The 127,115-nt window shown below is 47.9% G+C and overlaps 4 protein-coding genes across 8 annotated transcripts; 3 read left to right on the top strand and 1 right to left on the bottom strand.

The window, feature by feature from the left end:
• Positions 1–378: 378 nt before the first annotated feature.
• Positions 379–15,412, top strand: Trim63 (tripartite motif containing 63). The gene is made up of 9 exons (XM_070037580.1): positions 379–665; positions 1,944–2,116; positions 6,350–6,518; positions 7,613–7,708; positions 8,527–8,760; positions 10,242–10,264; positions 10,563–10,687; positions 12,745–12,816; positions 14,824–15,412. The coding sequence occupies exons 1-9, from the start codon at positions 507–509 to the stop codon at positions 14,832–14,834; spliced, it is 1,062 nt and encodes a 353-aa protein (XP_069893681.1). The 5' UTR covers positions 379–506; the 3' UTR covers positions 14,835–15,412.
• Positions 15,413–22,633: 7,221 nt separating this feature from the next.
• Positions 22,634–31,088, top strand: Slc30a2 (solute carrier family 30 member 2). 2 transcript variants are annotated; one of them, XM_070037581.1, is made up of 8 exons: positions 22,634–23,151; positions 23,772–23,989; positions 24,738–24,884; positions 25,561–25,714; positions 26,156–26,330; positions 27,530–27,635; positions 28,651–28,785; positions 29,433–31,088. In XM_070037581.1, exons 1-8 carry the CDS (start codon positions 23,111–23,113, stop codon positions 29,576–29,578), a joined length of 1,122 nt encoding a protein of 373 aa, XP_069893682.1. In that variant the 5' UTR covers positions 22,634–23,110; the 3' UTR covers positions 29,579–31,088. The 2 variants fall into 2 exon arrangements, with proteins under 2 accessions (XP_069893682.1, XP_069893683.1); XM_070037582.1 differs by lacking the exon at positions 22,634–23,151 and adding an exon at positions 23,420–23,518.
• A 1,281-nt stretch (positions 31,089–32,369) lies between these two features.
• Extl1 (exostosin like glycosyltransferase 1) lies at positions 32,370–67,441 on the bottom strand. Of its 3 annotated transcripts, none has more exons than XM_070037586.1 (11): positions 67,354–67,441; positions 39,953–40,043; positions 39,560–39,667; positions 38,637–38,756; positions 38,032–38,164; positions 37,721–37,827; positions 36,972–37,061; positions 35,375–35,461; positions 34,879–35,039; positions 33,811–33,976; positions 32,370–33,653 (listed from the first exon to the last, which is right to left on the bottom strand). In XM_070037586.1, the coding sequence occupies exons 1-11, from the start codon at positions 67,410–67,412 to the stop codon at positions 33,471–33,473; spliced, it is 1,305 nt and encodes a 434-aa protein (XP_069893687.1). In that variant the 5' UTR covers positions 67,413–67,441; the 3' UTR covers positions 32,370–33,470. The 3 variants fall into 3 exon arrangements, with proteins under 3 accessions (XP_069893687.1, XP_069893684.1, XP_069893686.1); XM_070037583.1 differs by lacking the exon at positions 67,354–67,441 and adding an exon at positions 44,029–45,618; XM_070037585.1 differs by lacking the exons at positions 32,370–33,653; positions 67,354–67,441 and adding an exon at positions 44,029–45,618 and having other exon boundaries at positions 33,881–33,939.
• On the top strand, positions 67,036–101,409 carry Pafah2 (platelet activating factor acetylhydrolase 2). Of its 2 annotated transcripts, none has more exons than XM_070037587.1 (11): positions 67,036–67,090; positions 74,336–74,476; positions 75,451–75,604; positions 76,518–76,614; positions 82,359–82,427; positions 83,050–83,191; positions 85,944–86,057; positions 88,614–88,705; positions 89,034–89,204; positions 92,439–92,593; positions 99,717–101,409. In XM_070037587.1, exons 2-11 carry the CDS (start codon positions 74,387–74,389, stop codon positions 99,809–99,811), a joined length of 1,179 nt encoding a protein of 392 aa, XP_069893688.1. In that variant the 5' UTR covers positions 67,036–67,090; positions 74,336–74,386; the 3' UTR covers positions 99,812–101,409. The 2 variants fall into 2 exon arrangements, with proteins under 2 accessions (XP_069893688.1, XP_069893689.1); XM_070037588.1 differs by lacking the exon at positions 67,036–67,090 and adding an exon at positions 71,672–71,690.
• The last annotated feature ends 25,706 nt before the right edge of the window (positions 101,410–127,115 follow it).

A 127,115-nucleotide genomic window follows, 5' to 3' on the forward strand; every position in this document is an offset into this window, starting at 1 on the left:
TGCCCAAGACTCTAGAAGAAGAATGGAAACTGACTGAGGTCACTGGGAGGCGATGGTTATTAACCTCTTCAGTTCCAGTAACCCACTCTTGGGTCTCATCCTTGACTCCCAGCCTGACCAAGGGGAGACCAACTTCCACAGGAAACTCTGGGTACCCAGCTTCCCAGACACGTGCCCTGAACAAGCTGTTCTTGTTTACGACCCCCATCGCAGGGGAACAGCGATTGCTCATCCTTGCATGTGATTTGAGAGGTCTTTCAGGCCTGGAGGAAACTCAAGCTCCGCCAGCAGCCTGGCACTGGAATGCTCAGCTGGTCCCCTCCTGGCTCATGTGACTGAGGGCCAACTATAAATATCGGAGGGGCCTCAGACTGAGGCAGAATCTGAGTGTCAGGAGGAGAGGGCAAAGAAGATTGGAGTGGGTGTTTGGAGACAAAGAGAAGACCTTCCACCCCAGCTCTGCTCAGCTCAAGGCAGGTGGGAGAGGCAGCCGCACGTTCGGGAATATGGATTACAAGTCAGGCCTGATCCCAGATGGGAACCCCATGGAGAACCTGGAGAAGCAGCTGATCTGCCCTATCTGTCTGGAGATGTTTACCAAGCCTGTGGTCATCCTGCCCTGCCAGCACAACCTCTGCCGGAAGTGTGCCAATGACATCTTCCAGGTGGGTGCTGGGCAAAGGACTGGATCCTGGGGTTTCGTGAGATTTCTCAGCTTCTCTTCCCTCTTTGTGTACAACCCGTCCAGCTGTCGGCACCGAAGTGAAGCCCCCACAGAGGGCTCTGGACTGCTCGGGGGGGGGGGGGCTGGGGAGGCAGCTTGGCTGTGCCAGGACTTCTCCATGACGCATGACACCCCAACCCCACCCTGCCCATAGCTCCCTGCCCTGCCCTGCTGGCTTGCTGGGGCCTCTTCAGTCAAGAGTCAAATGCCTTGAGTGATAAGAGGGGGAGGGAGGCTGAGAGGAGACAGAAACCAGACCTTGGGGCTAACATGGTGGCGGGGGGTGGGGTACGGGCAGAGCTTTGGCAAGGGAGAGATGGGGGCCGGTGGCACTGGGCGGTCAGGGTAGCTGATTGCTATGACATGGGGGCCAGGAGAGGCTCTATCTCCCCCAAAAAGGAAGGGGGTCAGATGTGGTGGCCAGGAAGCAGGATTCAAGGTTCTCAGAGCACTTATACAAAATGCTCTTCCGCCATGTCATCTGGAACGCAGATCTGGGAGCTGCCTCTAATTATAACACCCACAGCACAGTGGACACACCGAGGCCTAGAGAGATACGGTTGCTTGTCCCAAGTCACTCAGGAATTAAGAGTGACTTGAATCCAGTCTGCTGAAGCCAGAAACTATTGATTGCTTAGTTGCTTCTCAAGTGTTCTCTCTCTGTCTCTCTGTCTCTCTGTTTCTGTCTTTGACTCTCTCTCTGTCTCTCTCTATATATATACACACATTATATATATATACATATATATACATACATACATACATATATATATATATATATATATATATATATATATATAGTGTGTGTGTGTGTGTGTGTGTGTGTGTGTGCACATGTGCGTGCATTAGTCCTGGAGCTTGAACTCAGGGCCTGGGCACTGTCCCTGTGTTTTCCCCTCCCACACACACACACTCTACCACTGTAGCCATACCTCCACTGTGGCTTCTTGCTGCTTAATTGGAGATAAGAGTCTCACAGACTTTCTTGCTTGGGCCAGTTTTGAACCTGGATCTTCAGCTCTCAGCTTCCTGAGTGGCTAGGATTACAGGTGTGAGTCACCAGGGCCTGGTTTGCCCCGTGAACATTAGTGGACGGAGAGCCTGGGTCCTTTGGTTTGGCAGGGGCAGTCGGGGTAGGCAGAGAAAGGAGAGTAAGATTAGGAAGGGAAATGAAGGGGTGGGGTGCACAGGCCTCACCTCTGCCTGGGCTGCCTTGCAGGCTGCAAATCCCTACTGGACCAACCGGGGCGGCTCGGTGTCCATGTCTGGAGGCCGTTTCCGCTGCCCCTCGTGCCGCCACGAGGTGATCATGGACCGTCATGGGGTGTATGGCCTGCAGCGGAATCTGCTGGTGGAGAACATCATCGACATCTACAAGCAGGAGTGCTCCAGGTGAGAGTGCGGCTGCGCAGAGCCTCCCTCCCCAGCCACTGCCCTCACCCCAGCTCCTTCCACCTCCTCGTCTGCTCAGGACTGGGTCCCTGCTGGACTAGCCACACTGGCCAGTGCAGAGATCCATGCCCTTCATCCTCAGGCTAGGAGGGGTCAGGTTGTTCAATTGCTCACATGGGAGACAGTGAGCCAGAGGCCAGGGAACGATGGGATGTGAGAGGAGAGGCCTGTGGCAGAGAAGGCATCCAGGGAGGGCACGGGCAGGCTGCCCATAGTGACCATGAGGACGCTCCTGCATGGCACCCGGCACCGCGCTGGGCGCTGGTGATTATTCATCTTGGTGCTCAGAGCAGTCCTATGGGTTGGACAGACCTTGGACTCTCCCCATTCTCCAGCCGGAGAGATGGAGGCTCAACAGGTAAAGTTCATTACTCCATGTTTCCCAACTAGGGAGTACAAGATCTAGAACCTGGACCTGGGCCCTTGTGGTTCTGAGATTCCCAACTCAGAGCTAGGAACGTGGCTCAGCTGATGCAAGGCCCTCGGTACCTTTCACACTCCCACCTCCGAAGCAAATCAGGACATCCCTACAAGACTCCCAGATTGCTGACCTCACGGCCTTTATGAGCCAAAACCTGGGTGCAGGCAGTGTCATGTCCGAGAGAGGGAGACAGAGCAGGCCTAGTGGACAGAAGCCTTGGGGAGGGGTACCAGCTCTTCTACTGCTGTCACTAATGCATTGGAGGATGTCATTCCCCCCATCTGCCAAAGAGACACAAGACAGTAAGATGTGTCATTTATGACTGTCAAGTAGGGTATTGATGGGAAATGTGAAAAATAAAAAAAGGTCACAGAGCAACCACTGTGTGCTAGCACTGTACTCAGCCACCTACTTTTCATGGAAGTTCTCTAACACCTTCTTTCTTTTCTTTTTTCTTTTCTTGGTGCTGGTACTAGGGCTTGAACACAAGGCCTCAAGCTCTTACTTAGTTGGTTTGTTTTTATTTTTGTTTTGTTTTTGTTGTTATTGTTTGCTTTTCCACTTGAGCCACAGCTTCATTTTTGGCTTTTTGGTACTTAATTGATAAAAATCTTATAAACTTTCCTGTAGGGGCTAGCTTCAAACCTCAGTTCTCCAGATCTCAGCCTCCTGAGCAGCTAACATTATAGGCATGAGCCATCAGTGCTCATCTCTGTAAGGCATTATTATTATTATTATTATTATTATTATTATTATTATTATTATTTTGCCAGTCCTGGGGCTTGAACTCAGGGCTTAGGCACTGTCCCTGACCTTTGTTTGCTCAAGGCTAGCCTTCTACCACTTGAGCCACAGTACCACTTCCAGTTTTTTCTGTGTATATAATACTGAGGAATCGAACCCAGGGCTTCATGCATGCTAGCAAGCACTCTACCATTAAGCTACCTTCCCAGCCCTGTAAGGCATTCTTGTCTACCATTGTACCATGAGGAAATAGAGGCTTAGAGAGGGTCAGGGTCAGAGGTTCATCCAAGGCCACACAGCTAGCAAGAGAGAGAGAGTAAGTAACTTCATGATGAACATTCTTTTTTTCTTTTTCTTTCTTTCTTTCTTTCTTTTTTTTTTTTTTTGTCAGTCATGGGGCTTGAACTCTGGGCCTGAGCGCTGTCCCTCAGCTCTTCAGCTCAAGGCTAATGCTCTACCATTTGAGCTACAGCACCACTTCCAGTTTTCTGAAGATAAGAGTCTCACGGACTTTCCTGCCGGTGCTGGCTTTGAACTTCGATCATCAGATCTCAGCCTCCTGAGTAGCTAGGATTACAGGCGTGAGCCACCGGCTCCTGGCCATGATGAACATTCTTAACTGCTATGCTAGATGGCTTCTCCATTGCTAGAGGTCACCTTTGCCCATCATTACTATCATCACAGAATTGATATTGCACCAAATATCCACTCACCCAGTGTTGACCTTAGAAGAACAGTTGTCTTTGAACCTTTGAGGCTTTTCCGTGTACACAAATAACAACAAGGGCCTGTGCTATGCCCCATATGTCAATGTTCTTACAGATAATTTCGGCTGTTATCACAGTAGCCTGGAGAGAAACCAACACTCCCAAACCACAAAGTAAAGCCAGGTGCTGGTGGCTCATTCCTGCGATCCTAGCGACTCAGGAGGCTGAGATCTGAGGATCTTAGAGTAGAAAACTCCTGGTAGACTTATCTCTGATTAACCAGCAAAAGCTAGACAAGGAGGGATAGCTTAAGTGTGAGAGTGCCAGCCTTGTGTGAAAAAGCCAAGTTCCAGGGCTTGCGGCCTCTTTCTCTCTCTCTGTCTCTCTCTCTGTCTCTCTGTCTCTCTCTGTCTCTCTCTCTCTCTGTCAGTCTGTCTCTCTGTCTCTCTCTCCTTGCAAATCAATCTAGTGGCAGAGTATTCTGGGTTTGGATCCAGATGCCAAATCATGGACTTAGGAGGGTAAACACCTGGAAATGAGAGACAGACCCTCGAGATGGTTATTATTTTTTTTTTTTGTCAGTCATGGGGCTTGAATTCAGGGTTGGGGCTCTGTCCCTGAGCCCTTTCACTCAAGGTTAGGGCTCTACCACTTCCAGTTTTCTCACAGTTCATTGGAGATAAGAGTCTCACTGACTGTCCTGTCCAGGCTGGCTTTGAACTACAGTCCTCAGATCTAAGCCTTCTGAGTAGTTAGGATTACAGGTATGAGCCACTGGTGGCTGGCAACCCGTAAGATCTTGCTTGACTCTGCACCCCTGACTTTCCTGATCACGGAGACAGAGGAGGCACAATGTAGGAACTCTGGGCTCAAAGATGCAAGAGGGCAAGCAGGCAGGCAAGAGACTTATTTCAGAGTTGGCAGGGGCAGCAGTGTCTGGGCTGTGACCAGCTATCCAAGGCTGTTGGGTGGGGAGGTGTTGACACTGATGAGCCATAGTCACCTTGTGACATTTGTGGGATGTCTCTGACATTAAGAGCCAGAGATTGGAGGCGGTGGAGACACATCCCTGTAACCCAAATGACTGTGTGTATTTTTGCTGGAGAGACCCAGGAGGACCAGACTCAAAAACTGGAAGCAGGGTGGGAAACTAACCAAGAGAGAAGCACACGTGGGAGAGAGCAGATTAAAGGGGAAGAGGTGTTCTAACCATGTTTTAGAGAAGGAAGATTCTGGGTTTCTGAACCCAGAACATTTGGGTATGAAGGACTCAAGACTTGTGTTGGATTAGTGAATGGCCCTGGTTATCACATGCTATCCTGGAGACACCCTCAGGATATGTTCATTAAAAATTCTTTTTGAGGCAAGGTCTTTCCTTGTAGCCCAAACTCAAGATCCTCCTGTTTCAGCCTCCTGAGTGCTGAGGTTACAGGTGTGTACCACCACCCTTGGCTATGAGTTGTGCTTGCCAATGTACTCTTTCCACCTAAATGTAACTACTGCCTCTTCATGCCAGGCACTGTACACTGTCAACTTAGGGGTCAAGAAAACAGTCAGGTTTCTCTGCCTGAATGGAGGGTACAGTCTGGTAAATATAGAATTCTATGAGGCCATCAGTATAAATTGCTTAGCTCAGAGCCCAGCTGCAGTAACCAAGAGCTAAGGTGACTATAATTAGAGCAAAAGAGCTGCAGTCTCTGCTGCCCACCATGCCGGGTGACCTTGGGCAAGTCTGTTCACTTCCTGGGGCCCCACATTTCCACTTTGAGACCTCTCCAGGTCTGACTCCCTGGCATTCTGTGACTTTTTCCATGTCCTTTGTGTTGGCAGACTCAGGCCAACTCCAGCACTGGAGTCAGAGTCCTGGGATATGGGTGATAGGTGGAGTGTTATTGGCTTCCCTGGTCCTGGGTCCCTAGATGAAAGGCAAAAACTTTAAGCCAGATATTGCTGGTTCATGCTTGAAATCCTAACTACTCCAGAGGCTGAGGCCTAGAGGGTTATGCTTCAAAGCTAGCTCAGGCAGAAAAGTCTGAGACACCATCTCCAACGAACCAGCAAAATGCTCGGCTGGAGGCATGGCTTAATGGTAGAGCACCAGACATGAACAAACAAACTGAAAAGAATTAGTGAGAGAGTTCATAGCCTTCAGTTTGAACCCCAGTACAGGGACACACATGTACTTACAAAAGCAAAGGTTTGGGAGCTCAGGGTATGAATCTAGGTGGCCTCCCTTGACTGTAGCTGAGGAAGGAGACAAGGATTTAGGCCATCTTGACTTGTGACTCTTCTGTCCCCCAGCCGGCCCCTGCAGAAGGGCAGCCACCCGATGTGCAAGGAGCACGAGGATGAGAAAATCAACATCTACTGCCTCACATGCGAGATGCCCACCTGCTCCATGTGCAAGGTGTTCGGGGCCCACCAGGCCTGCGAGGTGGCCCCGCTACAGAGCGTCTTCCAGGGACAGAAGGTACTGGCCTCAGCCGCGTCTGCCCCCAGATGATTCCAGAGGTGGATTTGATCTTTGTAGATGTGCTGAGCAGGCTTTTCAGGAATAGTCCCTCTGGAGGGACTTCCAGGTCGCAGGGACCGTGGCTCTGAGCTCATGGGTTATATATACTTAGAGCTACTTGAGAGCACCTGGGTGTGGCCACAGGGGAGAGATCAGACCCCAGGGCCAGGCCACAGGCCCTCTCAGGCCATGGCTTCTCAATCTTGCTTATTTGGATCCCAGGTTACCCCCTCTCCCACCCCCAGCCTCTCACCTGGCCCAGGCTCCATATTAGAGCTGCCTCCCTGGTCCCCGAGAACCTCATTCTCTAGCCCCTAAAATAAGCTCTAGTCCACCTTTCTTTCTTTTTTATTTTTTTCCCTCCAGTCCTGGAGCTTGAAATCAAGGCCTGAGCACTGTCTTTGAGCCTCTCTGTGCTCAAGGCTAGTGCTCTACCATTTGAGCCACAGCGCCACTTCCAGCCTTTTCTGTTTATGTGGTACTGAGGAATTGAACCCAGGGCTTCATGCATGCTAGGCAAGTACTCTACCACTAAGCCACATTCCCAGCCCTGTAGTCCCTTTTTCTGTGTTCTTTCTTCTCCCTCTCCACTGTTCTCTTAGTCTCTCTTTTCTAGAACTTTCTAGCTCTCTAGTTCTCTGCCAGTACCTTGCTCAGTTTTCCTCTCTGTCAATAAGGGATGAAGCCTAGCTACTCAGGAGGCTGAGATCTGAGGATCATGGTTCGAAGCCAGCCCGGGCAGGAAAGGCCATGAGAGTTTATCTCCAGTAAACCACTAGAAAACTGGAAGTGGCACTGTGGCTCAAGCGGTAGAGGTAGAATGCTCGCCTTGAGCTGAAGAGCTGAGTGACAGTGCCCAGGCCCAGAGTTTAAGCCCCACTAGTGACAAAAAAAAAAAAAAAGGATGCAGAGTGATTTTCTCTGCTCTGGACTCACACAGTGCTCTAGAAAGAAGAGCTACTCTCCGGCCAGACTCTTCTTCTCAGAGAGGGCCATGAGGAGCCCACATTATGGCCATGCCCCAACCCTCCGTTTATTTCTGTCTCTCCTAGACGGAACTGAGCAACTGCATCTCCATGCTGGTGGCAGGGAACGATCGAGCACAGACCATCATCACACAGCTGGAGGACTCCTGTCGAGTGACCAAGGTGAGGGGACAAAGGAGCCCCCTTGGGGGTTTGACGCGCCCCTTTCCCATGCAATTGGTCTCTGGAAAAGAGGCTGAAACTAAAGACTGGGGCTCTGAGCTGGAGTGGCTGACAGGGATCATGAGGGAGGAATGAAGCCATCCACCCACTCATTCAGCAAATACTTCTTGAGCACAGCTGTGTGTGGCAGGCGCTGCCCAAGGCGCTGGGCATGAGACCCATCTGTCCCCCTGCATGGGAGTGTCCTGCCCACAGTTCCCAGAATCTGTTCAGCGCTATTTCCAGTATGTAGTTCCCTACCGTGTTGTAGACTAAGACTTCTCAAATTCTAAAAGCATTCCTATCACCCTGCGACTGTGGAAAATTCAGAGTTCATTCAGTAGATCTGGAAGGAAGCATGCAATTAGGAATTTCTTCTTGTCAGACATGAAGCTTTTTTTTTTTTTGGTGCCAGTTCTGGGGCTTGAACTCAGGGCCTGAGTGCTGTCCCTGGGCTTTTTTGCTCAAGGCTAATGCTCTACCACTTAACTTACACTTTTTAAGTGCTTAATTGGAGATAAGAGTCTCACAGACTTTCTTGCCCAGGTTGGCTTTGAACCTTGATCCTCAGATCTCAGCCTCCTCAGTAGCTAGGATTACAGGCATGAGCCACCAGTGCCCAGCTTTAGTTTACTTTCTTCAAAATGGAGATGTTGTGAGCTGTCTCCCCACTTTAGAAGGCTGGCTGCTGGACACACCTGCTTTGGGATGGGAGTTAGGAAGCCCCTTTCTTCCCCCATCCCCACCCCAGGAGGTGACTGCAGGGTTTCTATCCTCAGGAGAATAGCCACCAGGTAAAGGAAGCACTGAGCCAGAAGTTTGATGCCCTGTACGCCATCCTGGATGAGAAGAAGAGCGAGTTGCTGCAGCGGATCACGCAGGAACAGGAGGAGAAGCTCAGCTTCATCGAGGCCCTGATCCTGCAATACCGGGAGCAGCTGGACAAGTCCACCAAGCTGGTGGAGACAGCCATCCAGTCCCTGGATGAGCCTGGTGGGGCCACCTTCCTCTTGGTGAGCAGAGCTTTGGAAGCTCTGGGCAGGGTTGGATTGTGATCTTCTATTGACCACCTGTGGCCCTGTGGTCATGCCATTTAAACCTTGACATGCCTCAGTTTCTCATCCATGATATGGGCACACAGGGAGCCTTGCTTTCTTATTACTGATTTTATAATGATTGAGTAAGTGGATGTTTATGAAATGGCTTTGGGGCAGAGATAATAATAACACATAGTCCTGCTCTAGGAAAGCTTGTGGGGGGGGATGACAGAAAAGGTTCTACTCTAAGACTTGAAAGTTGAGTTCATTCAACATATCTTTCGCTGGGCGCTGATGGCTCATGCTTTGTAATCCTAGCTATTTGGGAGTCTCAGATCTGAGCATTGCAATTGAAAACCAGCCCAGGCAGGAAAGTTCCTAAGACTCTTATCTCCAATTAAGTGCCAAAAAATAAAAAAATAATTGGAAATGGAGTGTGGCTCATGTGGCAGAGTGCTAGCCCTGAGCAAAAAACAATATAAAACAAAACAAAAAAACCAAACCAAAACTCTCAGTGTTAGTGCCCAGGCCCTGAGTTCAAGCCCCAAGACTGGCACAAAAAACAAAAACAAATATATCCTTCACTTCTTCCTGGGCCAGGCTTTATTCCTGGTATGGTGACAAGGCTGATGGTTTCTGGGCTATCCCTGGGCTTTAGTAGTGTTTGGATGGAGACCTTGAGCGCTCAGGCTACCAGGACAAAGGGCATGTCTTAGGGGGCCAATGGAGACCTGTGCAGACCACAGACAGAGGGAAAAAGAGCCAAACTCTCTGCAACTCGGGTTGGGGAGTGGATCATACCTGGGTTAAGGACTGGCACCAGTGTGCATCTGCAACACCCGAGCATTAACTTATTTATTTATTTATTTATTTATTTATTTTGCTGGTCATGGGGCCTGAACTCTGGGCCTGGGCGCTGTCCCTCAGCTCTTCAGCTCAAGGCAAGCGCTCTACCACTTGAGCCACAGCACCACTTCCGGCTTTTTCTGCTTATGTGGTGCTGAGGAATCGAACCCAGGGCCTCATGTATGCAAGGCAAGCATCTACCACTGAGCCACCTTCCCAGCCCTATTTATTTTATTTTACTTTATTTTATTTTATTTTTGTCGGTCATGGGGCTTGAACTCTGGGCCTGGGCGCTGTCCCTCAGCTCTTCAGTTCAAGGCAAGCATTTAACCACTTGAGCCACAGCACCACTTCTGGTTTTCTGGTGATTTATTGGAGATAAGAGTCTCAGGGACTTTCCTGCCCTGGCTGGCTTTGAACTGCGATCTTCGGATCTCAGCCTCCTGAGTAGCTAGGATTAGAGTGGGCACTATATATATATATATATATATATATATATATATATATATATATATATATATATACATATATATATATTTTTTTTGTGTGTGTGTTTTGGGTCATTCCCTTCCACAGCCCTAACCTCTTCTTCTCTTCTCTGCTTCCCACAGAGTGCCAAGCCTCTCATTAAAAGGTCAGTGTCCTCCCAGGAGCTGTGACCTAAGCCCTCCAAACCTACCCCAAGACCTCTGACCTCTGCCCAGTGGTACCCTGTGCCTTAGATCTGCAGGAGGGGTTCCCCGGGCTGCCTTCCCTGACCCTTGGTTTCTTGCTTTGTGGGACCATCTGCTCTGTTGGAAGCTGGAGAGGAACTCCCCCCCCCCCCATAAGGCCAGGGTGGGAACCTGGTAGGGTCCCTCAGAGATCTAGGGCTGAGACACCCCTCCTTGTGCGGAGCCCTGGTCTCAGCCTGCCCCTCTTCCTCCCCATAGCATTGTGGAAGCTTCCAAGGGCTGCCAGCTGGGGAAGACAGAGCAGGGCTTTGAAAACATGGACTACTTCACGGTGGACTTAGAGCACATCGCAGAAGCCCTGCGGGCCATCGACTTTGGGACAGGTAAAGGAAGTGGTGGTGTCACTTCCCTGCTGATCTGCCTGTGGCCCTCCCACTGAGCCCTGTTGGCAATCAAAGACCCCCCCCTCCCCGCCCCCAACTCTCAAGCCAAACTCACACCACCTTTGAAATGAGCCTAGCCAAGGGCCTGGTGCATAAATATTACTCAATAAATTATGTATGGATTCAGAGATTATGTCATCTGGAATCCGACATATCTGAATTCAAATTGGTATCCTGCCTTGTGTGTGTAATCTAGGTGACTTTTGGTGATCTCCTCTGCCCACCCCCCTCCCCCACCCCATTTTCTCCTCTCCTCTCCTCATCCTTTGTCCTCTCCTCTCCTCTACTTTCCCCTCCCACTCCTCCCCTTCTCTCTTCTCTTCCCTTTCTCCTCGTCCCTCCTCTTCTCCTCTCCTCTCCTCCCTTCACTTCCCCTCTCTTCCCCTCCCCTCCCCTTCCTCCAATCCTCTCCCTTCCCCTCCTTTTCCCTCCCCTGCCTTTCCATCTTTTCTCTTCATCTCTTCCTTTTTTTTTTTCTCTTTCTTCTTTTCTTCCCTCTGTTTTGTGCAGGTCCTAGGGCTTTAACTGAGGGCCTGAGTGCAGTTCCTGAGTTTTGTTGTTGTTTTTCTGCTCAAGGCTAGTACTGTACCACTTGATCCACAGCTCTACTACTGGCTTTTTGGTGGTAAATGGGAGATTAAAATTTCCTGCCCAGGCTGGCTTCCAACTGTAACCCTCAAATTTTAGCCTCTTACGAAGTTAGGATTATAGGTGTGAGCCCCTGGCACCTGGCTTTATTTTTCTAACTTCAAAATGTGATTGCGGGCTGGGATTGTGGGTTACTGGTAGAGTGCTTGCCTAGCATGCAGGAAGCCCTGGGTTTGATTCCTCAGTACCACATAAACAGAAAAGGCTGGAAGTTGTGCTATGGTTCAAGTGGTAGAGTGTTAGCCTTGAGCAAAAGAAGCTCAGCGACAGTGCCCAGACCCAGGACTGAAAGAAAAAAAAATTAGGTTGAACTGAGTTCCCAGCACTAGACAGGTATAGAAAGAATGATCACTAATTCAAAGCCAACTTGAGCTATTCAGTGGGTTTCAAGCTAGCCTCTGCTACATAGTAAAACTTGTTTTTGCTTCCAGAAAAGAGATGTTCAGGAATGGGTCCGGTGTGAAGGCCTGCCCTTCTAACTCCAACCGCCCCCCCGCCTCAGTTTCCCCAGACGAATAGAAGGTGGCAACAGCTACCATAATTTATTGAACCCAATTATTGTACTTCCTATGTCCTGGTACTAAGTCCTTGACATCAAGCATAAATTCTATCACTACATGAAACTTTAAGAGAAAAATTCTTTCATCAGTTCCATTTTGTAGTTGAGGAAAATAAAGAGAAGGCAAGTGACTTAACCAAGGCTACACAGCTAATAATTAGCCCATGGGGAGCCCACTGAGGGCGGTCTGGCTTCCATGTTTCCTAATGATATGACATAGCACATGTCCAGCACTAGCCCGACACTTGAACCACACAAAGTCCTCAATGAATGCTGTCATGAGTGGTAACTGTGATCCTGACTAAACAGGACCCTTGGGAGCCAGGCACTGGTGGCTCACATCTGTAATCCCAGCTGCCCAGGAGTCTGAGATGCGAGGATCACAGTTTAAAGGCAGACCTGGCAGTAAAGTCTGTGAGGGTTAGTAACCAGCAAAAGGCCAGAAGTAAGGGTGTGGCTCAAGTGGTAGAGCGTTAGCCTTAAACAGAAAAAAAAAACAAATGAGAGTGTGAGAGGCACACACACACACACACACACACACACACGAAAGAAAGAAAAGAAAAAGGAAAAGCCATTGCTAGACTGTAGTGAAAGGCTCCATTCTACAAAGGGGCAGAGGCGGGGACCTGGGGGCAGCCCCGAGCCTCCTGGGTCTCTGCTGTGTCTGAGTGCTGCGTTGGGTTCACATGGGGCTTGAACATGGGGACCAGTGTTTCCTGCAACATGACTTAGTCCTCATAGCTGCTCTGAGAAGCCAGCCCTGTCCTAACACAATCACTCTTTGTGACAGATGAGGAGGAGGAAGAGTTCATTGAAGATGAAGAAGAGCAGGAAGAGGAGGTATCCACAGAAGAGAAGGAAGGTAAGCAGCCCACCCTCCTCCATGTGACCTTGCTCCATTCCTTCCATAGCCACACGCGCAAGGTACTAGGCACAAAGTCCCAGGCTCCACACTGGGGATGGCGCTAGGTCATGGAGTCTCCATGACTGTTCTACCCTTGCTGGCTTTGAACTATGATCCTCCAGATCTTGGTCTCTTGAGTATCTAGGATTACAGGTGTGAACTACTTGCATCCAGTAAATATACATTCTCTCCATCCCCGAGTATGGGAGTTTGACTGCATGTTAAAACTGTTATCTTTGCCCTTAGAAAAATATTTTTAATAGTAAAAAGCTTCTTTTTAAGCTGGTTTCTGTGGCTCAGACCTGTAACCCTAGCTACTCAGAAGGTGGAGATCAGTAGGATTCGGATTCAAGGTCAGCCAAGAACAACAACAAAAAAAGTATGACCTCATCTCAACCAATACAAAGCTGGGCACCATGATACATATCTAATACCCCAGCTGCATGAGAAGGGTAAATGGGAAGAGAAAGACCCTGCCTGGCCCAGGGACCCCCACCACCATCAAGTTTGCCTTCTGTGTTCTTCCATGTTTCTTCTGGCCCCAGATGGCATCTGAATTTTCCAGTTGAACAGTGTTTGGCTGAGAGCTTGCAGCTTGTACCATGGATGGACAAGCTGTGTGAAGTTCATGACTTCTCCGAATGTTGGGTTATTTACCTGTGCATAGGGGCATGATACTTCTACCTGATGAGCTTTGGGAGTGGGAGTAGATGAGATAAAATCATTTAGTGCAGGGCATGTCTGCTAGATTAGCAGATATTTGCAAATGTTAGTTGTTTTTTTTTCTGTTGCTGTCCTGGGGCTTGAACTCTGGGCCTAGGCACTGTCTCTGAGCTTCTTTTTGCTCAAGACTAACACTCTACCACTTGAGCCAAAGCGCCACTTACACTAATGTTAAGCCAAGTTTTGAAGCCAAGATCTCACTGGAACTAAAGACATCTTTTTGGCTCCAGAACTTGGACTGAGGGCCATGTACTCTTTCCTGGGCTTGCGTGCTCACAGCTGGCATTCTATCATGTGAGCCATGCCTCTATACCCAAACCAGCTGAAAAAATACTCAACTTCAAAAAGGGTTTTTTTGTTTTTGTTTCTGGTAAGCCGTGGGGCTCAAACTCAGGGCCTGGGCACTGTCCCTCAGCTCTTTTGCTCAAAGCTAGCCAGCACTTTTATCACTTTGAACCACAACTCCAAGTGGTTCATTGGAAATAAGAGGCTCACAGGAACTTTTTTGCCCGAGCTGGCTTTGGACCGTGATCCTCAGATCTCAGCCTCCTGAGTCACTAGGATTACAGGCGTGAGCCACCAGTGCCTGGCTCTCAAAGGTTTTTTTTTTTGTGTGTGTGTGTGTGTTACTGGTCCTGGGTCTTGAACTCAGGCCCTGGACGCTGTTCCTGAGCTTTTCTGCTATTGGCCAACACTCTATCACTGGAGCCATAGCTGCATTTCTGACTTTTTAGTGGTTAATTGGAGGTAAGAGTTTTATGGACTTTCCTGATTGAGCTTCGAACCAAGATCTTCAGATCTCAGCCTCTTAAGTAGCTAAGGTTATAGGTGTGAGTCACCTGCACCCAGCTAGCTTTGTTTGTTTATTAATGTTTTTTGAGCTAGGCCTGGAGCCTGGTCTGCCTGCATTAGGCTTCCTGTTATCTCTGCATCCATCTCCCCTCTGTTAAGATGGAGTCTCAAGGACTTTTCACAGTACTTTCCACCTTAGTCTTCCATATGAGTTGCACACAGCTGTGCCTCCTCTCGTTGGCCTTGAACTGTGGATTCTCTGTTCTCAGCCTTCCAAATAGCTTGGATCACAGGTGTGAGCCACTGGCACTGGACTTCCTTTGGTTTGAAAGGGAAGAGCCTAGGCAGGAAATGCAGTTGGGTGGTTCTGTTTGTCTCTGTAGCTTGGTAGGCCCTGGAGCCTCTTGAGTCTTTCTCACCAAGGTATCTCTGTTTCTGTCTTTATTTCAGGACACCAGTAAGGAGCTGGATGAGAGAGACCCCCTGGATGCAGGGAGACTGGGAAGCAGGGGTGGGGATGGGCCTGGTTGCCTTGGTGACAGGCCCAGAGTGGGAGGGGTCAGAGTCCCTGGAGGGGCAACAGGGAGGTATGTCTTCTCTCTGCTCAGAGAGCAGAGACTAGAGTAGAACCCCCACCGCTGTGTTCAGCAGCCACTGAAGCAGAATTGAAAATGTGCTTGAAACAATCACACCGGACACTTTTCTACCTTGGTGCAAAGTGAAATATTTTGTACGTTTTTAAAATGTGATTTTTTTTTTGTAAATATTTGTATATGTGTGCCAATTTGGTGCTTTTTGTAAAGAAACTTTTTGTATGGTCATGCCTGGTCATTGTGTGACTGGTGATTGTTAGAAAGAGGGGAAGGAGGGCAGGCTGATAGAGTTGCCCACTTCCTCTTCTCTGTGGGAGAGCTAGGTAGCCCTCCCTGGCCTAGAAGAGGATAATGTACTGTATTCCAGTGCCTGTACCTGTCAGGGGCAGGCACTGTGTGTGTTCTATGTTGTTTCAATAAATGCACAATGCTCTCTTCCTGTTACAACAAAAGATCTGGCGTTTTATTCATTTACTTCATCTCCCTAAGAGAGTTCTGCATGGATGAATGGAAGACCTGATGGGTAGAAGACATTGGCCAGACTAGGCTTACATACCACCTTGAAGAGGGTTTCTTTTTCTTTCTTTTGGTCGGTCGCAGGACTTGAACTCTGGGCCTGGGCACTGTCCCTTAGCTCTTCAGCTCAAGGCTAGCGCTCTATCACTTGAGCCACAGTGCCACTTCCTGCTTTTTTTGTTTATGTGGTGCTGAGGAATCGAACCCAGGGCCTCATGAATGCAAAGCAAGCACTCTGCCACCGAGCCACCTTCCAGCCCCTGAAGGAGGTTTCTAAACTAGCATTTCCCAGTATGCACTTTATAGAAAATGGACCCTGAAACAGTCCTCACAGAACACATTCAATGTGCAGCTGTCACTTGGTTCTGCAGAAAACAGGCCTACAGCAGAGTTTAATACTTTTTTTTCCCCAGTCCTGGGTCTTGAACTCAGGGCCTGGGCACTGTCCCTGAGCTTCTTTTTGCTCAAGGCTAGCACTCTACCACTTGAGCCAAAGCACTACTTACAGCTTTTCCTGTTTATGTGGTAGTAAGGAATCAAGTCCAGAGCTTCATGCATTCTAGGCAAGAACTCTACCACTAAGCCACATTCCTAGCCTGGGTTTGAATGCTTTGCTAAGGTCTCATCATGGGAGCAGACAGAGCAAAGGAAAATAGAAGCTGGGCAGGCAAGAAGGGAAGTGAGGGAATCTACTAGTGACAGAAATGATCTGGACACTGCTTCAATAAAGCCTCAGTTAGTTGCTTAGGCATATGAGATATTTCAGCAGGCCATTAAGAATTCATTGTGAGCCAGGGGCTGGTGGCTCATGCCTGTAATCCTAAAATCTTAGCTACTCATGAGGCTGAGAACTTACCTCCAATTCACCACCAGAAAGCTGGAAGTAGAGCTGTGGCTCAAAGTGATAGAGGGCAGGCTTTGAGCAGAAAAACTTAGGGATAGCACCTAGGCTCTGAATTTAAGCCCTAGGACCAATCCCTCCCCCCACCCCACCCCCCCAAAAAAACCCACAAACAAACCCACAACTTGACTCAAACAGTCATCTAATGTCCTGTTAGTGGGGTTAGTCCATATTTTCTCCAGGGAAGACAACCAGCAGCACAGGCCCCAGTTCAATTGGGCTCTCCAAGAACCATGAACAAGAGGCAAGGCTACACTGCATTAGAGGTGATGTGTTCATATAGCTCACAACTACAAGCAATACAACAGGCTCCTGAGATCTTTCAAGCACTCAGAACACAGTAGCAAGGTAAGGACTTGTGCACACCTATCCCAGCACTCAGGAGGCTGAGGCAGGAGGATTGCAAATTAGAAGCCAGTTTGTCTCAAATGTTTTTTTTTTTTTTAAAAAAAAAAAAAGGAAGGAAGAAAAAAAGAAAGGAAGAAAAGGAAGGGGAAGAGAAGAGAGAGAGGGAAGGAATGAAGAAAGAGAAGGAAGGAAGGAAGGAAGGAAGGAAGGAAGGAAGGAAGGAAGAAATAATAAGCAAGCTGATAAAGACTGAGACATAGTTCAGTGATAAAGCACTTGTCTAGCATGTCTAAGGCCCCAGGTTCATTGCCAGCATTGTACAAAAAATGCCAATGAACTTTAAACACGTACCATCAAGTTCATGATGCTTACAATACTGTCTAATTCTTAAGACTTTCTATATCATTCTTCCTTCCTTCCTTCCTTTCTTTGTCTTTCTTTCCTTTCTTTCAATTGGTCGTGGGGCTTGAACTCTGGGCCTGGGCTCTGTCCCCCAGCTCTCCAGCTCAAGGCAAATGCTCTACCACTTGAGCCACAGCGCCACTTCCGGTTTTCTGGTGGTTTACTGGAGATAAGAGTCTCAGGGCCATTCCTGCCTGGGCTGGCTTTGAACCGCGATTCTCAGATCTCAGCCTCCTGAGTGCTGGGAGGATTATAGGCGTGAGCCACCAGCACTTGACGAGATCGTTCCTTTTTTTTTTTTTTGAAAGTTTTAGCAAATATTTAGTTTTAGAGCAACAGGGATAAAGTAGGGAGAAACAGAAAAGAGGAAGCAACATTTCCTGCTCCCCCATTCAGGAAGTTTTATTAATGGATTAAATGATATAACCCAGCAATTGTCAACTTAGTGCTCACATAGGACCCTTCAGAAGCAATTGCTGTGGAGCTCCCTTTAGTCAAGTTTGCTACGCCTCTGTCCATCTTCTCTTCTGGAAGGTTTCCAAAGACTAACTTAGGATTTTAGGGAATCTTATTTTGTGTGTGTGCTGGTTTTGGAACTTGAACTCTGGGCCTAAACATTGTTCCTGCTTTTTTTGCTCAAGGACAGTGCTCTATCACGTTAGCCACAGCTCAACTTTTGGCTTTTGGGTGTTTAATTGAAGATAAGAATCTCAAGGACTTTCCTTCAGAAGTGGCTTTGAACTGTGATCCTCAGATCCAGCCTTTTGAGTAGCTATGATTACAAGCATGAGCCATGAGCACTTGGCTCAAGATTTTAATTCCACTTCTTTGTGTTTTGTTTTTATAATCACACACTTTATAGTTTTATCTCCTAAAGTAACCTCCCATAGAAAAATGAAGGAGGGCCTGGGAAGGTAGCTCAGTGGTAGAGTGCTTGCCACACATGCATGCATGCATGAGGCCCTGGAATTCCTCAGCACCACATACACAGAAAACCGCAAGTGGCTCTGTGGCTCAAGTGGCAGAGCACTTGCCGCCTTGCACTGAAGAGCTCAAGGCTAGCACCTAGGCCCAGAATTCAAGCCCCATGACCGACAAAAAAAAAAAAAAGAAAGAAAAAAAAAGAAAAGAAAAAGAAAAAAAAAATGAAGGAAGTCGAGGCCAGAAATACAAAGGTTCTGTCCAATCTCCTTAAGATCCTAAGAATCAAAGGCTGGGGGCATGACTCAAGTGATCTTATGGTTAGCAAGCACAAGGCCCTGTATGCTCCACTAGGGGGAAATCACAGAGTCAGCATCCTAACCGGTGCACCTTCTGTCTCCAGATTACTTTTCCAGGTTACTGATTACTGGAAGCAGACATTACAGTCTCTTATCTTGCCATTTATCAGGGAGAGAAGAGAGGTCAGGCAAACTCTTTTAGTCAGATGCTTCAGTTCCAGGAACATATCTGCTAATCACAAATAAGATGGCTCCTTTGCCACACAGAAGGATCATTGTTGTCTTGCTAACTAGAACACATTAGAGCTGGTGTAAAGGGTTCTTTTTTGTTGTTTTACTTGCCCAGCATGTGCTCTGTCAGTGACCTACATGCCAATCCCACTCTTTCTTTTTCTTTATTTTCTTTCTATTATTTTTTTTGCCAGTCCTGGGGCTCGAACTCAGGGCCTGGGCACTGTCCCTGAAGTTAGCACTCTACCACTTGAGCCACAGCACCATTTCTGGCTTTTTCTGTCTATGTGGTACTGAGAAATCAAATCCAGGGCTTCATGCATGCTAGGCAAGCACTATACCACTAAGCTACATTCCTAGCCCTCCTCTTTCCTTTTTTTTCCTCCTCCTCCTCCTCCTGCTCCTCCTGCTCCTCCTGCTCCTCCTGCTCCTCCTCCTCCTCCTCCTCCTCCTCCTCCTCCTCCTCTTCCTAACCCCCTCTTCCTCCCCCTCCTCTTCCTAACCCCCTCCTCCTCTCCCTCCTCTCCCTCCTCCTCCTCCTAAACTGGGGCCTGAGCTCAGGGCCTTGAAATTCCCTTGGCTTTTTCCACTCAAGGCTGGTCCTCTGTGAGCTGCCCTTCCCCTTCTAGGTTTTTACTGGTTAATTGGAAAACAGAGTCTCATAGACTTTCCTGCCTGAGCTGGCTTTAAACTGCAATCCTCAGATCTCAGCCTCCTGCCACCAGCACTTGGCAACAATTTTTGTATTTTATACAAAATTCTATAAGTACCATTGAGATCTGGGAGCTGCACAGGATCTCCTGGGAAATCTCAGAAGGAAACTACCTGGACCTGGTAGTTTTCAGTACATTTTGGTTCATTAAACTCTTATAAATCAGTTAAAATGTACTCTGGGGATGTAAAAGTCAACTTCAGCCTCAGCCTCTCACACCAGGTGCACACATTGAGCAAGCAGTTAATTATGCACAGGACATCGCCTGATTATTCTTCAACTCAATTCAGCTCTGACACTGCTTACCTGAAGAGCCCAGTTTGTCCCCCCCCCCCCGCCCCACCCCACTTTAGATGCCAGCCATGCTTCCTTAGGTAGTTTCTTGCTATAAATCTATGTCAGTTTCAACAGAGCCTCTGATAGACTCCTTTGATTTGCTTAAGCAATTCACAGAACACAGGGAAATGCTAACTTAAGGTTTAGCACTTTTTGTTTGTTTGTTTATGCCTGTACTCGGGCTTGGATTCAGGGTCTGTGCCCTGTCCCTTAGCTTTTGCACTCAAGCATAGTTACAATTGAACCAGGACTCCACTTCCAACTTTTTTGGTGATGAATTGGAGAGAACCTTAGGGACTTTCCTGACCTGGCTGGCTTCAAACAGAAATCCTCAGATCTCAGCCTCCTGGGTAGCTAGGATTACAGGCATGACACCAGTGCCTACTTATTTCGCAGTTAATTACAGAGGCTATGAGAAAGGATTCAGAAGAAGCCAGATAGAGGGTAAGGCTTGTGGGAAAGAGCTGGGAGCTTCCGCACCCTGCAGGCAACATTACCTTCTAAGAACACTTCATGCATTTGGCTATCTATCTGGAAGCTTCCTGGAACACGTCCTTTTTGTTGTTGTTGCTTTGTGAGGTTTTTTTTTTTTTTTTTTTTTTCACTTCAATGCCAGTCCTAGGGCTTGAACTCAGGGTCCGGGTGCTGTCCCTGTGCTTTTTTGCTCAAGGCTACCACCATAGCTCTGTTTCCTGCTTTTTGGTGGTTAATTGGGGGCAAGAGTCTCATGAACATTTCTGTGGGGCTGGCTTTGAACTGTAATTCTCAAATCTCAGCCTCCTGAGTAGTTTAAGATGACAGGCATGAGCCACTGACACCAGCTCCTTTTGGGTTTTGCGGAGACTTCATTGCATAGGCATGACCAAAACATGGATGGACAATCATGTAGAAATGTGACTGGATGAAAAAGGTATGATCCAGTGGTAACAATCTGGGTGGGAAGGCTGGCAAGGCTTTGTTCTTGGTCTGTTTCAGCATTCTTTCTTGGGGCGGGGCGGGGGGGGGGAGGGGACCTCTCTGAACTAAGATGGGTCTGAGACTTACTATTAGTCAAAGGTCAAAAAATTTCTTTAAGGCCAGCTCCTTAGGAGGAAGGCAGACATTAGGGTTTCTTTTTGTTGTTGTTGGTTGTAGGGCTTGAACTCTGGGCCTGGGTGCTGTCCCTGAGTATTTCAGTTCAAGGTGAGCGCTCTACCTCTTGAGCCACAGCACCACTTCCAGTTTTCTAATGGTTTACTGGAGCTAAGAGTCTCACAGACTTTCCTGCTTGGGCTGGCTTTGAACCACGATCCTCAGATCTCAGCCTCCTGAGTAGCTAGGATTGCAGGCATGAGCCACTGCCGCCCGGCAGATATTAGAATTTCTGTCACTTGCCTTGGGGAAGGTTATGAGCTAGAGTCATCAAACTAAAAGACTGTATCTCTTCTAGTACAGAAATCATGAGAGAGTATTGGTTTAAATAAATCTGCTATAAAAAACTTTTTCATTTGACCCAGCGTTCAGGACTCAACTCAGGGCTTTGCCAGACAAGTACTCTTCAATTGAGCTAAATCTCCAACCCCTATAAAAAGTGTTTTATCAGGTGACTATGTGTAACAGAATCTGACTTGTAAATCTGCATTCATTGAAATTTTACAGTGTGTTCTGAATTAACAGGAACAAGAGGGTTGTAAGACACACTTCCATAAAGCATAAATGTTTTGTCCTCAAATAGGTTCTAAGAAATATATTTGCAATGACCTCATAGAAACTCTTATGAACACTGAACAGTAACTCCCTAACTTTTATCTAATTGGCTACTTCTTGCTTCAATCTATTTTTAATATAAATTTGTTATTATTAAGATGTGGTACAGAGGGGTTACCATTTCATGTCAGGTAATGAGTACAATTCTTGTTTGGACAATGTCATCCCTTCCTTTGCCCTCCCCTACTTCCCCTCTCCTCTCCTTGCCCACAAGTTACACAGGTCATTTCCCACATAGTGCATAGCATGATTGCATTTGTTCACCCTTTCTCCCTCTCTTTCTGCACTCTTCTTTTGCCTGAAAGGAAGAAAGAAAGAGAGAGAAAGAAAATAAAACAAAAACAACGGGGCTGGGAATGTGGCTTAGTGGTAGAGTGCTTGCCTAGCATGCTTGAAGCCCTGGATTCCATTCCTCAGGATCACATAAACAGAAAAAGCCAGAGAAGTGGTGCTATGGCTCAAGTGGTAGAGTGCTAGCCTTGAAAAAAAGAAACTCAGGGGCAGTGCCCTGTTCCTGAGTTCAAGCCCCAGGACTGGAAAGACAAAACAAAAACAAAAACAAAAAAAACCCAAACCAGTAGCTTCGATGTACTTTTGAGGTTCTGAGAACTGAACTAAGCTCCCCCCCCCCCGCCCCCACACACACACATGCCAGGCATGCTCTTTACTACTGAGCTTCAGCCCCAGCCCTGGACCCTTGATTCTGGGCAGGGTCGATGGCTCCCTCTCATGGTCCTGGTAACCAAAGGTGCCAGGCAGGTCACTAGCAGGAAGTTCTCTGCACAGGGAGGACGCCTGTCAGAAGCCAGCAGGGGGGAGAGGGAGGCCCCAACAACCCCCTCCCCCCCTCCAACAGCCACCGTAAGCCAGTACTGGAAGAGGATGGGGCACCAAGCCGGCGACCCAGCACCAGCCAGCCGCGCCAGGCTGCACCGCGCGCGCGCGTGGCCAGGTGCGTCCGCCAGGGGTCCCGTGGGCTGCGTGTGCGGCCGGGGACGAGGGGGACAACGACGCGTGCGTCCTGCCCCATGGCGGCGGCTCACCGAAGCGCGCCACGGTTTCTTGGCGGGGCTGGGAATAAAGATTCTGATCGAACAGCCCCGGAGAGGAGGAAGTGGCCGGATTTCGGTGCTGGGGATGGGTGGGTCACCCAGGGGGCTCCCAGGTAGGGCGTCGCGGGCTGCGCCCACCGCTGGGGGGGGGGTCCCCACCTAACCAATGGGGTTCTTGCCAGTCTCCGGCCAGGAGGGGCAGACCCGATCCATCCTTATTCTTGGGCCCGGAGTCACATTTCGCCTCCGGGGTAGCCGAAGTTTCTAGACGTCGCGGTCCCCCAGGACTCCCCAGGAGGGTGGGCGCCGCGCCGCGCGGCCGCCGTCCCATCCTAACTTTTTCACTCCAAGCCTCCACCTTGGGCAAAGTCGAGGCAGCCAGGCCCCCGGAGGCCCCCGGGCGCCGGGGCCTCGCCGCCCTTTGCAGACGGCCACCCGTCCCCCTCCCCTCGGGCTTTTGCACACGACGCCTCGGCGGGCAGCCTCGGGCCCGGGATAAAGCTGACGCGCGCTGGGCGCAGCGCGGGCGCGGAGCGGGACGTGCGGAGCGGGACGTGCGGAGCGGGGCTGCAGCCCGGCGGGCGGCGGGGAGCCGGAGCCGGAGCCGGAGCCCGGGCCCAGGCCGGAGCCGCAGGTGGGTGCGCGTCCCGGAGTCGCCCGATGCGCCCAGCTTGGAGGCCATGGAGAAGCGGCACCTGCTGAACAGCCAGCGCCGAGCCCCGTAAGGCAGGCGGGAGCCTGGGAAGGGCGGGGATTGGGGCGACGATAAGGGACGCACCTCCCCATTAGCCGGCTCGGTGGTGGTTGGTTTTGGTGGCAGCCTAAAATGAGACTCGCTGGAGGGTTGAGTGATGCCAGCCCGAGAGAAATTGACCTTGGCCCCCTTGCAAACCTCCTGTCTTGCACAGATCCTGACCCCGCGTCCGGGAGGGGGGCGGGCAGACTGGAGCTTCACCCCTGCATTCTCACCCCCAGCAGCTCTGCCATGGAGAGGCCCTGTGTCTCCCCACAAATGGGCAGAGGAGGGCTTTGCTCTTCTGGAGCCAGAACTCCTTGGCTGGACCACCTGCCCTTGGACGGTTCCCAAGGTCTCTCCTCTAAGGCCTCGGGAGGGAGGGAAGGGCGGGAGGGAACACCCCTGCACCACACCTCCAACAACCCTGATTCACCTTTGCTCACTGCCCAGGGCCTGCTGAGCTTGGAGAGTTCTTAGTTATTCTTTCCATTGAGCACGTGGCTCATCAAGGCCCCACAGGGAGACCCAACTGGCCTCACCACTCCAATCCTCCACGCCTCAGGCCTCCAACTTTACTGTTTCTTCTTCCTTTCCCCCCTGACTAGGTGGTATTTAGGATCGCTGTGGCAGGAGGAAGCTATCTGGATCCCTCACCTGGACTTTCAGGCTGTTGAGCTGGCCACCCAGAGCAACCATAACACCCATTACTGCCATGCCCAGAAGGATCCTGGCAATCACGGTGACCCCAAGAAGGAGCGGGCCCGACGGCAGCTGTATGTGGCCTCCGCCATCTGCCTTGTATTCATGATCGGGGAAGTCGTTGGTAAGACTTGTTTGCTAATGAGATGATGTTGGTGTGTGGACAGCCTGAATGTCCCTAGGGATAGTAAAAGCAATAGGTTCCATGAATTGAATATTCCCTACACCAAACCTTCTCTATAGATATCATATCCTGTAATTCCACAGCAACATTGTACTGTCATGTGAGTGCTGTGGTTCTCCTTACTTATTTTTTCATTTATCGGGCCAGTTGTAGGGCTTAAACTCTGGGCCTTGCACTTTGCTGGTTTATCCATTTATTTACTTTTAATACTGGTGCTCTACCAGTTGAGTCACAGCTTCACTTTTGGCTTTTGGCCAGTTAATTGGAGATAAGAGTCTCTCAGGATTTATCTGCCAGGGTAGGTTTCAAACTTTAATCCTCAGGTTTCAGACTCCTGAGTAGCTGGGATTACAGGTGTGAACCACCTGCATCTGGCTTGATCTCCCTGCTTTACAGATGATAAGGAAAGGGAAGAAGGCCTCAATGCCCAGAAGGCATTTACTGAATCTCCACCATACTTTCCAGTCCCTATTTTTACTTGATTTTTCCCATTCACTCTCTGGAGTCTGTTAACCCATTTTACAGATGGGAAGTTGAGGCGCAGAGAGTATAAGTCCCTTGCTTATTCTGTACAGTTAATGGGTAGAGAGATCTGGAACCCAGTGTGTCTTCTTCCTGCTGCACACAGTCTGGGAAGTTGACTCTTTGGAAGAAGCAATAAGGACCCCTCACTCTCCTTGCCTTGCAGGTGGGTACCTGGCACACAGCCTGGCCATCATGACCGATGCTGCACACCTGCTCACTGACTTTGCCAGCATGCTCATCAGCCTCTTCTCCCTCTGGGTGTCCTCTCGGCCAGCCACGAAGACCATGAACTTCGGCTGGCAGCGAGCTGGTGAGCCTCCTGATGAGAGATAGGGCAGGGAGGGAGAAGGAGTCAGAACAGGAGGTGTTAGGTGGACCCCTTGGTGGGGCCAGGAGGGTGGCATTGGTGGGTGTGCACCCCAGTGCCCGCCCTCTGGGAAGGCCCAGTCTGATGGAGTAACCCTGGTTCCAGTCACCCAGAGGCTCCTCTTCTGTAGAGAAGCACAGTTGCTAAGAAAGCAGGAACTTCAAGAACAAATGGCAATGGCCTGCGTGCTGTCCATACAATTGGTGGACCAACTTGGGAGGGAGAGAAAGTTTAGCCAAGGCTGTTGAAAGACAACAGCTTTTGACTTGATCAGTTCACATTGGGATCGAGTTATTTTCCTTTAGTCCAGTGGGAGACGATCCGGCCTTTCCTCCTTAGAGCCTCCATTTGCCAGATGAGCCAGACATATATTTGAATGTCAGTTTCTTTCCAGTCCAAACAAGGCTAACCAAGGTGGTGTCTTAAGTTCCATCTGACAGTCTTGGATAGGAGGGATGACTAGGGTAATTGTCCAAACCCGAGTATCAAACCATACTGGAGCCCAGTGAGACCCAGGTCCTGACTTCTGCAGGGGAGAAGAGAGGAGGAAGAGGGGGAGGGCTTATCAGCCGAAAGGCTTGGTACCTAAGATTGCTGTTGGGGTCTGACTCGTCCCCAGAGATCCTGGGAGCCCTGCTGTCTGTGTTGTCCATCTGGGTCGTGACTGGGGTACTGGTGTACCTGGCTGTAGAGCGGCTGATCTCTGGGAACTATGAGATCGAAGGGGCCACTATGCTGATAACATCTGGCTGCGCCGTGGTAGTGAACATCATGTGAGTGCAGCCTCTTCCCCCTCTCCCCCCCACCCAGCAACCTTTATCTGCTGGTGTTAGGAGGTCACGTGGTCCAGCCAAGTTTGTAGCCCAGCCCAGGCCGCAGGGACAGGATTGCTCTCCTGCTGTGAGGTGTTGGGATCTGCCTTCGGACTGGCCCAAAGGCATCCATCATTAGAGATATGTGAGCCCACAGTGGATTGTCCACTCCCGGCTCCCTGGAAGGGAATAAGCTTGAAGACCTCATGCCTGCACTGGGGAGGGATGAGCCTGGTTGATGTGGAGTAGATGTCCCTTGGGAACAACCCAGGTCCCTTTTCATGTTGTGCTGAAACTGGTCTCAGTGGAAGAAGAGGTGGGAACATGGGAACAGCCTGGGTGTCCTCTCCCTTGCTCCGTAGCCTCATGATAGAGTCCCTGGCTTCGTCTTCTCTTCCACAGAATGGGAATAGCCCTTCATCAGTCTGGGCATGGGCACAGCCATGGCCACGGGCACAGTCCTAGTGACACCAGCCAGGAGCAGAACCCCAGTGTCCGGGCTGCCTTCATCCATGTGATTGGAGATTTTCTGCAGAGCTTGGGCGTCCTGGTGGCAGCCTATGTTGTATACTTCAAGGTCAGAGCTGGGGACCGGAGGAGGGTGGGCCAGGGAAGTGTAAATCCCAACCATTCTAGCTCCCTCCCAGCTCTGAGTAACAGGGTTGGGAGAGAGAAAGAAAATGTATCTGTAGTAGGAAGATCCCTACTCAGGCAGGCAAGCCCACCTAGTCCTCCTGAGTGACAGAGCCCACTGCAATAAAGTTGTTATCAAAGAAGCAACTTTATTGAGAAGGTTTCTACACTGACCAGCCAGGGCCGCAGCACAGGCTCGGGAGCTGATATTGCGACCTCGAGGGGCCCCCATTCTTTGGCTTTTAAAGGCAAAAATTCATGAGGTCGAGCCTGGTCACGCGCAGGTGACCAATGGGATCGTAACACAAAGGATTGTATGGTCATACCAGACCACACACAGGTGGCCAATAGGCGGAGTTTACATTAAGCAAGTGCGAAAGGCAGGGTTTACCGGAAGCGTGTGGAGTCGCCTGTTCGAGCTAGATTACAACCTATCTGTTTTATGGGTCAGTCCTTAACTGAACAATCAAGTTGGGTTAGATTGTTAAGGGGAGGGGGACCTAGAGACATTCTTTCCATTCCAGGAACTGGGCTGGTTGGAGCCAAGGTCTAGTTAACCTTGTTTAAAGGTTTTTTTCCCTAAAATCCTTAAAACAAAGGCAAAGCCTGGAAAGAAGCTGTACCAGCTCAAGTCTCCTCTCAGGGCCTACTTCATATCCGAGCCAGGCTCATGCTTGTAATCTTAGCTAATCCTGGAGGCTGAGATCTGAGGATTGTGATTTGAAGCCAGCCAAGCAAGAAAGTCTATGAGACTCTTATCACCAGTTAACCACCAAAAACTGGAAGTGGAGCTGTAGCTCCAAGTGGTAGAGCACTAGCATTGAGCAAAAGCAGCTTAGGGACAGCGCCCAGGCCGAGTTCAAGCCCCAGGACTAGGGCTTGAATATAAAATGGGGGTGGTGAACCAGAATCCATCAAAGATCCTTTTAGTTTGTCCTAGAGACAAGGAGGTGCAGGGAAAGCCTGGGCTCTATCCTGAACTGTGGTCTGTTCTGCCTGGCCTGCAAGTGGACTACAGAATAGAAAACCAGGAAGCAAGACTGGGCGAGACTCATGCCCACACTGCAGAGAGAGCCACCGCTATGGTGCTGGGGGCTAGGGAAGCTGAGTTGTTGTCTGGCTTGTTTTTCCCCCTTTCTGCAGCCAGAGTACAAGTATGTGGACCCCATCTGTACCTTCCTCTTCTCCATCCTGGTCCTGGGGACCACTTTGACCATCCTGAGAGATGTAATCCTGGTGCTGATGGAAGGTAACTGGGACCTTGGGGCTCTCTTTTGGCTGTTAAGCTGCATCGTCAAAGAAGGTGTGTGTGTATGTGTAGAATCCTAGCACCTTGGAATCAACATCTAGAGCCTGGCTGGCAACATGTAGGCTGGCAAAACTTCCTGGGGCCCCAGTGAGATCTTGGCCTAGAGCTGGGCCCTCAGGTGTGCCAGTTCCTGGGAATGTCCCAGCCTGTGCCTGCCCTTCCCTCTGGCCCCTGCCTAGTCACGTGGCTTCTGGCCCCCACAGCACCTGGAGCTTGCTCAGTCCTGCTTTCCAGGACAGAGGAAGCTCAGGCTGAGGCTCAGCAAGGGGACTGGTTGTGTGGGGCCTGTTGAACCTGCTTCAGCTCAAGCCTTTCTTGCTAGGCTCAGGAACCCCTGGGAGGAAACTGCGAGGAACTGCCTTGGGAGGAAAGATTGCTTACAGGTGGTGGAGAACGGGCTGCTCTGAACTACTACTCTTTAGTGAGAGGGTCTTAGGTCTTGGGCCTCTGCACAGTCAAGACAGTTTGGAGTAGAACGGCGTGCTAGCCAGGGTTGGCAGAAGTATTTGATGGCAGATCAGAGCTTTTTTTTTTTTTTTCCAGGAAGATGATTGACCCAGATAAAAGTGAGGATAAGAATGAAACTGCCTTAGATAAGTTCAGCAGTTCTCCGGGTTTCATTCTTCTGTTTGCCTACTACTAAAAACATGGAGCCAGGCATGGTGGTGTACACCTGTAATCCCAGTGCTCAGGAAGCTTATTGAGCATCTAAGGACAGGACAGGCACTGTTCTAGGCACTGAGGGTACAGTGGTAGGCAAAATAAACTGCACTGGTCTTTAAAGTTTCCACTTTAGAAGAGGAGACACACCTGTAAACCTAGCTACTCAGGAGGCTGAGATCTGAGGCTTGTGGTTCAAAGCCAGCCCAGGCAGGAAAGCTGGAGTTTTAGACTTTCCTTGGGGAATGGAGTGTGAGGAGCAGTTTCCTTTAGTCCCTGTGCCTGCCATCCTCAGGGACTCCCAAGGGTGTGGACTTCACAGCTGTTCGAGACCTGCTACTGTCGGTGGACGGGGTAGAAGCCTTGCACAGCCTACACATCTGGGCACTGACCGTGGCCCAGCCCGTGCTCTCGGTCCACATCGCTATTGGTGAGTGGTTGGGACACTCAGGCTGGGGTGAGAGAAAGAGAGGCAGCTCCAGGCCTGGAGCCAAGCCTGAATGTCTTGCCAAGTTCCCTCTGTCAAACACTTCAAACACTACTTCCTCTGAGCACGGAGATCTTACTTATCTATGAACAAACTGAGGCTGAAGAAAAGGGTGGTTTTCTAAGAAGGTTTTAGTCTTTCAGCCAGGCTTTTCTGCTCTCTTAGGCTTTGGCCAGTCACAGGGCCTAGAGGATTGTCCAGCTGCAGCAGAATCTGGGGTCTCTTCATGTCTGTGGTCTCCTATCCCATTTCCCTGGGGGTAGGCATGGGGTGTGGGCAGAGGCTGAGCATGAATAAAGAATTTTGTCAGCCAAGTGCCAGTGGCTCATGCCTGTAATCCTAGCTACTCAGGAGGCTGAGATCTGAGGATCACAGTTCAAAGCCAGCCTGGGTAGGAAAGGCCCTGAGATTCTTATCTCCAATTAACCACCAAAATACCGGAAGTGGCACTGTGGTTCAAATGGTAGAGTGCTTGCCTTGAGCTGAAGAGCTGAGGGACAGCGCCCAGGCCCAGAGTTCAAGCCCCATAACCCACCCCCCCCCCCCAACACACACACAAATTCTCTTTGCATCCCTTTCTTTCTCCCCAGCTCAGAATGCAGATGCCCAGGCTGTGCTGAAGGCAACCAGCACTCACCTCCAGAGGAAGTTCCACTTCCACACCATCACCATCCAGATTGAAAACTACTCCGAGGACATGAAGGACTGTCAGGCATGCCAAGGGCCCTCGGACTGACCACCTGGGCCAGCCACCAACGGAAGCATAGCCAGGATCTGCAAGCGGCTGAACCTGGCAGGCCCAGCCAGGACTCATCTCACTCCACTGTGCTATAAACCAGGTTTATAATACCTTTCTCTACCCTAGGCCCAATGCAGAGCCTGCCTACCTGACTAGTGGGATGCTTTCTGGACTCCCATCTGCCCCAGCTAGTCCCAGGGTGGGAAGAAAGCCAGTGTGTACAGCCAGTGTAAGCTGCTTCTTTTCCTGTGTCTACTCCCAGCATGGCTCTGGTCAGGTCTGATCCTCTGCTAATGCTGTCCTAACAAATGGCAAAGGCATTGAGACACAGAGGACAGGACTGGCTGCAGTTTCCTTCCCTATCCTGCAGTTTTCACTTGATTCTGATTGCCCTAATGAACCTTTAAGATGCGCAGGTACATAACTACCTGGCATAAGCCATGAGGATCTGGAGTTATAAGGGACCTCTACACTCATATGAGACACCCAGAGATTTGAATCTAGGGGACACCTAAGGCCTGTTTGTGCCTTAGTCCAAATGTGACTCTTTCCTAGAAGAAGAGACTTCTTACTAGATAAAAACTTAAAGCCAAGCATGGCTTGAGAGGACCAAAGCCTGGGGGGAAAAAAGTTTGAGAGACCCCCATATCTCAACAGAAAAAGCCAGATGTAGTGATGCACACCTGTCATCACAGCTATGAAGGAAAAAAAAAAACCCAGCCCAGGGTGATCTTGGCAAAAAGCAAGATCCTACTTCAAACATAATCAGAGCAAAAAAGGATTGGAGGCATATGTAGTTTAAGTGCCTGTCTGGGAAACAGGAAGTCCTAAATCCAAATCCCAGGGCCAAAAAAAACCATGAAAAACCTTCCATATTATATCTAAATGAGCCTCCTCAGTGGAAAGTAACAGTCTACAAAGGTGGAGGGGAAGCCACTTTTTCTTGATCGCGTTCGAGGGGATTACAGAGCCCGAAATCAGCCAGCTTTGCTGTTGCCAACATAGCATGACCTAGTCAATGTAGAGATGAGGGCATGGCCCAGGGGAGACGCTGGCTTCCTGGCCTTTACATACATGGAAAGAGTCCTGACTTGGGGTCTGCATTGTGTTTACAAGTTGCTCTCCGGGAGGCCCTGTCCTCAGTCTCAGAGGCAGCTAGCCCAGTTTTAATGGAAGCCACGAGCCTAGAGTCTGTCCCTGCTAGTATAAACAAGTGTCCTTTGGCCAGTTGGCCTTTCTGTGCCTCTTATTCTCGTCTGGAGACCAAGAATGTAACACCTACCTCACGGGGTTGTTGTGAGGACAGAGCCAAAGTCTGCCAAGCACCTGGTGGTTGTTGGAGAGTGGTTCCTTTGATCATCGTCCTGGAAAGAGGGTGCTCTGTGTCCTGAGGCTGCCTGGGAAGGGCCCCCATCTCAGCCTTCCAGTCTAGCTGGACTCTCTTCTGCGCTCTGATGGGAAGAGGAGGGGCTGGTTGGTTGCCCCTCCCACTTTTAAATAAATAACATCCATTTTAAGTTTGTGTGTGTGTGATTTGGTGTGTATATCTCAGGCCTTGAACTCATGATCTCAGGAGCTGGGATTGTCTTTTGTCACCAAGCCTCCCCCTTTGAGCCACTTTCTTCCCATGTATAAAATGGCTTTTTTGTTCCTTATAGCACTGTCACTGGGATTGGCTGTGGTCTAGGTGTGTGTGGGGGGCCGAGAGGGGGGTGTCCTTCAAGGTCTCTGGGTAACATTAGCACTGTAGCATGGGTCTGGAAGTATATGGGCAATCCTGATCCTGGTGTTTGTGGAGCACTCTACCCCAGTCTCAGAAGAATCAAGTGCTGTAGCTCTCTGCACACCCCGGCCCCAGGAAGCTAGATCTCAGGCTTTGCTATGTGTCAAGTCCTTACAACCTTCGGGAGTGACTTGCCATTGCCGTCCTCCATTTTTATGGATGAGAAAGTGGAAGGAGAGGCCAAGTCACCTGCCTGAAGTTTCACAGCTAGTGTGAGGTAGGTGTGGAGTTCCTGCCTCATTCTCCTGGGCCGACCAGTAACAGAAGGGGCAGGGAACCTACCCTGAGCCTCTGAGCCCCCAGGGTCCTCCCCACAGGTACAGCCATGCCAAGGCCGCTCAGCTTTCTGGGTGCCCAAGCTGCATTGGAAAGGCGCCTCCTTCCCCAGGCGGGGCCTGGCACTTGGGAGCCCTCCCCTCCCCTGGAAGGCTGCCTGGGCCGCAGCTGTGCGCTTCTTCACCCACCCCCAACTACTCTTGACCCTGGGCCAGACCTCTTCCCCCCTTCCTTCACACTCCAGCCCCCCCTGCGCGCGCCTCAAACATCAGGCAGCCCCTGTCTGCCAAAGGACGCCCACCCTGGACACCCAGCTGTGCCAGGCCCCAGAGAGGCCACCCGAGTCCTTCAGGGATCACAGGTCAGCCTGGAGGAAGGGGGGTGAGGCCTCGGAGAGGCCTCTGGGGACACCATGTTCCAGCCAGCGGCCCAGTCACGGGAGTTTCCACGGGCATCGAAGCAGGAAAACACCCGACACCCTGGATGCAGCCTGGACTTCCCTCCCCCATCGGGAGCGGCCCCGGCACCCCGCGCCCGGCCGCCTCTCCGCCCCGCGCAGCTGCTCTGGGGATATTTATGGCCTGAGTGCGAGGGGCCAAGGTCGCGCGCTTTATTTCGGAAGTGATAATTCCAGTCCCAGGTGGAGGAACCCCAAAGAGCCAGCGTCCCTCCCCTCCCCACCCGCACCCTACAGGGTGCTGGGGACGGCCCTCCTCCCGCCCCGTCCCTCTGGAAATGGCCAAGCGTGCCTGCCCAAACGGCTATTCTTTCGGATTCCTCCCACGGCTTCTGACACCCCGCGCGGCGCCTGCCCGGGCCCTCCACGCGCCGGCTGCTCTCCCGCGTGGGGCTGTCTGGCTTTGGAGGAGGGCGCGCGCGCGCCCTCTGGCGGTCGGCCTGGGTCGCGCAGACCGCGGCGGGGCGCCCAGGCCAGCATGGCCCCCGCCCAGGGTCGACAGCGTCCCCCTGGCTTCCCAGACTCCGGCCGGACTTCCCTGACCGTCTCCGCCTCTTGCTGGGGTGAGAGGACAGCTTGACAACCCAGGCGTCTGCAGATGGCCGCCGCCCTGACAACTAGGGACCGGGGTGGGGGGCCGGGGCCGGGCACAGAGGTCCAGGTTTGGTCTGTGGGCACGCGCTGTGCCAGCGCGGCCACATCCACCTGCAGTTAGCCTCAGGCTCGATCTCTGCCTCTCTGCCGGTACCAGGACTTGAACTCAGGGCCTCGGCGCTGTTCCTTAGCTTTTTCCGCTCAAGGCTGGTGCTCTACCATTTAAGCCATACTTCGACGTCTAGCTTTTTGCTGGAAGTTGAGCATCTCTCGGACTTTCCTGCCCCGGCTGGCTCTGAGCCCCAATCTCATTCCCCTGAGTAGCTAGGATTATAGGAGTGAGCCACTACCGGGGGCTCACAGTCGTTCACCTATCAGTTCTCGAAAGATTTGCGGTGTTCCTTCCAGACCCAAGAGAAGAGGCCAAAGCCCGCTCCCGGGCGCCTAAGTGGAGCGGTGAATCCAGTGAGGGTGCTGACAGCACCGAGGAGGCTGAACCCCCCGGGGGTGGACGTGAGGCCCAGGCGAGGACCTGAAAGACAAGTAGAAGCAAGCAGCTCTGGGGCAGGGGGTGGAGGGTGGGCGAAGAAGGGATGAGAGGGGTCCGCTGGGCGGAGGCACAGCCGCGGGGAGCACCCAGCCACCCGCACGCCCGCCCCGCCCCCGGGAAATCTCGGCTCTGATTGGCTGATCGGGAGCGGACGCTTGGCCCACGGACTGTCAGGATTGGCTGTCGGGCAGGCAGGTGTCTTGAGGCCGCTGGGGCCCAGGGCGGCTCCCTAGGGCTTCTCCAGGCTGCGGTACTTCTTGCGCTGCACTGACACGGGGTCCTTGAACAGCACGGGGTCCAGACGCAGGCGCGAGGACACCAGGGGCATGTGGCCGAACTCTGCCACCACCTGGTTGATGCAGTCACCAGCCGGGAGCTGCGGTTCCCGCCCAGTCCCGGGACCCGCGGGAGTCTAAGAGGTGAGGAGTAAATACATAGATGGGTTTCTCTGTTCTGAGCTCCCACCCCACCCCCTCAGCAAGGACTGGCATTAGACATGGGCAGGAAGCCCTCCCTCCCTCCCCCAGCGGGTGCTCTCCCAGTGCCCACCCACTCCCCCCAGCGCTCACCAGTGGAGTGTCCGGGGGCCTCCTGACATAGGGCACCTTGATGGGGGGCAGCTTGGTGACGGCTGCTGCTAGGAAGTTCATCAGTATGTCTGCACAGCTGGGTGCCTCATCTGCCAGGGTTCTCAGAGCCTTGGGCATGGAGTGGGTGAAGAGAGTGTGGTAATATCTGGGTAAGTGGGGAGAGGAGGACAGGGAGAGGCTGCAGCCTTGTGCACAAGTCTCTCCCTTTGACCCCCATCCTCTCCACTTATTTGAAAGCCCTGCTGCTCAGCCCCCTGGTGACTCTCAGAAAGACCCTTCTCAGGTGTCAGTAGTGCTCATTTGTTCCCTAGTTTGTCCTCAGGCAATGCGGTGCCTCTCTGGGGTGGGACTCTCCCCCCCCATTCTCCCTCCCTCATCTCCTGGAGGCACACAACCTGATTGCCAGGGTCTAAATTCTGACACAGACCAGGTTTCAAAGCCATGGGATGTGGCCACTTCAAGCACAGCATTAGGAAATGCGGTAGATTAACCAGGCTCATGTTGCCCAGAGTAAGCCTCACATAACAAGAGTTTTATTCTTCACTCTACTGCAAATTCCCTGAGAGCTCCTAGATAAGTCTACAAAAGACTCCAGATTACAGAGAATGAATATTTTTAAACCCATTTAAAGAGACCCTCCAGGCCCCAACCCAACACTCCTAATGCGTTCTGCACAACTGATGACTTCAGGAAGCTTCCAATAGGTCTGGGATGATCCCCAGACCATGAAACCCACATTTACAAAGCATCAGCACCATTCTCTTGTCAACCCATCACCAACACCAACTCTAACCCTGTTGTCTGATAAATGGTTCTACTTAAAACAACACTAGCTACACGTTTGTCCTGTGACTTTACTGGGTAACTATAACAGCAATGTGAGGCAAATACACCCCATTTTACAGATGAGGAAACTGACACTCAACAGAAGTGAGGAGACTTGCCAGAATCACAGAACTGGGAAATGGCAGCTCTGAGCCTTAAACCTGGATCTCAAAGCTCAAAGTCTCTCACCCACTGATCTTATACTAGGGCCAGCATTTGTACCTATGGTAGAAGGCAGCTGTGGTGAGAACCATGGAGAATTCATTGGTCATCTTAGCAGTGTAGCCCCAGACACCCTGGGCCTCATCCCACAAGTGGTTCCATGTCAGAAAGCCCACCATCCGCTCTGGAAAGCTCTGCCACACGGTGAAGGCAAAGTCCACCTGGAGAGGGATTTAAATGAGCTGTGATGAAGGACTTCCTGACTAATAAGGAACATCTTTGTTCCTTTAGCAAGGCCAGCCTGGCTAAAGAGCTGAAGCAGAGCTCAGGGGAAAAGGAATGGGAGCCACGATCTGGAGTTGACCACAAGTGTAACATTTCCCGCTCTTGGTGTTATGCCTCTCCTGAGTTTCTACAGGGGTGACCCACTGGCTAGCTATGGTGGTTTCCAAAGCAAGAGGTTGGATCTTAGGACCTCTGATCCTCCCAACTCTGGGAATCTGAGGGGGAGACTCAGTCCTCACCACACTGGGTTCCCCTTGAGCCTCGATCTCACCTCACTTGTGGAGAGACTGATGCAAGAGTCAAGGCTGAGGATGGCATTGGTGCTGATGGCTCTGTATGGGAAGAAGCGATCACTGGCCTGCAGTAAGAGAGGGTAAGGATAACTCAGTCACAGGACTGAGTTAATAATAGGTAGGAGTCCTTCAGGAATGGTCGTGAGTATGGCAAGGCTGCCAAGAGCTCATTTTATCTTTGGATTTCAATTTCCTCTTTGGTCAAATGGAGCAGTTCACGGTTTTAGCTGGTGTTGTTAGTTGTTTTGTTAGTACTGGGGCTTGAACTTAGAGCTGGAGCACTGTCCTTTAGCTTTTTCTGCTCAAAGCTAGTGCTTTACCACTTGAGCCACAGCTACACTGTTAACTCTTTGCTGGTTAATTGGAGATGAGTCTCATGGACTTCCTTGCCTGGGCTGGCTTTCTAACTGTGATCCTCAGATCTCAGCCTCCTGAGTAGCTAGGATTACAGGCGTGAGCCCTTGGTACCCAGAGGTTATTTAGTTTTAAGATCTTGGGTTCTCTTTGCATCAACCTAAAAAGGGGCTGGCAAACATCCTCATTTTAAAAAAAAGGGGGGGGGGCTGGGAAGGTGGCTCAGTGGTAGAACGCTTGCCTTGCATGCATGAGGCCCTGGGTTCAATTCCTCAGCACCACATAAGCAGAAAAAAAAAAAAGCCGGAAGTGGCGCTGTAGCTCAAGTGGTAGAGTGCTAGCCTTGAGCTGAAGAGCTGAGGGACAGCGCCCAGGCCCAGAGTTCAGGCCCCACGACCAGACCCCCCCCCAAAAAAAAAAAAAAAAAACAAGGGAGAGAGCAAGGGAAGCGGTGACACTGTCCAAAAAGAAATGTACTCTTAACCTTATTTATGTAATCGTAATCCTTTTATAATAACAATAAAAATTAAAAACAAGTCTAAAGCCGGGCGCTGGTGGCTCAGGCCTATAATCCTAGCTACTCAGGAGGCTGAGATCTGAGGATTGTGGTTCAAAGCCAGCCCGGGCAGGAAAGTCTGTGAGATTCTTATCTCTAATAAACCACTCAGAAAACCAGAAGTGGTGCTGTGGCTCAAGTGGTAGAGCACTAGCTTTGAGCTGAAGAGATAAGGGACAACGCCCAAGCCCAGAGTTCAAGCCCCACAATGGACAAAAAAACAACAGCAGCAACAAATAAACAAAAAAAAAAAACAAGTGTAGAGGTGAAAGAATGTACCACAAAGTACACAGCCAGCGCCACGTCTCACTCAGGATCCCAGAAACCACCCCTTTCCAGCCCAATTTCCTGCCCTTTGTTCAGACCCCCCCCCCCCAGGATCCCAGGGTTCTCCTCATCTTTCTTCTGGGACATCCGTGCTCTCCTCTGCCTCTCTCATCACAGGAACCCCAGTGCTCTGGAAACACCAGCTACCAGGACCAAGGAGCAGAAAGAATCATAGATTGTAGACCTTAGCAGAGCCCATGATCCAACTTCTTTAGCCCCCCCCCCCCCTTTGAAATGCAGCTCAGCTCAGGATCAAGTGAGTGGAACACTCCACGTGTGTGTGCTCTCCCAAATCACCCCCACAAGCCTATCCCTTCCATGCCCCGCCCCTTCCTCACCTTCCTGCGCCCCTCAATGACTGTCAAGGGCACTGCTGACTCCGGCCACCTGGGCGGGAGTGGCCTCTCACTGCTCCAAAGAACCACAATCTAGGAAGAAAGTGGAGGGCATCAATGAGACCTGGGTCTGGGGCAGAGCAGAGCCCAGGAAGGGCCTTTCTCAGAGTGGAAACAGCAGGGGCCAGAAGCATGCCCTCTCCTATGTTTGTGCTCAGGATCCAAGGTCCTTTTCTTGATGCCCTGCCCCTGCCTCTGGCCTTCTGGCAGGCAAGCATTTTGGTGCCATTGTGGTGGTCCCTACCCTTGACTTTGACCCCATGCTCGGCTGCATCCTCTCTAAGGTTTACATTCTCCACTGGCTTTGTCCCTCTGGAGCGGTTCCTCCTGGGCTCTGGTTGAGCTTCCTTCCCTCTGACTTTCCTAGAAGCCAGATTTGACAGCCTGTGTGCCAGCAAATGCTAGGGGAACCCAAATTCTGGGCAGAATCCTCTCTTCCTTTGTCTTTGCATCCTCAGCATTGATCCAAGGGCTTGCTCAGAAAAATCACTGATGAATGAGTAAGTGAATGAAGGAATGAATGAGTGAGTGAATGTTTACTTCTCCATCCTCTCCAGGAGGAGAGGTAGGGAGCATGAAATCCTCCCACATCTCCCCCACAAAGTATATGATCATCTTTGGGGCCTAGGTGTCTACCAGGGCCCTGGTCTGTTTCTTGCCCCCAACCCTATCCAGATGTCAAGGGAACAAACCTGGGCACAGTACTGGGAGTCTGCCACTGCCTGGATAAGCTTCAGGGGGGTCTGGCCAAGAGCTCCCACCCAGATCAGGGCACTGAATCTCTCTTCAGAGTGGGAGCCTGGAGAAAAAAAAAAAAAAAAACAGGCTTTTAGGAGGGAAGAAGACAGAGCAAACTGTCTTGGGGTCTTCCGTTCAGAGTGAACTGAATGAGGACCCCAAGATCCAGTAGAGAGGTTATAGGCTCAGGCAGGATCCTGACAGGGCGGGGACAGACCCAAGGAGAGTTGAGGGGACCTCAAGCTGTCCTTTCCCCAGGACATACCCTGTTGCAGGTGGTAGAAGGGGAAGTCCCCCGGATTCATGGAAAAAGTGGGCGGGGCCAGGAGTGCCCCTGGGGGGCTGTTCCACAGCAGTGCGGGGTGAGCAGATGCACCAAAAATCCGGTCTTGAATAATCTGTGAAAGGACAGGGCCTGGAGGAGGACCTGGCACAACCCCAGCACCCTCCTTCAGGCTTTGCCATGCCAAGGCCCCAAGGTGGGCAGAAAGGTCCTTGAGAGGGGTCTGTACCATCGACTCCACACCTCCCCTCTTTCCCCCTTCCAGGCAGCCTTGGCTAAGTGGTCACGCCATTCTGGACACAGAATCGGAAGAATCTGAGATTTTTTTTTCTCCCTACCCAAGCACCCCAAGCAGTCACTGCCCTCAGCTACAGTTGGCACATGCTTTGAATCAATTTGCCACAACAGGTGTAAACCAGGTCAAGACTGCAGAGAAATATGCCCACGATCTCACAGTCCAATCTGAACCATCATCGAAGAAGGAACCCCAACACTGGAAAGAGGTGTCCAGGAGGAAAAGGAAAGAAAGGGGGGGGAGTGGGAGGAAGCAGGAGTCTGCGCCAGGCCCCTGACAGGTGACCCCTCACCTCCAAAGTCGTGTAAATGACTTTCTCCACTGAGGAGAAGTAGGCGTCCCATAGCAACTGCGTCTGCTGCCGTAAGGCAAGAACCCGCTCAGCGGGCATCTCCTGCAGGGCGGCTAGGACCTGCGGCACAGAGGGAGGACAGGACTTTGTCAGGCCCTGGAAGGGGGAAACTGAGGTTGGATGTTCTAGAACCAAATGTTTGTTCTCTTCCTACAGATCTCAAGTGAGAGAGCCGATGGCCACTCGTAACCACTCGTAACCAATGTGGCAACTGAGTTCAGGGGTCACCAGCTGTGTTTAAAGGCCACTTCATAACCTGCAATTATGCTACTGTACAAGGCTGTTTCCACATCTGTGAAAGGGGAATAACGGTATCTCCCAAGGGTGCAGGGAGGGATTAAATTAGACGGTACTCGAGAGGTACTGGGCTCATGCGGAGGCTCGGTGACCAGATGATGGCTTTTATTAACGCTGTACCACTCTCTGTCCCCAGAGGATGCCAGGCAGAGCCACACATGTTTTTCAGTGCCAGGGAAAATTAGTTTTCATCAGACAGCAGAGTCTGCTGTGCATATTTGCTTTCTCATCCCAAGTCCCACAGTCTGATTTGGGGTTGTTTTGTAGCTTTCCCTTAAATTGGGTGTTTTATAAACAGTCACTAGAGCTAGGCCCTGTGGAGATCATATGGTTTAATATTCCACATGGGGAAACGGAGGCAGAAAGAGGATCAGGACTTGCTCTTCATACCCTCAGGAGTCTCTATCTCCATCTGATTTCTTGGGAACCCTTCAGAGAAGCTTGGAGCTTGGAGGAAACTCGTTAATATACATAGATTGGGTGGAGGGATAGATATGAGGACTAACCAGCGTGGAGCTCAGGAGTCTAAGGGTTTCTTCCACCCCACAGGCAAGGTCCTGAGCTACCTGAAGTGGGAGCCGTTCATCAGCTACAATGGCTGCCTTGGTCCAGTCAATGACCTCCGAGAAGGGCAGCTTCCAGCGAGGGCTGAAGAGCACGGGGATGCAGCCGGCCTGGAGGACAGGGCAGTCAGCAGGGGGCCCATTCCCACCCTGCACACACCCAGCCCCCCTCCGGCATGGTGTACAAGGCAGCAGCTGATGCTGTTAGCAGCAAAGGGGCAGAGAGGAAGAAAAATGCTTCTTTTAGAGGTGGGGGAGCAGGGACAGAGTGTTGTTCTACAGGAGGTGTGAACAGGGCCACAGGCAAGCTGAGCCCCAGAGTAAAGACCTAGACAGGTAAGGGCCAGTGCACCTGCCGGGGAGACGGAGGAATGGGGTGCTCAAGCTGGCGCATACCTGCAGAGCTTGGAGGAAGTGTGAGGCTTCAGGTCGGTGGCCAGGGATGAGACAGAAAGTGGCATTGGGCAGCGTTTCTCCGGGATCGTTCCTAAGGAGGCACAAGAGGGGTCCCCATATTCATGAGTCTGGGGTAACTGCCCCTCACCCAGCCCAGCTGCCTCAGTGGCCCCCAGCACTCTTGTACACCCACCATGGAGTGTTCTCTGAGCTCAACAGCAGCCATGTGCTGACACACTGGAGACAGGAACCCTGGGTTCTAGCTCCCTCTCTGCCCTTGGCAGCTTTAGACACCTCCTTGGCCCTTCACTGGGCCTCGGTTTCCTCATCTGCAAACTGGAAGGGGCCTGGTGTTTCCCAGATTTCTTCCACTTGCACTCTGCCACACGCAGACTCTCAGGCACTGCTCCACCTGAGTGGCTCCCACAATCCAGCCTGCCCCGCCCCAAGACTCAGGGCCCATGAAAGGCCTCTCTGTCATGAGCTAGGCTGGGCTTCTGGCCTGGAACCACACAGGAACCTGTTGCCAGAGGCCCCCTCAGCCTGAGGACAGGCCTCCTCTGTTTCTCTCCCACCCTGCCCCCATCCCCAGCTCCATGGTGTGCCTGTGAGGGAGGGGCCCGATTGCCCACCCAGGGAACCGGTGCCCATGACCCCACTGGGCAGAGAGGACTTTGGGCTCCCCGGCTTCCCAGCTCTGCTCTTCCAGAAGCAGACCTGGGACAGCCTCTGGACAAACACCCACTGAACAAATGGGGAGACTGAGTCCTAGAGAATTGGGGCAGAGCTAGGATTGAGATGTGCCAACTCCAGACTCCAGTTATTTGAAATACTTCTAGGGGCTGTTTAGGGCTCTCCAGGGGACCCCAGCCTTCTTTCTCTTCAGGTGCTCAGGTATTTGCCAGGCTCCTCATGGAGGAAGCTATGAGATCAACCCCAGGACCTCCTCCATCACCTCAGGACCCCTCCATCACCTCAGATCCCCTCCGTCACCTCAGCATTCCCTCCATCACCTCAGGACCCTTGCCTCTAGACAGAGTACCTGCTCTGTGTGTGTGTGTGTGTGTGTGTGTGTGTGTGTGTGTGTGTGTGTGTGTGTGTGTGTGTGATCTACATACTTTCTGCTTGCACACACACAGCTTCTCAGAGGATACACACTGAAACAAAATAGTGTTTGGGCCCAGGAAGGAAAACTGGGTGGTCAGGAGTCAGGGGTGGGAAGGAGACTTTTTACTGTGTACACTTTCGTGCCTTTGGAATTCTGTACCCTGTGAATGAATTACCTATTCATAAAAATAAATAAGAAACAATTTCATTGGGTGGGCCCTTATTCCAAAGCAACAGAAGGCTATTCAGTCAAGGTGGAAAAACAGAAGTTTCGGAGCCAGACGTCCAGGCTTTAATCCCAACTCCACTGCTTTCAAGCGTCTGGTCAGAAGGGGCTGGGGGGGAGGGGGAGGGAGGAGAGATCCTTGTCACCAAAGGCTCTCAGCACCTTCAGACCACTTCTCTGAGCCTCTGAGCCTCAGTTTCCTATGCCCTGAATTGGGACTAACTGCCTTGCTTGAAGGGTGTAAGGCAGGTGAAGTGCCAGCACAGTGCCTGACCCTGCCCAAACCCTCCCCAATGCCAGCAGCCCTCCCCACCCCCTCTCCTGCCAGCTAAGCCAATGTGAGACAGTGGCAGAGACTGTGAATTGTGCCGTTCTCTGGCCAGGGCTTGTTTATTCAGGCCACTTTCTGGGGATTGGCCCTAGGACTGTCAGCCTCCCTTGCTCACTTCGGACTCATCCTGAGCAACTGAGGCCCAGGCTACCCTGGGAAGTGACAGGTCTGGTTATCTGCAGGTAGGCAGAGACCCAAGATGAAAACCTTTAGACTCCATGGCAAATTCTGGTCCATTTTAGACCTATCAGTAAATGGTCAGTGACTTTGTAAGCTCCCAAACTTCCACATTTCTCAGAGCAGTTCAGACTGAAACTGTGTTCTCATTTACCAGTGATCAATTCTACCTCGCAGTAATCAACATCCACTCAAACTTTCCTCCAGCAAGAACACAGCTGAGGGCCCAAATCAGAAATGCCAGGTGTGATGGGACACACCTGCAATCTCAGCACTCAGGAGGCAGAAGGAGCTACACAGTGAGACCCTGACTCAAAAACAAACAAGAACAACAACAAAAACCCAGCCAGGTGCTGGTGGCTCACATCTGTAATCCTACTTATTCAGGAGCCTGAGGTCTGGAGGATCTCAGTTCAGTGTTAGCCTGGACAGAAAAGTTGAGAGAGTCCATCTTCAATTAACGAGCAAAATGCAGGATTGAAGGCATGGCTCAAATGGTAGAGCACCAGCCTATCGAGCAAACCAAGCAAGCACAAGGCCTTGAGCTCAAACCCCTATAAGAGGAAAGAAAGAAAAGGGAGGGAAGACAGAATGACTAGAGAATCGTCACCAGAATTGATCTTCTGTCATCTGGGTCCTTCAACTGTGGCCCAGGACACTAGGAACAGATCCCTGCTGAACAAAATGACAGGACTTGACTTGTTTTTTTGTTTTGTTTTGTTTTTTTTCACCAGTCCTGGGGCTTGAACTCAGGGCCTGGGCACTGTCACTGAGCTTCTTTTGCTCAGGGCTAGCACTCTACCACGTGAGCCACAGCGCCACTTCCAGTTTTTTCTGTGTATGTGGTGCTGAGGAATCGAACCCAGGGCTTCCTTCACGCATGCAAGGCAAACACTCTACCACTGAGCCACCTTCCCAGCCCCAGGGGTTCACTTCTTAACCCCAGCCCCACCCTGGCCTTGCAGGGGGTGGGGTGGGGAGGTCCTTTCCCACAGAAGCCTTCGGAGAGAGAAGCCCCAGGATCCCCAGGCAGAGGCAAAATAGGCGCTTAGCCATGTGAGGAATTCCCGGGAGGGAGTGGAGCTCAGAATAGCCATGTTGTTCTAATGAAGCACAGGCTGAGAGGGGATGAGGAAGCAAGGGAGGCCTCTGAGGGAGTTTCCTCCTCAGGTCTGCAGGAGGATGGATGGAGAGGGGACCTCTGCCAGCCTCCAGGAGGCATGCAGCTGTAGCGTTGCTGAGGAGCTTGGGGGGCTAGCTGTTTTATCACAGAGGTGTACACCCTAGCTAGCTCAGAGGGAGCAAAGCTTCAACATCAGTATGCCATCTTCCCTAACCTACATTCAGTTGCTCTCGCTAGCAGGAAGTCCTTTAGATTGGATGCAAGTTATGCTTGCTATCACCAAAGTCTGATTCCTTGAGCACTTAATGTGCAAAAGTTAAGACACAGGAGCAGCTTCCAGCTAGGACTATTCTGAACTTCCTTGGCTCCTCTGAAGCACTGGACAGGGTTGGTCATGAATTGCAACTCAAAACTTGAAGCATGAGAGTTTTAACTATAGATTAAAGTACTGGTTATATTTGCTCTGGCTGTGTGGCCACAGATGAGCTCCTTAATCTCTCTTAGCTTTAGTGTCTGGTATACAAACATATAAAAGATAGCAATAGATGGATTTCAAAGTGTCTAAAGTGTTTATCAAAGTGTTTGAAGTCTGGGAGCCGAGGCACACGCCAGCTACTCTCCACAGAGGTGGAGATAGAAGGATTGTTTTCTGAGGCCAAGATTTGGCAAAAAGCCCCAGACCTTATCTTTAAAACAAACTAAAGGCAAAAGGAACTAGGGCGGGACTCAGGTGGTGGTGTTTGCAAGCCAGAGGCCGCGAGTTCAATCTCCCTGATCACACACAAAAAAGTGCTTAGCACCATATAAGTCTATGTTACATAAAAATAATAGGAAGTAGTACAGTGATCAAAAGGGAATAAATAGGAGTGTGAGTCATGTGTTGCTTTTAAAGTTCTCTGAAGGAGAATTCACAATCTGCCTTAGATATTCCTTGGGGTGAATCATCGTCTTAGTGGAAGTGCTTTCTGCTGTCTAAGTTGACTCCCTCCTGCTACAGGTAAGACCTAAGGCTTAGCTAGTTCTCCATCTTAGTCCTGCCATTCATCTCTGTCCCTCTCCCCTCCTATGCAGCACCCCCGCCCCACACACACACCAAGGGAAGATTCACTTACAGATCAGGTCCAAGGTCCCACTCACAGTGCCCATCCCAGGGGCAGTCAGAGGTGTTGATACCAGCCACGCGCCATCTGCCTCTCTCTTCTGCCAGGGCTAACAGGGCTTCCCTGGGGTGGGGACTGTACTGCCGCAGCTGGCCAGGATTCCCACCTCGAAATGGGTGGGCTTCAGGGAGAAGCGGGAGTGCCACGTCGAAGCCCAGCCTGAAGGTGTCCACCATCGGGCTGGCCTCCGCCACCATTGCCCGTCCCAGCCAAGAGGCACAGGGGCAGGGGGTTGGGTACGGACTGAGAACCAGGTGGTTCTGGCCCCTGTTCCAGTGCGGAGGTTGTGGGCTGCTCAGTGGGGCCAGGGCATCCTTGCCCAGGAGGAGGAAGACGAGGAGGCAGGCCTCTGTAGGGCTGTGTGTGTGGAAGGGGGAGCCTTCCAGAGAGGCCAGGATCTGGCCATGCACCTTGGAGATGGGGCCAGCTGCTGGGTACACGAAGACCTTGAGGCCATCGCTCCTGCACTTGGAGGTGTCAAAGCAGGTCCCCCAGTTGCAACTGCCCCCACGGAGGGTTGGAGGAGGCTGAGAGACGGCATCTTCGGGGAGCTCTTCAGGCTGGGAGAAACTCTTCAGGAGTGCGGCATCCAGCCAGCGGGGCCAGCCTTGGGGGGGGCCTGGCTGAGGCTTGGGGGGCACTGCCAAGCGGAGAAGGGGGGTGCCTCCCAGGAGGACAAGCAGGAGCCAGGAGGCTGACAGTGCCAGCCAGCGTGCCTTCTTTCTCAGCTGCATATGGTCATTCACAGCCAGGGTGGGGTCTAGAGTGGGATCGGCCTTCTAGCCCCGTGCACTCATTGTACAGACAAATGATCGAGGCTCACCAAGGGCGGGATCCTTGGCTAAGGCCAAACTGGGAGTCTCAGGCCACCCATGGGAAGCTCCTGAGGACCCAGAATTCTAGACTTGCTTCCTTATGCTCAGGACTCTTCTTCCTCACTTCTACCTTTGGACAACCAACCAGCCTTCGCCCTCCCAACCCTGTCCCTGCCCAGAGCACTGCTCAGGCAGATGCAACCCTTGTCCAGACTTCAAGGCTGTGTCCCTCTACCTTCCTAGCTACACAGCCTGACCTTGCCCTTGACGGAGAGGAAAGCTGTCTGCCAGGCTGTGGAGGATGGGCCAGTGCTCCCACAGAGGGCAGCTTGGCCAGAGCTGGAAGAAGCAGGGCTGGTTTCTCCGACTCTTTCCCCTGTCCATCAGCCCCTGAGCAGCCCTGGCTACCCCTGCAACCGCTGGCAAATGCTCCTGAGGCTGGAGCTAAAATTAGACGACCCTGCACCGATATGAACTATCGGAGCCAGTGGAAGCCAGGGACTTGGATGCAGCCAGGATCCCCTGCCTGGGGGGACCAAGAGGACTCAGGGTCCTGATCCTGTTCGAGTCTGCTGCCTCCACTTGCCCAGGCACTGTATGCAGCCTCTCTCTGGCTCCGCAGCTGCCCCGCACCCTCGGGCTTGCAGCTGTCACGGTGTAGCAGGCAGGACTTCAGCACCAACTCCCAGTCCTACAACCCCAAGCCAGGCCAGCAGCAGCAGCTCTCGGTCCCACATCCAGGCAGCATCTGGCCAACAGCTTCAGCTCTCTTTCCTAGCGGGAGCCTGACTCCGCCCCCTACAGCCGTGATTGGCTCCTGTGTAGGAGGCAGGGTCTCCACTTAACCCCTTCCAAACCAATCCCCAGGTTTGCTGATAATAATCACTTCAAGCACCACGACTTAGACTTGGCAAGAATTTGCATAACGTCTGTCTCCAAATCCTCTAGAAACTCAACAAGACAGAAATGTATCTGGTCAGGATCTTCTTCTGAGTTCTCATGACATTTCTCCATCCCTCTGTCTTCATACTCATTCATTCATCTATCTAGCAGGTACTAAAGGGGTGCAACACTGGGGTGCAACAATGAAGGAGGGTAATGGCTATCATGACTAGATCCAAGCTCAGAGTGGTCCTTTCCCCAATTCTGTAAGATCTATTATTATCCTCATTTTACAGATGAGGAAACTGAGGCCCAGAGGGCTTACATCCCCATGGTGTAGCCAGGATCAAACTCATCCCTTCGTATAACCAGTCTACCTGCCGAGTGAGACAGATCCTCCCTCTCCTGAGCTCATCGTTCAGGTGAAAGAGAGACTAGCATGGAGAAAAGTGATGTGGGAGTAGAGGGTCTGCCTGATGGGAGGCAGTGATGCCCACTCTAAGACTGGAAGGACACAGCACATGTGGTGTTTGGGGATTGTGCTTTTGCTTTGTTCTTGCACTGGGGGAGAGATCCCAGGGCCTCCTGCATGCTTGGCAAGTGTGCTGTACCCAGAGCCCCATCCTCAGCCTGTACTAAAAAAAATTTTTTTTTGAAAAAAAAAAAAATCACGGTGGCTGGGTGGGGAACAGGAAAGAAATGACAGGAAAGAAATGACAGACCTGGGACAGGGATAGGGGTTTTTATTTTTGTTTTGCTTTTTACTAATCTGTCATCCTACAAGCTATCCATTCACTCAATAGCCATCTCTGTGGGCCTGGCAGGTGCTTAAGACAGTAGATAAAACAGATAAAATCTGGCTCACACCTGTAATCCTAGCTACTAAGGAGGCTGAGATCTGAGGATCTCTGTCTGAGAATCATGGTTCAAAACCAGCCAGAGCAGGAAAGTCCATGAGTTCTCATCTCCAATAAAAACCACCAGACGAGGTGGCTCAGTAGTAGAACGCTTGCCTTGCATGCATGAGGCCTTAGGTTTGATTCCTCAGCACCACATAAGCAGAAAAAGCCAGAAGTGGCACTGTGACTCAAGTGGTAGAGCACTAGCCTTGAGCTGAAGAGCCGAGGGACAGTGCCCAGACCCAGAGTTCAAGGCCCACGACTGAGGCCCCCCCCAAAAAAAATCCAGCCTTCATGAAGCATAGTGTTAAGGGAGGAGAAGACAACAAAAACCAAACACACACTATCCTCTTCCTGTTTTGAAAACTAGGGATTGTGGGAGTATTCAATGTTCAGTGGAATGGGGGTAGGCCTTCTGAGCAGCCACTGTCTGAGTGAAGTTCTGAGGAGGTAAGAGAGGAGTAGAGGAGACCCAAGAGAAGATGGCACCAGAAGGGGGACAGCCGGGCACAGGTGACGGGGCAGGAACACATAGTAACTGGGCGGGTAAGCCTCACCTTCCCCTGATTCCCCAGGAGAGAGGATGATTGCAGAGCTGAGGATTGACACAGCCCAGAGCCCTGCTGGGCCACGCTGTAGGGAAGTCATGAGGGTGGCCAGCAGCAGGGTAGCAGGGGTAAAAAGTGGCTGGATTCTGGAGATATTCTGACAGAAGCAAAGGGACAGGTTTGCTGATGGCCAGGTGTGAGGTGTGGCTTCAGCCATTGGCGGATGGATCTGTCCACCACTGAGAAAGAGGAGGAGGATTAGGACACCAGTCCTGAGTCTAGCAGTCATGTCTTGACCATCTTTTCACCCAGCACCAAGACAATAAAGCCCCACAGAGGCAGATAAATGACCTACTAGATGGACAAAGAAAATCAGGGTGTGGGGTGGAGACTGTGGCTGAATGGTAGAGTGCTTTCCTAGCATGCCTGAAGCCCTGGGTTTGATTCCTCAGTACCATATAAACAGAAAAGGCTGGAAGTGGCGCTGTGGCTCAAGAGCTAGAGTGCTAGCCTTGAGCAAAAGGAGCTCAGGAACAGTGCTCAGAATCTGAGTTCAAGCCCCAGGACTGGCAAAAAGAAAAAGAAAAAAAGAAAATCAGGGTGGCTGGGAAGCCAGGGCCAGCAGGTTAGAGATTTAGGGGAAAACTCCACCCTGTTTCAGCTGCCCATGCCGGCCCTAGGCTCCTGGCTGGCTTGTGTCCAGGCCTATGCGTATGCACATTCAGGAGGCCCCTCCTCCCTCCGTCCCTGCAGGGGGCGGTTCTCAGGCCAGCTGGCCTGGGCTTGTCTAGACCACCATTCACAGGCCTGCGGGGCTTGGATGGAGGCAGAGAAGGCAGGCATCCTGGCAAGGAGGGCCGAGTTGAGCTCATCCTAAAAATAGAGCCTGGGCTCTGCCAAAGGCTCCTGGGCATCTGTGGGGCTCTTCAGCGTTCATCGAAGCCATCAGGAGACCTTGTCCTAGAGTTGGCTCTCATCTGTGGGACGGAAGCCAGTACACGTTGGGAAGCAGGGAGTGGTGCGAAGTGGAGGACCAAGCCTAGCCGTTGGGTGGGAGGAGGCAGGGCAGGACTGAAGCAGGCCTTTCTGTGGATGTGGGAGCCAGGAAGTGGAGCTCAGAGCACTATAGAGTTTGTTTCACAGTGTGGTGGCTCCACTGCAGCCTAGGGGCTATCTGGGTATGAAATCGATTGCTGCCCAAGGCTGCCCATGTTTGATTTGAATGTACTCTTTGGGCCTCCTCCCTCCCTCCTTGCTTCTCTGCAGGCCTGGCCTACCATCTCCAGAGAGAAAGCCACAGTCTTCAGAGAGGAAGGGGCCTGGAACACTACATGGTGTTGTAGTAAGAGCAGAGCCCCCAGCCAGTGGCTTGTGCCTGTCATTCTAGCTATAAGGAGGCTGAGATCTGAGGATCGCGGTTCAAAGCCAGCCCAGGCAGGAGAGACCGTGAGACTCCTATCTCCAATAAAACCACCAGAAAACCGAAAGTGGCGCTGTAGCTCAAGTGGTAGAGCACTTGCCTTGAGCTGAAGAGCTGAGGGACAGCGCCCAGGCCCAGAGTTCAAGCCCCACAGCCGACTCTCCCAAAAAAAAACACACAAACACATACATGTATGTATGCATGCACACACATACATACACACACACAAAGCCCAGGGATTCTTAACAATCTCTGTGTTCATGTGCAGTTTCATTTATGCTTATGTTTCCGCATCTGTAAAATGAGGATGTTCATAATAGCTCCTTCCTTAAAGGTTTAAGAGGAACAAGTAAGATAAGTTTTCAGCATTCAGGACAACATAGATGCCATACCTGGCACAGAACAAGCACCTAACCACATGGCATTCTCATCACTCCGTCCCCTCCCCAGACCAGTGGGAGGACTTGCCCTAGGATACCTAGCTGTCCATTCCTGAAGACCAGGACCTAGTCTTGGAATGTCTGGGGTGATGGTGCCCCACAGAAACCCACCTGCTCTTCCTGTCTGTCTGCTGCTGCTCCTCCAGCTCTGGGCACGCTGGAGCAGAGAGCTGGAGGTTTTAGAGGCTTGGGGTTCTCAGCTCTCATTTCCTTGAATACAGAGAAGCCCGAGTGATCAGGCATCTTCACCAGAGAGCAATATCGATCTGCTGTGCTGCAGTGTCTGCATCCTGCTCCCAGAGAGAGGTCAGCCCTCTCCTGGCCCCTGCTGCTCAGAGCCAAGAAAGCAGCTTGGGAAAACAAGTTCGGCTCGCTCTCTCCCTCTCCCTCTCTCTCTCCTTCTCCCCCCTCTCCCTCTTTCTCTCTCTCTCTCCTTTTCCCTCTCCCCCTCTCTCTCCCTCTCCCTCCCTCCTTCTCTCCCTCCTTCCCTCCCTCTCTCTCTCCCTCTTCCTCTCTCTCTCCTTCTCTCCCCTCTCTTTTTCTCTCCCCCCTCACTGGGTAGCAAGTCCCCAAGTGCTCCCTGAGGGAAGGTCACTTGTTCTACTTTTAGTCCCAAGCATTGGAGCCCAAATGTAAGTATGAGAACTATGATGTTACTTGTAGAAAAGAGATAAGGTACAAATAGTTTATATTTTAAAGTGACACAAATTATTTCTCTTTTTGTTTTCTCCCTCCCTCCTTTTCTCCCTTCCTTCTTCCTTCCTTCCTTCTTTCTTTTTTTTCAACTTTTTTATTGTGATTAAGTGGTTACATAATTCCCCAAATTTCACAGTATTGTGGGATAGTGATGCTCAGTTAAAGTCACAAACACATTCTAACTTTCCTGGAGCAAATTGTCTATCACGGTCTATAACATTTATGAGTTCTATGAGCTTTGCAACACAATTATTTCTTCCACATTGGGTGGTATGTACATTTCTGTTGTTTTGCATAGCATCAGCTGTTCCCTCTTTCCCACTTGTTCCCTCCCTCCCATCGCTGCCATTGAGTTGCTTAGTTCATTTTGGTCAATGTCCAGTGCAGCTGATGGGTCCCGCTGTTATATGTTTTTCCCTGATTCCCTCTAGTTCTGTGTCGTCCTCCGGTGTACACATATATACCATACATGCATTCAGCAACATGGGGTTATTTAGTAGTAATTCGACCAGATGAGTGGAAGTTCTTTGTTTCTTAAGTCTTGTTAATTTTGTTGTATCACCTAACATTTTGGGTTTAACATCCATTTGTCAGGGAGACCATGTACAGTTTGTCTCTTTGATCTTGGCTTACCTTGCTTAACATGATTTCTTCTAGCTCCATCCATTTCCCTGCAAATGCCATTATTTTGTCATTTCTAATGGCTGCATAATATTCCATTGTGTATAGATACCACAATTTTTGGATCCATTCATCTGTGGTGGGACATCTGGGTTGTTTCCATATCTTGGCTATTGTGAACAGTGCTGCAATAAACATGGAGGTGCATGTGTCCTTGTATATTGGTTCCTGTTGTTCAGGGTAGATGCCTAGAAGTAGTATGACTAGGTCATAAGGGAGGTCAATATTTAGCTTTCTGAGGACCCTCCAGACTGCTTTCCAAAGTAGTTGTATAAGTGTACATTCCCACCAGCAGTGTAATAGGGTTCCTCTTTCTCCACATCCCCTCTAGCATTTGTTGTTGGCTGACTTGAGGATGTGGGCCATTCTGACTGAGGTAAGGTGGTATCTCAGGGTTGTCTTTATTTGCATTTCCTTCACAACCAGGAATGATGAACATTTCCTCATGTGTTTCTTTGCCATTTTTATCTCTTCATCTGAGAAGTCTCTCTTTAGTTCCCTTGACCATTTAGTAATTGGTTTGTTAGGTTTGGAAGGGATTAGTTTCTTGAGTTCCCTGTATATACTGGATATTAACCCTTTGTCTGATATATTGCTGGTAAATATTTTTTTCCAATTAGTTGGTTGTCTTTCTCGCTTGGTTGTGATAGCTTTAGCTGTGCAGAAGCTTTTTATTTTAAGGTAGTCCCATTTGTCAAGTCTCTCTCCAATTTGTTGTGACCCTGGGACTCTGTTCAGGAAGTTCCTTCCTGTGCCTATAAGTTCAAGTGTCTCTCCTACTCTGCCCGGCAGTATTTTCAGAGATTCAGGTTTAATGTTAAGGTCTTTAATCCATTTTGAGTTGACTTTGGTGCATGGTGACAGACTGGGGTCCACTTTTAGTCTTCTTCATGTGGCCGCCCAGTTTTCCCAGCTGTGTTTCTTCCATTGTATGTCTTTGTCTCTTTTGTCAAATATCAGCTGACTGTAGGCATGTGGATTTATTTCTGGATCTTCTATTCTATGCCATTGGTCTTCAGGTCTATTTTTGTGCCAGTACCATGCTGTCTTTGTTATTATGGCTCTATAGTAGAGTTTGAAGTTCGGCATGGATATCCATCCCATGTTGTCTTTATTCCCTAGAATTGTTTTGGCTATTCTAGGTCTTTTGTTGTTCCATATGAATTTTTGGACTGTTTTCTGTATTTCAGAGATGTACGTCATTGGGATTTTAATAGGAATTGCATTGAATTTGTATATTAATTTTGGCAGTATTGCTATTTTCGCTATATTAAGTCTGCCTACCCAAGAGCATGGGAGGTCTTTCCATTTCCTAGTGTCTTCTGTAATTTCTTTCTTTAACTTTTTATAGTTTTCATTAAATAGTTCTTTTACATCTTCGGTTAGGTTAATTCCTAAATATTTTATTTTTGGGGAAGTTATTGTGAATGGGATTGCTTCCTTTTTTTGGGGTGGGGGGTCCAGTTGTAGGGCCTGAACTCTGGGCCTGGTCGCTGTCCTTCAGCTCTTCAGCTCAAGGCTAGTGCTCTACCACTTGAGCCACAGCTCCACTTCCAGCTTTTTTCTTTTTGCTTATGAGGTGCTAAGGAATTGAACCCAGGGCCTCAGGCATGCAAGGCAAGCGCTCTACCACTGAGCCACCTTCCCAGCCCATGGGGTTGCTTCCTTTATTTCCCTCTTTGCTTGTACATTGTCAGTGTACAGGAAGGCGTCTGATTTTTGTGGGTTGATTTTGTATCCTGCTACTTTGCCGAAGTGATTTATGATTTCTAAGAGTTTGGGGATGGAGTTTTTGGGATCGTGAAGGTATAGTATCATGTCATCTGCAAAAAGGGATAGTTTAACTTCTTCTTTCCCTATACGGATCCCTTTAATGTCTTTTTCTTGCCTTATTTCCCTGGCTCAGTATTCCAGGACTATATTGAAGAGGAGTGGAGACAGTGGGCATCCTTGCCTTGTTCCTGATTTTAGAAGAATTGGTTGTAGCTTTTCCCCATTAAGTATAATATTGGCTATTGGTCTGTCGTAAATGGCTTTTATTGTTTTAAGAAATGTTCCTTCTATTCCTATTTTCTCCAGAGCTTTTAGCATGAATGAATGTTGAATTTTATCAAAGGCCTTTTCTGCATCTGTGGAGATAATCATGTGATTCTTGACCTTGGCTCTGTTGATGTGATAGATTACATTTATTGATTTACATATGTTAAACCATCCCTGCATCTCTGGGATGAAGCCTACCTGGTCGTAGTGTATGATTTTTTTTATGTGTTTCTGGATTCTGTTAGCTAGAATTTTGTTAAGGATCTTTGCATCTATGTTCATCAAGGAAATTGGCCTGTAATTCTCTTTTTTGGTTGGGTCTTTGCCTGGTTTGGGGATGAGTGTGATATTGGCTTCATAGAATGAGTTTGGGATAGCTCCCTCCTTCTCTGCTTCTCTGAAGAGCTTGAGGAGTATGGGTATTAGTTCTTCTTTAAAAGGTCTTATAGAATTCTGCTGTGAATCCATCTGGTCCTGGGCTTTTCTTTGTTGGAAGACTTCTGATTGCTTCCTGTATCTCATTGTAGGATATTGGCTTATTTAATTGATTTACTTTTTCTTTGTTCAGTTTGGGCAACTTATATTTCTCCAAAAATGTATCCATTTCTGCCAGGTTTTCTTTCTTTAGAGAGTATGACTTTTGAAAGTAGTCCATTAAAATTGTTTGGATATCTTGGGTACGTGTTGTGATTTTTCCCGTGGCATCCCTAATCCTGTTAATATGGGTTTCCTCTCTTTTTTTTTTAATTAATCTTGCCAATGGTCCATCAATTTTATTTATTTTTTCAAAGAACCAGCTTTTTGTTTGGTTAATTTTGGCTATGATTCTCCAATTCTCTATTTCATTAATCTCCGCTCTTAGTTTGGTTTTCTGGCTCCGTCTAGTAACTTTAGGTTCCATTTTTTCATGTTTTTTTTAGCTGTTTTAATTGCAACATGAAATTATTTACTTGGTCTGTCTCTATTTTCTTGATGTGGGCACTGAGGGCAATAAATTTGCCCCTCAGGACTGCTTTTGCTGTACCCCACAAGTATCTTTGTGATGTGTTTTCATTATCATTGAGTTGTAGGAATTTTTAAATTTCTTCTTTGATCTCTTCCATTACCCAGGCATTGCTTAGAAGTGTGCTGTTCAATTTTCATGTATTTGAGTAATTTCTGCGGTATGCTTTGTTATTGAGAACTAGCTTGATTCCACTGTGGTCAGATAGGATACAGGGGATGATGTCGATCCCCTTGTATTTGCTTAAGTTCCATGCATGAACTATGATATGGTCTATTTTGGAGAAAGTTCCATGAGCTGCTGAGAAGAATGTGTACTATGTTGTTTTAGGGTGAAATACTCGGTAGATGTCAGTTAGTGCCGTTTGAAGTATGGCCTCACTTAATTTGGTTGCTTCTTTGCCAATCCTCTGGTTGGTATACCTGTCCTTTGGTGAGAGTGGGGTGTTAAAGTCTCCTAGTATTATCATATTGGGATCTATTTTATTCTGTAAGTTTGAGAGTATTTGGTTAACATATTTGGGTGCACCAATGTTTGGGGAATATAAGTTGATGAGAGTAATATCCTCCTCTTGGATTGTTCCCTGTATTAATATGTAGTGTCTGTCCTTGTCTTTTTGTATTGATTTTAATGAAAAGTTTATTTTGTCAGATATCAGGATAGCTACACCTGCTTTCTTACTGGGGGCATTTGATTGGCAGATCCTTTTCCAACCCTTCACTCTGAGTTTGTTTGCATGTTTAGCTGAGAGGTGGGTTTCCTGAAGGCAACAGATGGATGGGTCATGTTTTCTGATCCAATCTGCAGTTCTTTTTCTTTTGATTGGCGAATTAAGCCGTTAATATTAAGAGATAGTATAGAGAGATGCATTGTGGTCCTTGTCATTCCCTGTTTCCTAAGTTTTTCTTCTTTCCTTTCTTCCTGTGCTTGCTCAGTTAGACTTCTATTAATGCCTGTCTGGGTGCAGGTCCCTGTTCCTGGTTGCTTTCTTCAGGTTGTGTTCCCCCTCTTAGTATTCTTTGTAATGCTGGTTTAATGTTTATGTATTCATTTCATTTTTCTTTGCTATTAAAAATTTTCAGCTCTCCATCTAATATGAATGCTAGCTCTGCTGGGTATATCAGTCAGGGTTGGCAGTTATTGGCTCTCAGGGCTCATATGGTACTTTTCCAGGCCTTTCTTGCATTCAATGTTTGTGTGGAGAGATCTGCAGTGATTCTATTTTTGTTCCTGTTGTAGTATAACTCCTTCTTCATTTTTGCTGCATGCAAGATTGTTTCCTTATTATTCAGATCTTTAATTTTTACTATAATGTGTCTAGAAGTGTTTCTCCTGGGATCTTGCTTGTTAGGTGTTCTATATGCTTCTGTTATGTAGGTAAGATGTTCTTTTTTGAGATGGGGAAAATTTTCACCAATTATCTTGTTAAATAAGTGTTGTATTCCCTTGCTTTAATATTCCTCACCTTCGTCTACTCCAATTATACGAAGGCTAAATTTCTTGGCACTATCCACTTGCTCTTGAATTTCTCTATGACATAATTTAAGTGATTTTTCCGTATCTGTCATTTTTTGGTCCAGTTGGTGTATTCAGTCTTCTGTATCTGACATTCTACATTCCATTTCATTCACTCTGTTAACTGTGGCTTCCATTGTGGTTTGCATGGAGGAAATGGACTCATTTATGGATTCGATGTTGGTTCTCAAAGTACTAATCTCACCTCTTAATGAGGTGTGTACTGCCTCTATTTTGGCACTAATCTCACCTCTTAGTGAGGTATGTGCTGCCTCTATTTTTGCATGCATCTCCTGTTTGATATCCTGCATCTCTTTTGATATTTTGACCCTGTGTTCTTTCAATTTCTGGTCTATTTCTCGCTTTCTTTCTTTCTTTCTTTCTTTTTTGGGTCCAGTCGTGGAGCCTGAACTCTGGGCCTGGGCACTGTCCCTCAGCTCTTCAGTTCAAGGCTAGCGCTCTACCACTTGAGCCACAGCGCCACTTCCAGCTTTTTTCTTTTTGCTTATGTGGTGCTGAGGAATCGAACCCAGGGCCTCATGCATGCAAGGCAAGCATTCTACCACTGAGCCACCTTCCCAGCCCCTGAATCTTAAAAAAAATTTTTTTGATAGTCGTGGGGCTTGACCTCTGTGTCTGGGCACTATCCCTCAGCTCTTCAGCTCAAGGCAAGCACTCTTCCACTTGAGCCACATAGTCTCTTCTGGTTTTCTGGTGGTTTATTAGAGATAAGAGTCTCACGGCCTTTCCTGCCTGGGCTGGCTTTGAACTGTGATCCTCAGATCTCAGCCTCTTGAGTATCTAGGATTACAAGCATGAGCCACCAGCACCCAGCTTCCTTGTTGTTTTTTAAAAGACTTTTTGTTTCTTTGTTTTGCTCTGCTAGCAATTGAACTTGGGACCTTGTTTGTGTTAGAAAAGTGTTCTACTGCCACGCTGACTCCAGTGGAGTCTGCTTAGCATGGGAAACCATCTATCAGACCAAGATAGGGGCTTCAGAGACCTATCTCTGAGTTTTGGGACTTCACCGAAGTCTACCTCAGAGAATGGGGCTTTACAGAAACCTATCTCCAAGTTTTGGGACTTCACCAAAGTCTACCTCGGAGAATAGGGCTTCTAAGAGGCCTACTCCTGGAAAAAGGCTGGCAAACCCCTGGGAAAAGATGTGTTTCTGTCTTTCTTCCCTCATAAGAGTGCCTGTTAATCTTTTACTGCTTCTACTGCTTTTTGTACTTGTTCATTATCAACGTTCCCTTATTCAAAGCTCTTTCTTAAGAATGTTGATGACTCCAATATCTGATGAGTGTCTTAAAAATATGACTAACTCACCAGAGTTAAGTGCTAACCTGAAACCCCTCTTATGGAGGCTAGGAGACAAGTTATAAGTAAATATAAAAGTATTGGGGGTTTCACAAAGTCACTTCAGCAGAAGGAATTATTTGTAAGGGATTTACAAGAAGCTATAGGCTCAGCTAAAACAGAAAGAATGTATGGCAATTGCTGAGATAATTATTTAGGAGAGAGAATTTCCTGCTATTTACTAAGAGAATTGCTAGGTCTCCTTAAAGTTTACTATTAAAGAAGAGACAGGAAAGATCTTATGGGAAAGTTAAGGCCTCTATAAAAATAGGTAATGGTTAATTGGTGACAAACATCGAAACCCAAACCCATTGTATTCCTTAGAGATAAGCCGGAGACAAATGCCTATCAGGCGACCAGCTGGTGACCACCCAAGAAAGGAGCCATGCAGCAAGATTGTGTAACCTTTTGCCCTTTCTCATGGAGACTTCTGTTATAAAAGTTTGCTATCCTCTGCATTAAATCGCACTCAGCACTCAGCATCCACTCCTCTTGTGTGTGAGTTGTCTGTTTGCCATCTCCCCACCTATTCCAGGTTCCTCTCCTAGGTATCCTCCGTCGTCCCGACAGAACCCGGTCCGCGGCATTCTACCACTGAGCCTGAAATACAACTGTGACCCATGTATTTATATGATTTCAACATCCAGAGGATTGTAATTTGGCTTAATTTGGCAGCTCATGGGGCCTCATCTGTTTCTTTTGTAAAATGGAGAATTCCAAGGAGGTAGGGGCTAACACATTTGTTGAACACGTGTCAGGTGCCACTACTGATTCCTTTCTATATATGCCTGGCAGTTTCATTCAAACTTCGTAGTTTAAAACTGCCAGGGCAGGTGGCTCCTCTGCCCATTTTATAGATGAGGTTGGTGAGGTTCAAAAAGGGGTTGTCCCGAGACGGCCCAGCCATCAAACAACTGAACCTAGTTTTGAATCACTGCATCAGAGGGGCTGTTGCCCTCTTCATTGATTTTAGGGGTGATTCTCATCTGAGATGATACTTGAGAAAGTGTTTGGTGAACTGTATGGGTTTGTACACATGCACATAACTTTAGCCTACCCTTCCAGGCAGCCATGCTTGGATACCACCCAGGGTCTAGGCTCCCTTCCTGTAAGAAGTAGGTTTCTCTTACCCAAGGGAAGCCAAAGGCAATCGAGGTGAGCAGACATCACATACTAGACCCTGATCATGCCACAAACTACAGACTGAGCATTGAGTCCTGGCTACTCCTCCTCTAGGACAAAAAGTATGGCCAGTAGCAGGATTGGTCGAGCAGAGTAAGTACATTTTGAAGGTTTGATCCTGAAGTCATTCTGTTCTTCCCTCGAGTAGCTGTCCCCTGACTTAGACCCTGAAGGTTCTAGGGGCCTTAAGTCAGTTCTTGGGATCAGCCCAAAGTAGTTCACACCTAAGTCCTGGTTTTCAAGGGGTTAATCAGCAGAGCCAGCCTGGCAAGTGTTACCTAAGCGGGCAGGCTGCTGCTAACCCAGGTAATTAACAGTCTGCTTTCCAACAGAAGCAGGAGAACTTATTTCTCCTCTCCTCCCTCCTCAGAGATGTACCCAACATAGCTTTTGTGGTGATGCCCCACGGAGGGTGGGAGCTGGGGTTGAGGTCAAGCTGGACAGCAAAGAGCGCCAGGGGTGGGCTCTGAGGAGGAGGGAGTTTTGTCCTGTTCTTCTCTGAGTCTTGGCCTGGCCTCAGGAGCCTGGCCCCAGGCTGACATTTCTTAATACTTGATCATTGTTGCTAGAATTGATGGGCCTCTTACAATTACATTACTCCACTTACTTCTTACAGCCTCTTAGGCCTCTAGGCTCTGCTTCCAGTTTAAAGAATGCTCTTATCGTTTGATTAAGGTCACCCCTCTAGCAGGTGGTAAAATTGGGGCTCATGCCATGGTCTGCCTGACATCAGATCTGCCAGGATTTTGACACTCTTAGTACCTGCTCTGTGCCAGGCACTGTGTCAGACACTTAGTCTCCAGTCCACAGAGACTAATTTCATTTCCTAGAACCTCTTTAGGAAGTTGTGAATATCAGAAGCATGAGGCAGTGCTGTCCATGACCAGGAGAGGGCAGCACAGGTATGAACCTCAGAAACAAGTACAGCTAGGCCTCACTGGATGTTCATTATGTCCTGTCAAACAAACACTTAAATCCCCTGTTTCAAGCATACTATCACTTAAGCCAAGCCCCTACCCCATCCCCGCCACCCATAAGAGCTTTTGCGTAGTCTGTAGTTTGTTTGTTGTTCAGATAGGGTCTCACACTTTTGCCTGGGCTGGCATCAAACTGTTACCTATTCCTCCTGAAGAGCTGGGATTACACGTGTGAGCTACCACATACACCTGGCCCCATGTTCTGCATTTTGATGCTTTTACCCCAGTGCCTTGCCAGAGCTAGCCATTCCCTAGGAAAGTAAGAAGCTGGCCTGGGAATAGGCCCTTCAAAGGCATGCTCTCCCGCCAAGAGCCCACACCCCACGCATCATCTGCTGGCCCACATTCAAGGCCACACTATTCCCTGCTTTGATCATCTAGGCCAGGTACTAAATAGCTTGGGACACCCTCAAGGCCTCAGAACCTGCTGAATTGAGCCCAACTAGCCAGTCTTGACTTGTCTACCCCATGTCGCCTGTTTCTTCCCCAAGGAGAGCCTAATAAGGAATCCTGCCCTCATTTCGATTGCTGTGTCTACTTCTGACTAGTCTTACACTTCCCTGGGTGCTCCTTTCCCATGCCATGATGTAGGATCTATGAGTAAAATCAACTCAGGGCCTAGATGCTGTCCCTTAGCTTTTTCCACCCGGGGTTTGCACTCTGACAATTGAGCCACACCGCCATGCGTGGCTTTTTGCTTGGTAACTGGAAATGAGAGTCTAGCACTTTCCTCCCCCAGGTGGCTTTGAATCTCATTCCTCAGATCTCACCCTCCTGAGTAGCTAGGCTTACAAGCATGAGCTACCATCACCCAGCCAGCCTATACTTTTTTTTTTTTTTTTGCATCCAGTCGTGGGGCCTGAACTCTGGGCCTGAGCGCTGTCCCTCAGTTCTTCAGCTCAATCCAGCCTATACTTTAAAACCAGGCCCCAATGGCTTCCAGTGACTTTGGATAAAATCCTGGCTTTTTTTTTTTTTTTTCGGTCAGTCATGGGGCTTGAACTCTTGGCCTGGTCGCTGTCCCTCAGCTCTTCAGCTCAAGGAGGCTTAGTGCTCTACCACTTGAGCCACAGCACCATTTCCAGTTTTCTGGTGGTTTATTGGAGATTAGAGTCTCACAGACTTTCCTGCCTGGGCTGCCTTTGAACTGTGATTCTCAGATCTCAGCTTCCTGAGCAGCTAGGATTACAGGTGTGAGCCACTGGTGCCTGGATAAATCTGGGCTTCTTTATCCATGGCCTAGATCAGCCTCTGTGGGCCCTGCATGGTCTTCTTTCAGCTCCTTAGACCCCAAAAAGTCAGGTTGGCCTTTGGCCAAACATTGAAGCTCGTCTCTAGAGCTCAGCCTAGTGGTTCCTTCCTTACATCCAGTACTGAGCATACATGCGACTAACTCTGAAGCCTCTGAGCACAGTCACTATCAAGGTGATAACAGTGACAACAAATACTTTTGGATGTTTTCCATGAGCTGGACACTGTTTTATACATTGTCACCACAACCATGATTACCATCTCCACTTTGCAGATAGATGACTGACTTAGAGAGATTAAGTAGTACCATCAAAGTCTTAACAGTTAGCAGGCCGGAGAAGCCAGGCCTTAAACCCAGAGTCCTTTTCTTCCACTATGTTTGAACCCAGGGCTTCATGCTTACTAGGCAAAAACCTTGCCATCATTTCAGCCATGCCCCAGCCCTCTGGTTTTTATTTTGTTTTTGAATTCCTTTAGCAGTTTTTTCCTTGTTCAGCTTGCCACAGTCCTTTCTACTCCCTAGAGCATTGCCCCTGTTTACCTAATTTGCTAGGTCTCACTGCCTGGCTTTGAACTTACCATTCTCCTGCCTCTCCCTCCCAAATAGCTGGGCTTACAGATGTGTGCTGCCACACCTGATTTCCAGAGGATTTTAAGTAGAGACTGCTTTAAAAGCAGATGGACAGGCTGGGTGCCAGTGGCACACATCTGTAATCCTAGCCACTCAGGAGACTGAGATCTGGAGGACTGAGGTTTGATGCAAGTCCTGGTAGACAAATCCAGGAGACTAAGATCTCCAATCGATTGACAAAAAGTAGGAAGTAGAGGAGTGCCAGCCATCAGCAAATAAAAAAAGTGAGCAGGGACATCAGGCCCTAAGATGAAGCCCCAGTACACACACACACACACACACACACACACACACACACACACACACACACACACACACAGAGGCAGTACTGTGGGTAAGCCTTGTGCACTACTGACTCCAGTACCCAGCAGCCAAGCTTGTGCCATGTGGACTGATAAGCCTTCACCAGCCATTTGATGAACCCCACGGAGCTGGAGCCAGATGGAGGAGATGGGGAGTGAGAAGTGGAGTCTGCCTTGGCCTCTGGCATTTTCTGAACTGGCACAGCTTCTACGAAGCATTTCTGATGAAAGTTTCTGGGAAGCAGGATGCTGCTGAACTCCCAAAGGCCCGCAAGAAGCCAGCAGCCAGAAAGGGCGGTGCTCTCATCAGCTTCCCTGGCCCATTCAAGAAGCCCCTTCTGCCTCAGCTTTTTCCTCCGGGCCTTCAATCCCTGCTCCTCCCAGCTAAGGCTCTGGTGACAACCCTGGAGATGTCCTAGAGTTAGACCTGACAGAAGGAGAATGTGGAAGCACCTGTCCTTTCCCTCCAGCCAGGAATCTAGTGATGGTAGGTGGCAGATAGGAGCTTTAATACTGCCTTTTCTGGTCACTAACTAGACTTTGAATGAGCTACCTGGTCTCGATGTACTTCAGTTTCCCACTTGCAAATAAGGGGTGATGCTACCCACTTTTGAAAATCACTATATTGATTGAGTGGGGTCAGGAATATCAAGAACTCAGCACAAATTTGTGCTGGACAATGGTGTTTAGAGTTCATCAGGGGAGGGGAGCGAGGAGGGACTGAGAGGGTTGGCATCCCTTGGATATGAAGTGCCTCCTCCCCACCAAAAGGCTCTGTGTTGAAAGTTTGGTCCCCAGCTAGAGCCACTGGTGAGAAGTGATTGGATCACAAGGCGACTAACTTCATCAGTGGGTGAATCCACAGATGGGCTCATATGGAATGAGCTATTAGGACGAGAAAGTCAGATGAAGGAAGGAGGTTACTGAGGATGTATCTAGAAAGGGTTGGCTTGTCCCTGTCCCTTCCTGGCCCAGCCTCTGCTTCCTGTCCACCATGAGGAGAGCCACTTTGCCTCACTACATTCTCCTGCCATGCTCTTCTGCCTTAAACTGCACAGGTCTAGTGGCCAGGGGACCAGGGGACTGGGGATCATGACTGACGCCATGAGCCTAAGGAAATCTTCCTTTTTTTTTTTTTTTTGTTGTTGTTCTGGTATGGAGCTTGAACTCAGGGCGTGGGCACTGTTTCTTAGTTTTTTGTTTTGTTTTGTTTTATTCAAGGCTAGTGTTCTACCACTTCTGGCTTTTGAGTGGTTGACTGGAGATATGAGTCTCATGGACTTTCCTGCCTGAGCTGGCTTTGAACCACCATCCTCAGATCTTAGCCTTCTGAGTAGCTAGAATTACCAGCGCAAGGCTCTCTTTTTTTTGTTGTTGTTGGTGGTGGTGATGGAGCCTGAATTCTGGGCCTGGGCGCTGTCCCTACACTTAAGCATAGCACAAGGCTCTTAATCCTACTTCTTGGCATCCAACCCAATGCAAAGCCTGTTTCCTTACCCTCCCTAAAATTGCCTAATAAAAGCCCCAATTCTGTAAGAAGTCCTTCCTAATACCTTCCTACTGGGCTGCCTTTGCTTTCCCATTACACGCATTCTCCTTCACTGCAATGAGAATAAATAGGGCTTGTTTACTTGCAAGTGCATTTCTGGTGATCTTGGATTGGAATGGCATTGAAATAGTTATCTTCCACAGATGGATCATTGAGTATAAAATACCATCAAAACTGGACAATATGCTCAAGTAGAGTGCCTGCCTTGTAAGCATAAGGCCCTGAGTTCAAGCAGCAGTATCATAAAAAAATTTTTTAAAAATCATGGGCTGGGAATGTAACTTAGTGGTAGGATACTTGACTAGAATGCACAAAGCCCTGGGTTCAATTCCTCAGTACCACATAAATAGAAAAAGCCAGAAATGGCACTGTGACTCAATTTATTGCTAGCCTTGAATAAAAAAGAAGCTCAAGGACAGTGCCCAGGCCCTGAGTTCAAGCCCCATGACTGACAAAAAAAAAGGCTGAGAAGCAATTGAGCGACTAATTTTAAACCAAGAAGGCACAGAGAATTGAAAATATGCTACATTTTAAACTAGGTGGTACTTACTACAAATTTTTTAAGTTGAAAAGAAAAGAAATAAGCCATATGATTAAGATTAGTGTGTTTAACACACTTTAAAAAATTTTAAATAACATATATTAGTTATTCAAGGAAGAGTTCATTGTGGCATTTCCATATATACATACAATGTACCCAAACTTACCCCCTCCACCTATTGTATCCCTATTATACCTTGATTTAATTAATTTATTTAATTTATTTATTTTGTCAGCCTGAACTCTGGGCCTGGGCGCTGTCCCTCAGCTCTTCAGCTCAAGGCTAGCACTCTGCCACTTGAGCCGCAGAACCACTTCCAGCCTTTTCTGCTTATGTGGTGCTAAGGAAACAAACCCAGGGCCTCATGATTGCAAGGCAAGCACTCTACCACTGAACCACCTTCCCAGCCCCTACACTCTGATTTTAAAAGTGTTGACAACCAACTTTAGAAGGTAAGGGGAAGAATAGGAATCCAAAGCTGATTCCCCAAATACCAACTTCAACAAAGTATCTTGGCCACAAGGTCAAGGTCAAAATTGGGATGGTATCTGAGTTGCAGGGAACTTTGGGCCTTTGGAGGCTGAAATTTGATGAAAAGGTTAGACCAGCCACTTCCTGCAAACTTAAACACACTGAGATTCTTCATCCCAAAAAGCACTGGACTGGAAGGAAACATAATGAAATGCAATTGTCTTATTTTGCAACAGGAAAGAGTTTGATCAGGCCCAGGGAAGGTGGTCTCCCTTATAGTAACAAAGGTGGCAAAGCACGCTGGGATAGATTCAGGTGTGTGTGTGTGTGTGTGTGTGTGTGTGTGTGTGTGTGTGTGTGTGTGTGTGTGTGTGTGTGTGTGTGTGTGTGTGTGTGTGTGTGTGTGTGTGTGTGTGCGCGCGCGCATGCGCGCGCACGCGAGCGAGTACCAGGGCCTTACACTCTCACTTGGTTGTTTTGTTTTTTGTTCGTGGGGCTTGAATTCAAGGCCTGGGTGCTGTCCCTGAGCTCCTTTGCGCAAGGCTAGCACACCACCATTTTGAGCCATAGCTCCACTTCCAGTTTTTGAATGGTTAATTGGAGATAAGAGTTTCACAGGGACTTTCCTGCCCAGGCTGGTTTTGAACCACAATCCTCAGATCTCAGCCTCTTGAGTAGCTAGGATTACAGATATGAGCCACTGGTGCCTGGCTTCACTCAGGTTTTTCTTTTTTCTCTTGGTTGGTTCTCTACCACTTGAGCTATATTACTAGTTTGGCCTTTTGTGGATTAATTGGAGATTGAGTTGCCAGGGCTTTTCTTCCTGGGTTGGCATTGAACCTCGACCTTTATCTCTCCTGAATAGCTAAGATTACAGGAGTAAGTATATCTGGGATATTATAAACTAGGTTGGCTAGCAAATGACCCTGGCATGCCATGATCTGGGAGTAGAAGACTGGAAAACATGACCCCCAGCCACCCTTTTCATGACCAGGATTCTGGTTTGTCACAGTGTTCTGGACCAGCTGCTCAGCTATGATTAATTAGCCAAAGGGAGCTCTTCTGCAGTATACAGGAAGTGTTTTATGTTCTGTGGCTACTGCCACCAACCACAGCTTTAGTTAAATCTGAAGTTTAATCACCACAGTGCTGTTCTGTCATCACTTTCCTGATGGCTCTATCTTGGAAGGACAGTGGTGGGGATAGTGTTTCAGGAGAAGAGATGAGAACTTAAAGTAAGGACTACAGACACTGGTGACTTGAGGGTCATATAGACAGAGCATATATAGGATTCTTGGTGTTAAGGAACTCATTTTTTTCCTCTTTTTGGTGGGACTGCTGTTTGAACTTAAGGCCTTGCACTTGCTGGGCAGGCTCTCTGCCACTTGAGTCACGTCTATTCACTGGCTATCACAGGGTTTGTAGTGGAGATTTCAGATTCCAATCTTGTGGATGTTACAGATCATGAGAGTAAAGCTCTCGAACAAAAAGTACATACAACTGTCAAAGTAACCGAGATGAGGCAGGATCCTTTGTGACTGGGGAGGTCAAAGAAACTTCATGGAGAGGAAGGACTGAAGAGGAACCTTTTTGTTTCTGTTGTTGTCGGTCGTGGGGCTTGAACTCTGGGCCTGGGCACTGTCCCTGAGCTCTTCAGTTCAAGGCTAGCGCTCTACCACTTGAGCCACAGTGCCACTTCTGGTTTTCTCTTTCTTTCTTTTTTTTTTGGGGGGGGTCCGGTCATGGGCCCTAAACTCTGGGCCTGGGCGCTGTCCCTCAGCTCTTCAGTTCAAGGCTAGCGCTCTACCAGTTGCACCACAGTGCCACTTTTTTCTTTTTGCTTATGTGGTGCTGAGGAATCAAACCCAGGGCCTCAGGCATGCAAGGCAAGCGCTCTACCACTGAGCCACTTTCCCAGCCCTGCCACTTCTGGTTTGCTGGTGGTTTATTGGAGATAAAGAGTCTCATGGATTTTCCTGCCTGGGCTAGCTTTGAACCTGGATCCTCCAATCTCAGCCTCCTGAGTAGCTAGGATTACAGGTGTGAGCCATGACACACAGCTTGAAGAGGAATGTTAAAGGCAGAAGAGAATTGATTAGAGAGCCTGCCAGACAGGACAAAGTAACTCCTGGTACCAGAGAAGCTCGTGGAGGGAACAGCCTAAGTTAAAGTTTGGAGAGAGCAACAAGAAACTGAAGCATCCTGAGAATGGTCAGGAGGTACAAGAGGTATATGTCGGCCAGGTGCCCGTGGCTCACACCTGTAATCCTAGCTACTAAAGAGGCTAAGATCTGAGGATCACAGTTCAAAGCCAGTCAGGGCAGGAAAGTCTGGGAGACTCTTATCTCCAATAAACTACCACAAAACTGGAAATAGCGTTGTAGCTCAAGTGGTAGAGCACTTGCCTTGAGCTGAAGAGCTGAGGGACAGCACTCAGCCCAGAGTTCAAGCCCCACAACCGACCCCTCCCCCCCAAAAAGAGGTATATGTGGCTGGGGGCAGGGTAGAGAAGAGGCAGTTCTGATCTGGGAATAACATGAGCACTAGGCTGGCCAGATGTGGCTGAGAAGGATCTTAAATGCCCGGCTAAGAAGCTAGGACCTTCCCCAGCAAGGTGTAGAGAACTGCTTTGTTGGTAGTATTTTATTGTTTTTGTTTTTGTTTTTGTTTGACAAGGTTTCTCTATGTAGACCAGCCTTCAACATGAGATCCTCCTGCCTCAGTCTCCTGAGAGCAGGGATTACAGGTGTAAACCATCATACCCATGCTGAACGTTTTTAAACTGCACAGAGGACCCTGCATACCTTCCCGGCATCTCTCTCTCCATGCCATCAATCAGTGCCGTGGGAAGCACTGGGACATTCTTCACACGCCCTGTCTTCCTCTACCCTGCCTCAGTCCTTTCCCTGGGGTCTCAAGTTCACATCTCTTCCTACAAGAAGCTTCGGAGTCGGCTCCCTTACACCCCGGGCGGGTCAGTCCCCTCTCCCCTCCTTTCAAGGCTGCCACCTTCACTGTGTGAGCCCAGATAACGGTGTGGTAATTATTCCTTTGTGTGAACTGGAGGCTACTCTGTGGACTCTGAGGCTAGAGACAATACCTGGCTTATGGTGTGTGCCCAAGAATTCACATGGGGCAGTAGAGTGGGGGTGCGTGGAGGGCTGGCCTGTGCCCCCATCCCGCCCACCCCACCCCCGCCCAGCTCAGGTGCCTCCAGGTCCCTCCCGGGCTGTTAAGCCTCTTTCGAGAAAGGACACTGGAAAATCACAAATGTCAGCAGGTTGCGAGTTGGTAGGAAACGTGCCTTTAAACGATCAGTCTCCGATTCTCACAGCAAGCCAAGACACACAGAACCAAATGCAACCACTTCCCCCTTCTCGGAGCGGAGAATGGATGGAGCCCAGGCTGCTTCCAAGACGCGCCCGGGAACTGGGAGAGGAGCCACGAGGCGGAGGGTTACGACTCGGAACTACTTAACAAGAACCCTCCGCTCAGCCCTATCACGGAATGCTGCTCCTCAAGACCACCAGGGGGCGAAATCGCCCCGCATCCCGGGTCTTGGGCGGGCTCTGTCGGCCTGATCGGGTCGCAGAGACCGATGGGAATTGCAGTCCTAGCGTGGCAAAGGTGCGAGCGCGCGCGGTGTGCCTTGGAAGTTGTAGTCTCCAGCGGAGAGGCGGGAAGCGCTTTTGCGCTTTCCAGGTTGATCCCTGGAAACTACAACTACCAGGGGGTCAGTGGGTTCTTGCGTATAGGTCTCGTCTCGGTCGGCGAAACTCTCAGGTTGTCTCTTGAGGGCATCACCTTGACTGGTAAGTGTGGTGGGAGCTTCCATGCTGGACTGGGCTGTAGCGAGACTTTTTTTCGTAATTCGGCCTATCTGGCTTGGGGTCTCCTGAACTCTCAATCCCAGGCACTGGTTCTTGCATTAAACTCCAAAGTAACGCACGTTGCTCTTTGATCTTCGTCCTCTCTGTTTCCTCTTCTGACCCTAAGCCTCGGGGGGCCGCCTCGCTCGTCCCACTGCGCCCCCGGACCCCCCCCCCCCAGCCTCCTCCCCGGCCGCACAGCTCACCTCTCCCGTGTTCTCCACACTCCGTGTGCTCCCCCGGCTCCTGCTGCCCCGGTCTTCATTCCTTCTTCCCGGTGCCAGCCGTCGTGGCCTCTTGCTCTCCGGGGACGGACTCACTTTCTGCCTGGATACAGTGGAGTTGGGCATCACTGTTGGGGTGAGGTTGTGCTATGAGAGAGCTTGCAGGCAACAGGATGTATGCTTCTGACATGGGCTAGTGTCCTGGAAAAGCCTTGTGGGGGTGCTTTTCTAGCGCTGCCACCTTATTGCTCAAACCTGTCCTTTGAGCTTTTGATATCTATCTACATCTGAGACTAGGGCGCTATTATTGCCCCACTTCCTTCAGAGACCAAAGATTGAGCCACACCAATGAGCCTGTATTCTTCAGGGAGGTTTATCTGGTGGCCCAAACCTTAGATGCAGCCCAGATACCACAGGGGTGAGGAGGATGGGGGAAGTTTGGAGTGCAAGCAGCAGGACAGCTGCACTGTAAGCCCTGGTCATAACCTTTAAAGGGCTCTCCTGACTTTGCTCAGTGGACTCTGGCTTGGGTAAGGGCCTCTTAGACTTGAAAAGGCTGCAAGGCAGGCTGGGAAGGTGACTCAGTGGTAGAGCGCTTGCCTTGCATGCATGAGGCCCTGGGTTCGATTCCTCAGCACCACATAAGCAGAAAGAAAAAAGCCGGAAGTGGCGCTGTGGCTCAGGTGGTAGAGTGGTAGCCTTGAGCTGAAATACTGAGGGACAGCGCCCAGGCCCAGAGTTCAGGCCCCATAACCGGACCCACCCCCCAAAAAAAAAAAAAAGAAAGAAAGAAAAGGCTGCAAGGCAAGAATCCATTTTGCCATAGTTTGACCCAGGAAAAATGAAAGAGGTCTTGTCTGGGTATGTTAAAAGAGAGCCTTAGCACTGTTAATTAGTTCTGGACATTTTATGAGCACTTAAATATACCAGACCCTAGGCAGTATCGATTTTCTTATTTAAATTTCACTTATGAAGTGTCCTTATTTTACATATAAAAAACAGGATCAGAAAAGTCTTAGAGGTAAGACTAACCAACAATTGTTGATTACAGGGCCTTTTACGTGTCAGGTGTTTTAAATACATTATTTAGTCATCTTCACCAAACTTGAGAGTTATTTCTATCATGTAGATAAGTTATCAGAGATTTAGAATTTAAAGAAGCTTGCTCAATATCTCACAGCTAACCAGGAGCTGGTGGCTCATACCTAAATTTCTAGGTACTCGGGAGGCTGAGATCTGAGGAATGAAGTTTGAAGCCAGCCTTGGCAGACAAATTCAAGAGACTTTAGTTAGCCAGCAAAAAGTCAGAAATGGAGGCATGGCAAAAACAAACAAAAACAGGCAAGAGTGAGAGGCCCCCGTACACCCACACACATACATACTTACAACACACACACACACACACACACACACACACACTCATAAGCTAGTAACTAAGAGAGATAGAATTCAGAGTCAACAAAGCCTTTCTTTCCACACTGTATTATGTAGCTTTATTTTTAGATCAAAAAGATCCAAAGAAATTGAGTTTAAATCAAAGCCAAGGGAAGATACAGTTATTAAGTCACCACTGTGTGTAGAAAGCATACAGATAGATGGCTTGAGCTATAAAGAAGTATAAAATACAGTTTTGCCCCTGGAATACATCTGAAGAGAAAGGTATCAGTATGTGAAAGTTTAAGACTCACAGTATGCAGGGCACTACATTAAGCTTGGTGATTTTCAGGAACATACTTTCAGTGACCATGAGGATCACATCCAATGAAACTGAAGTTATAAAAACTGTGTACATGGGCTGGGAATGTGGCTTAGTGGTAGCATGCATGAAGCCCTGGGTTCAATTCCTCCGTACCACATAAACAGAAAAGGCCAGAAGTGGCACTGTGGCTTAAGTGGTAGAGTGCTAGCCTTGAGCAAAAGACAGTACCCAGGTCCTAAGGTCAAGCCCCAAGACTGGCAAACACACACACACACACACACACACAACAAAAAAACAAAAACAGTGTACACTCTGTTCATGCATGCATATCTGAATGAAGGAAAAGAACTTTCCTCATCTGCACTAGTCAAACCTTGCTGGTCAAACACACATAGAGGTTTTAAAAAAGTAGTTGGGGCCAGGTACCCATGGCTCACACCTATATCCTAGTTACTCAGGAGGCTGAGATCTGAGGATCACAGTTCAAAGTCAGGCCAGGAAGGAAAGTGTGTGGAGACTCTTAGCTCTAATTGACCACAAGAAGTACACATACAAAACACTCCAATTGAGGTCAGTAGTGCACACTTATAATTGTACCAACTCAAGAGGCTGAGATCTAAAGGATGGTTAGAAAAGTCTATTAGACTCCATCTCCACAATAACTAGTAAAAAGCTGAACTGGAGATGTGGCTCAAGTGGTAGATCACCAGCTGAACAACCAAGCCACAAGCATGAGGTCCTGAGTTCAAACCCTAGTACCACCAATAGTTGTGGGGCCTGAACTCTGGACTTGGGTGCTGTCCCTCAGCCCTTCAGCTCAAGGCTAGCTCTCTACCATTTGAGCCACAGCCCCACTTCCTTTTTTTTTTTTCTGCTTTTGTGGTGCTGAGGAATCGAACCCAGGGCCTCATTCATGCGAGGCAAGCACTCTACCACCAAGCCACCTTCACACTTGGTCTCTGGGAATGCAGGAAAGTAAAGTTTCTGAGCCAATTGGGCTATGGATTCAGACACCCATGATCTAGATTCCACATGGACCACTGGTTGTGGTGGTCACTGACTTGATCTGTGTCAGCCTGAGACTGGATTCCAGATGAGGAATAGTGACAGTGCTCAGAGATGAGAGGAGAGAAGGTTGGGAAGACTTGAGAAAGCTCCCAAGAGGACTCAGAAACTCACTGGAAGGGATGGAGAGGCTTCTGCACAGGCACTACCATAATTGTTGAGATGAGATGAACAAAGGAAGGTAGAGATCCCTGGACTGATTTTCCTGGAAAATATCATTTATGTGAGCCTAGGGAACACAGACTCCTTTATATGTTAGCCTTACTCTGGCCAATTATCTTCTTTAGCTTTTATTTGTTTCTAGACAAATTTATCTGATCATCCTTTTAGAATTTGCTGTCCTGATTGTCAACTTCCACCTGTCTGGCCTAAAAGAAAACCCTACTTACTGTAGCTGGGCGCTGGTGGCTCATACCTGTAATCCTAGCTACTCAGGAGGCTGAGATCTGAGGATCTCAGTTCAAAGCCAGCCCAGGCAAGAAAGTCCATGAGACTCTTTCCTCCAATAAACTACCAGAAAACCGGAAGTGGTGCTATGGCTCAAGTGGTAGAGCGCTTGCTTTGAGCTGAAGAGCTGAGGGACAGTGCCCAGGCCCAGAGTTCAAGCCCCATCACACACACACACACACACACACACACACACACACACACACACACACACACACACACACACACACACACACACACACACACACACACACACACACACACACACACACACACACACACACACACACACACACACACACACACACACACAGAATCTTACTGTCGTCATTCTACTTAATGTTGGAAGATAGTAAAACAAACCATTTTCTTTTTACTATCCATTTCACTCCTTCCTTTTGTTTTTCTGAAGCTCTTCTTAGCTCTTCCCTCTCCATTGATCCTACATCCAGTCTGTTATCAAATATGCTACTGTTTTTGCTTTTTTTAAATCAGCAGCTATTTCTTGGTTATTTGCCAAGAGCCAATATACTATAGTAGGTGTTTTAAATGTATTAGTTCTATTTATCTTCACAGCAACCCCTGAGAATGAATAGATTTGCCTTATATACATAGAGAATCAGAGTTAGAAGAGGTCAGGTAACTTGCCCAGACTAGGTGGCAAAGGAGTTAGGCCTTCTTTGGGTGAGTCTTTCCATGCGTTTTTCTGATTGAATTTCTTTCTTACCCACCACCTCACCTAGAGCAGATTCTGACACCTTTGCCTAGTTATTCAGGGACTGCCATGTGGGCCTTGTCACGGCCTCCTCTCCCCCGGTCCATCACTAACGGCCTCTGTTTCTCACATGTCCTTTCTTCATACCCTGCCTTTGCTCACACTTTCTTTGACTTGACAATTGGCCTTTCTCATTTTCCCTTGCCATCTGTGCCCAAGCTTGAGGCACATTCTCTCACTCTCTGTGCCCAAGCTTGGGAGCCCTCTCTCTCTTCAGAACTCCTGTGGTATTTTATCTGACTCTTTGCTTATACCCGTTAGGACTGCAGCTGCTCTGCTGTCATGTGGTTGACGTGCGTCTCTTGCATATGCCTTCAGCAACACGGGAAAAAGGTCAGAGTCAGTGACTAAGTCTAAACTGATTTAGTCACTGACTGCCTCAGACTGTAGCTGCTTCTTTAAAAGAAGTGGGCTAATTTTAACTTTTGCTTCAGTGAAACAAAAGGAAGGAGGGAGGTGCATAGTAAAAAAATTGATTTGTTTTATCATCTTCCAACATTAAGTAGCATGATGACAGTAGGATTTTTTTGGGGTTTCCTTTAGACCAGACAAGTAGAAGTTGACAATCAGGAGATGTGTGGATAGTAACAGGAAGGGAGGGAGGGAGGAAAAAAGGAAAGGAGGAGTGAAAAGAGGAAGGAAAAAAGGGAGAGGAGGGAGAGAGGAGGGAAGAAAAGTAAAAAAGAGGAAAGGGAAGAAGAGAAGGGGAAGGGAGGAAAGAGGAGAGGAGGATAAAAAAGGCTGTGGATGTAGCCCAATGGTAGAGCGCTTTCCTAGCACACAGTAGGTCTTGGGTTCACTCGCCAATATCCCTAAAATTAATAATTAATGAATAGAACTGCCTGACATGATGGTTTATAGCTATAATCTCAGCTACTCTGGAGACAGGAGCCAAACGATTTTTTTGTGGGACTTGAATTCAGGGCCTAGACACTGTCCCTGAGCTCTATTGCTCAAGGCTAGTGCTCTGCCACTTTGAGCCACGGCTCCACTTCTGGCTTTCTGGTGGTTAATTGGAGATAAAAGTCTCATGGACTTTCCTGCCCTGGCTGGCTTTGAACAACAATCCTCAGATCTCAGCCTCCTGAATAGCTAGGATTACAAGCATAAGCCACCAGTGACCAGCGAGGCCGAATGATTTTTTTTTTTTTTTTTTTTTTTTTGGGTCCGGTCGTGGGGCGTGAACTCTGGGCCTGGGCGCTGTCCCTCAGCTCTTCAGCTCAAGGCTAGCACTCTACCACTTGAGCCACAGCGCCACTTCCGGCTTTTTTCTTTTTGCTTATGTGGTGCTGAGGAATCGAACCCAGGGCCTCAGGCATGCAAGGCAAGCGCTCTACCACTGAGCCACCTTCCCAGCCCCGAGGCCGAATGATTTTGAGTTGGAGTCCATCCTGGGCAAAGTTAGTGAGACCTTATCTCAAAAACAAAATAAAGCCAGACACCAAGGGCTCACGCCTATAAACCTAGCTACTCAGGAGGCTGAGATCTGAGAACCATGGTTCAAAGCCAGCACAGGAAGGAAAGTCTGTGAGATTCTTATCTCCAATTAACTATCTAAAAACCAGAAGTGACACTGGCTCAAAGTGGTAGAGTGCTATTCTTGAGCAAATGCTCAGGGACAGTTCCTAGTCCCTGAGTTCAAGTCCCACAACCAATACAAATGAATGAATAAATAAGTAAAGGGCTAGAGGTATAGCTCAAGTGGTAGACTTCTTCTCTAGCAAGTATAAGATCCCAAATTCAACCTCCAAAACCACAGACAAAAGTGAGTAAAATTAAATAATTGTTCTGCTTGTGACACTGAGAGGCTCACTGGATCTGTCAGGAACTTGGTTTGTCTGTCAGTGTAGCACATACCTGACCGTGGGGAGGACGGGCAGAATCCATGTCTAAGGTCTCTTCTTGCCCAGGCATGCTTTGACAGGCTCTGATCCCTCCCAGAGCATCTTAAAGCAGGCAGAATAATGTGATAATAATTAATCATCTGGACTCAGAACTCAATATCCATTTAGATGCCTTTAGTTGCAAGCAATAGAAATCTTAGTTCTGGAGTTGGGGAGTAGGAAGACTGTGGTATGAAGCCCACTCATCAAAAAAAAAAAAAAAAAAATAGGGAGACCCTCCTCTTCCCATCTCAATTGGTAAGCCAAGCATGGTAGCATGTGCCTATAACCTCTAGTACATGGGAGGCATGGATAGGAAGATTTTAGTATAAAGCTATCCCATCCCCCAAAATAATGCAAAAAAGGAGTGTAAAGTGGTAGAGTGTACATCTAGCAAGCATGAGGCCCTGAGTTCAAACCCTAGTACTGCCCTCAAATCCAAAACACCCCCCCCAAATAAATCTCAATTCTGTTGGTTTAAACAATAAATTGGTAGGACTAAGATAACTAAAAGACTAGGAGTGACTTTCTTCTTGAGCAGGATCAGTCATGAAGATGACAGAGCCTGGGTTTGTCACCCATCGGCAGAGTATCTGGGGAAAGTTATTGAACCTTTCTGTGCCTCAGTTTCCTCATCTGTAAAATAGGTCTTGGCACTGGCTATCACAGAGTTTTAAGGTAGTGAAATGAGATGATGTATGTGAGATTCTTGGTACAGTGTGGACAGGTAAGCGGGCCCTGGTGAGGGCCAGGCCTGCGTAGACGTCTCTACAGCACTTGCTGCCATGCCTGGCATGTGATAGGGGTTGCATAAGTGCTTGGTAGTAGGTTTTGTGGCATATGAAAGTTCTGTCTCTTCTTCACTGCCATCTTCTTACTCCATCAACGGTGGGGGCAGGGGAGGAGGATGGGAAATGCAGCCCTAAACATTGCCAAGTGAATGATATACATGATTCAGTGAGTGACAGGCCATGGAGGATGTGGTGATGAGGGCGGAGAGTGGGGGATAGAGTGCTGACAAGGGGCACATGATGCTTATAACAAAGGAAACTAGGAAGAAACCAGCAAGAGGCTTTTCTGTGTTCCACCCTCCAGCCCTCAAGTTCAGAACCACGCTGACACTTAAGTCCATCCACTGGCGATGCCATGGGGACCGGCCAGTCTGTGAGCTTTCCACCCATCTCCGGCCCCTACCATGTAGGCTGCGGGGATGTGATGGAAGGTCATAGTCTCCAGGTATGTGAACCCAGCTCCACCCCTGCACAGCTCCATTGCTTCTGCTTGCTGCCTGCTCTGGGCTTCAGTGAGCGTATAGGTACTGAGTAGGAGGAATGGAGGGCAGATGCTGACCCTGGAAGGCTTTCAGTGAGCAGTGAGCCATGTGCCATGGGTGGAAAGATGATGACCTCCTCTCTACCTTCACCTAGTTCCCTCCTGCTCCATTCTGAACTTTCCTTCCACCTGCCCCTAGGTTTACTCTGCTAGCTCTTGGGCTCCTCTTTCCCTTGTAATAGGCTCCCATTTCTTGTAACCCCCTCATCTCCTCCCCTGTCAAATGAGTATGCTACTGCTTCCTGAGAGCCAGCCCTGGAGGACCAGTCTGGGTGACCCACTGATGCCACCCTGTTTGGCACAAGGGCAAATCTTATCTTCTCTAGAGTCTTCCAAGCCTGGGCTCAGGACCAGATTGAAATCTTTCAATGGCCCAAGCACTTAAAATATTTTGGTGCCCTGCCAAGATGTAATTCAAAAATATAGTTAGCTATTTGTAATAACATAAGCTTTCCAAGAAAATTGCTTCTCTTTGGATTTTCTAAATGTAAAGTTTAGGTATGTTGGCAGGGCACTGGTGGCTCACACCTGTCATCCTAGTTACTCAGAAGGCTGAGATCTGAGGATCTAAGTTTGAAGCCAGCCCAGGGAGGAAAGTCTGTGAGACTCCAATTAACCACCAACAAGCTGGAAGTGGAGCTGTGGCTCAAGTGGTAGAGTGCTAGCCTTGAGCAAAAGCTGAGGGACGGCATCCAGGCCCTGAGTTCAAGCCCCAGGACTGGTGCGCACAGAGAAATGTTTAGGTATGTTGAAGAAGCCTAAGTTTCTTCATGTTGGTGTCCTGATTGTCTTGTACCCCAGACACCTGATGAGTATGTCTACTGGGAGACCCAGCAGTGCTTTGTCTTCTCACTGAGCAGCTGCTCTCTTTGCTACAGGGGAGCTTCTTTCGACTCTTCTACCCTTGCCAAGAGGTGGAGGAGACCCCAGAGCAGCCTCTCTGGATTCCTCGATACGAGTACTGCACTGGCCTGGCCGATTACCTGCAGTTTAACAAGCGCTGGGTGGGGTTGCTGCTCAACCTGGTTGTGGGTAAGGCTGGCCTGGCTGCAGATGCTTGCCCAGTTGCATGGTTACATCCCTAGGAAACACCCTGAGAGGATACCCAGGCATATACAGCCATCTCTTAGTGGGTGGTGTGGGAAAATTGGGAGAGAATCACATAGATAAGAGCTTTGGACATTGAGGTAGCCTCTCCAGACTTTATGATTTACTAGAGCAAGTTACTTACCCCATCTAAGTGAGATCTTACCCCATCTGTGAGGCGTCTGCAAAGCCACTTGTGCAACACTTGAGATATCAACTGGGGGCAGAAGTAGAAGCTATGACTCCTTTATCCAGTGTGCATTAATCCTTACTCTGAATCAGCTGTTGTATACATTTGATCATTTTTCTTTTTTCTTTTTCATTTTCTGGTAGTGCTGGGGATCAAACCCAACTAGGCATGCTAGAAAGCACTCTACCACTGAGCTACACCCCCAGCCCCTAGATCAGACATTCCAAGCTTACAGAGCATAGGCTCCTACAGTTCTCTCTCTGGTCCTACCGTCTTCTGGGTAGGATCACTGACTAAATCATCCACGCCCAGGAACTGTACCCACAGTCTTGGCATCTCAGGGATCTGCCTTCAGTTTATTCAATATTGTCCTGGAGATGGAACCAAGGGCCTCCTGCATGCTGGGCTACATTGAGCTATACACCAGCCCTGTTCCTTTGGTATTATCTAATTCATTCATTTATTTTTCATGGTATTCACTCTCCCTAGGGAAGTGAAGAGGAGAGAGTAAATGATGATGATGGCCCTGGCTGGAGCAGGGGTGACTGGTGATTCTCCAGAGGAGAGAAACCACCAATGTTTTCTCACCCCCAATGCTTGTGTGTGGACTGCCTTTGGGATTACACAACCAGGGCAGCCAGAGATTCTATACCCATGTCTCTATACCAGGATCTTGTCGCCTGCCTGTTAGCTGGAATGGTTCCTTTAAGACAAAGGACTCTGGATACCCTTTGATCATCTTCTCCCATGGTTTGGGAGCCTTCAGGTAAGAGTTTCTATCGTATTCTTTGCCTAGTGACAGCTGCTGAGATGTATCTTATTCTCTAAGGGCAGAATAACAGACATCTCCATCTGCTCGCTGTCTTATCTGCCATCTGCCTCCTGCGATAACCCTGGGTCCCCCTTCTCTGGAAGGCCTTTCTCAAGCAGCCTTTTCTTCTCAGCTTCCAGCAGCTATATAAATATGCATGTCTCATTGTCTTCCTCTATTGCAACCCCAAAGTACTAGGAAGGGTTTAAGAGAAATTTTATTAAATCTATGTTGTGCATCCACTCTGCATGGTATTGACAGGAGAATAAGACAGGCTCATTCCTTGTGCTCACTGAGCTAGTGGCCTAACTTCCAAACCCCAACCATACCCCATACTCGTGTCCTGTGTGAATGGAAGAAGGCTTTGGATTTTAGCATCTGCCAGATGAGAATGCCTGTCCCCTAGGATGACTTCTGAGGCTTGGGCTGGATTGACGCCTACTTAGGCATCACCTTGTCAGCTTCTCTCCCTTTCTCCACATGGAGGGACGTAGCGATGCCAGACTCCAAGATCTCTTTCACCAGTTTGGGAATAATATAGTGTCCATTCAGGATTCTTCCCATGATTTCCTCTTAGTTTCTATCCCTTGGTGTGTTATATGGCTTAGGAGTTATAGTACAGGTATTCATAGTTAAGCTTGTGAATGCTTTGTCTGTTTTATCTATCAACATCTGTGGCTAGTTTATGTCCCAGAGTGTGTCACATATCTTAGAGGCTTCCCCAATCTCAAACCATTGTCCACCCTGTAGCCAGGGATTGCATGTGTGCGTGCGTGCATGTGCGTGCGTGCGTGCGTGCGTGTGTGTGTATGTATGTGTGTGTGTGTGTGTGTGTGTGTGTGTGTGTGTGCGCGCGCGCGCTGTGGGGTTTGAACTCAGGGCCTGGGCCCTGTCCCTGAGCTTTTTTCCTCAAGGCCAGAGCTTTACGACTTTGAGCCACAGCTGTTTCTGATTTTTTCAGTGGTTAGTTGGAGAGAAGAGTCTTATGGACTTTCCTGCCCAGGCTGGCTTTGAACCGTGATTCTCAGATCTCAGCCTTCTGAACCACCAGTGCCTAGATGGATTGCTATTTTAAAATCAAATGCTATCTTGTCATTTCATCACCTTCAATAGTGCCTGACATATAGGAGATGCTCAGGAAATATTCGTTGATTAAGTGAATGAATTGAGTGAATGAATGTTCCTCTTCTAATTAAAACTTTCAATAACTCTTGAAGTTAATCCCACTTAAAAAAAAAACAATTGTATGTGTACTGGTTCCAGACTTTGTCCCTTAGTTTTTTTCCAATCAAGGCTGGTACTCTACTACTTTTTTTTTGGGGGGGGGGGCCTGGTCGTGGGGCTTGAACTCTGGGCCTGGGCGCTGTCCCCCAGCTCTTCAGCTCAAGGCTAGCGCTCTACCACTTGAGCCACAGCGCCACTTTTGGCTTTTTTTTTTCTGCTTATGTGGTGCTGAGGAATGGAACCCAGGGCCTCATGCATGCAAGGCAAGCGCTCTACCACTGAGCCACCTTCCCAGCCCCGGTACTCTAATACCTGAGCCATACTTCTACTTCCAACTTAATTAGAGATAGCCAAGCTTGTCTTTCCTCTTTCTCCCTCTTTTGTATAGTCAATTCCAAATTACCTTCAAGGTCCTAGTTTGGATGCCACTTGGATTTTGTTGTTGTTTTGGCATTACTGGGATTTGCACTCAGGGTTTTGAGCTTGCTAGGCAGGTATTCTACCACGTGAGTCACACCTCCAGCTCCCACTTTGTGTTTTTGAGGCAAGGTCTCACTGTGTAGCCCAGACAGTTCTTGGATTCACAATCCTTCTGACCAGCCTCCCAAGTGCTTGGATTCTAGGCATAATACACCACCTCTGGCCTTGATGTCACTTCTTTAGGCCCATCCTGACCCCTATATTAAGTTTTCAGTGTCTTCTGTGCTTCTGGATATTTTAACATAATAGCACATAAGTTTTTTTATTTGTGGATTATTATTTTATATCTGCCTTCCCAGTAGCTTATATGCCTAAAAAGTAATACTTTCCCCAATATTTATCTGTCTATCTATCTATCTGCTGTGTTTTTCTGGGTTTTCATTCATCCAGAAGATACCTATTGAGCACATGTTCACTGCCAGCTCCTTGCCATAAGATAAACAAATCCAGAATGTCTTGTGGGCTGGAGGAACTGGGACATAGGCTTCTGTACCTGGTCAAAAGTGGAAAGTAGATGTAGAGATGAGGCCAGAAAAGAATGCAGATGATTTCAGTGTTACATCCTCTTTTTTTTTTTTTTTTTTTTTGAGACAAGATTTTGCTATATAGCCTAGGCTATATAGCAAACTCTCAATCTTCCTGCCTTAGCCTCCCAAGTGTTAGAGTCACTGGAGAGAATTCAGCTTCAGTGTTGGAGTAGGCAGGTGGGGATGTATGTCTTTGGGCTGAGTGGTAGGCTCTGAATGGCAGACAGTCTCAAGGTAACACAGTTTGAACTGAGCTGGGAAAGGATCAGAAATCACTGTGCCTCTTCAGTCCAGTTTACTGCCTCCTCTGGAAAAATGTAAAAAAAAACTAAAGGAAACTTAAGAAATTGATCTTCCTGGCTGGGAATGTGGCTTTGTGGCTGGCTGAGTGCTTACCTAGCATGCACGAAGCCCTGGGTTTGATTCTTCAGTACCACATAAACATCAAAAGATGGAAGTGGCACTGTGACTCAAGTGGTATCGTGCTAGCCTTGAGCAAAGCTCAGGGACAGTGCCCAGGCCCTGAGTTCAAGCCCCAGGACTGGCGCAAAAAAAAAAAAAAGAAAGAAAGAAAGAAAGAAAAGAAAAGAAAAAATTGACCTTTCGGTATCATGGAGGACTTTGGAAGGTATATTTCACATAACGTGTCCAAAGAGAGCCAGGCACTGGTGACTCACGCCTATAATCCAAGAGGCTGATTCAAAGTCAGCCTAGTCAGGAAAGTCCCTGAGACTCTTATCTACAATTAATCATCAAAAAAGGCCGGAAGTGAATCTGTTGCTCAAGTGGTAGAGCATTAGTCTTGAGCAAAAGAAGCTCAGGGATAGTGACCAGGCCCTGAGTTCAAACCCCAGGACCAACACACACATAAAGTCCAAATAGTACTGACTAAAACATGTTAAAGTTTATTTTTCATAGATGCCTGCTAAAGGCAGGAAGATCATGAGTTTGAGGCCATTTTGGCAACATGTCAAGAACCTGTCTTAAAAAGAGAAGAAAAGTTTCTGATGAAAAATAGCTAGATGTAAAGAAGTTACCAGAGAACCAGACTTTCATATAATTTTCTGTACCGGTTTTTGTGGCTTTCATTTCTAAAGTTATCTCATGACCCAGGGTGTCTGCTTTAGTTCTAGCCATTATATCTACATCTTAGGCAATAACATTTTCCCTTTTTGCTGGAAGTTGTGTGTAACAACTGATTGCATCTCATTGGCTAGCATTGGTTTGTCAGTTATTATAGTGTCTAGCTCCATGAAGTTCTGCAATCCAAACTGGGATTATTACAAGTGTAAAATGTACGCTAGATTTCAGAAAGTAGATATGAAAAGAACATAAAATATTTCAAACCCAATTGCCAGTGACTCACACCTGTCATCCAAGCTGCTCTGGAGGCTAGAGGATCTAGAGGATTACTATTTGAAGCCAGCCTAGTGAGACTCATCTCCAAGGTAACCAGTAAAATTCAGGGTTGGCGAGAGGTATAGCTCAAGTGGTAGTAGCACAAGCAAGCCAGCCAAGTCGGCTCGAGTCTCTTAGCTCAAACCCCTATACTAGTAATAGAAAAAAAAAATCATAAATAAGCGAGGTAGAGTGGCAGACACTTGAGAGGCTGAGACAGAAAGATCAAAAGTTCAAGGCCAAAGGGATGGTAGGGGAAAAACAAAGGAGGGGGTAACACTGCTCGATAGGAAATGTACTCATTACCTTACTCATGTAACTGTAACCCCTCTGTACAGTATCTTTTTTTTTAGTATCTTTACAATAAATAATACATATTAAAAAAAAGTTCAAGGCCAGCTTACACTATATAATGAATTCAGGCTGACCGAGACTATTTAATGAGATCCTATCTCAAAGAAGAAAAAAAAGAATAGGAATAAAGTTGCTAATTTTAAATGTTTAGTTATCTTGAAATTACAGTAAGTTAAATACAGGTTGAACAAAATATAACAAGTATAAAAGGCTATCATAGATTAAATAAAATATATTATTAAGTTAATGTCTTTTATTTTTTTGTACTGACCCTGGGCCTTGAACTCAGGGCCTGGAAGCTGTCCCTGAGCTTTTTTGTTCAAGGCTGGCTCTCTACCACTTGAGCCACAGCTCCATTTCTAGCTTTTTTTGGTGACTAATTGGAGATAAGAGTCTCACAGATTTTCCTGCCCAGGCTGGCTTCAAACTGCGATCCTCAGATCTCAGACTCCTAAGCAGCTAGGATTATAGGCATGAACCACCAGCGCCTTTCTTCTTTATTTTATTTTTTTATTTTTTTGGGGGTCCGGTCGTGGGGCCTGAAGTCTGGGACTGGGCGCTGTCCATCAGCTCTTCAGCTCAAGGCTAGTGCTCTACCACTTGAGCCACAGTGCCACTTCTGGCTTTTTTTCTTTTTGCTTATGTGGTGCTGGGGAATCGAACCCAGGGCCTCATGCATGCAAGGCAAGCGCTCTACCACTGAGCCACTTTCCCAGCCCCTCTTCTTTATTTTTAAAACATGTCTATTAGGTGTTGGTGATGTATGTAGCTCAGTGGTAGAATGTTTACCTAACATGAACAAGGCCCTGGGCTCAGTCTCATCATCTTAAAAGAAAAAAAATGGTACAGAAAGTTCCTTTTAAATTTAGCATATTTCTGTTCATCATATTGCGCTAGCACTTAATCACACAGATTAACATAGTTGCAAGAGAGACTAGGAGATGTGGAATTTTGATGGCTTGGCAGTGTTAGCTGAAAATCAGATTCTCTTACTAAAGGGAAAGGGGAATGAATGTAGAGGTTTAGAATAGGCATTCAGCAGATTCTGCCATATTCCTTTTTTTTTTTTTCCTGGAAAGCTGGAGCACAGACAAAAAGATTTGTACATCAAATTGCATATGAGTTGAATTATAAAGAAATATCCAGAGCTGGGCACGGTGGCTCACGCCTATAATCCTAGCTACTCAGGAGGCTGAGATCTGAGGATCTCAGTTCAAAGCCAGCCTGGGCAGGAAACTCCATGAGACTCTTATCTCCAATAAACCACTAGAAAACCCGAAGTGGTGCTGTGGCTAAAGTGGTAGAGCGCTCGCCTTGAGCTGAAGAGCGCAGGGACAGCACCCAAGCCCAGAGTTCAAGCCCTACGGCCAACAAAAAAGAAAGAAAGAAAGAAATATCCAGTGTTCCTGTCTTTAAGGAGTTTGACCACTAATTTGGGAAACACAATATATCAAAATAGGATAATCAGAATGCCACTAGAACAGCTAGAATATATTGGGTGCAGGGCTGGACTGGCTCTGTGGGGTTAGAAGACACCTTGGATTGATTTGCAAACATGTCCTAGACATGGACATGGGCACCGCTGGTGGGATGAGGTACAGCACCTGAGGAGGGTACTTTGCCCGTCAGCCTTTCAAGATGGCCACCAGCAGACAGTGGGAGTGAAAGCTAATTATTCACTTCATTCCTTACCTCTGCTCTCTTGTGAATCTGTAGGACAGTGTATTCAGCCTTCTGTATGGAGCTGGCCTCCCGTGGCTTTGTGGTTGCAGTGCCAGAACACAGGTAAGGGACAACAATCACAATGAACTGTCCTCGACTGGGTGCCCGCAGTGAGCTAGGCTAGTGTTCATCAATGCATTATTTCTTTTTTAGAATTTTTGTTTTGGTTTTACAATGCCAGGTATCAAACACAGGGCTTCAAACATACTAGATAAATATTCTACCACCGAGCTACATCCCCAGCCACAGTGTATTATTCTTAATCTTCCCACAGTCATATAAAGTGAGCATTATACCCTTTCCCCCATTTTCTTTTCTTTTTTTTGGGCTGTCCTAGAGCTTGAACTCTGGGCTGGGCACTGACTGTAAGCTTCTTTTGCTTTTACTCAAGGTTAGTGCTCTCCCACTTGAGCCACAGTGCCACTTCCAGCTTTTTCTGAGTAGTTTATTGGGGATAAGAGTCTCATAGACTTTCCTGCTTGGGCTGGCTTTGAACAGTGATCTTCAGATCTCAGCCTCCTGAGTAGCTCACAGATGTGAGCTGACACTGGGCTATTATACTCATTTTTATTTATTTTATTTTATTTATTTGTTTTGTCATAGAAGGTACCCAAGATATTGGGAAAGAGGAAAATTAAGCTAACAAGTGTGTTCTGTCTTCTCTCTGGTGGCATGTGTATCTCAGGGACCAGTCAGCTTCAACCACCTATTTCTATAAGCAGCCCCTAGAGGAGAACCAACCCACCGGTGAGTCACTGGAGGAGGAATGGATCCCCTACCGCCGAATCGAGGAAGGGGAAAAGGAATTCCATATCCGGAATCCTCAGGTAGGCTGTGCCAGTTGAGTAGGAAAAGTTAATAAGCCTGCCTTCTCTACTATATTTGTCATGTTAGTGGGCTATCGCTATAGTGAAATACTTTAGAAAATTAACTCAGAAAAGCTTTATTTAGCTCATGTTTTTGAAGTTCGAGTCCCAGATCAGCAAACCTACTGTTTTGGGGGTCTGATGGCGGGGCGGGGGAGGGGTGGGAGGAATGGGGTCACTCACCTCTTGAACTAGGAAATAGAAGAAAGGAAAAGTTCAACATCCCACAATCCCCTTTTAGGGCAAGTCCTCAGTGGCTTAAAAGATCTCCTTCTAGGCTCCCTCCTAAAGGTTCGAGCATCCCCCAGTAGCACCTTTCTGGGGACCACGCCTTCTAACACATCTATGTGGGAGACACTTGCGTGTGTGTGTGTGTGTGTGTGTGTGTGTGTGTGTGTGTGTGTGCGTGCGTGTGTGCGCGTGTGCGCGTGTGTGCGTGTGTGTGTGTGTGTGTGTGCGTGTGTGTGGTGCTAGGGATTGTAGGGACTGAACTCAGGATCTCGCTAGGCAGATGCTCTCTCACTTGGACCAGCTCTTATGGTTTTGGAGGAGAGAGGCAGTTGTGGGGTTTGAACTCAGAACTCATTTATACTTGCTAGGCAGATGCTCTGTCACTTGAGCCATACTCTAGTCTCATAAAGAAGACTTTTTTTTTTTTTGGGTGGGGGGGTTTCCAGTCATGGGGCCTGAACTTTGGGCCTGGGCGCTGTCCCTCAGCTCTTCAGCTCAAGGCTAGCGCTCTACCACTTGAAACACAGGGCCACTTTCAGCTTTTTTCTTTTTTGCTTGTGTGGTGCTGAGGAATCGAACCCAGGGCCTCATGCATGCAGCCCTCATAAACAAGACTTTTAACTAACCTCTTTCTCTCCCTCTCTCTGTTTCTCTTTCACGCTTGTGATACTAGGGGTTTGAACTCATGGTCTCTTCTTGCTAGGCTGACAAGATACCACTGAGCCACACCCCCAGTACCCTCTCTGAAAATCTTAATCATAGCACATCTGCCATTCCATGGAATAAATGGGGTAGTGATCAGGACTCTTAAAATTGTCAGTGGGAGAAATCCAACTTAAGCTTGCATAGGTGAAAAGGGGAGCTGACTGGCTCATCTAAGAGGGCTACAGGAGGGAGAAGACCACTGGAGCCAGCCAGTCACTGATTGCTCACACCTGTAATCCTACTCCAACGCCAAAGCAACCACCAGCAAAAAATGGTCTGGAGGTGTGGCTCTCTCTAGAGTTAGAGCCTCGGTTAAAGAAGGGAGCTGATGGGGCTGGGAAGGTGGCTCAGTGGTAGAGTGCTTGCCTTGCATGCATGTGGCCCTGGGTTCGATTCCTTAGCACCACATAAGCAGAAAAAGCTGGAAGTGGCGCTGTGGCTCCAGTGGTAGAGCGCTAGCCTTGAGCTGAAGAGCTGAGGGGCAGTGCCCAGGCCCAGAGTTCAAGCCCCACGACCGACAAAAAAAAAAAAAAAAGGGAGCTGAATGAATATGGAGCCTCAGTCAAACCCTGGTACTGTCAGAATCGAGAGGAATTAGTAGTCTGAGGAGGGATGCCAAGGTGAAAGCTCTGACCAGCAACGCAGTGTTAGATTAGAATGGGGTGGTGCTCAGAAGAATTAGAGAACAGGGCATTGGTTGTTAGGCAGACAAAAAATAACTGATGTGTGCTATAAGTAGACAAGTAGAACCCAGTGCTGAAATGTTAATAAAAAGACCCTAGCCAGGCGCCAGTGGCTCCCACCTGTAATCCTAGCTACTCAGGAGGCTGAGATCTGAGGATTGAGGTTCAGAGCCAGCCTGGGCAGGAAAGTCTGCGAGCCTCTTATCTCCAATAAACCACCAGAAAACCCAAAGTGGTGCTGTAGCTCAAGTAGTAGAGCGCTAGCCTTGAGCTGAAGAGCTGAGGGACAACACTCAGGCCCAGAGTTCAAGCCCTACGACCGAAAAAAAAAAAAAAAAAAAAAAGAACACCCTTAAAATTTATTTTGTTTTCGGGGGCTGGGAAGGTGGGTTAGTGGTAGAGCGCTTGCCTTGCATGAATGAGGCCCTGGGTTCGATTCCCCGCACCACATAAGCAAAAAGAAAAAAAGCCGGAAGTGGTGCTGTGGCTCAAGTGGTAGAGCGCTAGCCTTGAGCTGAAGAGCTGAGGGACAGCACCCAAGCCCAGAGTTCAGGCCCCACGACTGGACCCCCCCAAAAAAAAATTTTTTTTTTATTTTGTTTTCAAAATGGTATAACAGCTGGGCATTGGTGGCTCACGCCTGTAATCCTAGCTACTCAGGAAGTTGAGATCTGAGGATTGCAGTTCAAAGCCAGTCTGGGCAGGAAAGTCTGTGAGTCTCATATCTCCAATTAAGCGTCAGAAAACTGGAAGTAGACCTATGGTTCAAAGTGGTAAAGGGCTAGCTTCAGTGAAAAAGCTCAGGAACAGCTCCCAAGCCCTGAGTTCAAGACCCACAACTGACCAAAAAAAAAAGCTGTAATGTACATTGTCTCACTTAGTCATTCTAACAGCCCTATAGGTAAGTAGGTAGAGTCTGAATGGAGCTAATTCCATCATGCCATTTGGTGGTATGTATATGAGCTACAGGGCCCTGCAGTGCTTGCTGGGATGTGGTGGCAAATTCCTCCCACGTCTGCCCCAGTCACGTGGATGGGCACTGTTCTCACTGGATAGCTGTGGAGTGCCTCAGCTCCTACTGGACTATGTTGCAGGTGCACCAGCGGGTGAGGGAGTGCATGCAGGTGCTGAGAATCCTGCAGGAAGTCACTGCTGGGAGGACTGTCCCCAATGTCTTGCCTGGTGGATTGGATCTGATGACCTTCAAGGTATGGCCCCAATTGGTATGTCACAGAGTTACATATTCATCAAAATTTTTCTGGTTATATATGCAATAACCATATGTTGGGTTGGGCACTGGTAGCTTATACCTGTAATCCTAGCTACTTAGGAGCTTGAGATCTGATGATCCTGGTTCAAAGATAGCTGGGGCAGATAAATCTAAGAGATTATTATCTCTAATTAACCAGCAAAAAGCCAGAAGTGGAGCTGTGGCTCAAGTGGTACTGTTGATAAGCTATGGGAAAGTTGGTATCCTCCACTTGGGGAGGGCAGTTGCCCAACTTGGGGCAGTTTGGCAAGATCTGCCAACACTATTAATATTAATACCTGTTCTCTAGACCAACAATTTCCAGTTCTGGGAATTTTATCCCATAATACCTGCATATAGACGGCATTGCCTGTGTATATTCACGCCAGCATTGTTTGTAATAGCAAATGATCAGCAGAAGCCTAAATGTTCACCAGTGAGAGAACTGGTTACTGCCAGCTATCTATTTTATGATAGAATCAAACATAGCTGTAAGAAAGAATAAGAAGTTCTTTCTGTGTTAGTATTGTTACATAAAACCATTGGTTACAGAAGCACCTGTGAGAAAAGAGGACAAGTGAACATTTGTGTTCACTCACCCATGCAGAAGCAGTCCTCTCAAGGACAACTAAAGAACTTTTACCTTCGTGGGGGTAGGGAAAGGAAACTGAGTGAGAGACTTCTCTGTATACTTCTGATTTGGAGGTATATGAATATATTCACCTATTAAAAAGTAGCTACAGAGGCAATCCATCCTGGATACTAGTCTGAAGGTATTGAGCTAAGGGAGAGAATATAGGTACAAAGCCCTGGGATAGAAGTAGAGAACAGTAAAGGTTCTACCAAGCAGAGGCTAGACTTCAAAGCCTAGAGAGAATTCCTGAGCCTTCTAGCAGGCAGCTGTGGTGATTTTTTATGTAACTATGCCCGAAAGGCACCTGGGACAACCAGAAATAGACACTAGCCAAGCAGTCAGAACACACAGATGCAATTTGGTCTCTTGAGCTTTGGAGAAAAATCAGGACAGATAGCCAGAGAGGAAGTGTAAGCCTGAGTTATTTCTGCATAAGCAGTCCTTGCTCCAGAGAGAAATGGAGGGGCCACAGGAGTCTCCTCTGTTCTCTTCTGCATGGGTCATGCAGCCTCCCATAGTTCCAGCTCATGAGGTAGAGGCTGGAGGGAGCTTACTCTCAATGCAGTCTTAGACTGATGAGCCAGTAATCTGGCAATTCCTTTCCATTCACTTACTCATAGGTACTTGAATGTCCATCTTTGGCCAGGTATTAGCACTAGGAGATGATAGAAGTACAAAGACGAAAACTGTGGTTCTCGGAATTCCTGCTACAAAGGGCTGCTGATACCAAGGATTGTTTGTATGTCTGCTCTCTAGTAGGCAAGAGGTTCTTTGTTGGGTTTTGTTTTATTTTGTGGTGTTACAGGTAGAATGCAGAACTTGGGCATGCTGGGAAAGTGGTCTACCACTGCGCCATGTTCCTAGATGTTCTCTTTTGTTTTGTTTTTGTCAGTAATGGGGCTTGAACTTAGGGCCTGGGTGCTGTCCCTGAGCTTTTCTTCTCATGGCTAACACTCTGCCACTTTGAGCCACAGCTCCATTTCTGGTTTTTAGATGGGTACTTGGAGATAAGAGCCTCACGGACTTTGCTGACTGGGCTGGCTTTGAACTGCTATCCTCAGATTTCAGCCTCCTAAGTAGCTAGGATTTAGGCATGAGCCACCAGCACCTGGCCCAGGTGTTCTTTTAAATTTTTTTTTAACTTATTTGTAAGCTTTAGCAAGGATTTATTTTATTTTATTTATTTATTTTTGTCAGTCCTTCAACTCAGAGTCTGAGCACTGTCTCTGAGCTTCTTTTGCTCAAGGCCAGCACTCTACCACTTGAGCCACACCGCCACTTCCGGCTATTTCTGTTTATTTGGTACTGAGGAGTCAAACCCAGTGCTTCATGCGTGCTAGCCAAACACTCTACCACTAAGCCATTACCAGCCCCAAAGGATTTATTTTAGTGTGACATGAAAAAAGTAGAGAGAAATATTTCCTGCTCTCTACACAGGAAATGGATCTTACTACCTAGCCTGGGCTGGCCTCAAACCCATGATCCTTCTGCCTCATTCTGAGTACAGGGATCACACGCAGGTATCACTATGCTCAGATTAGAAGTTATTTGTTGTTGTTGTTCTTGTTTTTAACTTTTTTGCCTTTCTTTCCTCCATTCCATTCCTTCTTCCTTCCCTTCCTTCCATCTTCCCTTCTTTGAGATAGGGTTTGCTTGGTAGCCCAGGCTCACCTCAAATTTGTGATCCTCCTGCCTCAGCCTCCTAACTTCTGGGATTATAGTCAGGCACTACCAAGCCCACCTCCGTGTGGTTTGGGTGGGCTCACCCACTGTATCATGCCCTTGCCTCATTCCCTCACTATTTCTTCCTCTTGCGCCTGAGGAAATCCTTAAAAAAGCAATCCTGAGTGTCTAGCTTAGTAAATTCTCTGCTTTCCTCAGGGCGGCATTGACATGAGCCGCGTGGCTGTGATGGGACATTCATTTGGAGGGGCCACAGCTATTCTGGCCTTAGCCAAGGAGGCCCAGTTCCGGTGAGTTTCCCTCGGAGTGATGCTGTTGCCCATCATCCATCCTGCAAGTTTGTTATAAACACATCGTGTTCTCATCCCTATTTAAGAGGCTGGGAATTAGGTTATTATTCCAAGAGAAGACAAATTAAAGAAGCTAGATACCAGATGCTAAATTCTAAATACTAGAATTTGGACTCTAAGCCTAAACTCCAGGAGTTTCACCTCTCAGGTCTGTCCAGCCATGTGAGACTTCCGGAGGCTTCAGCGCACTGAAAGGAAAAAGTCCTCCCCTGTCCCAGAATTATTCATGACTAGACTCGTGAGCACTGTTCATGTCTGCCTCTTCCAGGTGTGCTGTGGCCTTGGATGCTTGGATGTTTCCTCTGGAACACGACTTTTACCCAAAGGCCCGGGGCCCTGTGTTCTTCATCAATGCTGAGAAATTCCAGACTGTGGAGAGTGTCAACTTGATGAAGAAGATATGCACTCAGCACGAACAGTCGAGGATCATAACTGTCCTGTGAGTAAGCCCCAACCAGCTCATGACCCCAGAGTCCTTTCCATTTCCCAGCAGCCATGGCTCCCTTCATTCCTTCCAGATTATCCAGAACCTTGCACCTGAATACTTCCTGAATTTCCAAAAATCTTAATTTCATTGGGATTTTATATTTGTCTTTTTTCACTCAGCTGTCTATAGTGATTTCTTCAGTAATTTATATGATTGCATGGTAGGATTAACCTGGGGCTTTCTATTTAAAAAAAAAAAGAGTATTGTGAGATTGTGTGTTGGAGAAGTGGTCTGGTGCAGGTCTGGTTGGGTTCTAGAGATCTGAAAATTTTCTCTCTTTTTTTTTTTTTTGAAATATATGGATATAGTAGATGTATAGATAGATCTTTGACATTTATCAGATTTTCAGAACTTTCATGAATCTCTAAACTCATAAATATCAATATAAGATGACTTCTTCCCCAAATCACTTATTTTCTAGCTAACAAAACCACATTCACTTCATCTTCATCATTAGTGATATTGGTTGGATTTATTAATTGATTGATTTTAAGACAGTGACTATTGCTGGGTGCTGGTGGCTCATGCCTATATTCGTAGCTACTCAGGAGGCTGAGATCTGAGGATTGAGTTCAAAGCCAGCCCTGGCAGGAAAATCTGTGAGACTCTTATCTCCAATTAACCACCAAAAAACTGGAAGTGAAACTCTGTCTCAAAGTGGTAGAGAACAACCCTGGAGCAAAAGAGCTCAAGGTTCAAGCTCCACTATCAAGAACAACAACAACAAAAAGGCAGTGACTATTTAAGAAAACCCCTGTAATAGTGGTAGTATAGAGCTGAAGGCAGAGCTGACTTGCTTTTGTCCTACACTAAAGCCTAGCACCACATATGGTATGTGTCCAGTATCCTACTTTCTATTCCAGGAAGACCACTGGTAGTCATGTGCTAGGGGCCTTTGAAATCACTCAGGTCATTGAGCTGCCCAAGCCACGCTCCTGAATGCCAGAGCCCCAGAGACTATTGATAGTTGGTAACTTTCCTGCTTGCCTATCTTCGTCCAGGTTTCCCCAGGACCAGCTGTTTCATGGCATCAGAGAGGATAGGGATATTCCTGGGATATTTCTCCAGGCCAGTCAGACATGGACAGTTATGGCCTGCAGAGAAGGGAGGGGAGACTAATTGGGACAGAGGCTATGGATGTAGCATAGTGCCAGAGTGCTTGCTAGCATAAGCAAAGCTCTAGGTTCTATCCATAGTACCACAAGTAAATGAATAAATAAATAAGGGCAGGGAATTTGGCTTCGTGGTAGAGTGCTTGCCTAGCATGCATGAAGTCCTGGGTTCAGTCCTTAGTACCACATAAACAGAAAAAGCTGGAAGTGGGGCTGCGGCTCGCTCAAGTGCTAGAATACTGGCCTTGAGCACAGAGAGGCTCAGGGACAGAGCCCAGGCCCTGAGTTCAAGCCCCAGGACCGGAATGAATGAAGAAGTAAGCAAATAAATAAATAAGCAAATAAATAAATCAGTATCTGCATGATAGCAGGAAGATTTTTCTTCCTCCATTGAACTGAATCATCAATTTAGTTATAAGTAATTTAGCTCAAAATGAACCTAGTGAAAATTCTACCTGCAAATTAAATGTATTTAAAGGACTGGGCTGTAGCTTAGTGGTACCTGAAGCTAGGTACACAGTACCTAGCATGAGTAAGGCACTAGATATGGTCCCCAGACCCATAAATGAATGATTGAGTGTATTTAGAGCCTAAGGACTGAACCCAAAATCCTGTTCCTACATGCATTTGCCTTTTATAAAAAAAATAGTTATTTAAGTGAAAGCAACTAATTCCTTTTCCCCTATTAACTCTATGGTGAAGTTCTGACAAGAAGTTAATATATTTAATATGTTGTGAATGTTTGGAAGTGACCAGATAAACGCCATTGCATAATAGAGTATAATAAGCTGGGTATTGGTGGCTCAGCCTGTAATCCTAGCTACTTAGGAAGGAGGCTGAGACCTGGAGGAACACAGTTTGAAGTCATCCCTGCCCTACCCCGCCCCCCCCCCAAAAAAAAAAAAATTATAGACTCTGCTTCTAAAATAACCAGTAAGGGCTAGGAATGTGGCTTAGTGGTAGAGTGCTTACCTAGCATTCATGAAGCTCTGGGTTCAATTCCTCAGTACCACATAAACAGAAAAGGCTGGAAGTGGTGCTGGCTCAAGTGGTAGAGTACTAGCCTTGAACAAAAAAATGAAGCTTAGGTACAGTGCCCAGACCCTGAGTTCAAGCCCCAGGACTGGCAAAAATAAATAAAATAACCAGTAAACTGGGCATTGGTGGCTCATGCTTATAATGTTAGCACTCAGGGGCTGAGAGCTGAGGATCACAGTTCAAGCCAGCCTGGGCTTTGAAAGTCTAAGAAACTCATCTCTGATTAATCACCAGAAAACTGGAAGTGGAGTTGTGTCTCAAAGTGGTAGAGCACTAGATGAGCAAAAAGAGGTCAAGGACAGTGCTCAGGCCTTGAGTTCAAGCCCCACAACTGATAAAAATAAAATGAGCCAAGTGTGGCTCCAATAGTAGGGTACCTGGCCATGTCAACAAGCTGAGCAAGCTCAACGCCCTGAGTTCAAACCCCAGAACTGTCACCTGCTCCCAGCAGATTAAAACATAGGAATAGTAAGCACTGGGATCTACCTCCTGTCCTCAGCACTCTACCAAGTTCAGCCCTTTTCCTGCATTGTCTGGCTTATGGTTGTCTAGGGATTAGACCAGTTTTGAAATCAAGCATACCTAGGTTCAAATTATAGCTCTATGAGCCAGGCAACAGTGGCTCATGTCTGTAATCATGGCTAGTCAGGAGACTAAGATCTGAGGATCACAATTCAAAGCCAGCTGGGGCAGGAAGTTTTGCAACTCTTATCTTCAATTAGCCACAAACAAGGCAGAAATAGAGCTGTAGCTCAAGTGATAGAACATTATAGCCTTGAGCAAAAAAGGCCCTGAGTTCAAGCCCTGTATCAAATACACAGACACACACACACACATAACTACAACTATATTCCCTATCACCAGTGTCTTTGGAGAGATCATTTCTTCAGATTCTATCAGAGGAAAATACTTTCTTGATGAAGTTTCTGGGGAAATTACTGTAATAACGTGTGGAAAGTATCTGGCACATAGTAGGTACTTGACACTGGGATGCTTACCCTCCAGATTCCTACCGGTTGTTTTTCTTTTCCTCTAGCGGTTCCATTCATCGGAGTCAGACTGACTTTGTTTTTGTGACTGGAAAATTGTTTGGTAAATTCTTCTCCTCTCACACCCGTGGGAGCTTGGACCCCTATGAAGGTCAGGAGATTATGGTGCGGGCCATGCTGGCCTTCCTGCAGAAGCACCTTGGTAAGCTGAGAACCGGGGCCAGTGGGCAGATGTGGGGACTCTACTTTCTCCATAGCATGGTGTGGTCTGTCCTGCCATGGCTGGGACCCAAAAGATTTATAGCAAGGAAAACTGAATGAAGGACCATTAAATAGAAGCATAGAAAAAACACTTGCCTGAAAACTTTAGAGATCCTAACTCTTAACTCTTACTAGGTGAATGCCCTTGCCTTCTCATTTGACCTCTCCTAGCCTTGGTTTCCTCACTAGAAATTGAGCGTTCACCTCTGAGCTCCACTGCCTCTGTCCTGACCCACACTTACCATCACTCACCTCATCAGCCTGTCGGGGAAGTTATGATAATTGAGCTAAGTGTACAAGTATACTTTTAAGAAACCATGCATGAACTGGGTACCAGTGGCTCCTAGCTACTAAGGAGGCTGAGATTTAAGGGTCACAGTTCAAAGCCCGTCCAGGCAAGAAAGTCTATAAGACTTTTATCTCAAGTAAACCACCAAAAAGCTGGGAGTAGAGTTGTGGTTCAAGTGGTAGAAGGCTAGCCTTGAGTGAAGAAGCTAAGGGACAGAAGCCAGGCCCTCATTTCAAGCCCCAGTACTGGCAGGAAGAAAAGGGGAGGGGAATGGAGGGGAGAGGAGCTGAGGACAAGATATTATGGTGTAAGACCATCCTAGACATAAACTTGAGACACCATCTTGTTCAATAGCTGGACAACATAATCAGGCAGATCACAGTTCAGATCATCTTGGGAGGGGAGGGGAGGGAGACCAGACCATGCATGGAGTGTGGCTCAAGTGGTAGAACATCTACCTAGCCAGTACAAGGCCCTGAGTTCAGACCCCAGTACCACCAAACAAACTAAAAAAAAAAAAACTGATTATGCAAAAATGTCACAAACCATTCAGCAGCTAACCAGCAAGAGTTTTGTAGGTCTCTGGTTGAGCCTTACCCAGAGGAGGTACCCCTGCCTGTCTTCCTAATAATCAATAATCAAGCCAGCTTCTCCAGGGGGAGTATGAATGGTTACTGGAGTTGATATTCTACTTAAGTTTTTTGGTTGGTTTTTTTTTTTTTTTTTTTGTTGTTGTTGTTGTTAAAAACAGTGGAAGTTCACTAATTTATCGGGGGCGGGATTGGGGGGGATAAAGGAAGCGTGCTTTTGAGAGTGCACCTGGACTGGGTACAGGAGCGCAGTTACAAGAGCCAAGGCCACTCGTTGCAAGTCTGTCTCACAGCTTGTCTTTGGCTCTTCCTCTCGCAACACCCATGGTGCCTGCCTGTTTCCTGCACAGTTCCCCATGTTCTGTGTCCTAGACTTTTTTTTTATTTCTGCTGTTTGGTGTTTTTTTTTTTTTTTTTTTTCTCATTATGTCTGTTCATTCAGTTTCTGCTTCCTTGTAACTTTGCTTGATTTGAACCACTGGTACCTTCTCTCTACCTGACGTTTTTACACCTTTCCTCTAAAGCTCGCACAGCCCATAGCCACATATAGCTGTATCTATAGATAGATGTATAGAGATAGATATATTTTTTCCCTTGACTTGTTCCTTAGAGAGATATGTGATTGCCATAGCACATCTTTTCCTGTCAAACACATTGTTGGCCCCTGTCCAGCCTAGGTTTGGAGCTCCCTTGATCAGCTGTCCTCTTTGATGTAGTCAGAATGGAGTGTATGAGATAAGCCCCTGCAAGGGCTGGGCATAGCACGCTCACATTGGGAAGGGGCCTGGCTTGCCTCGACTGTTCTACCCGAGTCTAACCTGACAGCAAGGTCTGATACTTTGCTACGCCCTGCACACCCCCAACCCCCCACCTCAAATGGCACCCAGCAGTTTTTTAGATATTTAGTCACCTCTGATGGCCTGTGTTCATGAAGCTAAATGCCAGTACCTAATGCTGTTTCCTGTTCCATTCCCCATGCTGCCATTTCTTACTCCTTTCCTGTGGGCTCCTATTTATCAGTTTCCCCTTAAAGAGCGATACCCTGACTTGGAGTGCTAGATATGATCTGACCAGTGCCTGGCATAGAAGGCTGCTCACCTCTGTGCTCTGCACACTGACTTCTATCCAATCGGCTGGCCTAGGTGTGTTCGCAATTAATACACACGTGCCATACATTTGGGTTGAATTGAATTTGCTTTTAAAATATATCTGCCCTATTATGAATGTGCTGATACTTAGAACCAAATTTGCATTCTTACATTTAGTCCTATTCATTTCATTTTGTACATCGTCTTCCAGTATTTAGAGTCTTAGGTTAATAGAGTATCCTTCTTCTCACCTGGCAAGAAGGACAATGGGTCCACCTCATAAGACTTGAATGATTTCCTGGCTGCCTGATCCTGATCAGCCTTTCCTTTTTTCCTCCTAGGCTCCATGCTTCTATAAGGGTTTCAAGTGAAAAATGAGGCTGGGCACAGATGGCACACACCTGTAATCCTAGCTACACAGGAAGCTGAGATGCAGAAAGAGCCGAAAGTGGAGCTGTGGGTCAAGTGGTAGAACCCTAGCTTTGAACAAAAGAGCTCAGCAACAGCGCTCAGGCCCCTGAGTTCAAGCCTCAAGACTGACAAAAGAAAAAAGAAAAACAAAAGGAAAGCTCAGGGACTGCTCTGAGGCCATGACTGACAAAAACAAATTAATTAATTAAAATAGAGTAAAATGAAAGATGAGAAGGGGGGCCGGGCGTGATGAAGCAGGTCTATAGTCCTAGCTACTCGTAGGTGATTATCAGGGCTGCAATCAAGGCAGTCTGGGCAAAAAGTTAGCAAGATCCCATCCCAACAAAACAAGCTGGGTATGAAGGTATGTGTAGGTGGGAGGATAGAAAGATCTGAGGCCAGGCCTGCACAAATGTGAAGCCTTATTTGAAAAAAGAAATAACCTAAAGCATGAAGTGCTGGGGGCCTGGCTCAAGTAGTAGAACACTTGCCTAGCAAGTGGGAAGCCCTGAGTTCTACAACCTCAGTAATGCCAAAATAAGAGAAGGGAGAGAGGGAGGGAGGGAGGAAGGAAGGAAGAAGGGAAGGAAGGAGGAAGAAAGGAAGGAGGGAGGGAGGAAAGAAAGAAGAAAGGAGGGAGAAAGGAAGGAAGGAAGGAAGGAAGGAAGGAAGGAAGGAAGGAAGGAAGGAGAAGAGAAAAATTGGACCTGAGATACTCATTGTGACAGATAAGCAGAAGGACTGTTAGAATGCAGAAGAGATTAGATTGTAGGAAGATTGCCAAAGACTGATTTATTTATACTAGATAATTTATGCTGGCAGTATTTTTCTACTTCGTACTTTAGCTGTATTATCACACGTAATTCCAAAGCCAGCCCTTTTTAGAATGCATTTTTATTTATTAACTCCATTGTACAGATGAAGATACTGAAAGATTAAAGTAATTTGAGCTGGGCAAGAATGACTGGCACCTGTAATACTAGCTACTTAGGAGGTGGAGCTCATAAGGATTACAATTCAAGGCCAGTCCAGATGTAAACATATAAATCTCATCCAGTCAACAGCTGTATATGGTGGAATCCACCTGTCACCCCCACTAGTGGGAAGCTGGGGACAGTATATTGTCGTGTGAGGCCAGCCAAGGCATAAACTTGACACCTTATCTCTTTCAATAGCTGGACACATAAACAGGCCGATCACAGTCCAGATCACCTTGGGTATGCATGTGAGACCCTATTTAAAAAAAAAGAAAAAAAGGCAGTGCCGGGTGCCGGTGGCTCACTCCTGTATAATCCTAGATACTCAGGATGGGATCTGAGGACTGCAGTTTGAAGCTAGCCTGGACAGGAAAGTCCACGAGACTATTCTTTCCAATTAACCACCAGAAAACTGGAAATGGTGCCATGGCTCAAAGTAGTAGAGTGCTAGCCTTGAGCAAAAAGCTCAGAAATAGCACCCAGGCCCTGAATTCAAGGCCCATTACTGACAAAAAGCAAAAAGGCCAAGGCCTGGGGCATGGCTCAGTTTCAGAATGCAAGACCCCTGAGTTCACGCCCAGAGAGAAGGAGAGCGAGAAGGAGAAGGAGAGGGAGGGAGGAAAGAAGGAAGGAAGGGAAGAAGGAAGGAAGAAAGGAAGAAAGGGAGGGAGGGAGGGAAGGAGTGAGGGAGGGAGGGAGGGAGGGAATAAAGGAAAGGAGGGAGGGAGAGAAGGAAGGGAGGGAGGAAGGAAGGAAAGAAGGAAGGAGGGAGGTGAGGGAAGAACAAAAGAAAAAAAAGAAGGGAAGATTGAGTAATTTGTTAAGGTTTATATGTGTAGTCTTTCTTTTTTCTTCTTTTTTTTTCTTTTTTTGGTTAACTGTCCTAGAGCTTGAACTCAGGGAGTAGGTGCTGTTCCTGAGCTTTTGTGCTCAAGGCTAGTGCTCTACCACTTGAGCCATAGCTCCACTTCTGGGTTTTTTTGGGTTTTTTGGAGATAAGAGTCTCATGGTTGCTCCTGCCTGGGCTTGCTTTGAACCATAATCCTCAGATCTCAACTTCCTGAGTAGTTAGGATTGCAGGTATAGTCTACTAATGCCTAGCTGTTTAGGTAGTTTTTAAGTGGCAAAGCCAAAATGCCACCTAAGCTGTCTGGTTCCAAAGAACCCACACATTTCCTTGTCGCATTGCACTGTTGGTGACTCTGATGACAATGGAGGAGGAAGCTCATGAGCGTGGTGAACACAGTCTAGAAAGCCCCAGAGGTCAGGCACCTAAGGGCTGGGAGGGGAAGCAAGGGGGCTCCCTGGACAAAGTGATGCTTGCCTTTGGTCTTGACAGGTGAAGAGAGCTCACAAGTAGAGAAAGGCAGAAGCACCGGGAAACTGTGCAGTGACTCTGGAGCTTGGGACAGTGAGTTGTTGACAGATAAAGGTGGAGACGTGAGCAAAAGCCCAGGTATTGGCTAAAGTTAGTTTGAATTTAATCCTACAGGCCATGAGGAGCCTGTGGCGCCTTCTAAGCAGGAACATGTAGTGATCGGACTTGTGCTGACCACATGGTTATATGCAGAAGGTGGGCGAATGGGCGGCTTGACAGGAAGAGAGCTCGTAAGTCAGATAGAACAGATATGGCACAGTCAGAAAAACAGGCTCTGGGCCTGGACTGCTTCACATTCCAAAGAGGAAAGTAAGTGTGTGTGTGTGTGTGTGTGTGTGTGTGTGTGTGTGTGTGTGTGTGTGTGTGTGTGTGTGTGTGTGTGTGTGTGTGTGTGTGTGTGTGTGTGTGTGTGTGTGTGTGTGTGTGTGTGTGTGTGTGTGTGTGTGTGTGTGTGTGTGTGGTGTCAGTGAGTAGTCACATGGGAAATTAAAATGGTCTCTAGATGGCTCACTGGCACCTCCTACTCCTAAAAAATACCTGAGAGACAGAAGACTAAAACAGGCTTTGCTAGGGGGTGGGAGGGTGAGTGGAGAGGGTGAACGAGAGTGGATGTGGACCAGGTAGTTGATATGCATTGTGTGAAAGTAGAACAATGAAACCTGTTGCAGTTTTAACAAAGAGGAGGTAGGGATAGGGTTAATGATGAGGGGAGGGAGGTTGGGGTACATGATAAGCGTGAGGTAAGCATGGAAGCCCCTTTGTATCACTCATGTATGCTAAAAAAACAAAAATTTTCTCGAAAGCATGGCACAGGACCTGCAGGTTGAGGATGCGCTTTCTAGTAAGATGGCTGCTTCTTTCCTATTACCTATACACAGCACTGTCTCCACCCCCGGCCTTCATCTTCTTCCTGAGGTCTCCAGCACCTCTTCCCTCTGCCTGCAGAATAACTGCCTCACACTTGGCTGAAAATAGAAGCCCCAGCACCTCCTCCGCCCCCATACCACACCTGCCCCCATACCACACCTGCCCTCCTGCAGAGGGGGCTCAGCAGACCAGCTTCCCTGGTTCCCAGAGCCCCCTTCGGTGCCCTGCCAAGGCTGAGCTCCATTCACACCTTCACATCTACACATTTTCCCTCTCTGCTGCTTCATTTCATGGCAACCTTTCTCTTACCTTAAAAACAACAACAAAAACCTCTTGAGGTTGGGTGTGCAGCCCACTGGTAGGGTACTTTCCTAGCATGCATGAGGTCCTGGGTTCCATCCCTAGCACAAGGAAAAGGAAGAGAAGGGAGGGAGGGAGGAGGAAGGGAGGGCTGGGAATGTAGATTAGTGGTAGAGTGCTTGTCTAACATGCATGAAGCCCTGGGTTTGATTCCTCGGTAACATATAAACAGAAAAAGCCAGAGGTGGCGCTGTGGCTCAAGTGGTAAAGTGCTAACCTTGAGGAAAAGAAGCTCAGGGACAGTCCCTGAGCTTTTTTGTATAAGTCTAGCACTCTACCACTTGAGCCCCAACTCCACTTCCACCTTTGTGGTGGTTAATTGGAGATAAGAGTGTCATGGACTTCCTGCCTGGGCTGGCTTTGAACTTCAACCTTAAGATCTCAGCCTCGCCGGGCACTGGTGGCTCATGCCTGTAATCCTAGCTACTCAGGAGGCTGAGATCTGAGGATCGCGGTTCAAAGCCAGCCCGGGCAGGAGAGACCGTGAGACTCCTATCTCCAATAAACCACCAGAAAACCGGAAGTGGTGCTGTAGCTCAAGTGGTAGAGCGCTCGCCTTAAGCTGAAGAGCTGAGGGACAGCGCCCAGGCCTAGAGTTCAAGCCCCACGGCCGACCAAAAAAAAAAAAACAGATCTCAGCCTCCTAAGTAGCTAAAGATTTCAGGTATGAGCCACCAGTGCCCAGCTCTTAATCACCCTTTTTATTTTTTACTTATTTATTTATTGCTAGTCCTGGGGCTTGAACTCAGGGCCTGGGCAATGTCCCTGAGCTTCTTTTCCTCAAGGCTAGCACTCTACCACTTGAGCCACAGTGCCACATCCAACTTTTTCTGTGTATGTGGTACTGAGGAATTGAACCCAGGGCTTCATGCATGTTAGGCAAGCACTCTACCACTAAGCTACATTCCCAGCCCTTACTGAGTCATTTTTATAGGCCCCGAATAAATAGTAAAGATTTTCACTACTGCTCCCACATCCCAGCCTCGAACCAGCCCTTTTGGTATCCTAGGTGCTCTTCTCTCGGATTATCTGCTGGACCTGTGATAGTTGTGCTTGGACCTAACCTTACAATGACTTTCCTAACCTTGTTTTTTCCCCTGTCAGATCTGAAAGAGGACTATGATCAATGGAACAACCTCATTGAAGGCATTGGACCATCGCTCACTCCAGGGGCCCCACACTACCTTTCTAACCTATAGGCACAACTGGCCTTTTCTTGAGCTGAATTTTCCATTTAGGGGCTGCTGAGGGGCACCCCATAACCTATCAGAAAGTGGTCAACGTGATTGAGAGAATGTAATCACACTGCTGATTAGATAACTAGAAACTTTGATTTGGGGTTTGTTGATCTTAAAATCACATTGGGACATAGATCACTGACTGATTGACAAACTGACTCTCTGGGGCCTGAGCCCCAATGGTGTGGGAACTAAGCAGGGGATGGGGCTGGGGGCGGCCCAGGCCACAAGCTGAACCCTGTTAAGCCAGGATATAAAGACAGACCAGCAAGCCTGCTGTCTCACTTGGACCAATGTTGCCTCTGGGGTACAAGTAGAGGGGTCTTCAGCCCTGCCTGGCACTCTCTGCTTCTCAACCTTGCCCTTCCCAGGGGGCACTGGTGCTTAATTAGCACTTTAAGTAACTTTGTACACTAGGGACTATCATCCATTGCCTGAAACACAGAATTGGTACTCAAATCAGTGCTGTCGGGGGACAGAAAGTATTATTCCCATAACCCAGAGAGAGATGCTAAAGTACACAACAGTTCTTCAGAAGCTCTAGGTGTCTTTGAGGTTTGCCAGAAATTAATCTTGTCAGAAAAAAAAAAAAAAAATGAGTAGGTTAAGATGGGAGGTAGCGAAACAGTACCAAGTAGCCATTAGCACAACCAGCCCTTGCCACCAGAGGGTGCTATGCTGGTCGTCTCAAATTCAGAAGACCACAAGACCACACCTAGGGAGGGCTGGGATCCGCTTGGTCTTGCCTCTTACCTCAAATGTGGTGAACTAATGACTTGCTCAGAATCAAGGTGCTTTAGTCGGCTGTTTTTTTGTTTTTGTGTTTTGCTCTGAGACACTTACTCCAAATCTTAAGTCCACCTACAGATCCAATTTTTATTCTGTTCCATTTATAATTTGAAGGCTATTGATACTCATCTTTGCCTGATGGCATGTTGAAAGAATCTACTTAATCTGCATTGCAGCAAGACAGGGAACCATCTGGAAGTGTTGTTTTTTTTCCCTTCTGCATTTCTTTGTTCACTAACCACGTGTGCCTTTGTGGAAAAACCTTTATAAGGAAAGGAAGTCTTAGAGATCTAGTTCCAAGCCATATAGGAAAGCCAGCCTGAAAAGCTCCATCTCCTTTACTCAGCTTCTTGACTATAATCTCAGGATCCAGGAGGCTAAGGCACAAGTTCAAGGTCATTCTGGTTTACATAGCAAGACCATGACAAAAAAAAAAAAATGATTTCTCATCTCAGTCTAACGAGAGAAGCCCAGAGGAGACAAATGCTAGAGGGAATACATCTACAATCTACCCAATAATGCAAGGTCAGGGCTGCTGAAGGGCCTGTAAATCTCTGTGTGATGTAGGATCTAAAGGATTTCCTTGACGCCCTGGGCTCTGGAATTAGACACCTTAGTTTGACTGCTAACTAGGTAAATCTGAGCAAATTATGTTCTCTTTCCAATCTCAGTTCCTGTATTTCTAAAAATATGAATTGTTACGAGGATTGTGAGAAGATTTGTAACCCATGAGTTATTAAAATATGTTTCCTGCTTTGCAGAAATATGAAGGTTTTCTGGTTGTAAATGTTGTTTTCTAGATTAATGGCTTATGGATAGGGAAAGTGACCAAATCATTTCTTTCCTTCAAGATTCCATGAAGCCAGGCTTCAGGGCTCACACCTGTAATCCTAGTTATTCAGGAGGCTGAGACCTGGGGAATCACAGTTTGAAGCCAGTTTGGGCAGAAAAATCTCTTGAGACTCCATCTCTAATTAACCAGCAAAATGCCAGATTGGAGGTGTGGCTCGAGTGATAGCACTGTACCACTTGAGCCACAACTCCACTTCCAGCTTTTTGGTGGTTAATTGGAGATAAGAGTGTCATAGGCTGAGTGCTGGTGGCTCACTCACACCTGTAATCCTAGCTACTAAGGAGAATGAGATCTGAGGATCACGGTTCAAAGCCAGCCTAGGCAGAAAAGTCCCATGAGACTCTTAGCTCCAAAAACCACCAGAAAACTGGAACTGACACTGTGGCTCAAGTGGTAGAGTGCTTACTTTGAGCTGAGGGACAGCGCCCAGGCCCACAGTTCAAGCCCCACAACCAAAAAAAAAAAAAAAAAGTCTCATAGCTTTTCCTGTCCAGGCTGGCTTGAACTAGCATCCTCAGATCTCAGCCTGCTGAGTAGCTGGGATTGCAGGTTTACAGGTGTGAGCTACCAGGGCCCAGCTTGCTCCTGGTTTTTCCTCAGTTGTTTTCTCATTTGTTCTTTCTCCTCCAGCAAAACATGATGTCCAGAATTAAGGTTTTTGTTTTTATAGAAGGGATTGTTACCCATCTGTCTAAGGAAAGGGGCTAATGTTGTGAAGGGGTTAGTGCCGGGACTTCAGTTCTGATTCTCACTGGCTTTTGCAGACAGAGGAAACACATCTCTCAGCTGGAACAGAAAGTGCGAGAGAGCGAACTTCAAGCCCACAGTGCCCTTTTAGGCCGCCCTGCCCCCTTTGGGGATGTCTGCTTGCTGCGACTATAGCCGGGTGCTGGTAGCTCACGCCTATAATCCTAGCTACTCAGGAGGCTGAAATCTGAGGATCATGGTTCAAAGCCAGCCCAGGCAGGAAAGTCCATGAGACTCTTATCTCCACTTAGCCACCAGAAAGCTGAAAATGGTGCTGTGGCTCAAAGTAACAGAGCTCTAGCCTTGAGCAAAAGAACTCAGGGACAGCACCCAGGTCCTGAGTTCAAACCCCGCAAACAACAACAACTAAAAAGTCAGGTGCATTCTAACTCCAGGTCTTGGCTTTGTGGGAGCCTTTACCTGCGCCCCTTTTTCTGAGTGCCACTTGCCTCTAAGCCCACAAAGTGACAGAGGACAGGAGAGGGCATACTCTGTATGTACTTGGACTCATTGTCACAGCCAGATGCAGTGGCCAAGTGCCCCTGGCCGTAGCCGCATGGCGAAAGGATCATGGTGATGGCAATAATAAGCCTAACAGCCAACAATTCCTGGGCCCATACTGAGAGTGTCAGGAACGACTCAGCATTCTGCATGAATTATCTCTTTCTGTTCACGGAAACCTCACCAAGTCAGGTGGCATTAGCTTCAGTGGATGGCTGAGAGCGCAGAAGCCTAGACCAGTGATCTCATAACTTCTAAGAATTTGGCAAAGCTAGGGTTTAGGTATCCGTATCCGGGCTCTTGACCATGAGGCATAGTTTATTTTTTTTTTTACAATTTTTTTTTTTTGGGTCCGGTCGTGGGGCCTGAACTCTGGGCCTGGGCGCTGTCCCTCAGCTCTTCAGCTCAAGGCTAGCGCTCTACCACTTGAGCCACAGCGCCACTTCCGGCTTTTTTCTTTTTGCTTAATGTGGTGCTAAGGAATCGAACCCAGGGCCTCAGGCATGCAAGGCAAGCACTCTACCACTGAGCCACCTTCCCAGCCCCGAGGCATAGTTTATATATATATATATACATTCTAAAAACATTACAGACTCAGGACTGGGGCTCAGTCATGAGCTCTTGCCTAGAACATTCAGGGCCAGCACCAGTTGGGCACTGGTGGCTCACGCCTGTAATCCTAGCTAGTCAGGAGGCTGAGATCTGAGGATCATGATTCAAAGCCAATGTGAGCAGGAGACTCCATGAGACTTATCTCCAATAAACCACCAGAAAACTGGAAGTGGCGCTGTGGCTCAAGTGGTAGAGCACATGCCTTGAGTTGAATTGCTGAGGGACAGCACCCAGGCCCAGAGTTCAAGCCCCATAACTGACCCCAAAAAATGGCCAGCACCCACAAAATATAAAGAAGTACAGAGAAGGAAGTTCCGTACAGGTTATATGCAAATTCTATGCCCCTTGAAAGGGGTTCTGAAACCAATTGTCCCCACCATGTGAACAAACTAAAAGAATGTTATCTGATTATGTAATTTGGGACCTCAATTTTTTATTTTTTTATTTCTATTTTTTTTGGTCAGTGGCAGGGTTTGAACTCTGGGCCTGGGCGCTGTCCCTCAGCTCTTCAGCTCAAGGCTAGAGCTCTACCACTTGAGCAACAGTGCCACTTCTGGCTTTTTTCTTTTTGCTTATGTGGTGCTGAGGAATTGAACCCAGGGCCTCTGGCATGCAAGGCAAGCGCTCTACCACTGAGCCATCTTCCCAGCCCGTGCTCTACCACTTTGAGCCACAACACCACTTTCAGTTTTCTGTTGATTTATTGGAGATAAGAGTCTCACAGACTTTGCTGCCTGGTCTGGCTTTGAACTGCAATCCTCAGATCTCAGCCTCCTGAGTAGCTAAGATTACAGACATGAGCCACAGGCGCCCAGCTTGGACCTCAATATTTTACAATATTTATTTTACTGGTGCAGGAGTGGTGATTGAACCCAGTCTCCTGCTTGCCAATCAGGCATGCTACCACCTGAGCCCGTCTCCAGCCCCCTTTTCTCTCAGTTCTTTTTTTTTTTTTTCTGTTAATTAACATGTATTAGTTGCACGGGGTGGGGGTAGAGGGTTATTGTGACAATCCTGTACACACTGTATCCTGATCAACCTCACCCCCTCTATTACTGTTACCCCACTTCTCCTTTGAATAATTTCATTGTTCTGTTTTTATACATGCAAATAACCTACTTCAACCATAGTCATACTAATTAACCCTCTTCATTAGTCCTCCTCCTCCCATGGATCCCACCTTCCTAACAGGCTGTTTTACTTTCCTGTCATTCAGAATTTTGTGTGTGATAACCTGCATGCTTCATTTTTTTGTCAGCTGTGGGGATTGAACTCTGGGCACCTGGGCACTGTCCCTTGAGCCACGGTGCCACTTTTGATTTTCTGGTGGTTTATTGGAGATGAGTCTCACAGACTTACCTGACCAGGCTGACTTTGAACCATGATCCTCAGATCTCAGCCTCCTGAGTAGCTAGGATTACAGGCGTAAGCCACCAGTACCTGGCTATCTGCATACTTATTTTCACACTTGTTTTACCTGTCCATGTATGAGCATTATAATTCATGACTGTATGACTTAGTACATCCAACAATTTCTGTTGGACTTTGGTGGAATCTCAGCACTATTAAGAAATAGTTTCAGGGGCTGGGAAGGTGGCTTAGTTGTAGAGTGCATGCATGAGGCCCTGGGTTCAACTCCTCAGCACCACATAAGCAGAAAAAGCCAGAAGTGACGCTGTGGCTCAAGTGGTAGAGCACTAGCCTTGAGCTGAAGAAAGAGAAAGAAAGAAGGAAAGAAAGAAAGAATAGTTTCAAAGCTGGGCGCCAGTGCCTCCTGCCTATAATCCTGGAGGCCGAGATATGAAGATAACAGTTCAAAGCCAGCCCAGGCAGGAAAGTCCATGAGCTTCTTATCTCCAATTAACCATTAAAAACTGGAAGTGGCACTGTAGTTCAAATGGTAGAGCACTCTTGAGCTGAAGAGATGAGAAACAGCATCCAGGCCCAGAGTTCAAGCTCCAGGGCCCAAAACAAAACAACAACAAAGAAATAGATTCCAGCAGTATAATACATGACTGAATGACTTAGTATGTCCAGCAATTTCTGTATGACCCATATTGGATTTTGGTGGTATCTCAACACTACCAAGCCGGGCACTGGTGGCTCATGCCTGTAATCCTAGCTACTCAGGAGGCTGAGATGTGAGTATAACAGTTCAAAGCCACCCTGGGCAGCAAAGTCCATGAGACTCTTATCTCCAATTAACCACCAGAAAACTGGAAGTAGTCCTGTGGCTCAAAGTGGTAGAGTGCTAGCCTTCAGCAGAAAGAGCTTAGGGACAGCACCCAGGCCCTGAGTTCAAGCCCCATGACTGGGGAGGAAGGGTGGGGGGAGCAGCTCCAAGCCAGGTACCAATGGCTCTTGCCTGTAATTCCAGCTACTCAGGAGGTGGAGATCTGAGGATTGAGGTTTAAAGCCAGTCAAGGCAGCAAAGTCCTTTAGAGTCTTTAACCCCAAAAAAGCCAAAAATGGAGCTGTAGCTCAAGTGATAGGGTACTAAAACAGCACCCAGGCCCTGAATTCAAGTCCTAGTACCAACATACACACACACACACACACACAATTTGGGCTACCTGCATGTCCCCAATAGAACAGTGCCTACCAAGCAAGAAAAAGACCCTGGGTTCAAACCCAGTACTGCCAAAAGAAAAAAAAGAAAAGTCCATATCTTTGTTGTAGCCCTGCAGGCTCTCTGGACCACCAGCAGGAGTCTACTCTCTCCTATTCTGCTCTAAATTTCACACATAATAGGGCTGGGAAGGTGGCTCAGTGATAGAGTGCTTGCCTTGCATACATGAGGCCCTGGGTTCGATTCCTCAGCACCACATAAGCAGAAAAAGCCAGAAGTGGCACTGTGGCTCAAGTGGTAGAGCACTAGCCTTGAGCTGAAGAGCTGAGGGACAGCGCCCAGGCCCAGAGTTCAGGCCCCACAACTGACCCCCCAAAAAAAAAATTTTTTTTCACACCTAATATCCAGACATGCATCTATGTACCTGATGCAAATTGTGGGTTCTGAAATGTCAAGTGGGAAGCAAGGACAGAATCTGCAGAAGTTGGTCAAAGGGAGGACCTGGGAGAGGAGGCCGATATTAGAGGCTGGTTGCCACCATTTTTGTCTGCTCCCCTTGGGGATGGAGCACCTTCTGTCCTCAGGAGGAAGCCCCCGCGTACACCTGACTGCTGGCCTACGAGCAGCATCTGGGCACCCCTCAACTGCCATAATCCTAGTGCTTACCCAGCCAGCACCCAGGCCCACAGTGCCGGCCCCACAACCGACAAGAAAAGAAAAATGCCTCTTGTGAAATTTCATCTCACTGTTGCATTGTCTGACCTCACCTCTCCTCTCTGGGCCGCTGTTTCTTACTGAACACTGTTCTACCACAGTCCCGATCCCCAGACATTTTCACCCTTTGTCGTGCCGCTTTGCCTGCTTTCACAAACTCCTTTTGGTATATTTGACACTGCTAACACTTCAGGCCCGTTTCTAACCCATCTGTTCTAGGAAAGCACTTCGATGATCTTCAATTACTATTTGATCCCTTGGCCTCCTGCTCCTCCAGTGAACCGCAGTCTGTGCCATATTGAACACTGCACTTGATTATATTTCTCCAGGAGCAGGGCCCATCTGTTGGACAGGAAAGTGCTTCCCTGTTGACTGACCTGGGGGAACAGGGACCCCTGCCCCTGCCCCTCCGCCCCGCAGCTCCTTGTTTCCTCTGTCAGACTCAGATCCAGCTGGTGTTGGCCCGGCCTTCTGATGACTCCAGCTGCCCATGCTTCCTTATCTTGGTTTCCCCACATGCCAGCTGTGGGACCAGAGCAGAGCACCAGTTCAGCCAAGGGCAGCTTGGAGCAAACTTCTAGAAATACATGGAAAAGCAGCATTTGGGAATTGAGAAGGAGGGCAGAATGAGCACAAATCACACCAATGTTGAAAATGAGGGAAAGCAGTGTGCCAGCTTATTTTCCCCATCTTGCTTTCATCTAAAAAAAGAAGCTGCTCAGAAATACAGCCCTCCTCGGGCTGCTAAGCCAGATGGCCCCTCCATGCGTAACCTGCCAAGTGTGTATATATAATTACCCATCTTCACGGAATCACACCCAAGACTGAATTCAGTCACTGACACTTTTTGTGCTGTTTGATCTGGAGCCAGTGTACCCTCCTGAGCTTTTGTTTCTTTCTCTATAAAATGGAGTCACTGCTGCCTTGCCTTGCCCATTTCAGGGTGTTTGTGGAGGGACTGAATGGGTCAGATGTAATATGTAGCAGCATTTTGTAATCTGCAAAGTACAAGACAAATACATGTTGCTGGGGCTTGTGTGTGTGTGTGTGTGTGTGTGTGTGAGAGAGAGAGAGAGAGAGAGAGAGAGAGAGAGAGAGAGAGAGAGAGAGAGAGGAGAGAGAGTGTGTGTGTGTTTCCTGGGGCTTGAAATCGGTGCTGGGCACTGCCCCTGAGCTTTTTTGCCCAAGGGTAGCACACTACCATTTGAGCCACAGCTCCACTTCCAGCTTTTTGGTGCTTAATTAGAGATAGGTGTGTTATGGACTTTCCTGCAGGCGCTGGCTTCCATTCTCAATCTCAGACATCAGCCTTCTGAGTAGCTAGGATTACAGAGGTAAGCCACTGCTCCAAGGCACATGCTGCTGTTTATAAGAAGTGTTATATTTTGGTTTTGTCATAATGTACTGCTACCTAATGTAGTCTAGCCTTATTAGCAAAAGGTAGTATGCATTATATCTGTTGCACAGAGGAGGGAGCTGAGGGTCAGAGAAATTTGCTGGCCAAGCTAACTCCCTCTGTTGGGAGGTGGGTGGAAGCACTACTTGAACCTATACTATTGGGCTCCAGTGCTTTTAAGCCAATGCTCTTAAGAGGTCCTTGACATTATGTAGGCTAAAGTAACCCACATTCTGTTCTCTAGCCAAATGCACTATGCATTTGGGTCATGCAAAGAACTATTTCTATCCTGACAGAAGATGCACTCTTGAACTACTTTCCTGGCAATAAGAATAAGAACTAGTTGGGCGCTGGTGGCTCATGCCTGTAATCCTAGCTACTCAAGAGGCTGAGATCTGAGGATCATGGTTCAAAGCCAGCCTGGGCAGGAAAGTCTGTGAGACTCATCTCCAATAAACCGGAAGTGGCACTGTGGCTCAAAGTGGTAGAGCTTTAGCCTTGAGCTAAAGAGCTCGGGGACAGTACCCAGGCCCAGAGTTCAAACCCCATGACTGACCCCCCCCCCAAAAAAAAGTGAGCACCATGCATTCACACATCTTCATAGAGTGGAGAGTTCAGGACACAAAGCCAGGGAGCCAACTCACTGCAGCAGGGTGTGATTTTGTTGTTGTTGTTGTTTGTTTTCTGGATTTGTACATGTGTATGTGTGCATGTACACGTGTGTGCATGTGTGCACATGTGTGCTCACTTCTGTGCACCAGTACTAGAGGTCGAAATCTGGACATCATGCTTTCCCTTCAAGGCTGACACTCTACTACTTGAGCCACACCTTCACTTCTGTTTTTTGTTTTTCTTTTTTCCTTTTTACTTTTTTTGCTATTTGAGGATAAGAATCTCAAGGAGTTTTCTATCCAGGCTACCTTTGAACCTCTATCATCAGATCTCAGCCTCGTGAGTAGCTAGGATTACAGGTTTGAGGGATCAGGGTCCAGCTGAGGGTTTTTTATTTTGGTATGTTTTTTATTGTAAAAATGCTGTACAGAGGGGTTACAGTTACGTGAGCAAGGTAATGAGTACATTTCCTATTGAGCATTGTTGCCTCCTCCTTTTTTTCCCCCTACCATCCCTTCTCTCCCACCTCCTCAACTACTGCTCCTTTTTTAAATCTCTAAGCCACATATTGTAAATCAGTGATTCCACAATCACTACTGTATAAAATACAGATGCCCTGGCCATGGAGGGTGAATCTGGAGGCGGATTCCAGACTGTCCTGGGTAGGGAGCAGATGTGTTGATAATCTCCTGGAAAAGGCAAGGTAAGCCTGGAGAACCCTTGCAATGATGTAAAGACCATCAGTCTATTTTCTCTTTTAGGGGGAGCAAGAGAAAGAGCTAGCTGAAAATATCAAATCATTGACTTTAAAATTGGAAGACTAACTAAGTATTTTGGTTCATGAGGAACACAGAGCTCAGAGAAGATCCGCAAGAAGTTGACAGACTTGAATTAAAATCTAGGGCTACTGGTGGTGGTGTTTTGGCACATTAGGATGGAACCAAAAGCAACAAGAAACACCTAGAAGCTGAGCACCAATGGCTCACACCTGTAATCCTAGCTACTCAGAAGGCTGAGATCTGAGGATTGCAGTTCAAAGCCGGCCTGGGCAGGAAAGTCTGTGAGACTCTTATCTCCAGTTAACCATCGGAAAACCAGAAGTGGAGTTGTGGCTCAATGTGATAGAATGCTAGCTTTGAACAAAAGAGCTCAGGGACAGTGCCCAAGCCCTGAGTTCAAGCCTTATGACAGATAAACACACACACACACACACACACACACACACACACACACACACACACACACACATACACACCTAGAAGCTCTCACTTGGAGTGTGGTGTAGAGAAACATCCCTGGGCATCAGCATCTGCTATTCCCCATGAAGAAGAGCCTTCTATCTAGTGAAGCCAGCCTTAATCCCATGGAGTTTGTGTCCCCAATGCCAGTGCCAAAGCTCCACCCAGATGAATTAAATCAGAATCTCAGAGAGGGGGCCTGACACTAGTACTTTTTTAAATTGTCTAGATAATTCTAATATGCATTCCAAGTTGCAACATGAAGTCAGCTGAAAATCTCAAAGCAGGAGATTTCTGGAGACCTGACTTCATTCTCCACAGTGATAGAGAATTTGGCTGTACCTTCTTCTTCTTCTCATCCAGGAAATGCAGTATCAGAGCTGGAAGAGCCCTGGCATGTGTACTACCCCCCCCCACCTCAGCTGTTATCATTCAGCATCTCTAATCAACAGTGAAGCAGAAACAGCTAAACTGTAGCAGCGCCAGAATCCTAAATGACCCATTATTTACAAACTTCAGTAATAGTAGTAGTATGTAGTTGTACAGAGGTTAAAATGTAATGTCAGGCTATGAGCACAATGCATCTTGGTCAGTGTCACCTATCATTCTCCCCCATGTCCCCCCTCCTCTCTCTCTATCCTCAAGTTATATAGTTCATTTTTACATGATGCACATTGAACACAATGACTGCATGTGCTCACCCTTCCTATTGTGTACCCCACTCATTGCCTCCCCACAACATGTTTCTACTTCCTGTTACTCATCTGTTAAACAGTGAGGGAATTGTTCAGAAGAGTTACACCTTTGGATTTCTCCTCAATGTATACCATCCTGTAGACAGTGCATGTATATATGCATGAAGCCCTGTATATGTGATCATGTATGTTTGTATTTTCGATCTAGCTTCCACATAGGAAAGAAAACATGAGGTCTACTTACAGTAGACATAGGTCTATTTACAAACTCCTTCCCTCCCCCCCCCCATTGGTTATGGGGCTTGAACTCTGGGCCTAGGTGCTGTCCCTCAGCTCTTCAGCTCAAGGCGAGTGCTCTACCACTTGAGCCACAGCACCATTTCTGGTTTTCTGGTGATTAATTGGAGATAAGACTTCCCTGCCTCAGCTGGCTTTGAACCACGATCCTCAGATCTCAGCCTGCTAACTAGCTAGGATTATAGGCATGAACCACTAGCACCCGGCCTACAAACTTCTTTTAAAAAAAATCATTATAAGGGGCTGGGAAGGTGGCTCAGTGGTAGAGCGCATGCCTTGCATGCCAGAGGCCCTGGGTTCGATTCCTCAGCACCACATAAGCAAAAAGAAAAAAGCCGTAAGTGGTGCTGTGGCTCAAGTGGTAGAGCGCTAGCCTTGAGCTGAAGAGCTGAGGGACAGCGCTCAGGCCCAGAGTTCAGGCCCCATGACCGGACCCCCAAAAAAAAAATCATTATAAGGTGATGTTCAGAGGGATTACAGTTACATAAGTCATATTTACAAACTGCTAAAGCTGGTATCGATGGCAACATTCTGTTATCATAATCACTCCCTACTCACATTGGCAGGTGTGTACTTGTTCTTTCCCCACAATCCTTGTACGAATGGCACAAGCCAATGAAGTATAAAAGTGAAGGTTCTAGACATGGGCTTCGGAGTCCTACTGACTTCTTTATGGGAGTCCCCATTCTTTCACTTATTAACTGGTTAGGTGATTTAGCTTCTCAAGCCTTCAGTTAGAAAATGATAACACCTGCTGTGCCAGCTAACACTTGTAATCCTTGGAGGCTGAGATCCAGAGAACTGAGGGTCAAAGCCAAGCTAGATAGAAAAGACCAGACTCCATCTCCAAAAAACCAGCAGAAAAAAAAAACCCACAAAAACCAGAGCTGGAGGTGTAGCTCACATGGTAGAGGGCCTGCTGAACAAGCAAAGCTTAGCAAGCAAGGCCCTGTGTTCAAAATCCCACTAATAAAAAAAAAAAGAAAATAACACCAATCCCAGAGGATGCATGTAGTTAGTGTTCAATAAACATTATTCAATTGGGGTTGGAGATATGGCTCAAGTGGTAAAGTGTCAGACAATGAGTGAAAGCATCTGATCAAGAGTTTTGAGTCCCGAAGCCGAGTGCCCGTGGTTCACGCCTGTAATCCTAGCTACTCAGGAGGCTGAGATCTGAGGATCGCCGTTCAAAGCTAGCCCGGGCAGGAAAGTCTGTGAAACTCTTACCTCCAATAAACCACCAGAAACCCAAAGTGGCGCTGTGGCTCAAGTGGTAGAGTGCTAGCCTTGAGCTGAAGAGCTGAGGAACAGTGCCCAGGCCCAGAGTTCAAGCCCCACAACCAACAACAATAACAACAACAAAAAGAGTTTGAGTCCCGATCTCAGCCAAAAAAAAAAAATTATTCAACGTTCCAATATCCAAATGACATAATGATATTCTGTTGTATCAACTCCCCTCACAGACATACCCATGCACACACACACCCATGCACGCACATTTGTGCTCTTAGCAGTTCTTATTGCCAGATTACTTGAAGTACTTTCTAGCTTTAGCTGCACTATACATTTCTTTTATAGATGGATAGAATGTCTTTTATTGTTCAGGTATAGGAGCTGAAGATTGGAGAAATAAGTTAACTTGTCAAGCAAGTCATACTGCTTTTAATGACAGAGCCAGGAATGGGACCAAGTCCCAGACACCCTGAGCCTTGGCCTCCTGTTCTTCTTACTCTGCCACCTAGCTCCTACTCACTGGAGACCTGCAGTCAGTCATGGCCTTCTTGCCTTCTCCAGGCTAAATGGTTCAGAGCTCTGGCTATGTGCTCTGACCATCTCCCCTCCCTCTCTTTCATCATCCTGGAAGTCCCTCATCAATCCAGTATAATTGGAGCAGTGTCCCTGACATCCCCCCCCCCCCCGGGAAATGGATGCAGACAATGACTAATGTTTGGAGACCTGGCTTCATCTCTCGGCGCCTCTGCATCTCTGTGGGTTGTTCTGTGGTCCTATGGGGATGGAAATCCTGCCTGACTTAGACACATCCCTCTTTCCTACTTGAAACACTGACTTCCCCGCAGCAATCAGAACAGTGGAACTTAAAAAGGCACATAAGAGCCAGGCACTGGTGCTCACGCCTATAACCCTAGCTATTTAGGAGGCTGAGATCTGAGAATCACAGTTTGAAGCTAGCCTTGGCAGGAAAGTGCGTGAGGCTCTTATTTATTGCCAATAAACTACCCCCAAAAAGCCAGAAGTGGAGCTCTCGCTCAAGTGGTAAAGTGCTCAGCTTTGAGCAAAAGCAGCTCAGGGACATCTAAGCCCTGAGTTCAAATCCCAGGATTGGTGTGTGCCCCCCCCCCCCCACACACACAGGCACATAAAATCAGTCTCTGACCTTACTCTGCTCTATGAAAAACAAAGCCTCCCAAGTTCAGCAATAAAGCTTGATCAGTGGCAAGTGCAGAGCTGGGCCCCTCTCCTTCTGACTCCTAGGATGATACTGAGGAGAGGATTCTGGGAGCAGGCAGGTGAGCCTGGAAGAGTTAAGTGGTGGTCAAATCCAGCTCAGGGGTTGTGTGTGGATTAAGTGAGATAATCAATATTACGTAACAGATGGCGATTATTCCCAGAGCATTGTGGCTAAGAACCTAGACTTTGGGGTCAATAAAAGCTTCAAATCCTACACTCCCATTTCCTGGCTGTATGGTCTGTCTTGTACAACTTACTTAGCATTAAGCTAAGTAAGCTATGTTTGTGAGGCAAGCCTCTTCGAGATCATTCTGTGTTACTTACTCAACAATTGCCACCTAGGTCCTGATTTAATTTGGTAGTTTTATTTAATCAACTTCTTTTTCTTTTTCAGCTTCTTCTCTAGATCGAATTCTTTTCTGCCAAGCACACCCATCTTCTCTGACAGAAAATGAGCTAAACTAAACACATTCACCTTCCCCTCAGCTAATCTTAGAACTGCCTTACTATAACCCTTGCTGAATCATCTCCCCTCCTACCCCTCCCCAAACACACCTTGTGGCTGTAAATGAGATAACCTGTGAACTAAGGGCCATACCCTTTGTTGACTTGTCTGCTAAAAACATGCAGAAAAAAAAAGAAACCTTTCCTGTCTGTAACTCAAGATAAGATTGCTCTCCTAGCCTGCCTCCACTCTGCAGGAGGAGCCCCTTCCCAGTTCCTCCTGCCCCATCCATGTGATAGGAACTACCCCTGACCTCTTGCCCCACCTGACTTCACTGCCTTGTGTAATTAAAAGAGACCTTAGTGGCAAGGGAAGGTTTCCAATTCTTCTTCAGTGGGGCTGAAGAAGTCTTAGCCCCCTTCTCAGGTTTCCTGTCCACTGAAACCTGTCGGTCTGTGAGTTTGTCTTTCTGCTCTGTATTTATACGCGTGGTACTCAAAGTATTTCCTTACATTTGCTCCCTCACTGCTTAAGGATTCATTGCCATTTTAAAGCTTTGGAACAGACCAGAGACTGAAATCACCTCTCACGTCTGCTCTTCACTGAGTCTCCTACGGTTCAGACTACTCGGGGCAAGGTCACACAGGCTGACCTTCGGCTGGGAGGAGGCACCTCCATACAATCTTCAAATCTGTGAGGGTTTCTGTTGTCCTTCCTTCCTTCCTTCCTTCCTTCCTTCCTTCCTTCCTTCCTTCCATCCTGGGGACTGAACTCAGGGCCCTAGGCACTGTCCCTGAGCTTCTTTTGCTCAAGGCTAGTGCTGTACCACTTAAGCCCCAGCACTACTTCTGGCTTTTTTCTGTGTATGTGGTTCTGAGGAATCGAACCCAGGGCTTCATGCATGCTAGGCAAACACTCTACCACTCAGCCACATTCCCAGCCCTGTTTGTTTTTTTAAACCTTGGGGCCTTGTACTTGCTAGGCTGGCATTCTGGAGCTACACCACCAGCTTTGCTTTCTGCTGGTATTTTTGGAGACAGAATCTCATGGATTTTTCTGCCTGGCTGGCCTTAAACCTCAGTCTTCTGGATCTCAGCATCTTCAGAACCTAGAACACACACACACACACACACACAGAGTTATCTATAAATATGTATACTGATTTATATATGCTGGTTCCCATTTAACACAAAGTACTTCCTGAACATACCCCCACCCTGCCCCAGGCCAGTTCATTTTAACCAACGTGGCTTTGTTACAATCCAGCTGGTTGAGGTCCTCTTGCTCTACTCAGATAAAAATCTAGAAAGGCCAAGAGTAACTCTTCTGGTGTTGGCAAACACTTGAGGACCAAAGGCTTATTTATAGGTAGGGCTGATAGACATAGAGGCTCTGTGGCTTCAATCCTGAGAACTAAAGGCTGTGGCTGTAGGTCCTCAAGGCTTAAGGTCCTTAAAGCTGTAGATGCTCAGGTTGGAGGTAGTTCTGCCCCGGCTTTGATGACCAGCACTCAGTAGCTAGTGTAATCCTCAGCTCTTAGCAGCAGTTCGTGGCGGCAGCATTTGTCCAGTGTTCCAGCTGGTGGTGGGACCTTTGGTCTTAAGGCTTGGTAGTTCCTGGAACTCTTCTAATGAGGGGTCCATGTTCCTCATAGCCTTCCTTTTTTTGTTGTTGTTGTTGGTTGGAGGGCTTGAACTCTGGGCCTGGGCACCCAACCACTTGAGCCACAGCACCACTTCTGGTTTTCTGGTGGCTAATTCTCATGGAGTTTCCTGCCTGGGCTGGCTTTGAACCACGATCCTCAGATCTCAGCCTCCTGAGTAGTGAGGATGACAGGTGTGAGCCACCGGCGCCTGGCTCAGTACTTCCATTTTCTCTGTCCTTCATGGCATCTTGGTGGCTGAACTGTCCCTGCTCCCCTCTGTCTCTGGAAGTCCTCAGCCCCGTTTGGTGCCCCTTGTTAGCAGTACTGGGACTTGAATTCAGGGCCTCCCACTCACTAGGTTGGGGCAATGCCCTGCACCACCAAATGCAGCTCCCCTCTCATGAAGCTGGGGTCCCGGGGACTTCTCTTCCCTTGTGGATCTGGCACCCAAACCTTCCAGCTGCCAGCTTTGCAAGGAGCTAGGATTACAAGGGTGAGCTACCGCACCTGACCTGGAATTAACTTTTTTTTTTCAGTTAAACAGTATTTAAATAAACATTCTTGACTGTGCTTAACAGTTTCATTCTTTCCATGCTCGGATATGTTTAGCCCCTTGAAAAGGGCTGGGTGCCACTAATGTGTCTCGGCTTAAACATACTGAATACAGAATTCTAGGCACATCTCATCTAGGAAGATGAGAAACTCATCTTCCAATGTGCAGTTTGGTTGGTAAGAGATCTATCTGGTGCTGATCTCTTTTTTTTTTGGGGGGGGGGTGGAAGAGGGGTCGGTCATGGGGCTTGAACTCTGGGCCTGGGCACTGTCCCTCAGCTCTTCAGCACAAGGTGAGCACTCTACCACTTGAACCACAGCACCACTTCAGGTTTTCTGGTGATTTATTGAGATAAGAGTCTCAAGGGCTTTCCTGCCTGGGCTGGCTTTGAACCATGGTCCCCAGATCTCAGCTTCCATAGCAGCTAGGATTACAGGCATGAGCCACCAGTGCCCAGCTTAATCTCAGTCTTATTTGTTTGCTTTGTGGTACTGGAGAATGAATTCAGGCCTTGTGAAGCAAGAGTTCTACCACCTGAGCCACCATATCCACAACCCTTTTTTGCTTTGGTCCATTTTTCAGAGAGCCTAAAGCTGGCCTCAGATTTAGATCCTCTTTACTCCTGCTTCCCAAGTGGCTAGGATTACAGACTTGAACCACAATGTCCAATCCCCTTATGTTGTCTTGGACACAGTCTTGCTTTGTAGCCCACACTGGCCTTGAACTCAAGATCCCCCTGCCTCCTTCTGAGTAGTAGGGATTATAAGCAGTGCCACCATACCCAGCTTCTGGTCTGAATTTTGGTCCTTTGTGTTTGGAAACTTTGATGGCCTTTAAACTTTACAGAGCAGACACTTCAATACATGTCTAATAGTGGCATCTTTTTGATAGAAGACTTTGATGAATTAAAAAGAAAAAAAGTTTGGTTGTGAAATATGGAAAGACAACTGGTAGAGTTTCCCCTGAGATGTTAAAAGCTGGAAACGCTTCTCAAATGGGTAAAGAGGAAGGAAATTGGAGGACATGTCTGGCAAAGGGAAAATGTCTTGAAATTTACCAATCTTCCCTGTTTTCTAGGAAGGCTCAGCTCACATCTTCATGTTTTTAGGATAATCAAGCACTCATCCTGGCCACCCAGAACCCTGGCCTCTAGTGACTAAGGGTGGCTTGATATCATGGTTGTGGAGCTTGAACTCCGGGCCTGGGCACTGTCCCTCAGCTCTTCATCTCAAGGCTAGTGCTCTACCACTTGAGCCACAGCGCCCACTTCCGGCTTTTTCTGTGTATGTGGTGCTGAGGAATTGAACCCAGGGCCTCATGCAAGGTAAGCACTCTACCACTGAGCCACCTTCCCAGCCCATGTATATTCTTTTTTTGCCAGGGCCTGGGCACTGTCCCTGAGCTACTTCTGTTCAAGGATAGTACTCTACCACTTGAGCCACAGCACCACTCCCAGCTTTTTCTGTGTATATGATACTGAGGAATTGAACCCGAGGTTTCATGCATGCTAGGCAAGCACTCTACCACTAAGCCACTTTCCCAAACTGTGCCCATGTATATTTTGAAGGACTTGCCTCTCCCCTCTTAGCCCATTCTTCCTATGTATCCAAAGATGGAATATGAAGGATTAGCCCTCCCACCCCATTTTCCCAGGTGCATACAGATATCAGGCAAGCCACCAAAGACATGCCTGACACAGGCAGGAACAATCTACCTGAGCCTGGCTGTAAACATTCCATGTGGGCCCAGCGTGTAAGGCTCTGAGGCCAAGCTGTGAGGCCAGGAAAGGGTTAAGAGATTGGAAGACTAAAACACTGTATCTGTGAAGGTCAGACCTTCTAGGCAAGACTGATGTAGAGCTCTCTGAACATTAAAAAGCTTGAGACCTTGGGTAAGGGAATACTTACCCTATTCTCTGCCCGCACCTGCAGTCACCTTCCTCCCCATACTAAACTCATGTAATGCCTCATGTAATCTCCTTGCTCAGACCCTATAAAAACCCAGCTCCTGTCCCAGCTCTTTGCCCAGTCTCCAAGCCCACAGGAGGGCTGTGCCTCTCCCTGCTCTACTCAATAAACAGTCCTCACCTGTGGAAGATTGAATCTGATCTGTTTCCTTCCCTTCTCCATTTTCCTAACGTATTTCCTTGGCTGAGAGCATACAAGTCTGCTCATCACCCATCCTGAGCTTCTAGCAGCAATTGCTTTCTCTCCCCTTGTCCAGTGCTCTGGACTTAACTCTATTATTACTAAATAAATCCTTGCTCAAACGTCCACCTTGTGCAACTCTTTTCAGTGAGGCTCCTTGAAATTCTCAAATTCCCATGATGCTATGGGAAACTGGGCCGCTGGGGGAATGCCCTCCTCCCTCATGGAGAGCCAAAACATCAGGCTGGGGATGGTTTTGATGAGCTACCTGATCTTACATCTTCACTTAGACCTAGTGAATTATCTCCCCCATCAAAATGTCCCCAGCATTTGCCAAACTGTCCTTTGAGGCACCGTTGGGTGGGGACTCACATGACTGATACACAGGCCATTGCTCTTATCAAGTAAACCCTGAACTGGGCAGGGAAGATTCCAGGCCCCATCTCAGTGACCTCTTGGGACAAGACATAGGTCTTACGCCTCACCTGCTCTTCTTCTTTCTTGGCCGCCTATCTGGAGGGTAACTGATGAGGGTGAGCCGGCTGGCAGCTTTATCCCCAGCCCCCAGCCCTCAGTCCAAGCCCCACCACCAGCCTGTCCAGGCTCTTTGTCTCTGATAATAAAGCTGAGGCCCAGTCCACACCTGCCCCACCCAGCCCACAACCTAGAGCTACAGAGTCTGTAAAAGCTTGTTAGCTGGTCTGCGTGATCTCTGGCAAATACCTACAGAACTGTCCTTTCTCCCTTTAGGGTCTCAGCCTGCATTCACAAACTTTACTTTTGTTTTTAGCTTTGTCTTCCCTCTCATGCTTCATACCCTTAACTACACCCTCTCATTCTTTGAAGAATAAATGCTATCTTTTTTTGCCAGTCCTGAGGCTTGAACTCAGGGCCTGGACACTGTCCTAAGCTGCGTTTGCTTAAGGCTAGCACTCTACCACTTGAGCCACAGTGCCACTTCCAGCTTTTTCTGTTTATGTGGTACTGAGGAATCGAAGCCAGGGCTTCATGTATGCTCGGCCAGCACTCTACCACTAAGCCACATTCCCAGCCCCACTGCTATCATTTTTATTGTTATTGTTGCTGCTCATCCTAGGGCTTGAATTCAAGGCCTGTGCGCAGTCCCCAAACTCTTTTGCTTAAGGCTAGCGCTCTACCATTTTGAGCCACAGCTCTACTTCTGGTGGTTAATTGATGAGAAGAGTTTCATGGACTTTCCTGCCTGGGCTGGCTTTGAACAGTTATCCTCAGATCTCAGCCTCCTGAGTAGTTAGGATTACAGGCATAAGCCACCAGCACTCAGTGTAAATACTATCTTAATCAGCTCAGACTATAACTTAATACCACAGTTGGGGATGATACCACTTACTTCTCACCTCTGTTGGTCCTGTTAAGTTACTCCCTTCTTGCCTTACAGATAATCACCATTTTGCTTTCTGAGTTTTACTTTTTACAGTACTGGAGTTTGAACTCAGGGCCTCATGATGCTCAGCTTGTTTATTTGCTTGGCTGGCGCTCTGCCACTTCAGCCATGCTGACAGCCCTCGGGTTTTTTTTTTGGTTCATTGGAGATTGAGTCTCGTGGGCTTTTCTGCCCAGACTAGGATTATAGGTATGTACTATGGGCACCCAGCTGAATTCTTCTTGTTGGGTAGATTCCTATGAGAGAAATGACTCATGAGAGAATTCTTAAGAAATAAGGTCTCCAGTACATTAGGGTTTACTGACTGTTCTCAAGAAGCCTTGTGGGCATAGACAACTCATATATGCCTGAGAAGCAGGCATAGTCACTAATTTTCAATGTGAAGTATTAGAATGGGAACCAGGATCCTCAGCCCTGAACCAGCTTCCTCTTCCTGTTGGCCCTGCTATTGTTGGGAGATTGATGATACAGAGCAAAGGGAAAATGATTGATGAAACAGAGTATATGTAAAAGCTACCATGATAAAACCTGCAGTACATATCTCCATCAGAGGGCCAAGCCTTTGCTAATAGGGGATCCTTAAGTGGGTTCTTGGGTGAGAGTACCCCTCTATTTGCAGTGCATGAATGAAGGTGGTCTGTAGTTTGCCCCTGTAAATCTCTCTTTCTGGATTTTACTCTCTTGTTCTTGTTCTACCAGCTTATTGTTCCTTTTGGTATGTGACTGTATGTTAGAGTATATTAGACTTTGCCAGAAATCCACGCAGACATCCAGGTATAAAGAACAAAGAAAGGTTTATTGCCAGAAAAGGGACCAGCAAGACCCCTTCTCACAAGAAAGGAAAGAGAAGAAGTGCCGGCTATTGTCTGAGGTGACCTATATAACCTAGGAGGTTTAGGAGGGGTCAGAAGGGGCTAGGAGGTGGAGACCCCAGTGTGGATGTGAGGACCAGGGGCTTCATTGTGGTAGACTAGGATGTATGGCTGCTGCCCTAGTAGTAGATAAGGGGCCTTGCAGCTGCCCAGACCTGGAGGTCACTCTAAGGGGCTCTTGTTGCCTTTTATGATGGTAGCTGCCCCAGAGGAGTGCCATCTCAATGTAAAGTGGGATTGGAGGCTGATTACTGCCTTTACTACATGGGCCTAGTGTTGCCTAGGAAAGGAGCATGCTAGCTGTGGGAAGGGAGCTCATTGTACTAACACTGTATCTAATGAGTTATGGTGTTGGCCTGGGAGTCAATCAGTTTCAAAGCACTTGTCCTTAGCTTGGCACAGTGACTCACACGCACAATCCTAACAACTCAGGAGCCTGAGATCTGAAGACTGATGTTTGAAGCCAGCCTGGGCAGACAAATTTGAAAGACTCTTCTCTCCAATTAACTAGCAAAAATCCAGGAATAGAGGTGTGGCTAAAGAGGTAGAGCACTATCCTTGAAAGAAAAAGCCAAGAGAGAGCAAAAGACCATGAGTTTAAGAGTTTAACTCCTATGGCCTGGCGCTGGTGCCTTACACCTGTCTCCTTGCTACTCAGGAGGCCGAGATCTGAGGATCACAGTTTGAACCCAATCCAGACAGGAAAGTCCTGGAGACTTTTATCTCCAATAAATTAAAGGCCAGAAGTACTGCTGTGGCTCAAGTGGTAGAGGGCTAGCCTTGAGCACAGAGAGGCTCAGGGATAGCACCCAGGCCCAGAGTTCAAGCTCCAGGACCAGCAATAAAAAAATTAAATAAGAGTTTAAGTCCCGGTACCAGCACCAAGACAAACACAGGGAGAGGGGGGCTGCGGTTGGGGGCCCTGGGAAGCATTTGCTTCTAACTCCTAGTACCAGGGGCCTTCAAGCTTCCCGGTCTCCAGAGCAAGGCTTTAAGCTCAGCACCTTCTAGACTTTGATCTCTCCTTCTTTAATCTCCTGTCTCTAAGGTTGGATACAAAACCTGGAGTATTTGGTCAAATTTGTATTTTCAGGAGTAAAAAATGTGTCATGTTCACCAGATCTTCAGGAAGGGATTTTGATTTAACATTGAACACTGCGTGGTCCCTGTGTCCCAGTGAAGTTCCAGGAGGACTTCATGGCGTGACCTCATTTGACCTGCACTGAGGCCAACACCTTATCCCCAGTTACCAGCCTGGGCAAGCTTAAGTAACTTCATACATCTCTTGTCTGGTCTAGTTAATGTTTGTGCTGCAGGCAAATCTTGTTTATCCTTTTTATCTTTCTGGATGGGGGAAAAATGTATTGGCAACAAGTACTTACCTAGGCCACAATGCACTATGGAGAATCTATGTTGGCTTTTCACAGAGGCTGAGATCCACCTTCTGGCCCAACATCTCTGGTTACCAGCTTTCTCTTCTTGTTCACAGAACTCTTTTTTTTTTTTTTTTGTCATGGGGCCTGAACTCTGGGCCTGGGCTCTGTCCCTTAGCTCTTCAGCTCAAGACGAGTGCTCTACCACTTGAGCCACAGCACCACTTCCGGCTTTTTCTGCTTATGTGTTGCTGAGGAATCAAACCCAGGGCCTCATGCATACAAGACAAGCACTCTTCCACTGAGCCACCCTCCCAGCCCTTCACAGAGTCCTGTATGAACTCCTACCTTGTATCTGCATCTCACCCTCACCTGATTTGTATACTATCTTCTTTTTTCTTTTTTGCCAGTCCTAGGGCTTGACCTCAGGGCCTGGCCACTGTCCCTGAGCCTCTGTGTGTTCAAGGCTAGCACTCTACCACTTGAGCCACAGCACCACTTCTGGCTTTTTCCAGCTTATGTGGTTCTGAGGAATCAAACCCAGGGCTTCATGCATGCTAGACAAGCACTCTACCACTAAGCCACACTTACAGCCAGAGAGAAAGTAATCTTTTGGATTTGTCTGCTCTAACTGGCTTTGAACCTGGGTCCTCAGACCTCTACCTCATGAGTAGCTAAGATTGTAATCTGGTGTGAGCCACCAGTGTCCAGCTGTTGGGTTGCTTTGTAGCATAAATGCATTTCCGTCAGCTTGCCAACAGAAAAGCAAGCAGAAGTTTGTTTAGTATTCGCTTACTGCCCATCCATTAACTTTCCTGAGGCTCTAATAAGAACTAAAACATTTGCCCTCGTGGAGTCTGATTCCTGGGGGAAGAGAAAGAAAATAAGTACATAAGCAAGGAAGAATTCCACTCAGAATTCTGCTTACAGAAGTATTCTACTTAGAGAAGAATTCTACTTACAGCAATAAGATACGGGAAGAACACCAGGGACAAACGGAGCATTTTATGGTTAAATCAGTCAGGAAAAGCCCGACTGAGAAGTGGTCATTGAGCGAAAGTTTCCATGACATTGAGAAAAACCCTGGATGTTGGGGGTCAGGCAGGGCTACATTCAATCCCTGGCTCCATACTTCTAAATGTATGGCTTAGGGTGAGATAGATCTTCATGTACAGAATACATATAAAAAGGATAGAATAGTGCATGGAATATATCCTGCTCCAAGTATATATAGAGAACCAGTCAGCTTCTGCTAGATGATCTTGATGGTTCATCAAAATCAGCATCCAGGGCATCCTTCATCCGGAAGCAAGGGAGGGAGGGGCAAGCACCCTTCTCCCCTTCCGGAATGCGGTCCCAAGCTGAACCTGGAAACCTTTTCTATGATTCGAGTAAAATTCAGTCTGAAGCAATAGGAGGGGTGGCTTCCTCATCCTCTCTCTTCCCTGCCTGATAAAGGTGTGGTCTTTTAAATCCCACTTCTCTGATTGCAAAAGCCCAGATTGATTGAACACCCTTGATCTATTTTCATCTCTCTACCGCTTGCTTAAAATAAGGAGCTCATTGCTATTCTGCCCACGGCTGCGTCTAAATCATAACTGAACTGGGAGTTGAATTCATTTTTTTCTCTCTTCTGCTAAATACTGTTTTTATATTGGCTGAGCCCACAAGCCCTTGGATTGGCGGTGTGTGTCTGCCCTAGCAACCCATTCCTAGAACTGAAGGAAAAGACAGGTGATAATGACCCTCCCCAGCCCCAAGTGAGCTTCCCTTCTCCACGACCTGTTTGACTTCCACCCTTAGAGCTCACTGAACCTTCCAGAATGTCTCCTTTTGTTCTCACCATCCACCATTCCTTGCTGAACCTTCAAGCCTCCCATGACTCCTAGCCTCAGCTTGAATCTAAATACCTTCTGGACTGGGGTTTCTCCTTCTTTGGCTCTTATAGAAGGAGGGAAATGAGAAAAAAAAATGGAGAGGACAAAGATACCCAAAGGTTCTTTCAAAAGAACGCATCAGAAAGGATTCTTAGAGGGCTGGGAATGTGGCTCCGTGGTAGAATGTTTGCCTAGCATGCATGAAGCCCTGGGTTCGATTCCTCAGAACTACATAAACAGAAAAAAAGCCTGAAGTGTCACTGTGGCTCAAGTGGTAGAACACTAGCCTTGAGCCAAAAGAAGCTCAGTGACAGTACCCAGGCCATGAGTTCAAGCCCCAGGACTGGCAAATAAATAAATAAATAAATAAAAAAGAAAGGATTCTTGGGGCTCATGCCTGTAATCCTATCCACTCAGGAGGCTGAGATCTGAGGATCATGGTTGGAAGCCAGCCAGGGCAATAAAGTCTGTGAGACTCTTATCTCCAATTAACTACAAGAGAACCGGACGTGGTGGTGTTCAAAGTGGTAGAATGCTAGCCTTGAGCAAAAAGAGCTCAGGGACATTGCCCAGGCCCTGAGTCCAAGTCCTATTACCTACAAAAAAAGAAAAAAAGAAGAGAGAGAGAGAGAGAGAGAGAGAGAGAGAGAGAGAGAGAGAGAGAGAGAGAGAGAGAGAGAGAGAGAACGGATTCCTGGGTATGATGATGCACTCAGGAAGATGAAACAGGACTGGGAGTTCAAGGCCAGCCTGGGCTACACAGCCAGCTTCAGTCTCCCCAAACCAAAATACACACAGAAGTAGGTGACTGGAGGCATGGTTCAAGAGGTAAAGCACCTGCACAGAAGCCTGAAGCCTCGAGTTCAAACTGTAGCTGCACCAAATAAACAAATGAACAAACAAATAAACAAAAGGATTATTGGGCTTGGACTATAGCCTAGTGGTAGTCATGCTTAGCATACAAAAGCCCTTGATTCAGTCACCAGCATAAAAAAAAGGACTCCGGGGGTGGGAAGGTGGCTCAGTGGTAGAGCGCTTGCCTTGCATGCTCAAGGCCCTGGGTTGGATTCCTCAGCACCACATAAGCAAACAGAAAAAAGCCGGAAGTGGCGCTGTGGCTCAAGTGGTAGAGCGCTAGCCTTGAGCTGAAGAGCTGAGGGACAGTGCCCAGGCCCAGAGTTCAGGCCCCATGACCGGACCAAAAAAAAAAAAAAGGACTCCTCTGTCATTCTGTCCTCTCTTCTCTTTCCCTTCTTCCCTTTCTCCCTCTCTCCTTCTTAATGTATATTAATTGTACAACAAAAGAGTTCATTGTGATGTTTCCATATTGTATATAGTATACTTTAATCAAATTCATCCCCGTTTTTGCTCTTTCTTACCACCCCTCCATTGACTCTTGACTCCTAAAAGGAATGATGTCAGCTCCAGGGCTTTAATTCCCTCCCATCAAGTCCTAGCTCCGCCCACAGACTTCTCCTCCCTTCCCCCAAAGAGTCAGCATCACTGTCATCATTTCACAATGGACTGGACCCCCGGGGGACAGAGTCCACAAGGTCCCCAGGAAGATTTGAGGCTTCCCCCCAGAACAGACCGGCGCCAGAGACTGCCCCTCCACTGCCCCTTATTTTGGTCATTTCCTTTTCAGTAAGCAGCGGAGCACTGAGGTAGGAAATCCTTGCCACCCACTGTGGCAGATGGCAGCAGCCCGGAAAAGCTTGAGGAAAAAAAGAATGAAAGCCACACTCTGCAGATAGAACAGGCAGGGAGCAGGGAAGACAGAAAGGGGAAAGACGGAGAGATGCAAATCAGGGCTACCCTCTAGCTCTCAGAAGGAGCCATTCAGCAATGGCACTGGAAGGAAAGGAGCTTGACTCCCTATTAATTAGTCATGTTACTGTGGATATATTACTTGCCTTTCTGAGGTTTTCTTGTTTGTAAAATGGGAAGAATAGTACCATTTTTAGAGCACTAGCTAGCATGCGCACTGGCCTAAGCTCAGTCTCCAGTATGGAGGAGATGGAAGGGGAGGGCTAACTCAGCCAAGTGCAGGTGGCTCAAACTACTCAGGATGCTGAGATCTGAGGGGCATGGATTGAAGTCAGCCACAAGAGTCTACAAGACTCTTACCAGCCAAAATCAGGAGTGGAGGGGTGGTTTTAGTGATAAGAGAACTAGCTATAAGCAAAAATGCTGAGTGAGACCTTGAGGTGTGGAGTTCAAGCCCTTGTACTGGCACAAAACAAAATACCCCTTTGCAAGCTGGACATGCTTGTAATCCTAGCTACTCAGGAGACTGAGATCTGAGGATTGAGATTTGAAACCAGCCAGGACAGGAAAGCCTGTGCAATTCTTTATCTCCAACTAACCACAAAAGAAAAGCCAGAAGTGGACTGGTTTCTCTCTTTTCTTTTTCTTTTTGTCAGTCGTGGGGCCTGAACTCTGAGCTCAGTGCCACTTCCAGCTTTTTCTGCTAATGTGGTGCTGAGGAATTGAACCCAGGGCCTAATGCATGCAAAGCAAGTACTCTACCACTGAGCCATCTACCCAGCCCCTGTGAGATCCTTATCTCCAATAAACCACCAGAAAACCGTAAGTGGTGCTGTGGCTCAAGTGGTAGAGCACTCGCCTTGAGCTGAAGAACGCAGGAACAGCGCCCAGGCCCAGCATTCAAGCCCCATGACCAACAAAAAATAAGAAAAGAAAAGAAAAGAAAGGAAGGAAGAAAGAAAGAGAGAAAGAAAGAAAAGAAAGAAAGAAAGAAAGAAAGAAAGAAAGAAAGAGGGACAGTGACCAGGCCCTGAATTCAAGCTCTAGTACCAGCATACATGTGCACGCATGCACGCATACACACACACACACACACAAATTAGATAAAAAATTAAAAATACTATTTTGCAAAATAGTATAAAGAATAATGATATGGTAAAACATGCCTTGTCTAGGATGCAATAAATAGAAACTGTAATTATTAACTGTCCACAGTATTCTAGACCCTGAAGATGCTTACATGAAGAAAGCAGACTCCTCATTAGTGAATGGGACCAGCAAATAAGCATTTAGCACACAGCACATTGGCAATAGCGCTGTCTGGAAGGGGCGTTTGTTGTCTACAGCTTTAGAATACATCTTGCCTCAGGGTGAAATTAATTGTGTGAGAACAGAGACTGGACCATAAAAAGAAATAATAGCAGTATAGCAACTGGCCATTTCCAGGGGAAAGCTCTATCCTGTCTCAGTAGCCAGGGATTTTATTTTATCCTCCATAAAGCCTTATACAATTTGATACTAACTAAACAGATATGGGTAGCTTTCCTGGAACCTTAAGAAAACAATGTAGAGCCAGGCGCCTGCTGTTCACACTTGTAATCCTGGCTACTCGGGAAGCTGAGATTTGGGATGGGGTTTTGAAGACATTCCAGGTAATGAATCACCAAAAAT

The sequence above is a fragment of the Dipodomys merriami genome, unplaced genomic scaffold (genome assembly GCF_024711535.1).
Source record: "Dipodomys merriami isolate MVZ:Mamm:240054 unplaced genomic scaffold, mDipMer1.0.p SCAF_28, whole genome shotgun sequence".
NCBI lineage: Eukaryota > Metazoa > Chordata > Mammalia > Rodentia > Heteromyidae > Dipodomys > Dipodomys merriami.

Coding starts and splice junctions, on each gene's coding strand:
- Pafah2 (XM_070037587.1), top strand. CDS start 74,387: ATGGGGACCGGCCAGTCTGTGAGCTTTCCACCCATCTCCGGCCCCTAC. Junction 75,605..76,517: donor GCTGCTCAACCTGGTTGTGG/GTAAGGCTGGCC, acceptor TCTCTATACCAG/GATCTTGTCGCCTGCCTGTT. Junction 88,706..89,033: donor GCCAAGGAGGCCCAGTTCCG/GTGAGTTTCCCT, acceptor TGCCTCTTCCAG/GTGTGCTGTGGCCTTGGATG.
- Slc30a2 (XM_070037581.1), top strand. CDS start 23,111: ATGGAGAAGCGGCACCTGCTGAACAGCCAGCGCCGAGCCCC. Junction 25,715..26,155: donor GCCGTGGTAGTGAACATCAT/GTGAGTGCAGCC, acceptor TCTCTTCCACAG/AATGGGAATAGCCCTTCATC. Junction 28,786..29,432: donor CTCGGTCCACATCGCTATTG/GTGAGTGGTTGG, acceptor CTTTCTCCCCAG/CTCAGAATGCAGATGCCCAG.
- Extl1 (XM_070037583.1), bottom strand. CDS start 44,810: ATGCAGCTGAGAAAGAAGGCACGCTGGCTGGCACTGTCAGCCTCCTGG. Junction 37,828..38,031: donor CTTCTACCACCTGCAACAGG/GTATGTCCTGGG, acceptor TTTTTTCTCCAG/GCTCCCACTCTGAAGAGAGA. Junction 33,654..33,810: donor GGCCCCCGGACACTCCACTG/GTGAGCGCTGGG, acceptor CTCACCTCTTAG/ACTCCCGCGGGTCCCGGGAC.
- Trim63 (XM_070037580.1), top strand. CDS start 507: ATGGATTACAAGTCAGGCCTGATCCCAGATGGGAACCCCATGGAGAAC. Junction 666..1,943: donor GTGCCAATGACATCTTCCAG/GTGGGTGCTGGG, acceptor GCTGCCTTGCAG/GCTGCAAATCCCTACTGGAC. Junction 7,709..8,526: donor ACTCCTGTCGAGTGACCAAG/GTGAGGGGACAA, acceptor TTCTATCCTCAG/GAGAATAGCCACCAGGTAAA.